At 41.1% G+C, this 121,896-nt stretch overlaps 7 protein-coding genes across 25 annotated transcripts in view; 3 read left to right on the top strand and 4 right to left on the bottom strand.

Annotated features, from left to right (window-relative positions):
• The first annotated feature begins 5,815 nt into the window (after positions 1 to 5,815).
• LOC138212767 (dual specificity protein phosphatase CDC14AB-like) lies at positions 5,816 to 28,493 on the top strand. The gene is made up of 14 exons (XM_069173307.1): positions 5,816 to 6,314; positions 7,828 to 7,918; positions 14,237 to 14,312; positions 14,509 to 14,601; positions 14,711 to 14,790; positions 16,205 to 16,271; positions 16,387 to 16,449; positions 18,746 to 18,833; positions 18,962 to 19,192; positions 19,275 to 19,413; positions 21,469 to 21,694; positions 23,513 to 23,604; positions 24,461 to 24,601; positions 24,703 to 28,493. The coding sequence occupies exons 1-14, from the start codon at positions 6,269 to 6,271 to the stop codon at positions 24,749 to 24,751; spliced, it is 1,482 nt and encodes a 493-aa protein (XP_069029408.1). The 5' UTR covers positions 5,816 to 6,268; the 3' UTR covers positions 24,752 to 28,493.
• A 1,845-nt stretch (positions 28,494 to 30,338) lies between these two features.
• On the bottom strand, positions 30,339 to 40,885 carry LOC138212779 (dynein axonemal intermediate chain 4-like). 2 transcript variants are annotated; one of them, XM_069173340.1, is made up of 17 exons: positions 40,816 to 40,885; positions 40,558 to 40,726; positions 39,711 to 39,874; positions 39,282 to 39,388; positions 38,873 to 39,029; positions 38,508 to 38,647; positions 36,296 to 36,460; positions 35,930 to 36,115; positions 35,591 to 35,745; positions 34,660 to 34,746; positions 34,358 to 34,509; positions 34,113 to 34,270; positions 33,360 to 33,484; positions 33,123 to 33,221; positions 31,697 to 31,923; positions 31,453 to 31,606; positions 30,339 to 31,324 (listed from the first exon to the last, which is right to left on the bottom strand). In XM_069173340.1, exons 1-17 carry the CDS (start codon positions 40,872 to 40,874, stop codon positions 31,280 to 31,282), a joined length of 2,349 nt encoding a protein of 782 aa, XP_069029441.1. In that variant the 5' UTR covers positions 40,875 to 40,885; the 3' UTR covers positions 30,339 to 31,279. The 2 variants fall into 2 exon arrangements, 1 of the variants encoding a protein (XP_069029441.1); XR_011179493.1 differs by lacking the exons at positions 30,339 to 31,324; positions 31,453 to 31,606 and having other exon boundaries at positions 31,838 to 31,923; positions 32,213 to 33,221.
• Positions 40,886 to 47,563: 6,678 nt separating this feature from the next.
• On the bottom strand, positions 47,564 to 65,350 carry acot11a (acyl-CoA thioesterase 11a). Of its 5 annotated transcripts, none has more exons than XM_069173297.1 (17): positions 65,303 to 65,350; positions 61,222 to 61,408; positions 61,038 to 61,107; positions 60,545 to 60,605; positions 59,215 to 59,319; positions 58,944 to 59,079; positions 58,162 to 58,253; positions 57,283 to 57,344; positions 56,072 to 56,191; positions 55,795 to 55,933; positions 53,503 to 53,558; positions 53,180 to 53,246; positions 51,280 to 51,363; positions 51,042 to 51,175; positions 49,101 to 49,268; positions 48,888 to 49,014; positions 47,564 to 48,801 (listed from the first exon to the last, which is right to left on the bottom strand). In XM_069173297.1, the coding sequence occupies exons 2-17, from the start codon at positions 61,400 to 61,402 to the stop codon at positions 48,580 to 48,582; spliced, it is 1,824 nt and encodes a 607-aa protein (XP_069029398.1). In that variant the 5' UTR covers positions 61,403 to 61,408; positions 65,303 to 65,350; the 3' UTR covers positions 47,564 to 48,579. The 5 variants fall into 5 exon arrangements, with proteins under 5 accessions (XP_069029398.1, XP_069029397.1, XP_069029399.1 ...); XM_069173296.1 differs by lacking the exon at positions 65,303 to 65,350 and adding an exon at positions 65,046 to 65,287; XM_069173298.1 differs by lacking the exon at positions 65,303 to 65,350 and adding an exon at positions 63,664 to 63,848.
• Positions 65,351 to 66,412: 1,062 nt separating this feature from the next.
• Positions 66,413 to 72,126, bottom strand: mrpl37 (mitochondrial ribosomal protein L37). 2 transcript variants are annotated; one of them, XM_069173280.1, is made up of 9 exons: positions 72,054 to 72,126; positions 71,628 to 71,939; positions 70,939 to 71,122; positions 70,094 to 70,209; positions 69,221 to 69,409; positions 68,979 to 69,133; positions 68,291 to 68,422; positions 67,294 to 67,368; positions 66,413 to 66,725 (listed from the first exon to the last, which is right to left on the bottom strand). In XM_069173280.1, the coding sequence occupies exons 2-9, from the start codon at positions 71,782 to 71,784 to the stop codon at positions 66,648 to 66,650; spliced, it is 1,086 nt and encodes a 361-aa protein (XP_069029381.1). In that variant the 5' UTR covers positions 71,785 to 71,939; positions 72,054 to 72,126; the 3' UTR covers positions 66,413 to 66,647. The 2 variants fall into 2 exon arrangements, with proteins under 2 accessions (XP_069029381.1, XP_069029380.1); XM_069173279.1 differs by having other exon boundaries at positions 71,628 to 72,108.
• A 9,296-nt stretch (positions 72,127 to 81,422) lies between these two features.
• On the top strand, positions 81,423 to 104,365 carry LOC138212723 (casein kinase I-like). 5 transcript variants are annotated; one of them, XM_069173230.1, is made up of 12 exons: positions 81,423 to 81,664; positions 87,293 to 88,421; positions 89,112 to 89,181; positions 89,542 to 89,690; positions 89,813 to 90,047; positions 91,223 to 91,308; positions 91,470 to 91,554; positions 92,163 to 92,308; positions 93,177 to 93,257; positions 97,094 to 97,195; positions 102,171 to 102,277; positions 103,201 to 104,365. In XM_069173230.1, exons 2-12 carry the CDS (start codon positions 88,134 to 88,136, stop codon positions 103,253 to 103,255), a joined length of 1,404 nt encoding a protein of 467 aa, XP_069029331.1. In that variant the 5' UTR covers positions 81,423 to 81,664; positions 87,293 to 88,133; the 3' UTR covers positions 103,256 to 104,365. The 5 variants fall into 5 exon arrangements, with proteins under 5 accessions (XP_069029331.1, XP_069029329.1, XP_069029333.1 ...); XM_069173228.1 differs by having other exon boundaries at positions 92,160 to 92,308; XM_069173229.1 differs by lacking the exon at positions 81,423 to 81,664 and adding an exon at positions 86,381 to 86,912 and having other exon boundaries at positions 92,160 to 92,308.
• Positions 104,366 to 106,551: 2,186 nt separating this feature from the next.
• LOC138212773 (major facilitator superfamily domain-containing protein 12-like) lies at positions 106,552 to 117,182 on the top strand. The gene is made up of 11 exons (XM_069173330.1): positions 106,552 to 107,349; positions 108,333 to 108,452; positions 109,887 to 110,097; positions 110,852 to 110,966; positions 111,800 to 112,009; positions 112,660 to 112,752; positions 112,848 to 112,940; positions 113,783 to 113,953; positions 114,132 to 114,226; positions 114,893 to 115,023; positions 115,158 to 117,182. Exons 1-11 carry the CDS (start codon positions 107,202 to 107,204, stop codon positions 115,199 to 115,201), a joined length of 1,431 nt encoding a protein of 476 aa, XP_069029431.1. The 5' UTR covers positions 106,552 to 107,201; the 3' UTR covers positions 115,202 to 117,182.
• Positions 117,183 to 118,150: 968 nt separating this feature from the next.
• Positions 118,151 to 121,896, bottom strand: part of depdc5 (DEP domain containing 5, GATOR1 subcomplex subunit) — a 27,762-nt gene continuing 24,016 nt past the window's right edge. For 8 of the 9 annotated variants that reach the window (XM_069173319.1, XM_069173325.1, XM_069173326.1 and 5 more), the window contains 5 exons: positions 120,092 to 120,261; positions 119,708 to 119,879; positions 119,571 to 119,631; positions 119,250 to 119,332; positions 118,151 to 118,628 (listed from right to left, as the gene is read on the bottom strand). In XM_069173319.1, the coding sequence (XP_069029420.1) occupies positions 118,330 to 118,628; positions 119,250 to 119,332; positions 119,571 to 119,631; positions 119,708 to 119,879; positions 120,092 to 120,261 (785 nt within the window). In that variant the 3' untranslated portion in view covers positions 118,151 to 118,329. The remainder of the gene's footprint in view (positions 118,629 to 119,249; positions 119,333 to 119,570; positions 119,632 to 119,707; positions 119,880 to 120,091; positions 120,262 to 121,896) is intronic. The other variant, XM_069173327.1, reaches the window with a different exon arrangement.

The raw sequence follows: 121,896 nt of genomic DNA, 5'->3' as shown, positions 1-121,896 counted from the left end.
AGATAATCATGAGAGGTTGTAATGCTTTAAATCTTTCACCTTTTTCTGCGATCACAGAGGATCCAAATTACAGAACAGAAACCAGCTGCTACAACGACATTGTCAAGATTTCTTCTCCACATGTGCCTCCTCTTTTTCTACATGGTGAGTGTGTCGCTGTCCTTCCACTCTTGAGGACGTTTTGCTGGATCTCGAGAATGAAAGTGATTTTCTGTAAGAAATTGTAGCAGAAATTGCTTCAGGAACTGAACTATCCAGCCTGCTGTGAGTGAAAGCAGCCTTTGAGAGCTCTGATGCTTCATGAAATGACTGAAGGAGTCTGACTGGGAGTCTGTCCAGCACTGACACGATTCTCTGATTGAGGACTGTATCACAGTGATGAAGCCATCATTTAAACCTGGTGTGCTTCCTTTCATTTTAGCACACAGCTTCAGGTGTGTGCTAAACGTTCTGTTCATGCTGAAACTTGGTGCTACGTCATGTTCTCTAAATGAAATCAATAACAATTTCATCCCGGCAAAAGAGGAGCAGATTGGAAAGTTCATTGACACTTCAGTGTTTTCACTCTCAGATGTGTTACATTCATCAGAAGGAAGACAGAGCAGCGACTCTGACCACATGCAGCTATCTTTCCCTCTTCATGTCCGGTCTTTTCATCTTTACTTGTTTAAGTCACTCTTTTCCTCATCATCCTTTCTATGTAATAACGAACTTGTCTATTCATTAACATGTAATTGTTGATTAAATTGACGTCCATCGAAATAACGAATCTGTTCATCTTTGAACGAGTCAGGTTAAAAATTGACTTAAGGGGTGGAAACCATGTATAACAGATATTGTAATTAGGTATTTTTCAGGTTATGATTGATTTTTCTTAAAAACACAAGATTAGCACAGAAAAAAAAAATCATGTTAAAAATAAAGCCACACTCTTTTTGGCTTGTAACTTATCAGAAAAATATCAACGTCCATTCAGAGCCCCTGTCAAGATTCAAATGGTGTTGTTTCTCGCATGCTTTCATTCAACAACAGTCGGCAAAGAAAGGTAAAAGTATCCAATATTTCACAAAACAGCAGAGTAGAGAAAAGTAAAAAAAAAATTAAACTACACCCATTTAGCATTGCAACAACATCGTTGGACTCATGATGCCGTATTTAAAAAGAATAAAAAGAATGATTGCTTGTCCTCTTCAGAAACCTACATTTCCATTCAATTTTATTCATGTATTTATAGCACTTAACATAGTAACTTTGAGTGTACAACATTAGAGAGGTACCCAATAAGTCAACAATTCCCATGTGAGCAATAACTGGAAGGAAAAACTTCTTTTTAACAGGAAGAAAACCTCCAATAAAACCAGGCTCAGAGCTTTGTAGAGGTAGAAAAGAAGAGGACGGAGAGAGAAAACAGTAAACACGAGGCAGGTTGGTGGGGGCAGTAGAAACATTAAGCTCTGGAGCCCAGAGATAAAGCAGGTCAAGCCCTAATACCCTCATTATTACTGTGTTTGAGCAGTAATACATGTGGTTTCTTGGGACAGTTGTCCTCTTTGCCTGATCGGTAAACCAACCAACTGCGTCCCTCTACACCAGATTAGGATTATAATTTTGTGAGATATAGAGATCATTTATAAGATATTAATCATCGTGTTTCAGTTAAACAAGTAGAACACTTTCATTCAGACTCACTGGGAAAGAACAGCAGATAGAGCAGACGTCATAATGTGAATGAACACATGGGGGCAGTCTCTCATTGAAGGACCAACCTCCAAATCATCATAACACTCCCTCCAATCCTGGAACAGAAGTGTGACTATTAATAGTGTTACAATTCACCTCTGAAGTTTAACATGTATAAATGAAAATGTTGTACTTTTGTGATACGAATGACTTTTGATGCATTTATTATTACAACATCCATTTATTGTTTTTGTTTTTTTTCTTTTTTGATGATAAACCATTACAAGGATGGTTTATCTTGTGATTCAGTCCACGTTCCTGGTGCAGGTGTCCTCGACTGTGACCCTGCTCATTCCCTCCCTTCTGTTAATCTGATGTCTAATTGGCTAACTGGGGCAGGTGAAGCTAAAACCAGGAATAGGACTACATCCCGTACACAAAGATGTGTGTGTGTTAGAGGTCAGACAGAGTGTGAGGTCAGGACAACATTACCAAGATAAAGGAAAGATTTAGACAATGTCGGCATCTACTCACAACACAGATGAACATTTTACTTGCGTGTTGCTCTACTTAAAGAGAAATACAAATATTTAAACTCTGTCAAATAAAATGGACTTTGAACCACTTGCATTTATCAAAGAAGTTTTACTTTTGGTAGATTGTAAGTGACAGAAGGAGCACTGAAGCTCTATATCTTGACTTGAAACCATCAGAATCTCACCAGTTTCTTAAAAAAAAAAGTAGTACTGATGGGAATTAATTTCTCAAGAGCCAGAGTAAAATGAGTGAAGTGGAGAAACATGGTACTGAAATGGGTTTTGGTTTTATGGAAGCCATCTGTCTCTTGGGACTTGAACTGACAAACACTTGAATGTTCAATTCAATTCAATTTCAATTTTATTTGTACAGCACCAAATCACAAGATAAGTCATCTATGGGCACTAGTAAGGTCCAGATGTTACAACATTGTAGAGAGATGCCAACAATTCACTAAATCTCAGATCAGCGACAGTGTGGAGGACTACCGCATATTAATCACGGTAAAACGGGAAATAGACACACTTTGGCCTGTCTAGGCGTGACAGTTACACATTTTCCTGTTGTGGAAGATTATGAAACTTACTACATGCTGAGAGCCATGTGATTTACAGGAAAATTAAACTTATTGCTAAAACACGTGGTTGGGTTTCGAAAACAAGAAACACCTCAACAAAAACTTTGTCACCTCCTTGATTCAAACCTCATCTCTGGGCACCGCCTGGCAGTCTGTGACGATGACAAGGTTTCATTTTCGTCCACTGCAGGAAAATGTGTACGTTTCACACCTAGACAGGCCAAAGCGTGTCTATTTCTCACGTTGCTGTGAAGCTGGGTTGGACAGAAACAGACTCAGAGGTGGGCAGCCATCTGCCTTGGGGTGAGCGGAGAGCGAGAAGAACCGCACAGAAAAACAACAGTCAATACACGTTGGACCGGTTAACGAGGCAAAGAACCACAAATAAGAAACTCGCCAGAGACCCCTGCAGAAAGACGGAAAGAGGACAGAGAGGAAAAAGCACAAACAATTGGATAAAGAAGACACAACGTTAATGATATGATACTGTATGTCTCCATGCGAATGAGTTGAAAGAGAGCAGAGGAAATGTGTTCAGTGCATCATGGGAGGTCCTCCAGCACATTTGGTCTACAGCAGCATAACTAACAAGAGTTTTAGGGTCACCTGAATCTTATCTTCAAACTATTCCTGTACAAATGGCAACATCATTTATTTGCGATATTTTAGAAAAAAAAAGGGAGGTTAGTTATAGTTCTTTAGGTTCAGTTTCCGCAATGTTAAAAGTCTGTGGTATGTAGCTTCTTAATAAAAAAAAAATAATGATCAGATCTAACAGGGTTGATAATAAGTGTTGATTAAAAAGTAAAATATCCTTAAGAAGTTTATTTGTGATGAGGTCTAAAAGACATTTTAATAGTTTAGATGAAACAGTTGTTGAATTTAGAGAGATCTATGGAAGAGAAGTGGTTTAAACATGAATCAGGTCTTACAGACATTTGTAAAACTACTGTTGGCGAGGAGGGATGTGATTCATTTTTACGAAACACTTACAATGATACATGTTAAAAATCTCATGAAATCATCAGTGACAGTTAAAGGAATACACGGCTTAACAGAACTCTGACTCTTAAAGATGTCAAGTTTGTTATCGTGTCCTCTCAGTTCTGGCATTGTAGAGGTTTTTATTACGCTAAGATCTGGAACATCTTGTCTGAAAACAATGCTCAGAAACTATAGTCCATGCATTTGTTATTACTACCCAGGAGTATAGTAAGTCTTTAAAAAGTCTGCAGTTGATCCAAAATGCTGCAGCAAAAGCACTGACGTGATTTAACGAGAGAAATCACATCTCTCTTCATTTGCTCAACAATAGAATTCAAACATCTTCTCCTAACTTACAAAGCTTATGATAACCAAGCTGCAGCTTATCTTGAACATCTTCATGTAATAGAAGAGAGTCTTTGCTCTCAGAAAGCTTCCTTACTTGCAATTCCTAGATTTTTCAGAAGTAGAAGAGGGGGAAGAGTCTTCAGCTTTCAGCTCCCCGTTCGGGTTTGGGAGGCTTTTCTGTACCAAGACATCAACTGACTGACCAACAGACAGACTGACATTGGTATCCTCAGAACCAGCTACAGAACAACTATTATATCTGGGAATTATTTTGTTCTCAAACTCACAAACACACATTATGTTCCCAACAGAAGGAAACACTCTAGTCTAGAGGATCATTTACAGTGTTTCGTTAGCGTCCCTGATTTAAGTTTAGGCACAAAAAGTAGTTAGGGTGAGAGAAAGATAACGGTTTGGGTTAAAACGATGGCTTAAACCAAGATATATAACCTTTGTCATCATGGAAACAGTAAACCTAGTTTTAAAAAACAGTCTTGAATTATGGTTGCACGGGAACTGAACACTGGTCTCCTGCAATCATTTAATCATCCACCCTCTTCCTCCTATAAACTCACATCATAAACATCATCTGAACTACGTTACTTCTCTGAGACAGCAGATTGTTGTTATTTATTGGAGGTCCCTTAACTTTAAAATGTAACTATGAGCTGTAATAAGATGATGGCACCAAACATATGAAGCCGTGACACTGTTTGACAGCAGTGTGCATGAAATGACTGCATATGCTGACACGTTCCGTTCGAAATCGATATATTTGAACCTGTTCGTGTTCCTACGAGAATTTTTTTTGGAGGATTAGTGATTGTACGAATTTTTCTTTTATAATAAGCCAAACACTTCCTGTATAACCACCATCTGAAACACTTGTGTGTAAGTGCAGATTTAGTTGACCTGCATGTGAAACTCACAGCTCAGCCAGGCCAGTGGGGAGCTCAGACATTTGCCACCCAGGCCCTTGGCTCCACACCCTCGGGTGACGGAAGCAATCTACAGTACAATCCTCCGACCGGATGACTCACCCAATCTGCTGTGTGAGCCATTGGAAGTGACTGTAATTCACATCGCAGGACATTTCCTGAGAGCAGATACTGTGTATTGATAGACTGGAAATGAAAACAAATCACATTAAATGTCTTCCAACTTAATGGTAAATCACAGATACGGAACGCTGTTTTTGTTCAGCAGCATGAAAATGTAGCTGTTATATAAATGCACATTACTGAGAAAAAGGGATTACAGGAACATAAACAACAAGCACTGTTTCAGCCACCTCACCAGATTTGGCAGCATGCTCTAAAGTCTCCCTAATTTATGTGGCTAAAAAACCTTTGTTGTGACCTCATTTAAGGTTTAAGGTTAGAGTTTGTGTGTGGGGTGGGGAGGGGGTTGGGGGGGGGATAAGGATAAGGGTTGGGGCACTTAGTTGTGATGGTTAAAGTAAGGGTGAAGGAATGCATTATGTCAATGAGTGTCTTCACAGAGATAGAAAGATAAACGTGTGTGTGTGTGTGTGTGTGTGTGTGTGTGTGTGTGTGTGTGTGTGTGTGTGTGTGTGTGTGTGTGTGTGTGTGTGTGTGTGGCCACTGACTGAGCATGTGCAGAGCAGCAGGGAGATTAGCGCTCCTGCCGACGCGGGACGGAGTGTCTCCGATTCCGGTTGATGGAATATTCCGGTCATTGGGGGACTGAATTTTTTGCGGGGGGGACTTTTTGTCAGTTCAAAGTGAGTCAGTAGGCATCAGAGAGAGAGAGAGAGAGAGAGAGAGAGAGAGATGAGGGACTTGGATTTTATTTGACTTTGGAGACACGTGCTGGTCGCCTCATCAGCTGTGAACATGGAGCTTCAAACATTTTAGCACTGAAGAGTTATTCTGAGTTCACTTAAAGTTGGACGTTTTTATCTACAAGAACACTAAACTGGGAAAATGGACATGATATGATGATATTTAAAAGTGAACATGTGATTTTCTGGACACATCTCAAGAGGCTTCATCTTCACAACAAATAACCCAAAAAAACCATTTCAGTTTGAATCACAGGACCAGTGGATTCTTTTTCATTTCATATTCTGATGTCACCTTAAACGGATATTATTAAAGAAGACACCTGTAAGTGAGTCAAATGGCAGACCAGTATGAACAATCCGGCGCGTCAGAACTCATTAAAGGTACGTTTTACGTGTCTGTGGTATTTTAATCAATAATAAACATATCATTTTATGTAAACGTTAAACATCAATCCTGGGAGGTAACCACAGACTCACCATTAGCGTCTAATGGACGCTGAGGGACGTTGTAAGAGTACAACAATAACACCTTAAGATAAAAAAAAATATCATCTTTGGCACACCAGATTCCCTCTGAAATATTCCTGAAATACCTTGTAGACCACTAGTTTGTTTATTCTCTGATTGTTTCTAACAGGTAGAAACAATGGGATGTTACTTATTGTCGTGTCAGTTATATGTACACAGGCATGATGCATTTAATTTTAGATTCAGTGATGATATCGTCATCTCCAATATCCCTTTGGAATACAGTAAATACACTTCGAAACCAGATGGAAAAATGCTCTTATTTCAGAACTTGTAAGTAATCATATTTTAAAAGGTTTTTTTTTCAGTGACAGTATAATTCACTGATAGTTATTTGTACATTCCTAATTACATTGCAATAAACATCTGTTCACACTGAACTTGACATATTTTTGAATGGATTCAACTAATAAAGAACTTTATAACAAATATAGGCTCAGAGCTGGGCTCAAGGTGTAATGCGCTGGCCCTCAGCTACCTCACTTATTGAGCAAAAAGATGATGTACAACTCAGTAGGAACACATGCTGTATCAAGGTAAATGTGAAGGTACTTTAGGTAACCCTTTATAAAGTATTTATCAGTGGTTAACAAACACTGATATAATATAGCCTACGAATAACAAGTTTATGTTTGCCAGGTTCTGACTTCTTAAAAAAAAACTTCATTTCTGCAGTTTTAAATGTTTAAAAGTCATTAAAGGAGCAGTCTTTAAGGGTCTTCATGATCTATTAAAGACAGTAAATGGTAATACTAATACACAGTCATGAGTAGTTTATTTATAAAGCCATGGCCTTGTTTAGAGTGACTGTATTTTTATAAAGGCTCTGTAAGGGATGACGCTCTGGAGTAGCTCATCAGTCGTGCCAGGATTAAGTTGTATTTTAACACAGTTAAGTAACAGACATGCACAAGTGTCTGGTGGAAGGCCGATGACCTTTGGGATGATGTTGCCATAGCAACTTAGTTAAGCAGAGAAGAGTTTCTGCATTGAAGTGTCAGAGAAAGGTTTGCTATGAGAGATGTATGAGGAGTTTCTAGTGGTCTAAATGTCACATGTTTGATTCACATTTCATGAAAAGCAAGTTTTGAAATGTCCAAAATGAACCGTGAGAGCGTTTCACGAACCGTCTGTTTCTCTGTATGGTCCACGAACTCACCAGCATGGTTCGCTTGAGAGGCATGTCCCCGAAATGAAGCCAGAGCCGCCTGTGATCCCACAACACCTGTCAGTAATGCCATGTTTTCTGTCTGCTTGTCTTCCTCTGTGTGTGTGTGTGTGTGTGTGTGTGTGTGTGTGTGTGTGTGTGTGTGTGTGTGTGTGTGTGTGTGTGTGTGCGTGTGTGTGTGCGCGCTGTACATCACAGACCGGCTGTACTTTGCCAGTCTACGTGTCAAACCGAAGAACACGGCCAGCACACACTACTTCAGCACCGATGAAGAATTCCTGTATGAGAGGTGAGACTTCAACAGGTGGTTTCAAATGAGCACTCCGACTCATCACTTTGTGTGTTCGTCCATTTGTTGCTGCTGTTTCACACAAATTCAAAACAGCTGTCACATGGGTGTGAGCAGTGTTGTTGATGGAGGCCTTCTGTGTCACGGATGTTCAGTAGATTAGACAGACTGGAATTAATGGCTAGATTACCACTAGTTAAATGCAAGTTTCCAAAAGGTTAAAGTTTTTTTATTTGCAGATGACAGCATTTTGTTCAGGGCAGAATTTAAATAGAGTTCTAAAGGAGAAATTGAATATGAATGTTTTTCTTAATCTAGCAAAACAAAGTTTATACTTTTTGGAAAACAATAAATAATGATGTAAAAATAAGTTTGTTTTCATATTTAAAAAAAAATTCATAAAAGTTACTTCCAAATAGGAAACTACAGACATTAAACTGTAATGACCTGTGTGATTAAAAATTTGTAAAAAAAAAAAAACACAGACCAATATTAATTTCAATGAATATTTAGGTTTAAAGAATGAAAGAAAAGGACAAATTAAAAAAAAAAATCCAAACAATACATTTCAATAAAAGTGATGAACCTATGGAGCTCTCCTCATGTACAGTTCACATGTTACCTAGAAAAGATATTTTCTAAGTAATGTAACAAACAAATATGTTACCATCGATTACACTGTACTACCTTTCATCAATACTATAATTATTTGGAGGATTTTCTTTTGTTATTTCAAAGTTGTAAAGCCTTATTTTGAACAAATGACAAACCACCAGCTGGTTTGTTAACTGATACTTTAAAGCTCCAAATCTGACATGTTGTCTGTTGCCATTTTATTTTTTTGTAGCTTTGAGTGACCGCATTAAGACGTGCGGTGGATCTGACTATATATACATGTATATGTATATATGATATATATTAATGCCATGGCTGTTTTCTTGCTATTACATTCTTGCTGCAAATGGAGATAAGCAAGCTGTAACATAAACCAGGGTTATTTAAACTCTGGCTCACGGACCGAAATTTACCCGTTTAAGATTTTCTAGAAGAAGAAGACACCTGTCTGTTTCACTGTTTTCCTGCTGCACCTGCTGTAAACACTGATTTGATAGTATCATAAACAAATGGTCTGAAATTTATACATTGAAGAAATGTGTGTAAATTAGTGTATTTCATTAATGCATAGATTAACATTAAGAGTTATTCGTAACCAATAATTGACAACACCCGCTGCGTCTCCAGTGATGTCCGTGTCCGTCTGTCTTGCTGCTGAGGTTGAAAAACCCTGACATAAACTATATCACATTCACAATCAGAAAACCAAACTGCACAAAGTCTGAGTCGGTGTTGCACTAAAATCTGTGACCCATCACTGTCCTGATATTCTCATCCTCACTCCTCATGCATAAAACTCACCAACTAAACAGTATAAAAGTACTTGGTGCAAACAATATTACAATACAATTCAGTGCACATAAACTTATTCCAAGATTTTCTCACAAATATCAAATACATCAGCAGTTTTCCATCTATAAGTGGCTTCTAAACGTTGACTTCACTCTCGGTTTGAGGAGGTTTAAGTTTCCTCACTGACTGACGGTATCAGTTTGTCTGAACTCTTCTTTAAACATACAGTTACTGTATAATGATTCCACTGAGAGATCGCACACTAACTTTTTTTTTATGAGGTTATTATCATTTGAGTTACAGTCAGATTTAGGAACTATAGTTCAGTGCCTCCTCTGTGACAGCATGTGGCACTAAGGATATGGAGGTTGATGTAGAGTCCACTGTTTGAATGTATGCAGGATTGATTCAGGGTTTCACAGTCCGTCTTGTATTTGTTTCTCCCCTTTTTGTCGTCTCTTCTCTTCACGACTCGTTTGTCTTGTCAATCTGTATGCATAACCCAACGAATCCTCAGTTATGGGGAGCTGATGATTTATCATACTGAGGGATCGGAGGGGCATCTCTTGTGTTTATAAGCTGGAAAAAAGGGCCTTAAATCTGATCCAAGCCTGAACAGATAGCCTGCAGAGGCAGTGCCTGCAGGTTAAAGGCCAAACTGGTGGTTTCATTCTGTATCAGTCAGAGGGGAGTCAGTCCGGGGCAATTATTAAATGACATGAAAAAATAAATAATAACTCATGCTGTCAGTTTAATGTCGTACCTACTGCCACTTATATTATTACTCACAGCTTCAGTTTTCTTCACTGAACTCTGTTCACGTTAACTTTCACTCAGCCATTGAGGATCATCATCATCATCATCATCACATAACGGCCTCCCTCATGAAGCTTTTTTTAAATGAGGAAAAAGAAAGATTCAAATTCAACCTAAATACAAAATAATGTTGATGAGTTCGATAAACAATCCACTGGACATTTAGTCAACTGAGCTCCTGATCTTAGAGGAACAGTGAGCAGGATTCAGTCACGTCCGAGGTTTCAGATTGAAACCAGCAGAAACACCTTTCTGCTCACCTTCACCTTGGAAGAGTGTCAGAGAATCTGTGGTGGCCGCGACATTTGTGAAAAAAATGCAAAAGTCCCCCTCTAGAGCCGGTGTTTGTTTTTTCTGAGGTAACAAACAACGATTCTAATGGTCTGTTAAACACAAAGCGAGTTATTTCCACAGAGTGATTACATACAAGGTCAATGCAAAGACACAAATGTCCACAAATTCAGCAACGTGTTGAAAATATTGAACTTTAACACCTGCGAGTAACACAAAGCGAATTTTGGTCTGAACACAACTTTAGTTTCAGATGATTACTCACTGATGAAAGCATAATTATGAATATTGTACTCCATTTCTGCCAATAACTTAGTCTTAATACACCGCACCTTTAAGTTGTGAGATTTTACAGGACAAGTAAACACAGTAAAAGTTGATATTCCTGAATTCCCTGAAAAAATAACTCAAAAGAAACTTCTCTGTTTGTAATGAATAACAAATTGAGATTCAAACTTATCAGCGTGCTCTCATTTATGATGAACAATAGATTGTTTTTATTTCAAATGCAGATCATTTAAGTTTAGAAAGACGTTCGTCACGGTTACCTGATCACAATCCAACTGAGCAATGTGAGCTTCACAAGAGCTTCATCACTGTTTGCCTTTAATAACACATTTATGCAAAGTATGTACAAACAAAATCCATCCCAGCCTTTTTTACAATCCTCCCTGCCTTCCTTCCTTCCTTCCTTCCTTCCTGCTTTCCTTCCTTCCTTCTTTCCTTCCTTCCTTCCTTCCTTCCTTCCTTCCTTCCTTCCTTCCTTCCTTCCTTCCTTCCTTCCTTCCTTCCTTCCTTCCTTCATGATTTGGTCAGCATTAGTAATCTTTGTGTTTGTAAGAGAAACCAAGGCCAAGATGACATCAGTGGCTGTGCCCTCGTGATGCAGAGGGATTTAGGACAAACACTGGATGATGCCATTCAGACTGGACTCTTAATCATCCCAGCCTCCCGTTTCTACCTCCAGTGTGGGCAGCAGGTGGTGTTTGACATGGTGCTTTAATCCTTAGCATCCCAAAAAATGCAGATAGTTCACTAAAAAGTTATGTATTTAAATAGTATTTAAAACAGCAGTGGGCTCCAGTTGTGTGAGTCAGATCAAATACAGAGATGAGACATAATAGAGGGCGAACCATAAAGGGAGGATAAATAATCACATGGTTTGTATCAGATAAAAGCACCGTAAACTGCATGCGCTCATAAAGACTGTGGACTTACGTGTTCTTTAGTGGTGCAGGGTCTCCTGACGCTGGTGCTGTTAGTGACTGAGGTGGACACGGTGACTAAAGAGGTCAAAGGAGGCGAGTCAGAACCAGGATTCCCCGTAAGATTTAAAAGAAATGAAAATACCTTGTAAGTTGACACTATTTGTATAATATCTTTTGTACGATTTAAAGAACAAAGCACATAATAACAATTAATAAGAATACTACTACTACTACTAATAATAATAATAATAATAAACTGGAGCCTATCCTAGCTGACTTTGGCCAAAAGCAAGTTTCTGTCCCATAAGTAAAAAAGAAACACAATTCTAAATGAATAAATTAATTGAACAATTAAAGGTTTTGTGTAAAACGGTCTCTCAAGAAATAATTTGAAATTAGACATTAAGTAACAGCCTGAGTTCCTAACCATCCGTCAGACCTCTGCCAGTGATCTCTTGTTCTTGTTTTGGGTCAGAAGTCGAATGAATAACACTGTAGTAACAGCAGCTTGTAAAGGAAAGATAAAGGTGGATATGAACTTGTGTCTCTGGGTGTCTCTGCATGTTGAAACAGGTGATGAATGGAGGTCTAATGATCCAAATGAGGTAAAACTGAAACGTGGTATATTTTATTCAGAACCTCAAATAATAAAGGGAGCACTTTAAATAAAGAAAACAGATTCAACCCTCATAAAACAGAAGTCAGAATCATGTTGTTCCCATGCTTTAAGCTGCAAGCTTGCACTGAAAATGTGCAAGGTCAGCATCCGCTGACATGGATGGCCTCTACACTGTAAATTACACAAGTCTGATTTTCCCACGAGATGACGCTGAAAGGTTTTGGCTCCATTATTTACCATTCGGGCCTTCTGGCATCAGAATACATCTGGAGTGAAGATCCAGACGGTCGGGTTTGTAAAACAGCAAAAAGGAAATCCAGACGCCTAATGTGTTTAAGAGGTCACTGAACGCTCATCTCATCATACGTCAAAGTCAGACGCTGTCGCAGATTATCATGATACACCAGGAGGTGTTCCACTGGCCTGTGACACACTGAACTGACCTCGTGAGGTTTTTATTTGCTTTAAAACTACAGAATACATTTGTAAAGTTAAATAACCCAAATAGAGGTTAATATCCTGCAGACACTTCAGGTAGACGGGACACAGAGACCCCCAGAGGACACTCTGCCTTATTACACATCTGTCCAGTGTACTAATCTGTACAGGAAGTATCAGCTGTACATCCATTCAAAGTAAAAGCTTTCTATTTTGTCCCATACAGACACATATGGATTACTGAATGGGGCCTGCTGGTCATAAACCTAAGGGCCCAAGGAGTCAGAGGCCCCAGGAATTAAAACAACTATGTTGGGATGGAAAATAAAAAATAACTAAGACACAAAACGACAACCAAGAAATGAAAAATGGCCAAGAAAGGTTTAGAAAACAACCACACACACAGAACAACTGTAAACAGATGTGAGGTGACAACAAAGACACAATACAACCACGAATGGATGCAAAACAGCCTCAGGGAGGAAAAACAAGCACAAACACAAACCAAAACTAGAACAAAAACACACCAAAAAACTGCAGAGTCACAAAACCACCACAACAATATATAAAACAAAGATTTGTATGATCTTATTATGGTGTCTTCCTAGAAATATTTTTTCTGCACATTTTTGTCACAGTTTCACATTTTTGTCACCTTGTGTTGTCAGATTTCTGTATTTTTAGTTTTACTGCACCACAGTCGGCCTGCAGCGCTTGCTCGGATGTCAACAGGTGTCCCTCTGCTGCGCTTCAGTTTGGGGATCAAACCAGTTTGAGTTGAAGAAATCTGAAGCATTCCAGAGGGCCATTTAAAAAGACTTTAATATCTAATCAAAGTATAAAAAAAAACAACATGCCAACAAGTTTCAGCCATTCATCACGGCAAATACAGAATGGATGTTTTGTCTTCCTGTTGGCAATGATCAATTTTGACCAGTTAGCAGTCACCTCATCAGTGTACGCAGGTAAAGTCACATGATAAACCGCGTCCAGCAGAGGAAACCACAAATACAAGTCTTACATTATGAAATAATCAAACTCTTGAGTGCTTCAGATTTCTTCAACTTAGAAGGTTTTAGTTTCTATTGTCTGATCTGATCTGGATCCTGTGGTTGCTGGGCAGCGTTGTTAAAGGGGATTTTAATCTCTGTGAGGTTTCCTGGTAAAATGTTCTTTGCTGTTGATCGCTCATGGCAGCGCTATGGTCAGTGACGCAATAGTTACTGAATCCTTTTACATCATTTTTTTTTTTTGTTTGTTTTTTTGTTACAGGTCCAAACATAATTCAGGGTGTAACGCGATAACATTTGTGCATCTGCTGGCACATTAATAACTTAAATGGAAGGAAACAACATCCCCTCACAATACAATATACAAACACATATACATATAAATGTATATGTTGGTTTAAAACCTGTTCTGTGTATCACATTTACTGTCTGTTATAAAAAAAATATGAAGTTTTGTATTTTCCAAAAATATAAATTCAAAAACACATATAAGATCATATGACATGTTCATCTGTTTACTGTGTTGCAGTTTCTATGCCGACTTTGGGCCTCTTAACCTGGCCATGCTGTACAGATACTGCTGCAAACTCAACAAGAAGCTCAAGGTAATCCAGCCGCACGTCACATGCAGGATGGCTCTCATGTCTTATCCTGTGTAGAGATTCCAGGTTCCACCTCAGGCTGACAGGAAGCTCTGCACTTTAACTTTATAGTCTACTTTGTTCTAGCAGTGAACACTTAAATTATTCACACTCATGTCATTGATTATTAACGATGGGTATCGACTCGCTTTGTTTCCAGTCCTTCACAATGTCGAGAAAAAAACTGGTCCACTACACAAGTTATGACCAGAAGAAGAGAGCCAATGCTGCTGTTCTCATCGGTGCCTTCGCTGTAAATATATATTTTTTTATTGATCCATCACTTCATATCAATTCATATCAACCCATCTGTCCGTCTGTCCATTATTAGTAACACAGTTTCACCTGTGCTCACACTGTAGGTGATTTATTTGAAAAGGAGTCCTGAAGAAGTCTACCGGACTCTGATCTCAGGAAACAACACCGGCTACCTGCCGTTCAGGTACACTGACACACATCTTGTGGAAATATCCTGTTTTCCTTTCATGTCATGTTTGGAAAACCATGAACGTGATGGCAAGAATACTGTACAAGATTCAATCAAAAAGTCCCAAGACTGCTCCTGTTGCACATGAAGGGAGCGCAGCACTGCAGCTACATGCACGAAGCAGGGCGAAGCTATAACCCTCGCGAGTCAGTATCCAAGTTACATCTCTTGATCCAAACCAGCATCGGAGTTACACACCTTTTTGTGACCACTGGCAACGATCTCACCGTGCACTTGAAACCTGAGCAGAGAGAACACATCCAATTTTGTGTCACGTTCTTTGGGGAACAGAAAGAAGTCGCATGGAGCCAAATCCACCGAGGAGACGGGGTGGGCGGAGATGATTTGATATGATCTCTGTGTTGTTGAGGGCGAGAAAACTTGTGTTTTCATGTTGTCATGTTGGAGAACTCGTGTCATCGCGCCACAGTTCAGCTGGTTTGCACTGAACATTTTCCCTCAGACACCTCAGAGGATCACAGTAAAACTCTGTGTTGACAGTTTAATCTTGAGAAAAGAATTCACAATGCACAACCTCCAAAAAGTCAAAGAAAACTCACAGGTTTTGCGCTCCTGGCCTGATGCATGACGTTCTTCCCCTCTTGAAATGTCAATGCTACTCAAAACACCTCACCTGGCTCGCTTTTTCGTTTCTGTAGATTTTCTGAAGCATTTCAAAGGTCTCTGATTTCCTGAGTTTGACCCAAAATTGGATATACACGTACAACTGCTCACAAAAACATGTAACTCAGGTGCTGTTTCTGATCAAGCACCATAACTTGGAACAACTCACGAAGGTCAGAGCGTATCCCTGCTTGCCTCTTGTATATTTTCATTTCAATAAAGGCTCCATATGGTTTGGAAAAATAGAGATTTCAACGTTCTCCGCCATCACTACTTCCTCACTGTGAACTTGGTGGTTTTTATTCGAGACAAGCAGGTTGGACATGATGTTGCCATCATTATATAATATATTAAAAAACAAAAGTACAATCAGAAATATTATAACATTTGATTGTTGGAGAGGCTTCACATGTAGTCAAACGTCCCACCACACCGAATGCATCTGATGCCACAAATGAATTCTTTACTTTAAACTAAATGAACATATCCCCGTTGTTGTGTGTGTGTGTGTGTGTGTGTGTGTGTGTGTGTGTGTGTGTGTGTGTGTGTGTGTGTGTGTGTGTGTGTGTGTGTGTGTGTGTGTGTGCCTGTGTGAGTGTTGTGTGTGCGTGTTGTGTGTGTGTGTGCCTGTGAGTGTTGTGTGTGTGTGTGTGTTGTGTGTGTGTGTGTGTGTGTGTGTGTGTGTGTGTGTGTGTGTGTGTGTGTGTGTGTGTGTGTGTGTGTGTGTGTTGTATGCGCTCCACAGAGATGCAGCAGCAGGTGAATGCTCCTTCAACCTCACGGTCCTGGACTGCCTACAAGGAGTCCGCAAGGTAAACAACAAGAACAGCTGAGACCAACAACAACAGATCACTTTGGTAAATTACATATGAACGTGCAGCTGCAGATAAAAACTCTCCTCCACTGTCCTCTCTCTTCTCTCTGCAGGCTTTACAGCACAGCTTCCTGGACTTTGAAAATTTCAACGCTGAGGAATATGAACATTATGAGGTAGCACCTTATACAACTAAAGTAAACTGAATACATGTTAAATTATGTTAAATAATTCTAAATAGGATCATCTTTCAATAGTTACTATTACTTCAAACTTGAAGTGAAGGTTGTTTGAGCTGATAAAAACCCACAAGTTCAAAAGGGAACATTGAAAACCAGTCTCAGGCTTGTTACATGTAATAAAATTCCAAAATAAATCATTTAAATCAGTTACAGTTATTGAGAATAAAAATGTAACTTAAGTTACTATAGTTACTAATGAAATTGTTGGTGACTTTTCTGTAAAAAGCATATATATATACAATATAATGTTCATTTTGTTGCTGCACAGGAATGTAGTCTGTCTCCGTCTAGACAGACTACATTCATTTTGCAGTATGTGCTTAAATTTTAAGCATTATTTTTTTTTCTCCTGTTAGAATTTGCACTGCCTCTCTGCCAATCAAATCAATGTGTATTTCTCTAAGCAACTGCCATGTTGTAGAATAAGATAAAGAGGTATTTAAAAAGTCATTCAGGAACCAGTGTGAAAAACTGTGACCAGTTGTCAGACCTGTTGATCGTTCTGTCATCACTCAGCGTGGAGTTTAAACTTAAAGGAACATCTTTACTTTGCTGCAGTCAGTTGTGATCGACATACTTGTGATTTGTTTTTGGTCTTTGTGCCTTAAAATGAAACATTCAAATCTTGATTCAGTTTATATTGAAGAACTTTTAATAAAAGTTTGACAGTAATCAATGTTGTGAGGTTTAATTTGCCTACTATATATTTAATTTTTTTGACTATTCAGCTTTATTTCTCTGTGTAAAACATTATCTGGAAAAGTAATCAAATGTAATAAGTAACATTACTTTGATGATGGAATGAAAATAGTTAAATCACATATTACAGTTAAAAAAGATGAAATAGTAATCTGTAACCTTCCCAACACTGTTGAAACACAGGCCCCAATGCAGGTAAATACATGAACTATGTCATCAAAGAACCTGTAAACTGTTTTGGACTGGATTACATGGTTCTACATGTAAAGACGTTGCCTGAACAAGTGGGAAACCAGACTGTGAAGTTTCATAAAAAGGGGAGAAGTTTGGTAACTACTGAATAAAAGTTGAAACAGTGGTGACAGTGGATCAGAGTTAGAGTCAGACTATCAATAACACAACATGCAGTTAGGTTCTGAAAAATGAAGACAATGCACAATTCACACAACCTTTCACTTAAAAACACACTGAAGGCTAAATGCTTCTGAAACAGCACAAAGATTATATGTGGACGTTGGTTTTCATGATGCTCAGACAGTTTGAAGGATTTCCATGAAGTCAACTTCTACACACAGAGTCCAAGAGGAAACGTATCGGTCACTAAATGTCACACAACTGAAAGATGAAAATTTGTCAAAGACCATAAAAAGAAGCTTGATTAACACTGGCAACACATTTACTAGTCAGAGGAAACCAAAATAAATGACTCCGGATCAGACCGGGTTTAGCATGTTTGGTGTGCAACTGGACTCAACCACCACAGTGAGTGCAGAAGACCAACCGTGAAACATGCTGACACGCTGCTGAATTTGTGCTGTAGGGGAGATGACTTTTATAGATGGCACTATGAATGCAAGTTTGAAAATGTTATCACCAAGTGTCACATTGAAAACGTACAAGTTTCTGGCCAACTATGTCCCCTGACTTGAATCAGGGAGTCTGAGGAGGCGAGAGCAACCATTCATCTCCAGCAAGTAGCAGCTGAGAAGAATCAGCTCTCCACAGATATGTGACAGACTGTCTGTCATCAAAATGAACGGCAAACAGACAAAACATGGAAAAACAAAAGAATGCAATCCCATCAATGAGGCATGTTCTTGTTTTTATTGTGGTGTACAGGCTATCTTAACAATATTATTGTATAGCAATTTTCTAAACTCCAGTGACACAGTGCTTCACATAAAATAAGCCATTAAAACAAAATAACAAGTGAATTCTAATAAGCCTTTACCAAACACAATGATCGTATAAAACAAACATAAAAATAAATTAAAACAGGGTATAAAAGAAATAAGAGTTTCTCACTAAAATCAGCAAAAGCTCACAAAAAGATGTCACTGACTCTGCAGACCTTATTTCCTCGGCAGCTCGATCCATAACTCGGGGCCTCTTGACTGAAAATGCTTTGTCACCCTTAGTTTAAAAACGTGTCTCCGGAACAGACAAAAGTTTAAGTGGATCTTAATTGGTTCCACGTGGTTGGATTATCTCTGTAACACTACAGCTGCCTCTTTTCTCTCTGTGTTTATAGCGAGTTGAAAACGGAGATATGAACTGGATCATTCCAGGGAAAATTATGGCGTTCAGCAGCCCTCACCCTCGCAGCAAGATAGAGAACGGTGAGTCACATTTCACACCAACACAACACAGGGCAGGTTTCCTGAGCTCCCAAGAAGTAAATCATTCGTCTATAGAAAGTGATGAAAATGTCCCACTACTGTAACTCTCTCCCTGACTGTGTCTGCAGGTTATCCTCTCCATTCACCCGAGGCGTACTTCGCATATTTCGACCACAACAATGTAACAGCCGTGGTTCGTCTGAACAGGAAGCTGTATGACAGCCGGCGCTTTGAGGATGCGGGATTCGAGCACCATGATCTCTTCTTCCTCGATGGGACCACCCCCTCTGACCTCATCACCAGGCGGTTCCTGCATGTGTGTGAAAGTACTAAAGGGGCTGTGGCGGTGCACTGTAAAGGTGAGACTGCATTCATTTTCTGTTTCACAGTGAAAAGTGCACGTCCTGAAGGTCTTTCTTTAAAAACCCTGTCCAACCCTAGCTGGACTGGGCCGTACCGGCACTCTGATCGGCTGCTACCTGATGAAGCACTTCCGGTTCACTGCAGCTGAGGCCATCGCTTGGATGAGAATCTGCCGACCCGGATCCGTCATCGGCCCCCAGCAGAACTTCTTAGAAGAGTGAGTTTCAGGCTCAGAAACAACAGAGTTCACTGTTTTCCCCCTTTGAGATGCATCAGAAGGTTTTTTATAGAGAGTTGTGGACTGGTGGTTTCCAGCAGTGTGTAGGGTTTTAGTGACATCTAGTGGTGAGATTACAGATTGCCATAAATTAAATATCTCACCCTCCTCTTCCACACGTGGAAGAGAATATAATGTGGTTTACAGAAAACAAGAAAACCCTCTACAGACACTTTCATACCGGTTTCTTAGAACCTGCGTCCCATAAGTAGATATGATTGGCTCATCCTGAGGTCATGAAAACACAGTGATTCTTAGTTTCAGGTGATTGTACACTAATGTAAATACAATCATTGATAAAGTTCAACAAGGAAAAGGACACGGAGGCAGTTTGAAGCTGACTGAGAACTTTACTCACAAGGGATTGTTGAATTGTTGAAACAAAAGACAGGCAGGTAAACAGAACTCTAGGAAAACTAACGTCAAGGCTCAGAGAGAAAAAAACAAAAACTATAATCTGGTAACTAGTAGTGGCAGACTGGTGATGTGTTCCAGATGTTGTCCCTGTGTTCCAGATGTTGTTCTTGTGTTCCATATGTTGTTCTTGTGTTCCAGATGTTGTACTTGTGTCCCAGATGTTGTACTTGTGTTCCAGATGTTGTTCTTGTGTTCCAGATGTTGTACTTGTGTTCCAGATGTTGTACTTGTGTTCTAACTCTCTCTACTCTGAGTGCATCAGTGTGTTCACTCTGTCAGTCCAGAAACATGCAGTGCACTACAAGTACCAGGATGAAGCACTCAGAACCTCCAAAAGAAGAGGTGTGGAACTCTGGACACCTTCCACCCTAAACGGTCGCCATCTTGGCTCCGTAGAAGAAGGGGCGGGGCCACCAATGTAAAGAATTTTCAAATTAAAAGTGTCTGAGCAAGCTGCAGCTGTTTCCTGAACACGAAGTGTTTCTTTTTCACTGCTGCTGCTGAACGAAAGCCATCAGAGTGTTTATTGTTGTTTATTGTTTATTGTGTGTTAAACAGATTGCACGAAAAACATGTTAATTTTCTGGGTAAAATAATTGAAGCTGCAGATATTTTGGTGGGTGATGTCTTCACATGCTGAAGTAATTTCCTGTCAGTACAAAAGGATAGTGTGCTTTTGAGACATCTCCTGCACTACACCAGAGTCCTAACATGTGAACCCTGTTTGTTAGTGTACTGAGGGAAGTGTGTCATCTGGAACACAACATGAGAGCAGATGGCTGTTTGCAGAGTGGCTGAAGGTGGAGCTGGTTGATGAGGTGGAGGTGGCAGGCAGGACACTGAGAGAGAGACTGGGGACCTCTGGTGGGCTGAGAGAGTGTTACAGGGTATAAACTGAATACATTACAGATAGAAAGAGCCATTATGAATATTATATTTAATGTCTGCCAATAGATACCCCAACATGTGTCACACTGAACCTTTAATCCAGGTACATTTCGCCCGATATGGCAACGTTGTTTGAGCTGTTGGTCATCATCATCATCAATACTCGCTACAGAACCAAATGTGGATTAATCAGCTGCTGAAAATATTTCCTAACAAAAGTGATATTTCTTATTTCTTCTTTGAGTAACATTACTCAACGTTAATGACATTTTTGGGTTACTTTTGAAGATTCAGAGATGGGCTAAGAACTACAGGCAGGGAGTCATAAGACTTATCATGTTTTTTGTAACCTTTTTTGGGGGGATTTGTTGACAACGAAAATGTAGAATAACACCAGCAATTGTCTTTTTAATTGTCCACTTTTATATGTTACTGAAATATCTTAACACATCCACAGTGGATTGCTAAAATTTTTAGTACAAACAGTTTTGGTCGTCTCTTTAACGTCGCATGGGTCCGATACTTTGCTGAAAATTGTTATCTGATTCCTATCAAAGCATCTCTACTTGCTTTTTTCTTTTTACTGTTGTATGCTAACATGAAAAATGTATATACATTTTTACGTGACTATTGTCTGTGTGTGTGTGTGTGTGTGTGTGTGTGTGTGTGTGTGTGTGTGTATATATGTAGGAAACAGCACAGTTTGTGGGTGCAGGGCGATGTGCATCGGTCCAAACAGAAGCTGGTCCATGCGAGACTGAGTCGCCGACAGCAGCTGCATCAACAGCGTCAGCAGCAGCTCCACAGCTGTGACTCCCTGGAGGGAGGTAAACAGGAAGCCATGTCCCGCCTCCTCTCCAGCATGGATGACCTGTCAATCAATACCACCCTCTGCAAATCATACAGCATGGACGAGGTGAGGGGAGGGACTTTCTGCCATCATTATTACAGCTCTTATAAAACGATAATTGCACAATATAAAACTGCAAACAGACCATTCATTTACAGTGGGTACGGAAAGTATTCAGACCCCTTTAAATTTTTCACTCTGTTTCATTGCAGCCATTTGCTAAAATCAAAAAAGTTCATTTTATTTCTCATTAATGTACACTCAGCACCCCATCTTGACAGAAAAAACAGAAATGTAGAAATTTGTGCAAATTTATTAAAAAAGAAAAACTGAAATATCACATGGTCATAAGTATTCAGACCCTTTGCTCAGTATTGAGTAGAAGCACCCTTTTGAGCTCATACAGCCATGAGTCTTCTTGGGAATGATGCAACAAGCTTTTCACACCTGGATTTGGGGATCCTCTGCCATTCTTCCTTGCAGATCCTCTCCAGTTCCGTCAGGTTGGATGGTGAACGTTGGTGGACAGCCATTTTCAGGTCTCTCCAGAGATGCTCAATTGGGTTTAGGTCAGGGCTCTGGCTGGGCCAGTCAAGAATGGTCACAGAGTTGTTCCGAAGCCACTCCTTTGTTATTTTAGCTGTGTGCTTAGGGTCATTGTCTTGTTGGAAGGTGAACCTTCGGCCCAGTCTGAGGTCCAGAGCACTCTGGAAGAGGTTTTCTTCCAGGATATCTCTGTACTTGGCCGCATTCATCTTTCCTTCAATTGCAACCAGTCGTCCTGTCCCTGCAGCTGAAAAACACCCCCATAGCATGATGCTGCCACCACCATGTTTCACTGTTGGGATTGTATTGGGCAGGTGATGAGCAGTGCCTGGTTTTCTCCACACATACCGCTTAGAATTAATGCCAAAAAGTTCAATCTTGGTCTCATCAGACCAGAGAATCTTATTTCTCATAGTCTGGGAGTCCTTCATGTGTTTTTTGGCAAACTCTATGCGGGCTTTCATATGTCTTGCACTGAGGAGAGGCTTCCGTCGGGCCACTCTGCCATAAAGCCCCGACTGGTGGAGGGCTGCAGTGATAGTTGACTTTGTGGAACTTTCTCCCATCTCCCTACTGCATCTCTGGAGCTCAGCCACAGTGAACTTTGGGTTCTTCTTTACCTCTCTCACCAAGGCTCTTCTCCCACGATTGCTCAGTTTGGCTGGACGGCCAGGTCTAGGAAGAGTTCTGGTCGTCCCAAACTTCTTCCATTTAAGGATTATGGAGGCCACTGTGCTCTTAGGAACCTTGAGTGCTGCAGAAATTATTTTGTAACCTTGGCCAGATCTGTGCCTTGCCACAATTCTGTCTCTGAGCTCCTTGGACAGTTCCTTCGACCTCATGATTCCCATTTGCTCTGGCATGCACTGTGAGCTGTAAGGTCTTATATAGACAGGTGTGTGCCTTTCCTAATCAAGTCCAATCAGTTTAATTAAACACAGCTGGACTCCAATGAAGGAGTAGAACCATCTCAAGGAGGATCAGAAGAAATGGACAGCATGTGAGTTAAATATGAGTGTCACAGCAAAGGGTCTGAATACTTATGACCATGTGATATTTCAGTTTTTCTTTTTTAATAAATTTGCACAAATTTCTACATTTCTGTTTTTTTCTGTCAAGATGGGGTGCTGAGTGTACATTAATGCGAAATAAAATGAACTTTTTTGATTTTAGCAAATGGCTGCAATGAAACAAAGAGTGACAAATTTAAAGGGGTCTGAATACTTTCCGTACCCACTGTATATTTGCAATGCAACCCCAAGACTTCACACTTTCTTACAGATCAATATGAATAATTGTTCTTTTTTAATACTGATAATACTCTCTCTTTCTGTGTAGAATAACTGCAACGAAACCAGTCTAACTCAGGGAGACAAACTGAGAGCACTGAAGGGACAACGGCCACCTCGCTCAGTCTCATCCTCTTTGAGGTGACACTTTCTTATTACTTGTTTTTTTGGTAATTGTTAAGCTTGAATCCAGAATAGGATCAGAACTGCCATATAGAGAGATAATGACAGACTGTAGAAACTCTTGTGGGCAGCAAAAAAAGAAAATGTAAATAGTCTTACACAACCATGGCCTGTCTACATATAGGTGTTTTTCCTTAGTTTGTCTGCTGAGCCTCATATGAGGGGTTTGTCTCAACTGCACTCCTTCTTATTAGTTTTCTGGAAGTCCATCTGAAAATAATCCCTCATTAATTAGAAAAGAAGATTTAAAAAAGACCTGTTTTTGGCGTGTCTGTCTGATTGACAGGCCTGTGGTGCAGTCAGGTTACAGCTATCGGTGGGCGGGACGTAGTATCGTCAGGTTTCCAATCAGATCAGTCAGATCCACCGCTGGCTCCTCCCCCAGCTCGTCCAAATATGGTCACTTCCTGCTCCAAACCACTCCGATTTAGCAAAATGGCGACGGACAAATTCCGAACTCAAGGCTTCATAACGTTCATAAACCAACGGGTGACGTCACCGCTGGTTGACGCTTGTTTTTTTCCCATTTCCACCGCACCCTGTTGGATTTGTTAACAAAACATGTTAATATTGTTGTTTAATTCCATTAAAAATTGAACAAAAAGTAAAAATGATTATTCCTGTTGGTTCATCTAGTTGGGTGACCTAATGTCATGTCTGTGTATGTCTGCAGAGCTTTGAAGGATTATTCGTTTATCTTTTCAAATGCTTTGTTATAGAAAAAAATATACAGTTCCTTTTTGTCTTAGGAAAAAATACTGTATCAAAACTACATATGTTATAATTTGTTGACTCCTCTCTGTTTCTCATTCAGGTTCAACATGTCCAAGTCCTCGCAATGCTCCATCCTGCCCCCACCGAAGTCCCCCAAAATCCCTCTCTCCCTTCCCTCCTCCTCCACCTCGTCTAAAAAGCTTGTACAAAACTCGACATCGTCCATTACACAGATGAAGAGGTGGGTGCCCATCATTTTTTTCAATTTCAAATAAGAGACATCATTTTTTAAATTATTTGTCTCTATCTTACTGTTTGTCGACTGTCGGCCTCTCTCCTCAGTCCCTTCAGCCTGGGTCTGTTCAGCACCCGGCCGGCATTAATTCACTGACATGTTTCTGGGGATGAATTCGACTCCACTGACGCTGAATCGGCCTTAAACATTTTGTCAGCCCCGACAAATGTTTGAATATTTTATCTAATGCAGTTAATGAAGTGAACATTTAAAGGGCTCCATCACTGGTCTCCTTCATCAGTGTGTGATGAAAGGTCCGGCACTATTGCTGTGTTCCAAATGGCATACTTACACTCATTTTAAGTACATTAGTGTGTGTTTACACTGACGAGTATGTAAACATGCAGCACACTAAACGCTGGACACGTTCAGCACTCACCGGTCGTCATCTTGGCCACGCAGCAGAAAAGCAGAAGGTACTAAATTGCGTGTTCCTTCTAAAAGTTTGTACATTTTTTTGCACCCGTTTTGCGGGTGATTTACTGAGTAATTGCATCATTGAAATCAGGTGCAAATCGCTGTATTTAAATGAGGGTTTACGTGTTAAAGTGATTCAAGCAATGGAAAACAGAGCAACCACAAAAGGAAAAGGAAATCTGATGCCATTGACATTAAGAAATATAAATATAACAAGAAGAAAACGCTATATTGGATATTATTAGCAAGAAAGTCAATACTGTGGGGAAAATAAAAAGGCTTAATAATAAAACGTCGGCAAATAAAAGAGGAGGACGGTGGATGAGATCTTCTAACAAACACCGATCAGCAGGTCCAGATCTTTCTTTGATGAACAGGTGACTTTTCATCCAGTGCCTCGCGAGTGCTCGTGAACCTTATGAAGCTACCTGTGAATTCTGCGGGACACTTTCAGGACCTGTGACAGCTCACCTGAATAACGGGACTGGTGGGATATCCAAGCTGCGATACGCTGGAATGATCCAGAGGCAGGACAATGCTGTGTCGGAAGAAGTTATTTAACTGTTGGTATTTTGTGACTCCTCCTTATTGTTGGCTGTCAATCATCATTCAGTTCATTCAATCACTCAGAAATATCATCACTTGACAAACGATATGTCTGATTAATTTATGCCTCTGACATCTCAAAAAAAATTTCCATGGGTGTAAAACCACGTTCTCTACGTATTCTTTAGTTTCCTGTGTCTCCTTCTCAAAACAATAAGAGCAGCCGTCTCTCAAGATTTGCGCATCTGATTAATACGTTCCTTTCAGTCGTACCAAAATACACAACAATCACTTCTCCTGTTTCTACTTTCAGGTTTAGTAAATGTCGTTGCGGGTGCTAAATTGTTCTATTTGTATGTTCCCTCCCAGTATTTTACACCTTCAAGTTGAAACGCCCGATATTACATATGCATGCAGGCAAACACGCAAAATGGACAACGTTTGTTAAATTGCACATTTGAAAGACGCAGTCCTCACTGCACGTCGTTAGTAAATCTGCTTGAATATTTTTTTGCAGGTGATGTGGAGTTTGCACGTGATTTCATACATGCAAGACTTTAGTAAATCAGACCCTAAGAGTACTAAATGTTTGTGCACTAAAGGAAGTACACCATTTGAAACACAGCCTTCGACTCCTCCGTCTCCAGTACGTAAAGAGCAGACAGTGCTCTGTTATCGTAGAAAACTTGTAGCAGCTGTAACACGGGACTTCTATACGGTCAGACAGAGTACGGACATTTCATTTTTCATTATTGGCATCAGCCGTCAAGTGTACAAGTGTACACCATGGCCACTGTAACACAAGACGTTTCTCTAATACTGTCCTGTTATGCTCATACAAACAATGTTTTGCAATTCTTGTGGTTGAATCTTGTTATAACAGCGCTTATATTAGATATATTTGATGGTGCACAGATGGTTCTCCCAGTAAACATGTTGGGTGGAGGTGTAAAGACTGGATGACTCAGACGAGGGCTGAATCTTCATAACCAGATGACTGACATCTCTAAAAGAGCAGAGCTGGTTGGGCTCTTCAAGTCAGCGGTGGTGACGAAGGACTAGTCCTGAACTGGAAGATAGGGCTGGGCTCCTGAGGCTCACTGATGCATTTGGGCAATAAAGGCTGTCCGGTCCGAATCAACAGAAGGGCTGCTGATGACACAAGTCACAGATCCTTTTAATGATGGTTATCAGAGGAATATCCGGTGTATGGAGCTGCATAGCCAGAGAGTAGCAGGCATGCTTACCTCTGCCCACCATCAAAAGTGACATCAATGGGTACGCCGGCATCAGAAGTGGACCGTGGAAAAATTGGCCCGAGGACTTAAACAGCGTGCTGTTTCTGTAAGGAAAGTGACGATACCAGGACGGACTGTAGGAAGAACATAAACCAAACATTACTGCAGACAGCAAACATCCCCTCATGACAATGGAAGTGCCCTGATGGCCGTGGCCTGTTTCAGCAGGATACTGTAGCCTGACACCTGCTCTGAGACGACAAACATGATGAAGGATTCAAAGTATTATTCCCCAGATCTCCTTCTGATCGACCAGCTGAGGTTACTGGAACAGTTCTGATCTGCAGCAACTCCAACTAGAACTGGGATGTCTGGCAGGTCGTTTTCATGTCGTCACCTTCATTTTCTTAACACTTTTCAGGGCTAGTTTCCGCACAAAAAAAAACAACTAGACACTGATCAACCACAGCAAACCACGTGCTGTGTGTTAGTGCATTTGCAGAACAGTGATTTTCAGCACAGATTTTTGCATGTCGGTTTGCGAGGGTTTATAATGTGATGCACTGTACTACTATACAAATATCTATCTTCAGGAGGGTTTCAGTCAAAGGAGGATCAACACCCACATTAACTTTGGAAGATCACATCTCTTGAGATACTTTGGATAATGATGCAGCAACCTCCTGAAATGAATGAGTACACACTGTGTGCCAGAGACACCATTTTGGTGTCGTTTAAGTTTTGTTTTGGTTCAGATGACAATGGGACCAAACTTCCACTTCAGGTGATGATTTGTGTCAGTGATCATTGACTGAAAGTCAGGGTTCAATATAAATTACTGGATGTAGTGACGTGTACTATTACAGTAAATTCGAGGCTTTTCTTCACAGCTTCAGATATATCACCATCGTACAATATACCGACTTAATATGGTAAAAAGTTTAAAATCTTTGGTTTTCCTTTTCTATTCTTCTTTTAATATTTAAACAAGGTAATAATGTCATTAGAGGGGTGAAAATAAAAGCCACATGACTCTATAACTAATGCACTTTATCATTAAAGTCTAATATATGAAATATTTTAGACGAAACAATTAACTCAAGTCATTCGAAAATGTTTTGAATGAATGACAGAGGATAACACATTAATATTTTTTTTACATGCAGATCAGTAAAAGTTAAAGTTTTGAGGCTAAACAAGGCACTTTATATCACAGGTTCTCAAATGAGAATAATTGTAAAAATGTTTTTTTTTGTTTGTTGTGGTTTGCCAACAATTTTGGCAACCAAACAGATGTTTGACTAAAGTCATTTATGACGGTAACTTATTACGTTTGTGTTAAACTGATTTTCTCTTTTTCTGGGCAAATGTATGGAAAACCTGCATTATGTATTTTGTTGTAACATCAGTTTTAATCTTGCTATAAAATTTATAATCAGTATTCAAACTGTTAAGTTACTATTGTATCATCCTGTATATCATTATGTTTGATCATTGCAGGTGCTGTTTTCAGAATGTACTGTCTGATCACTAGTTTATTCAAAAGGAGGAAAACCAATCATTAGTCATACAGAGTTTGATAAGATCGTGATGCTGAGTGTTTTTTAAATACAGAATAAAGGTTGAGAAATGATGAACCTGTCGCCTCAATGTTGTCTGCCTGAAACATGTTACAACGCCATAACTTAGAAAATTGGAGTGATTATATGCCTCCTTCAGCGTTTGCTTCTGGCAAAGATAACGCTCCATATGGACGATGTTGTTCTAATTCTTTTTGGGGTTGTTGCGATAAATCTATAAAGATTTTCTGCTTTGCTTAAAACGTTTATCAACTTTCAATCAATCTAACCTCCTAAACCTAAACCTTTTTTAGAAAATTATTTTAAACAGACGTTAAAAAAATAATCTATGAATTCACATTGTCATATTGTTTTTAGGGATTTAATGAAATTTTTTGCAGTCATTTTTAAGATTTCAATTAAAAAAAACAGGTCAGTCGCATGGAAAAAGGACACCCTGAATTTAATCACACCTTCATATCAATGAAATTAGAATTAGGGTTCCAGATTAGGTGTCAATAATTCAAACCTTAATTCTCCCGTTGTCTTAGGGTCAAAATGACCCGCAGCTGTGTTCAACCAAGTTCAATTTTATTTTATTTTATTTTAATATATATTTTTTTTTTTTATAGGAGGCTGTGAGGGTTTCTTTAAAGAAACCCTCACAGCCGCATAAAATATATATATATATATATATATAAAAGTCTGTTTTCATTTTGTTGTTCCTCTTTTGTTTGCATTCTTGGCTTTATGTCGACATATTTGGTTGTACATCATTTTAGTTATGTGCAAATTGTGGGAGGAATCTATGTACTGTACACTGTGATTTTGTATATATATATATATATATATATATATAAATAAAATAGAACTTGGTTGAACACAGCTACACACACACAATATTAAACATAATATTGAATGGTGGTGATCTTCAGGCAGCCCTGCATTAAAAACACACATTATTCTGTAGTGGAAATCACTGCATGGGCTCAGGAACACTTGTGAAAAACATTATTTGTGAACACAGTTCATCGCTGCGTCCACAGATGCAGGTTAAAACTCTCCAAAGAAGAAACGAGATAGAAACATGATCCAGAAACACCGCCACATTCTCTGGACCGAGATCATTGAAGATGGACTGAGCTGAAGTAGGAAGCTTGTACATCTGGAAGGAAGCATTAATGCTGAATGATATATTCAGGTTTTGGAGCAACATTTTGACCCTAGGACAACGGGAGGGTTAAATAATTAGTCCACTGCAAGGAAAATCATATTGGCATAGATGACAAGCAACTGTCATTCTGTCCAGGACTGTCCAGCGAATTCAGCTCAAGAGCAGACTGACTGATGCAAAAACACGTCTCGGTTATTAACGACTATGAATTTTGCATCATGACAAAGACTGCATGAATATATGTCTGAAAGGTGAAGTTGAACTGGAAGTAGACCTTTTAATTCTGATAAGGACACAAGTAAATCTGGTCCTTCCATAACACCCGACCCTCCAAGGAATGACTCAAAGAGAAGAAATGGGGTTTATGGGATGGCCTGGTCAAGGCTTTAAATGATTCCCGCTGAAATGCTCTTTTGCATCGAAGTATGGTGAAAAATATCAGCGAGCCGATATCAGAGACTGGTAGAAAACCTTTGCAATATGCCTGCACAAGTTATTTCTGTTAAAGGGGTCAATACTAACCTCTGAGGCCAACCGCATACTTAAAGAAGAACATTACATCTACTTATATTTTAGTTCAGTAAAGAATTGAAAGGCTGATTTTCCTTGTGGTGTCATTTAAGTATCAACATTAACTGTAGGCAGGGTTTTAAAGAAGATCTCTTGTTGGCTTGTTCAATTCTGTCAAAAAAGACAATAATTTATGAGACCAGCCTATTTATTACATGACTGTATGTGGTGCCTTTTTTTTTTTTTTTGAGAATGATAATAATTCATCTTTGACAGAAAGTTTTATTGGTTCAAAACACTGAGACAAAAAAACAAAGAACAGTGACACACTGAACGATGGAGGCCCAGGTTTGTTGAGTATATATATTGCCAGATAAACTTCAGCGGTGTGTCACGTTTTCAGGGGGTTTGGACTCAAATGCTCAACAACAATAAGTAAAGTTTGACACCTTTTCTGGTTCCCACCATTTTACAGAATTTGATAAAAGGTTTGTTCAGAAGCTCACAAAAGTCCAGACCTTGATCCAAAAAACCACAAAGGGAAAACAAAGTCCAAAAAATTTAAGTTAAAGAAAAGTAAAAGTATTAGAAATAGTCACCAGAATAATAGATGTGCAATAATAATAATAATAATAATAATAATAACAGTGGGAAGTGTGGGTGAGAAATGTCTTAAAGGCAACAAACCCAGCGGCAGGAAGAGAAACTACCAGGAAACAGGACCAGAAGATGAAGAGATTTTGTATTTCTGCACCTGAATTATATTCCTGACTGTACACAGAACAGAAAAATATCATTTTAGAATTTTTGTTTTAATAAGCATAAGAAGAAGATGAGAAAACATAACAGTCAAGGGGCTAAATACAATGTGAAAAACATTATCAACACACTATCTCTTGATTTTTAAACATCTTATTAAATGCTAATTATTTTATTCTTCATAATGAAAAGAGTATTTAATATCTTTCATTTATATATGTATGGATTTTGTCTACATTATTTGTTGCTTGGGACACTTTTAGGACTCTTGGGTTTCTAAACTACTGTTACAAAAGAGCAGAAACTGACCTCTAAGGTTCAAGAACGCCCTGAAAGTTTGGACAGGTTGTTCATTTTTCTTGCTTATACATATATGACAGAAGCCCAGTTGGACGAGATGAACGGCATAGATGTCTGTTTTTTATCTGGAAACTGAAGAGTGAAGGATGTCCTCCAGAACATCCACCTGAAAGAAGAGAGACATCCTGAGACTTTAACTTTGTACTGCACACATCAACACAGCGGTTAAAATGTGTTCCTCTACTGTAGTATTTGCACGACGTGTCTATGAAGCCAACTGTTCCTGTGTTTTACCTGGCTGCCTTCTCCCACGCTGAGGTTCCTGAGCTGGAACACGGTGACCTGTCCGTCAGCGTTTCCAACCACAACGCAGTCGGTCTGTGGGGCAAACAGCAGTGAGGTCATCGTCACACCAGCGGCAGCAGGCTGCACGATCACAGGGTCCAGACTGCAGGAGAGACGTGCATTGATGAACATAGAGACACAAACTGAGACAGAGAGCAGAGTAGTCAGATTGTCCCCCCTCAGTCCGACGTACATGCTTGAGTTCAGGTCCCAGATCTCCAGCTGTTCCTCGTTAACAGCTCCGAATACCGTGGCCCACTTCGGGGACCACTTGATGTCGCACACGGCCGTCTGGGTTGAGGCGAAGCTCAGCACGGGGTTCAGCTGGTCCTGCTTCCACAGCTGGATGGTCCAATCAGAAGAGCAGCTCAGGAACACGTCAGGATCGAGTGGACACCATGTGATGCAGTTCACAGGACACTGAGAGGGAGCGAGAGGTCGACACTACTGAGGAACTCTCTTTAATCAGCCCCGATTAACAGGACACAGACTGGAATAACAAGTGGTCAAAAAAATTACATTTCAGCATCAAAAAACATAAATGTAATTTTAGTAATCTTGTTTTGTTTTCCTTTTCCAATATCAAAGTTTCACTATTGAGTGTTCACTGTAAAATGTTTATGACGAGACTTAAGGCCGAATAGTTGAATGATTTTCTTATCTTAAAAAACATTTTCAAAGCCCTCAAATCTGAATCCTTCACACTGACCTGCTCTGTTATCTTTTTTTATTGGGGCATTTCTTCCTTTTGCAGCATATTGCCGCTCTCAACTGGTTCTATATGTGAGACATTGGCGGTTCACTTTTTTCATGTCTGAAAGATGACCAGGGTTTTCAGGTAAGTGCCAGTTTCATTAACCAACAGGTAAGATTCTTTAACATGAAGTCTCACATGGAGCTACAACAGGTGAGGTAGGGCTACGTGTGTCCTACGTCACGACCTTTGATATGAGCGGCAATCAAAAAGTTCCAAGAATGCAGCACAATAATGCATGTTGAGAAGAGGGAAGCAATTACTTTTATGCATAACTATTGAACGTTTTTTTCGCTCGATCAACATCACCTGAGTTTCCTGTGTTTCTGACCACTGGTATTTGAGTGCACATACATTTTTGAAAGGCCTCAAAAAGCCCACGACAATGGCAGCGTGTTTTAAATGGCATTGAGATTTCAAGAGGGACAGAATGTCCAAGACGTGAGAGGCCTCGTCAGGTCAGGACTGTTGCGCACCAATAATTTGTTTCTCACTGTTGACTGTCAACACAAAGTTGGACTGTGACGTCTTGAGGAGTTTGAGGGAAGCAAACGACCAGAAGTTTGGCGCTTGGGTGCTTCAAAAAATAGAGAACAAAGAAGTCTTTGATCGCCCTTCATATAAGTTTTCACTTTCAAGTTATATAGTGTGCCTCTAAACCATACAAACACACACACACACACACACACACACACACACACACACACACACACACACACACACACACACAGGATACTCTGCTCATATCCTTGAACTCACAACCACTCTGGACTGTACAACTACAGAGTACATGAAACCTCAACGGATCTTTTCAGAGGGATATTTGGCTCTTGTGTCTTGTGTGGTGTCTTTTTTGCCCTCAAACCAGGTGTTTTCTGTACGTCTCCAGAAACTGCTGACTGTTGGAACAGGAGCACTTGTGGATGAGACCCTCCCACGTCCCAGTCAAGTAGATACTGGAGTCCTGCCAGATAAAATGTAACACAGGAGAGGAGAGGGATGGATGATGACAACGACAGGAAAGGATTTGATTTCAGTTTTTATAGCAGAACAGCTACTTTTGGCTGAATGGAAAAGATATCGTGAATTTCTCTGAACTTACTTTTGGATGGAAGTCAAAACACAAACCAGGAGAAAGTGCTGACAGAACACTTTCTGTCATCTTCTCTGTCGTGTTGACTCCTGCCTTCCTCTTTGTATTATCAATTCTCTTGATCTTCATCAGGTCTATACCAAAAACATAAAAAAATAGATTCTATCATTCTGAATGGTTTTATTAGTTTAACAACACACCTAAATAGTTCACGTAAGCTGGTCGTTCCACCGCTTTGGTCCAGACTAAAATATTGCAATAAATGTTTGAAATATTTTGAATTTGAAGTGATTATCTGACTTGTCATGTAGCATCGTCAGCAGTTTGATATTTCGTTTCAGAATAAAATGCCTTGACAGCTATTGGATGGATTCATTACGGTCTTCCTTCCTCAGAGGGAGGCAAGTTAAAGCTGGTGATCCTGTAATGTTTCATGTCGTATAATCATCAGGTCAAATATTTCAGTTATGACCAAGTAACTGCAAAACTAGCCTCAGCTGTACATTGACATAAATAGCAAACCACAGCATGCAAACACTAAAATCTAGTGAGGTGCATATGGTGTCCATATCTAATGAATATCAGCATATCGCAAGCATGTTGTGACTTGTATGTTGGAAATGCACCCCCACAGAGGTTTTGTGAAAAGGTTACAGTGACACTTTGTTTACATCGGCGTCTATGTGTACTCTGAGAGATATTATCTCTTTTGCATGTCAAGCAGCAGACAATCCTAAAGCCTGCTGCTGCTGAGAACAGTACCGATGCCGTCAAGGCTGTTGTTGAAGACGAACCACTTGCTGACCCGGCCGTCCGCCCCCACAGAGAAGAGAGCTTCCACCTTCTCTTCGGTTAAGCTCAGCTCCTGCTGAATCCACCTGAGCTGCCACACTGGTCCCAGGTGCCTGTTGGGACATTCACTGCACAAAAGCACACCGAAATAAACATCATGAGTGACACTCAGTTCAAGTTCAGCATGAAGAAACAAACACACACACTCTCCTTACTAGCTGCTGATGATCTGCGACTTGTCTTGACTCTGCACGTTATAGATAGCTATGCTGCCATCGTGCATCCCCACAGCCAGCTGACTGGGGATGCTGGCTGAGAAATCCAGAGAAGTCACAGCACTGTCGCAGTGGATGATACGGTCAGGCCACTGCAGAGGGAGGAAATATACACATACATAACAGCTGGCACTCACGCATGAACTAAATCCTGCATGCACCTGAAGAGATGTCAAACACTGGAAGACTATCTCTAAAAGGAAATATACATAAAAAAATTTTACAAAAACAAAAAGTCACACCATGGTGTTTTTGAGGGACCAGCAGCACACCAGACCTGGTCTCTGGTTCCCGGGGTCAGACTCACCATAACCCACCGCCAGCAGGTCCTAGCACAGAGTCCAGCACATTTAGATGTTTAGGTGAAGTGACATGATGACAAACGACTGAAGTAGCAGGATCATAAAAGATAAATATAAATGTTTAAATGTATAAATGTTGGCCGACAGAATAATACAAGTTTCAGACCAACTCGTGTTACTCTGTTACCTGGCATTGATTATCGTGATTAACTTATGTTAGCATGTTAGCATGCATGTTAGCAACAGGCACAATATTAATCTGGCCTTTTCCACATTTCTCCACAAACATTGATCAATAAACATTACAGGAAGTGAAAAACACTGTCAGCTTGGCTTTAGTTCTAAACGTGAGGATTACACAGAGCCCTCCAAAATCAAATTAATTCAAATGCATGTAACCCAAGTGCTGATTGCAGGATCCCCAAAGAACCAGTTAGGTAACCTGAGCTAAATTAATCCATCCCACTTTTTCCTGTTTCTTCTATTTCAAAAATTTGTTTTGATACTTCAACATATGCTTAAATCAGTTTGTAAATCTGGAAAAAGTAACCTCATGGTGCTAAAAACTAATTAACCTATTTCACAGCCTCTGCAGCCCCAGACTACAGCAAAATCATACAATTTAAAGATGAATTTATTAAACTAGCTCATCAGTTCAAATGAGTTGTGGATACCATGTTTTCCTCATGCCCTTCAGACTGAAACACAGTGACTTTTAAATATTTTTAAATTAAATTTAAATTACATTTTATTAACTTTAGTTGCACAGTTTAGTTGGAAGCATCCCAACTTCAACTCCTTTTTTCTAAAATCCTCTCTCTGTAATTAAAGTGTTTGTAGGGCAGCCTATTTGTTCCCTGCCATCTGTTACCAGATGCTTCTTGTTCCAGGCCATGCTGCTGACTCTTTGTCCTCTGGTGAGCTCACAGCTGAAAACCCAGAGACAATCCAGGGCTGGAGAATCCAAACTCTCTGAATCCCCCTCTACCTTTCCGGTGGTCTTGAGCTTCACCGGACCGTCTGGGTCTGACAAAATCATCACATTGGTGCTCAGTCATTACATTTCATCCATTAGTACATAAAACCTTTATATTGGACCTCACCAGGCACTGGGACACAATGCGTGTCTCAGGCATGACGTGCAAATGACCTGTTTTTTTTTTTAACCTGCATGTATCAGAGCTTCTGAAGTGAAAACAACAACACCTACCTGGTAGCAGGGGCAGCTGTCTATAAGCAGCCAACTGAGGTTGGAAGCTGTTTTGCAGGATGTTTCTCTCCATGACTTGTAAGCACTGTTGGAATTTTTCTGACAGCATGAACAGCTGCAAGTCTGGCTCAGTGTTTAAACTGTTCCCGAGCGCTTCCACTTCTTTCAGCGAGCTGGAAGCACTGACTGAGGAGAAATATGTTTGGGAAAATACACGTCTGTTATTGAAAAACTACCCTGACTGAACGGTAAAAGCGTTCAAACTAACAATTGACATAACTCCAGTTAGGAGTTAAAGCTTTTTTAATGGCTGTGTGAATAATAGAAGTTAGCAGCCTTTTTGGAGCAGTTATCCCTCATTGTTACCTGTACTGGCGGTGCTGCCCACCGACATGCTCCTCTCGGTACCTCTGCTGGACTCGACTGAAACTTCTGCGCCGTGAGGCTTCTTCGGTTCAGACCTGCCCTCTGTTGTTTCCTGCTCAGGGCTGCAGAAAGTTTCATACATGTCCCAGGTGGTAATAGTCATGGCTGTGGACATTAAAACATTTTAAAAGATTGTCTACTTTGAAAATCCTAATTGTGCACAAAGGGATAAGGTGAAATATTAATTCAATGTTAAAACTGATATTAAACCAAAAGTTAAAAAGCTTTAAGTGAATAAATGGTTACCACAATTAGTCAACAAGTTGTTGAAATAGCTAAAGTAATGAAAAATAGGTTAAAAAAGTAACATTTTGAATCAGTAACTTAAATTGTTATTATAGTAAATGCTGAAAAAAGTAGTGGCTACTGGATAAAATAGACTAAAAGTCATTAAAGACAATTACAACCCCACTTCCAAAACGCTGTATAAAATGTAAATACAAACAGAATGTGATGATTTGCAAATCATGTAAACACATATCCAAAACATATCCAAAAACATGCACCTCAGGTCAGGTTACCTGGCGCCGCGCTAGTGGCAGCCTGTTGCAGCAGCTCCCCCCTGAGAGCCCCCCTGCTGTAGCAAAGAAATTTCCCCTCGGGGATTAATAAAGTGAAATAAAAAAAATAAAAAAAAAATTAAATTAAAAAAAATATTTCATTGAAAATAGAACAAAGACAACATATCAAATGTTAAAACTGAGAAATTGTATTGTTTTTGTAAATATATGCTCATTTGATGCCAGAAACACATTTAAAAAAAGTTGGGACACAAAAGGCAACAAAAGATGTGTGATGCAAAATTTAAAAAAAAACAAAAAAAAACTGGTAGAACATCTCACAACTAATGAGGTTAATTGGTTCACCACTCTGTGGGATTTCATCGTGTACAGTACTTAAAATCATTAAAAGTTTCAGAGAATCAGGAAAAAACTTTTTACGCAAAGGACAAGGCTGATAATCAATATTGAATGGTGGTGATCTTCAGGCAGCCCTGCATTAAAAACACACATTATTCTGTAGTGGAAATCACTGCATGGGCTCAGGAACACTTGTGAAAACCATCATTTGTGAACACAGTTCATCGCTGCGTCCACAAATGCAGGTTAAAACTCTCCAAAGAAGAAACGAGATAGAAACATGATCCAGAAACACCGCCGCATTCTCTGGACTGAGATCATTGAAGATGGACTGAGCTGAAGTGGGTAGCTTGTACATCTGGAAGGAAGCATTAATGCTGAATGATATATTCAGGTTTTGGAGCAACATATGCTGCCATCCAGACAATGTCTCTTTCAGGGAAGGTCTTGTTTATTTCAGCAAAATAATGTCAAACCCTATTTTGCACGTATTCCAACAGCATGGCTCCATAGTAGAAGAGTCCGGCTGATAAACTGGCCTCCTGCAGTCCAGACCTGTCAATCATTGAAAACACTGGTGCAAAAATGAAACGGAAAAATATAACAAAGGAAACCTGAGACAAAGGGAACTGTCGAGAAGCTGAACTATATCAGGCAAGAGTGGGACAATATTTCACTTTTAAAACTCCAACAACTGGTCTCCTCAGTTCTCAAGTATTCACAGAGAGCTTGTTAAAAGAGGTTATCCAACACAGTGGTAAACATGCTCCTGTCCCAACTGTTTTGAGAAGTGTTGCTGGCATCAAAGTCAAAATGAGCATATATTTTCCAAAAAACGATAAGATTAAAAGTTAAAAAAAAGTTTCAACATTTTACATGATTTGAAAATAATCACAATCTGTTTTTATTTACATTTTACACAGCGTCCTGACTTTTTGGGAAATAGGGTTGTAGTTCGCCAAAAGTAATGAATAAATGGTTAAAAATATTTAGCTAAAACATTAACAAGTGGTAAACTGGATCTATATATATATATATAAAGATATCTTTAATTTTCTATCATTAGAAAAGAGTTGACTAATATTCAGTTAAATGAGTTAAAATCATGTCCCAGGGGGCCAAAAACACATCTGCAGATAAAAGCTAACAAGGTTTAAATCAAGCTGCCAAAAAAAAAAATGCGCTTCTAATATTAAACTGTAAAGAAAAAACACTGATCAGCTTGCCTGGTATTCACTTTAACAAACTCGTAAAAGTCACTGAAAACAGTAAAACAAACAGTGGAGTCTAACCTGCGTCCACCATGACCGTGGTGTCACTCTGGACATGTTTGTTTTTAGTCGCTCCATTCAGTGTCTGCATTGATCGATCCACATACTTGTCGTTGCTAATTTTGTTCCTACAGAGCTCAGCGTACTGATTGTTCCTCTCTCTGTGAAAACAAGGTGGTGACAACAGCTTGTTCTGACCAAAAAAATACACATTAGCTTTCTCATCAATAAATAAATGCCAGAGTCACTTTCTGCCAAACGATGTGTGCCCCAGTAAGTTCCATAGAGGGAAAGTTTTGTCTTGTAGTAACAGCACACTTAAACTTGCCCTTGTACATATTTCAGCGTGAGTAAATTAGTTACAAATATCAGGAAGTATCACTCACTTGATAGCTTCTGCATCATCAGCATCCACAGACACAACGGTGCTGGGTATGTCCAGCAGTGAGATGATGTCTGTCTCAGTGGTGAAGACATCCAGGAGCTCTTTCAGCACATCTTCTGTCACCTGTTCTTCCACAGCCTCCCTTTTCCCCTTCACCTCTGGCAGGAAAAGACATGAAAGACTAAATGTATTTTAACCAAATACACAGAATAAATATTGAAGCTCTCTGACATGATAAAAGGTGGTAGAACTAATGTACATTCCAAGGCATGTATTTAAATGATTTATGCTCAGGACCAAAATTAATGATGGAACGCAAATAATGAATAAAGTGATCAAAGGGCATAGACAGCGCAGAAACAGCCTACATGCAGTGTATATAAATATATATTAAAACATTTGTGATTAACCTGGGAAGGTGATGGTCAAGTCCCGTTTGGAAAATGCATCCTCAATCTCCTCATTCACAGACTCTATGGTGGACTGGCTGGATATTCTGCTGCTACCGAACACCGACCTGGAAAACAGAGTAAAAATATGTGGTCGCTTCAGAAATTCTTTTCATGACATCACTTTTTGGACACTTTGTGTTGTAGATTTTAAACAGGTAAGGCTGTCATTTTTGTCCATCAATCTGCACACAATCACCCAAAATGACAAACTGATAACATGTTTAGACTGACTGGGATAAAGAACTAACCTCAAGTTAACTTTCTAAAGATGGAGTGGTGACAGACTGGATCTACTGAATGGGCTGATTGCAGAGTGGCTGCAGGTGGGGAAGGTCCAGTAACTGTGTGACCATCAGCTCAGCTGGTAAAGACAACGTGCTGTGTTACCTGAAGAAAGGCATGGTGAAACTGCCCGTGGCCGTCGTCTGTTCTGATGCTGATCCAGCAGAGATTTCGTCCAGAAGGAACCTGCTGGCTTTGGCCGGCGCCGCTCCTGGATCCGCCTGGTAGAGCGGCTCAGGAGTGACGTCATTGCCTTCTTCATCAAACACCTGCAAACAAGAAAACAATTGGCCACTAACCAAAAATAGCCCATTAAGTTCTGCTGCTAATTGCAAATTTGAGGTTCTTGTACTTGACAATGTATCCTCAATCTGTTCCCTCCCTGACTCTGTGGCAGACTGGCTGGATGTTCTGCTGCTACCTGATATGGACCTGGAAAAAAATGTCAGTTAAAACGCGTGATAACACATACAGTCGTGTGAGAAACTATTTTGATGACTTTATGATTTGTACAGTTTGTGTTGTAGATTTTAAAAACATCAAACTGCCATTTTTGCCCATCAAATCTGCACACAGTCACCCGCAAGTCTAATTCTACTCCACTGTATTTTAGAGGCAGAGTACTTTTTACACAACAATTTATTTGATCGCTCATAAAATGCATTGCTTTGTTACAGATAATCACAACATCTGAAATGCTTGATGGATTCATCTATAAGACTCACAGAAAATCAGCTGCCAGTATTTTGATTACCCTCCAAAAACAGGTTAAACACACATTTCATTGGATTGAAATGTGTGTACAAGAGCCACCCGTAGGAGCATCTCTGAGCTTGGAAAAATTATATATATAAGTAAAGATGGATGGACGGAAAGACAGACAGACAGACAGACAGATAGATAGATAGATGGATAGATAGATGGATGGAAATGTCTGCTACTCCTAAATTACCCGAACAGCAGGTCTCGGAGTTTGAATGCTGCTCTTCTCCAGAACTTTGCTGCCGCCGCACAGACTGAAGCTCCTCCTGCTGGACGAACCGAGCACGCTGTTCGTGGGTCTGGAGCCTTGGTTGACGCCATGAGGGCCCGACAGGGAAATGTTTATCGCTCGAGAAGAACTACAAAGCAAAAAAATGTGAAATGAGCACATACAGTTATAGCACGGCTACCCTGTTTATCACGACCATGCGACCGAGGAAACACTTACGGCCTCAGCACCAGAGTCCTTCTCGTCTTTTTTTCTTCTTTTGCCACCGGGGTAGACATTGTTGCGGCGCTGTTTGTTGCCCTGGCTTCCTAACTACGTTGCCAGGGCAACGTGACGCCGCGCGCCCCTGCTGGACAGGCAGACGGCAATCAGTCCAGATACAACGTGGACAACAAGGGTTAAACTGTGTAACAGATATTTAACTTATAAAGCCTTCATTTCCCGTTGATTATTAACATTGTCACTGACTTTGCACGAAACTTCAGAAGTTATTTAGATGCTGCAGACCACAGAATAAAGACAAAACATATTCTTGTTCCAACTTTCTGGCTCCTTTGGACTAATGACATAATTTAATAAATTCCTCCCTAATTAAATGTAAACATATAGAGATGGAGATTTAAAGTCGGCTATATTTATCAAATAAACCCACGGATTCCAGTGGAGTTGCCTTTACAGTCTGTGGCTGTTACAGATACTGCAGCTCTGCTGACCCGTGCAATTTAGATTTTAGCAGCTCTACCTTATCTAAAAAATTATCTTGAGCTAAGGTTATCTCAGTGGCTGTAACGGGCGTACAGGGCGTGAGTGTATTATTATTTTATTATTATTAAAGAAGATGTAAGGGAAAAGTTTCCTTTTTAATAATGATGTTTGTGTTATTGAATCACACAGTCCACACGCTGCACTGCTACCCAGACTTCATACCTGCTTCGTTTTTGACCTTAGATAAAAGTCCTCCTGGATCTGTCATGGATAAAAGGGAAGAGTCGAGAGCAAAGAAAGCATGCACACCTTATCAGTGGAACCACTGTGGTCTCTGCTCTTTAGATAAGGTTCATAGTGTTGAAGCCTGAAGACATCAGAGAAACTTGGCAGACGAGACCATGACAGGAGAAGGAGAGTACAGTGAAAACAGGTTGGTGACAACCTTCATTCTGTAAAGACATTGCAGCCCTGTGTTGCTATAGTAAATGCACTCTTATGATTGCATAGACAGATGATTGTGCTGTATTTTTGTTGTGCTCCTCCAGGATGAAGCCGCAGTGTAACTGTCAGGGTTTGGACGCAGGTCAAAAGACGAGTCAACATCTTTCCTCGGGCTGTCTAACCAAACAACACCTGAGAAGGATAGCGCTGGCTGTTAGTCTTGTCATCATATTGATTGTCATCACTGTCACTGCTGTGTGGCTCACCCAGAAGTCAGGTACATTCTTAGACATTTACATGTATGTTTCCATTATGTATCTTTATTTATATTGAATAAGATTTCCATCAACTGTTGAAATGACCAAATACATTTACTCAAGTAAAGACACTTAAGTAACATTTTGAGGTACTTCTGCTTAACTTAACTAAATGCATTTACCACTACTTTGTACATAACCCCATACTAGTTTTATAACATAATTTTTTAGGGCATTTTATGCCTTTAATAACAGTGACATTGCAGACAGACAGGAAAGGTGGGGAAAGAGTAGAGAAAAGAGCTGCAGGAATGGTCCAGCCCGCAGTGAATCCATGGAGACTCACTGCTGACGGCCTTTGCATCCAAGTGGTATGCACCCTAACCACTTCCCTTTTCAGTCACCCATACTATTTATGTCCAGCTCAAAGAAAATCCCCAAATTCTTGTTCAATTCTTGTACCCGTTCAAAAACAAATGGGTATGCTCATCTTTTCATTCATCATATTAAGAATCAGAATCAGAATCAGCTTTATTGGCCAGCTATGTTTACACGTGAGGAATTTGAGTCCAGTTATAATGTTATCTCTCAATGTGCAAACACATAAACAGACATATAAAAGTTATATTACATACTTACAGCTAAAAAATACATATACACCTAAACAATGGTTGCACCTATAGTGCAAAGTCAGAGACTGTCAAACAAGCTCAATGTATTTTTCTCAAAATTGAGTTTTCTCAGTGAGTAACTGGGAATCCCTGAATGCAGCGAGTCAGTACTGTATGTCCAGCAGAACGTCACTGCTAAAAATACAGCTGATGAATTAAAGGAAACACTTGTCCACAAACTCTATGAGCAGAGATCTGGACTCTTGTAGACATGTCAGAGGTGTGTTTTCACATCTTTGAACAGCTGCCTGTATAGCTGCTGTGTTAACACAACATCGGATAAAAAAAAACTTCAGGATGTCATTACTTCAAGCTTTGTTTGATTCCAGGGCTCAAAGTTCATGTGATAACACATACTTTTCATGTAAATGGGAGCAGGCATCAGTCATCACTAGGCAACCGCTCTTGTGAACTTCCTATTGACTATATCGGGAGAGTAAATGAACCCTTTGGAATAACCTGGTTTTCTGTATTAATCGATTTAAGCCACAAGTACAAACAAGCAATGTGCTCAAAGCCAAACCATTCTCATCTTTAGTGTCTTTATTGAACACAATACTACACATTTGCTTCAGGTTTCACTATGATTGTTAATTGTAGTCTTTTATGGATAAGAACAATGCATTGATTTGTGTGCTGTTAGTTGAAATATATTGTCATTGTTCATAATTATTTCTCAGATAAAGATCTGAACACAATTTAAGATATAAAATATATATATATTGTGTATTTGACACTACAAATGCAAAACAGAAAACCTGAATTAGGAAGTCTGGCAGGAGTTTAAAAGACGCAGGTGTTTGCCAGTAAGATTTTGACTTAGGGCTCTCTAAGATGAGCCAGATAATTAGATGATAATTTAGGGCTCATATTCGTTGATGTTGTGCTTTAGCAGCACAAATAACTCAATATTTGTTAATAATTACTAACTAAAATCCATGAATCGATGAAATACATAAACGTCCCTCTTTTTTTAATCGTCCTCCTCCACAATAACTTCCATATACTCCCTGATTTGTTCTTTTAAAACAAGGAACAATAATGAAGAGAAGTCCAGTTCTTAAACAAATTTACCAAAAGTTTTTATTCTATTACCAATTTCAGATTAGAACAGCTGTTGAATGTAAAATATATTTGAGTATGAGCCTGTTTTTGAGACTTTGATCGTGGCACCAAAACTGAACATTTCTGGACTGGAAACATTGCCTGGTGTGATGAATCTCCATTTCTGCTGAGGCTGCCGATGGTAAGATCACAGTTTGGCATCAACAGCACGAATCCATGGACATCATTTCAACAATCAAGGCTGCTGCTGGCAATGTGGGATCAATACCATTCATGGTTTGAACACCATAACCTGTATTAGTGTTGTTGGTGACCGTGCATCCCTTTATGGACACAGTTTGCTGTCTAACGGCTGCTTCTTAAGAGTGCACCATGTCAGAACCAAAAGTCATCTAAACCTGATTTCATGTATGTAAGGTCATTGTGATCATGTCGAACAAATATCAAACTTTAAAGTCACAGTGACCGTTATGACACATTAACCCCTTCCTGTCTCATTTAAAACATGTGTTATCTGTGGATGTCCAGATGTGAATGGTGGGATGTTGGTCATTCGTCTGGCTTCACACAGCCGCCAACCGGGAGTCCCTCTGGTGGCAGGTTCTGGAAGCAGCTCGGAGACACTCGCTGCAGGTATATCAGTTTCTCTTTCTTTTTATTTTTGATAAATTGAATTGAGTGAGTGAGAGATCAAAGTTACACCAAGACTTTTCAGATTAAAAACCCTACAGTTTCACACAGGGTCCAGACATATACGAGTTTGTTTTGAGGAGGGGCAGGGTTCCCCAATCAAAGGGGAAACACTGGATTTTCCTGTTAAATCTCAGCACTTTCTTTGAAACTTTTCAAACCAGTTTGGCCACACGAGTTGTGTGCAAGGCAGTAGGTATTTAGGGAACAGCTGTGTAATTATCACTTAATCCCTCCCTTCAATTGAAAACATAAAGAAATGCATCCATAAAAAAGGATGCATGTGTTGCTAAATTTAAGATGCCAAACAAAATGTGTGTGAAGAGTGTCAGTTTGTTATTGTTCACTTAAAAGAAGCTCATTCAGCTGGTTTGGGTTGGAGAACTCTGTCATAGATAACAGATAATAATGGATTGAAGATGGAGGTCGCAGCCATGACCTTCTGTCTGAGTGGCAAACCTCTAAATGACAACATGTGCTTCATGGTGCTTCACCAGGTGTTCTCACTTGGCCGGACAGGTGCATCATATCTGTCACTCTCAAAACGGTTGGATTATGTGACTGGACATGTCTTGTTTTAAAAAGAAAGCAAAATGATGTCTTAGCATGATGGTCACTTGTTAGCCAGGCCTTTTTGGTGTACAGCTACTGAAGAGGTTTTGCATGTACCGTCTCCCTTTATTAATAAGCCCTAATGTTCACAGGATGTCCTTCAGCTGTTTGGCGAGGATCCTCATGCTCCCTAGGGAGTTTACCTGTGGGTCCACACTCTTCAGCTTCTGGAAGATTCTCTCAATCTGCTGCACTCGGCCTACAACTCCGAGAAGCTCCACCGGCCCGTCTGGATCAGCATGCAAGGTTTACAGAACAGCGACATCAGAAAGGTATTTACCCTCCTTGCCTGACTGTTTTGCTTCCACCAACACAGGTTTCTTTTTCAAAATAACTGCCACTGGAAAGTTTCTCATTATCCACTAGTCCATATGTCTATAATAAACCTTGTCTCAAACGTGAGCTGCAAAGGGCCTGCCCACAATGTTTCCTTTGCACACAATTAAAGGAGAACCGAACCAAAAGGTAGCAGGAAAAAACTATCTTTATTATTACAAATGTATAAATTTAAAACAGCCTTGCACACAGGAACTGGACGCAGTCTGAGTCCTACACTGCTGTCTGACTACCACCCAGACGGAACAGAAACAAGTGTATGTCTCAGCAAAACTAGACCACTTCAAAGCTAAAGGACTTTCCCTTATGACAATGTAACAAGGGATTGCCCTGCAGCACAACATAAACAACCATAAAACCCTGTTGGGGCACCGCAACCAACACTGCACTGCAACTCACACCCAATCACACCCCCACATGGCATAGCAGAAAATATCACACATCAAGCTGAAATCTCTACGATGCAAAGAGACGTGTTATCAGGATGCATGTGTGGCGGCAACTGAATGGGTGAGAACCGTACGAGACATGACAAAAACATACAAATAAGCAATGAATAACAACTTAACATCCCCAGGGTTTAAGACCCTACTCGGGGGTCTGATCTTGGCGCTGGTCTGGCCTCAAACAGAGTCAGCTGTGGGGATGACCGCCATGTTTCCCCACTAGTTCTCCAGCTCTACCTACTGTCTGCCTAAAAAATGTGCAAATGGCACCCACCCTCCGGTAACTACAGTGAGTGTTACATTCAGCTTGCCCAGCTGAGTTTCTGACCCATCACATGCACCGAGCTGCGATCCTCAGAGACCGACACGCCAGCTCACTTTAGACCCTTTCAATTCTCCATTCTCTTGCTCACACACTCCCAAGGTTGCAATCATTCGCTAATTGGCACAGCGTCTCTTATTACATATCCATATGGAGCACCACAAGGTTGTATCCTGGGTCCACTACTGTTCAGCCCATATTTCACCACTCTAAGAACAGTACTGAGTTCCACTTCTATGCAGATGACACTCAGCTCTATTAAGCTGTCAGTCCTGATGTCTTCATCCCTTTTCTCCTTTGAGAACTGCATCACAGCTCTATTAAGACTCCATTAGACTCAAATGTTCATCAAGTTGAATAAGAATAAAACAAGTCCTACTTTGTTTTTATTTTTTACATCCTGACACATTTAAATATGTTTCATTTGTAAAAGCACTAAGCTGAATTTCATGAATGAAATGTTTTTAAAATTCTAAATGCTGCCATTAGTTGTCACTCAATTCCACAGTGTGAAAATCAATGGACAACCTATTACATCAATGTTTTTACATGCATTGAGTTGCATATGAAATATTCAGGAAAACTGAGTTGTAGATTGGTTGAAGAGGCACTTTTTCAGGTGTTTTAATTAAATGCATTTTGTAATATTGCTTCTATTCCTCGACATGGTCTTCCTCGTCTCTTTCAGGACTTTGTATCCACAGTAGAAAGGCTGTTTCCTTATGTCACCATCGTCCTGGCTGAACAGATGTGGCCTCCATTGGTTGAGGCTGGGGTGACCGGCTTGTCTCAGAGGGTGGCTCTGCATGTGAACACGGCATCACTGGCCAAAGAAGAGAATGAGCTTCACTCTCTGATGGGAATGATGAACAGATGGGACTTTTTAGTGGAGGTGGACACAAATGGCAGTGATGGAGCTTTTACAATGTTGAAAGGACTTCTGACCCAGCGCGCAGGGAGAGCGAACACAAACCTGTACGTGATATCTGACCATACCTGAGGGATCCATAAATACACATTTCATCAAAGAGTGCATTTGTTGACTCTATTTAATGTGAACAGGGATACTGTAGAGCTGTAACACGGAAACATTATTGTTAAGTTTTACAGTGGAGTGCCATATATTGCTGGGTTTTTGTTATCAGCTGTTATTGGTTCATCACTCGTCCAACAAAGTATACTTTACTGAATCTGTGGTGAAAAAAATTGTGCATAATGCAATTAAGTATACTTGAGTTGTTTGCAATACTATATTTCTCATGACTGTTTAAATGTACCATGACACTAATAAAAAAGTATTTATCAAAAAGTTTAAAAAAAAAAAAGACAATCACATGAATTAAATTAAAAACTAATATAAATTAAATGATTATTTGTGACATACATTAAGAAAACATCACTTATGTTTTGATAGGTGTGCAATTTGATTCCATAAAAAATTTTTATTTCAAAAAAATGCCTTTTCAAAGCTGCATTCACTTCATGGCATTTTTACTAATAATCTTTTTATTTCACATCATATTCAATATTTCTTTCTTAATATAACATCACTTTTATTCCACAACAACACATGTTATAATGCCACTTTTCAGAACAGTGCTATCATTGCCATATGTTCCTTCTCGCATCTCAGAGGCCCTTTTCCAAGTGCTACCAGAATTAATCAGTTAGTGCCCGTTTCCCCCCAAAAATTCTAAATTTGTTCTGAATCAACTATTAGCTACTGTGAATAAAAATAGTACACTTCCACAAAACTAACATGATCTCCAAACGTAACTTAAAATAAGTCATTAGGAAAAAAAAGTCATAAAAGCAGATGTATAAAAAATTTTAAAAAAAATTCAATTTATATATTTGTTCATCAGTTCTTTCTCATGATAATATTTTAGAGGTTAATTGCCATCAAAGTGACTCCAAGGTAAAATGCCTTAACACTGCGGTAAAATTGCATAGAATTCTGATTGGCGGAACACAGCACAGGTACAGTTTTACTAAAGTCCTATAGAAACATTTAATACACTATTTTAATCAAGATAAACATGTTTCCTTGTGCTACTTGCAGTCAGCTCTTATTTGTCAAAATCAACCCAACATTTCCCATAAGCCCAAAACGTGGTTAAAATTGACTGCAATATTATTATTATTGGATATACAAACATAAAAAAACTAATTAACTGACTGGTGAAACAAATCACACTCATTTATGTCCAAATATAACAATTAATATTGAATGAGTATTTATTTTGAAATTGGGTCAATGTCGACCTCAAATATTGTAGTGAGCAATACCTTATTAAAAAAAAAAGTATAAAAACGTCACCTTTTAGTTACTTTAAACACGTGACAGGTTTTTGTACCGTGTTGTAAGATCAGCAGATGGATGTCACTCTACGCTCTGTGATGTAAACTGGGTTAAGGTTAGTACCACAGAGAGTCTACAGCTTAGTGTTGTGGAGGGCCGCTGACAGCCCGGTGGGACTACTGGTTCTCATGGCCTGGTTCTGGCCTGCTGCCTCCTCACAGGTGGACTGGAGCCGGTTCCTGGTCAGGTACTGGCTGCAGGAGCAGAAGGTGTGGTAGAAGGAGGAGGAGAGGCCGGCGATATCCGTGGAGATGTAGGGCAGCACCTCTGGAGACGCCTGGTTATAGTAACTGATCTGAACAGAACAACAACAGAATAATGGTTAGGTGTGTTGAGATCACTTGTTAAAATAAACCTGCTGACAGTTGCAGTCTGTCTCACTAGTGACTTGTTGTCTTTGGTCTCCAGGATGGTGAATCCAGCACACAGAACCTCTCCTCGATTGAATCCTTCAGTTGGGGGGTTAGTGGGCAGAGACACTGAGCGCAGAGCGATGACATAGGGATCTCTGAAGAATAAAGGACAAAAAACAACAGTAAATCCTCCAGGAGAGATGTGGACGACCTTTGACCTTCAGCCAGTCGTTCTACTGACCCGCTGCCACACGGCTTCCTTGTGGAAGCCAACAAGATGAAATCCTGGAGAATCCCTCCTCCCAGATTGGCTGAAGTGGGGGATCCAACCGCACCGTGACGCACCGATGGAGTCACCACGCGATAGAGGAAGTCGTCGTCATCAACCCGGTGAATCAGCGCGCATTCCCTGATTTAGAAAGGACACAGACGGATCAGTGTGTAGTAAAAAAAAGTAGTTTATTTTAAAAAGTCAAGGCATATTGATAATATTGCTCAAGAAATAGTTCCACATTTTGGGTAATACCACAGACTAGATATAAAAGTGTTTGTAGCTTCCAGGTCTGAAAAATGGTTCTGATGCAGAAGTGTCTTCAGCTGCAATACCACCGAGTGCCACTAGAGGTCGGCTCCAAAAAGCCTCCGGCTCCATAGACTCCCATTCAACTTCTCTCATCAAATCCAAAGTGAATAAAATGTGTCCATCAGTTATCTCGGTGTTGTTAGCTAAAGTCACTCCTTCTTATTAGTTTCTGGAGGTCCATCTGAAAATAATCCCTCATTCATTAGAAACTAATACTCAAAAAGACCTGTTTTGGGGGGCGTGTCTGTTTGATTGACAGGCCTGTGGTGCAGTCAGGTTACAGCTATCGGTGGGCGGGACGTAGTATTGTCAGGTTTCCAATCAGATCAGTCAGATCCACCGCTGGCTCCTCCCCCAGCTCATCCAAATATGGTCACTTCCTGCTCCAAACCACTCCGAACTAGCAAGATGGCGCCAACCAAAATCCGAACTCGAGGCTTCATAACATTCACAAACAAACAGGTGAAGTCACTGTTGGTTGCCGCTTGATTAACACATTTATTTACCGAGTCAGAAGTTCCTACTTGACTTGAACTGAGACGTATGACAGACTCCACAATTATTACCAGTCAGTTACAGCTGATCCATTCTTTATAGTTTATAGTAATAACATACTATATACTTATTTAGTCTGTATGAAAACTGTGAAAACCACACATTGTTCTTCTTTCCTAGCCGGACGCAGACATCTGACCTGTTTTTTATCCCTCAGCCCAGACACTGACTCTGCATAAATTACTTCTCAACCTCCTATATCACCCGATATTTGAACACTTTGTGCTGACTCATCTCAGTGGACTGTCCCAGAGAGTGTGACCTGTGTCTGTAGTTGGCCTCCCTCTTGCAAACCAGAGTTCACACTCAATTAAACAAAAACAACTCTTTGGCATCAGTAAAACGCGAACTTTATGATGGATGAAATTCCTCCCTTCTGCACCGAATAACCAACTTAAGCCAAACAAGGTTTTGTTACGTTAATATGTGATAAATGAAATAAAATCACAGCTAAGCAATGAGCTGAAATATTGATTGAAAGTGGTGCTACAAAAAAGCTACGCAAAAATGAACTGTGCTAATTTTGAGTATAGGAGTACGTTTCTTCAAGGACATCCCTATATTTCATACTTTCCTTAGTTCTGACCGGTCTTCCTGTCTCTGCTGCTGAGTCATGATGCTGCCACCACCATGCTTCATTGTAGGGATGGTATCTAGTCATGAACTGATCCTGCTGTCTGCAGTTGTAATATCTTTTAATTCACTCACTGTAATCAAGTGTCCCCCTGAACACCACCTCCTGGCAGCTCTTCACAGCTTCGCTCAGACACCTCTGAAGGTCTCCTAAATCTTGGCTGATAAAATGTCTCTACTCTCGGTCCTAAAAGTTGGACCGCTAATGCAGCATTTAGGAATAAAGGCCCTGAACTTCCATCTGTTTCCCAGGGAAGAGACAGTTCGTCAAGCGTCAATAGATTTTTTTATTAAGTGCATACGTACGTGTGTGTGTGTGTGTGTGTGTGTGTGTGTGTGTGTGTGTGTGTGTGTGTGTGTGCGTGCGTGCGTGCGTGCGTGCGTGCGTGCGTGCGTGCGTGCGTGCATTACTTATAATGTGTATCCCAGCTCGGTCTGTTCCTCAGCTCAGCGAGAAGACAAAAGGCTCTTTGGGCAGGAACGTTCACCTCTGATTCCACCCTGATACTCAACATGGACTTCTGCTCCAGGGTGTAAAGTCGAACCTGAGAACAAATATTCACGTGAAACATTCAGCTCCTTAAAAAATATAAATCTTTTGAGCAGTAAGTAAAACCAATTAAAAAAATAAAACTCCCTTATGAGATACCTTGTCTTCCTCCGAGCTGAGGCGCCAGTTGCTTCTAGCAGCCAGCATCTTCAGAGCTGACACATTGTTGTAGCTCAGATACACCTGGAAACACAAACACACAACACATTATGATCACAAGCCACAATGCTGCCATACGTGTCCCCTGTTGGCCTTTACCACTAAGAAAGTTAAACAGACCGAGGATATCATTTACATTATCTAACAAATGCAATTATACTAAGTGGTTACACCACTCACTCAGTGTACGTCATTTTGGGTACTACAGTAAAAAGAAAAACCCAGGGGAATAAAAAGGAGCCAAAAAACCCATTGTATAAGTAAATGCAGTAATTTATTTACAAAAAGGATCATTTAAAGACAAGCAGTAGGAGCCCCAGGAGCCGATTTACAAAACTTAAAAGGACAACCAATCGGCTACTGCTGCAAACTAAAGCACCAAGAAGAACACACACACACACACACACACACACACACACAGACTACTGGCCGTAACACTTAGACTGTGTTTTCCCGGCAGAAGCACAAAACTACCACCTAGCAGCTAATTTAAACCACATATTTACATTCATAGGCTTCTGTATGGAGTCTATTGATGAGAAATATGTATTCTAACTGAGGGGTGATGAGCTTTTCTATCTACTATGACCCAGTTTTCCACCAGCACTTAACTGCAGCGTGGATTTTTGAATCTGTGGAGCTGGAGACGCGAAAAGAGTCTCAAAAGTCCACATCATTTAACAATCTGTAAATACAAATACTTTTAGAAATGTGTATACACGGGAAGGTTTCCAACAGTTCAATTCAATTCAATTCTCTACCGATTGGGTCTCTAGCTTTAAGATTAGACTCAAAACGTTCCTTTTTGATAAAGGCTATAGTTAGGGCTGGCTCAGGTAGACCTGAACCAACCCTTAGTTATGCTGTTATAGGCCGAGGCTGCTGGGGGACCTCGTTACATGCTGAGCTTTTCTTTCCTCCTACTCTTTAACTGACTCATACCTCACCATCCTTTTCTCTCTCATAGCTTTTTCTTATTGTCTGTTGTCTCCATTCAGTTCCTTCGCTCGCGTAGTTTCTCTTCTTTCTTTTCCAGATGTCCCGTCATTGAGCTGCATGTCTCTGCTCTGCGCTTGTCATCTCCACCAACAGTTCTTCTCTTCTATCTCTATGCTGTCCTTTTCTCTCTCTGCTCTCCTCTCACCCCAACCGGTCGAGGCAGATGGCCGCCCACTTCTGATCCTGGTTCTGTCGGAGGTTTCTTCCTGTTAAGAGGGAGTTTTTCTTCCCTCTGTTGGAGGTTTTTCTCCCTTAAAGAGGAGTTTTTTCCCTTCTAGCTTATGTGGGAATTGTTGGATTGTTGGGTTTCTCTGTATAATATTGTAAAGTCTTGCTGTAAGGACTTTAATGTGTTAAGTGCCATGAAATAACCTATGTTGTGATTTGGCGCTATATAAATAAAGTTGAATTGAATTGAATTGAATTTTATTTATATAGCGCCAAATCACAACACGGATGATCCGACCAGTGATGTACGTAAAATTAAATGTTTTAATTCAGGTTGCAATGTGTGGATTTGTACAAGAGTTTTACATGTGTTAAAGTTGTTTGGTATCTGTGTTTGGATCTGAACACACATTTGTGATATGGAGAAAAATTTAACTCTCTCAATATCACAGGGGCCGTCGAGTTTTTTTTTAATATTAAACGCTGGTGACATTGTTGACCAATTGGTGTAGTGAAGTAAACAAATCTCATAGTTCAGCCATTGATTATGAGGCAGTGTAAACCAATGGACCTCATTTAACAAATTTATTTTCTTTTAGTGACCGTTTGGACCACAACAAGCAGTAAATAAAGTGTTTGTAAACCTTCCAGAAGTCTTTATGAGTCTCCTCACCTGGTTTGTGGGGTCCCAGGGAACAGACAGAGGGACCTCACACTGCTTACGGGAAATGATGTACTTCCTGAGAAACAAAAGCAAACATTTTTATAGTGAGCAAAACAACTACATTAAAACTGCGAGGCTGCAGATTTAACTAATAGCGGTGATGTCGATTAAATGTTTACATGTTCCATGGACAACCTTAGCATGAGGTTCTGTCGAAAACTTTCAGCCACTCCTACTTATTTCACGTCCAAGCAAACTACTTTCTGTTTGCTTTGCATCTAGAAGCTCAGAGAGTTTGTGCTGTTTACAGGATGACAGATTCATTGTCTTACCTGTCCAGTCGGATCTTGTTTCTGGCTATTGCCTCCTCAAACCTCCTCTCACCTTCCTGTAAACAGACAGAAGATGGAGGAGGAGGGAGTGCAGTCACTCAATTCAGCAGAATGTTATTTCAATTTCCATTTCAATATTGGTCATTTTTAGACATTTTTATGTTATTATCAGAAGGGGGACACTCCAGTAAAATAGCTCATGAAGCTCATGAAGAGGTACACATAACAAAGGGTACAAATTAAAGCAATAGAGGCGGAGTTATCCTGAATTTTATTTCCTAGTATGGGACCAAATCACTGTATCCTACACTTCTTGTCTGTGGAGCACTTGGTTAGACCGTTAAGACTTTGTCAGACTCTTCCTGCTTCGTAAGCTCCCACATCTTTAAAACCTTCGGTTCATAACAGGCCAAAGCTGAAATAACCACGATGACACCAGGTGATGTTTCTCCAGAAAGATAGACGACATGAAACCGTTTTCACAGGCAGAGTTGAACTCTTCTTGAGTCATGAACTGATCTTGAATGCACCTTTAATTGGTGGTTTGGATTGGCTGAGTTTGTTTATGCTGATAATGCTATCAATTTATTATATAGTAACCCATAAGTGGAGCACCGTTCACCCTAACTGATTCCTGCTGAAACACATTGGAGCTGAACCTCAGTGTGATAAGAGCTGCTTTAATAAACACAAAGGCCGCTCCTTCAAAGCGTTTATCACCGGGGAAATTTTTCCTTCAACACTTACAACCTTCAAGTTTACAGCTCTGATCTTTGCTCAGTCAAACCTTTACACCTCCATATTACTTAAAGTAAATAAACATAAGGACAAGCAGGGTGTAGTGCTATTTGTTGATGTGCTCACACGAGTGCCAAAACTATTAAGTTGCAGCTCACTTCTAATGTTGTGAAACCACTGTGGAGGTACGTTCACATAAAATATAACCTAGATATTTGAATCACCTTAACTTGATGAAGTCAGCGTGAAGTGTTCTCGTTTGATGTCAGTCACAACACATTCCTGCCATTTTTTCACAATAAAAGCCTTGATACGAAGTGTTTGTGTAGTGAAACGCTGGACGGTTAGAAACCTGATGGAAGACTTGTGACAGTGTGAAGATAAGAAACAACTTTTCTGCTTGTTATTGTCATGTTGTCAGGACACATTGTCGTGTATTATGCCACTAATAATGAGTCTTCCAGACAAACAAGAGTTAGTTATGGAGTTCCACGAGGCTCAGTGTTAGGCCCAATACTTTTTACTTTGTACATGCTTCCATTAGGAGATGTCATCAGGAAGCACTGCATCAACTTCCATTGTTATGCAGATGACACTCAGCTATATCTTTCTATAAAACCAGATGAAACTAATCAGTTAGTAAAACTTGAAACCTGTCTAAAAGACATAAAGGCCTGGATGACCAAAAACTTCCTGCTTCTAAATTCAGACAAAACAGAAGTTCCTGTACTTGGTCCTAAACACCTCAGAAACTCTTTCTCTAATCACTTAGTTACTCTAGATGACGTTGTCTTGGCCTCCAGCAAAACTGTGAGGAACCTTGGAGTCATATTTGATGAGGACTTGTCCTTTAGCCACCATATAAAGCAAATCTCCAGAACTGCCTTCTTTCATCTACGTAATATCAATAAAATCAGAAAAATCCTTCCTCAGCGTGACACAGAAAAAGGTTTTCCTTCCCCCTGTTGGAGGTTTTTCTCCCTTAAAGAGGAGTTTTTTCCCTCCTGGCTTATGTGGGAATTGTTGAATTGTTGGGTTTCTCTGTATAATATTGTAAAGTCTTGCTGTGAGGACTTTAATGTGTTAAGTGCCATGAAATAACCTATGTTGTGATTTGGCGCTATATGAATAAAGTTGAATTGAATTAATAAGTTATACTAAAGGTACTGTAATTACCAGTTTTCCTACTTGTAAACAGTGTTGAAGTCCTAATTATCATAATTATCATTAAAGCTCCAAAACAGCTGCAATCTATCCCACTATTGTTCCTTCTGTGAGGTTTGAGAATTTGTGTTTATTGTTAAAAGTTTCCAGAAGGCTGCAGTGATGAGTAAGACGCAGAAGAAGACTGGCGGCCGCCATCTTGAATTGACATGAACATGGGCATCATTGTTATTACTTTTCCTCCCACGTGGCATTAATGCAGCATTACAGCCTCACTGCATTTCAACTGATGTTGATCATATTTCATGTTACCGCACAAACTATCCTTCTGGTTGAGACTAGTCGAGAACATCATGTGCACAATAAATGTTCTTGAATGGTCTGACTCACCAGGGGTTCGGGGCGTATGCATGGTAACGTGCAGGGCTTCCCGCCATCATCGAGCACCTCGAAGGTCATGAAGGCCGAGTTTATGTGGCGGTTAGGCCCCTCCTCCTGGTAGGCCTCTGCACACACCCCCACCTCCATGCTGCAGGAAATACAGCAGACCTTACAACATCAGTGCAGTACGATCGCAATACTGTTGGCATTAACCCATGATTTCCAGCACGGCTCATCTTTATCTCATCTTCTGTGTCTTTATGAGTTTCCCTGGAGACACTCCCACCTGTTTTTGAAGGCGTTGTTGACTATCGCCCTCAGCAGCAGTCTGTCTCCAACCTGAGAGGGTCCTCTGAAAGTGAACATGTCGATGGTCCGAAGAGTTGGATGGGCCTGACACAGACGACTGCACAGAGGAAGGAGGAGTATTCAGAAATATAGAAGAAAACAAAACAACAACAACAACAAAACAGAGAACGCTTTGTGTCTCCGTCATTTACCTGCAAGACACCTTCAATCAACTACTTTACTTCGTCACTTTTTATGTGGAAGTTCACTCTGTTGATGGCAAATGTTGTCAATTGAAGCGATGCTGTCCTCAGTGTGAACTATACTGATGGGGAAAGCCGAGTTTTCCTGCTGGCAGTGCCTACATGTACCAGGATGCATTGCACGAGAGCTTCTTACACGTAACCCCTCGCCTACTTTGTTGTCCAAAAGAGAGCATCATGGGACAAAAATCCTGAAGAAGGTCTCCAGTCTGCTGTTTGTTCTCGGCAGCTCAGTGTCCTCAGTCATATCCTCATGCAGGGCTTCTTTGATCGTATACTCTGACTGAATAGCATGCAACACACGGTGAAATGTCTCCTTGTCCATCCTCTGCTCATATTTTGGGACGTCCTTTTCTCTGTTGGAAATGTAGCATTTTGCAGTACAATTGAGGTTGTGAGCTGCATCGAGAACACGTTTGCTAGAAACCCCGACAGCTCAGTTAGCCGCGAGTTCAATGGAACAACAGATCGTTGCAGCTGTTTCCCAGAGACACAGAGAATTATTGAGGAAGGTGTTGCTTCAAATAGTTACATGTGCCATAAACACTGACTAGACTTTTCTTTTTTAACCCTTTGCTGATTTTGCCCTCTTTGCTGACCTAATGAACTCACAAAAAAAGGTGCATATGAGACATACGACTGAAAACATTGAGTAGAATTGGAAGAAACCCAAAAAACAACATGGCTTTTGATTTGGATGCAGGAAGTCACAGCATTCATTCAATCAATGATGTGACTTTATCACTTTGAAACCAGTGAACATTTTTTTCACCATTATGGCCTGAAACAACTGTAATTTCATTAAAATGCACACATCACTGTTCTGGCCGAACAGTAACAACATACGTAACAAAGTGTGCTATACCAGCTAGTAAACAAATCCAGATGTGTTCTCGTACATGTACACTTTGAGTGTATTTTTATGTGCGTGTTTGTGGAATTTCACCTGGCGGCAATTGTAGCTACATTCACCATCCAGGCCATGATCTGCCCTCCGAACGTGTTCACCTGGGATTTAGACACACAGAAGTGATTTGACAGTCAACCTCAACTTTATGATATCACAACACTGATGAGATACAGAACACAGGAGCAGTAAAAAGTCTTAAAAATCATCCAATACCAGAGACCACCTTTATAAAACCTGAGAGTAAAATCTATTCCAAAAGTTTACAAAAATGCTTTACGCCAAAATAAAATTCTCGTCGTTTATGGACGAGCCTCAGACTCTCCGACCCACTGGACACCAACAACTGAGCAGAAATGGACATTAAATCCCTGAATGAGTGAATATGACACCTCTCCAGTGCACCGTTTCAGAGGACTAAACTGTAACTGAAGAAAATAAATCACAACGTAAAAGGCTTTGATTTCTGTTGGCCTGTATCTATTAAAACAGAGAGGTGCACAAACACAACAGAACAACTTTGTCCTGGGTATTTATGATAAAGTGGTAATATAAAGTAAATCATAATTTATTCCACATTATGAATTACATTTAATTTCATATTCAAGTAAAATTAGATGCATTTGAAAATTTTGCCTCAAAATGTCCATACATCGGGGGGACGCAGGGATTTAGGTCGTATATAACATGGGCAAAAAGAGAAATATGTTCATACACTCTTTTTTGTGTCAAATGCAACAGATAGAAATGAGACAAACACATTATGAATGTTACTGATGTTAATAGAACAAGAATCCCAATGTAATTCCAAAACTTGAAGTATAATAGAAAGAAAAAACAGAATCAACTATGTTGCAGCATCTAACCAGAGAATCACTGCTGATTTTCTAAAAAGACAAAGACACATAAATAAATAACCTGATGGTTTGCATGTGGAGGTAGAACCAGTTCAACACTCTCCACTTTGGTCTTCACGGCTGCCACTGCGTTGGAAACTGCTGAGCTGTCGGCTGACGTACACGCACACACGCACGCACACACAAACACACACGCGCACACGCGCACGCACACACAGACAGACAGACAGACAGACAGAGACAGACAGACAGACAGACAGACAGACACACACACACACACACACACACACACACACACACACACACACACACACACACACACACACACACACAAACAGAAATTGGAGCAATAAAACAGATTTTCAAATTCTATGAAACAGGAAGTGGGGACATTGTGTTTAGCTAAATCTCTCTCAGCAGCCACTAGTTAGAGTAAAGTCACTGCACTTTTGTTTTCTGGTTCTTATGAGAACTCATGAGGCTGCCGGGCTGCTGGGCTCTCTCTCCTCTCTCCCCTCTCGCCCCATGGACTCTGAACTTTTGCACTGTGGACCCATATTTGCACTATGTTGTCTCTATATGGGACTGGATCAAAATAAACCACAGTGTGTAACTCATTCATGTGTTTTTAATAGTTTCCCCCTGTTTCCGCAGGTGACATCAAGCGATGAGATTCAGGCCCTGATTCTTTTGCTGTTTCATATTTCATCACTAACTCACTTCAACATGAAACATTCTGAATCCAGCCAACTGCAGTCAAAAACACTCGTCAGGGAAATATCAGGGAGAAATGTGAATATCGTCTGCTGTATGCTGGTACGAGGTAGCGTGCATCCAACCTACCCTGCTGGACAGACCTGCTGGAGAGCAGGTCTTTGATGATGTCATCATGCACCATGCGGACCCGCCTCCTCTCGGCCGCCACACTGTACTCCACCTGCTCCCTCTGAGTGTGAGGAACGATGGGCTTCAAAGTCACCTGAGAGGTCATGAGTCCAAAATTACAGCCAACTTTAGTGTATATTTAACAAGACGCAAATGTCCACGTCACACAGGGTCTTAATCATAACCTTAAAATAATTTGCCATCCCGGACCACACAAAACACCTCTTACCTTTTTCCCTGTGTTTGTGCGCTGGGTAACAAAGGTGGCGTAGGCGTGACAAACCCTCCAGTGACGATCAGAGAACAGGTCCTCGCAGCCCACCTGTATGCCCACCTGACATGGAACATGTAAAGGATTATCTACAGTCAATATACAGTATGAGTAGTGTCTATTCATATGTTGAATAGTCTTTTGACTTTGACTCCGAGCTTCTTTTCTTTCCTCCTACTCTTTAACTGACTCATACCTCACCATCTTTTTCTCTCCCATAGTTTTTGCTTATTGTCTGTTGTCTCCATTCAGTTCCCTCGCTCGCAGAGTTTCTGTTCTTTCTTTTCCAGATGTCCCGTCATGGAGCTGCATGTCTCTGCTCTGCGCTTGTCGTCTCCACCAACAGTTCTTCTCTTCTATCTCTATGCTGTCCTTTTCTCTCTCTGCTCTCCTCTCACCCCAACCGGTCGAGGCAGATGGCCGCCCACCTCTGATCCTGGTTCTGTTGGAGGTTTCTTCCTGTTAAGAGGGAGTTTTTCCTTCCCTCTGTTGGAGTTTTTTTCCCTCCTAGCTTATGTGGGAATTGTTGAATTGTTGGGTTTCTCTGTATAATGTTGTAACGTCTTGCTGTAAGGACTTTAATGTGTTAAGTGCCATGAAATAACCTATGTTGTGATTTGGCGCTATATAAATAAAATTGAATTGAATTGAATTATTCTATAATGTGTTCAGATAGTAAAAGGTGCCACTTGATGAAAGTATGTTTAACAGCTCGATCTCTCAGTCTCAGACAGGCTGTGCTAAATTATTTTCTGTTTTTATTAGATGCTTGTACATTTTAAAACATTTTTTAGAAGTGTTGGTGAACAGTTATTTGATACGCTAATTTGTACTTTTGAACAGTGTTTGAGTTGTGCTGATTGCAAGATGTTAACACAACTATCATATCCTTATTTTATTTAAATATATTATCATATAAACTGTTTTAGTCTTACATAGGGTATAAATGAGCTATGATCAAGTGAATGTTCCTGATGTGTTCCACCTTTTTCCTGAAATTTAGTGAATGTGGTTTATTTTTTATCTAAAAGTCTTATTTGGCACATTGGGGTCATTTTATTTGAAGATAATAGATGTCAAATAACTTGGTTGGATTTCTCAACAATAGTTGATTTAAATTTACAGATAAGGTTGAAATCTGTGTCGTCACTCCGACAGTGGTGATTTACAAGCTCTACTTACAAGCTCTAATTTGACAGCTTTCCAGCAAACTTCTTGATTTTAAAATAATGACGGTTCGTAAGGGGAAACCCGTCTATAGGAAACACACAATGTGAACTTCACTGACCTCCATACTGGTGTTAAAGGCTCGGTTAACCTTTGCCCTGATGTTCACCACCTGACCAACGCTGAACAGAGAGACAAGGAGAAATAATCAGTACATGACCAACCCTTCTGCTCATACCACAGACTGTAAAGAAACTTCCAGGTCTGAAAAGTGAAGCCAGTGCGGAAGGTCTTTAAAGTGCAACACCCCCGAGGGCCGCTAGGGGCTGGCTCCAAAAAGCCTCCGGCACCAAAGATTTCCATTTCACGTCTTCCGTATAGGTCGGCAGACGTAGCGTCCTCGTGTCCTCAGTCAGAATGAGTCAGATCCGGCGCTAGCTCCACCCACTTCTTCCAAATATGGTCACTTCTGGCTCCAAAAAAAAAACAGGACGGCAAAGGACGAGCTGCCAGACTCAAGGCTTCAAAGTGGCACTTCACAAAACCAAAAGGGTGAAGTCATAGTAGGTTGCCACATGGGTCTCTCACACACTCACACACACACTTCCTCTTACCTGATGGTGTGTTCAAAGTGGATGTCATCCATGGAAGCGGTGACGCAGGGACTCCCAGCATGCCGCTCAGCTGCCCAGATGAACCAGACACAAGTCATTTCCAGTAATTTCCTGTCCGGCTAGTCTTCAATTACAACACACACACACACACACACACACACACACACACACACACACACCTCACCAGAGAGGCAGGCAGTACAGTCGATCCACTTGAGCAGCTGTCCCACACTCAGCTCGTGTCGATGGTTGCTGTGACAGGGCATCACTATCTGACTCATCTTCACCTCTGTCGGGTTGAAGCTCTCTTCTTCCTGTTCCTCCTCCTCTTCTTCCTCCAGATCACCTGACACTCTGGAACTCATTCAGAGCTGCAAAGGGAAGGAAGAGATTTTTTTTAAATAAAAAAACAAAAGCACTAAAGTTATCGATATGCACCTTTTAGATCACCGGTGGTCGTGCTGCATTTTTCCATGTTTAGCCTGTACACACTGAGGTTGTTCCAACAGCTGCTGTAGCGAGTTCCTTAAACAGATCTCTTGAACAAACTCTTTGGAGGGTATGTTTCTGTATTTACCAAAGATATATTCAAATTATCCTCCGCGAGTCGCCACCTTAATGTGGTGGAGGGGTTTGAGTGGCTCAGTGATCCTGGGAGCTATGTTGTCCGGGGCATCAGCCCCTGGTAGGGTCTCCCAAGGCAAACTGGTCTCAGCTGAGAGCCCAGACAAAGAGCAGCTCACACAGACCCCGATGAACAGCAGCCCACGGACTGAAGCCACCTCACCCGGATCAGGGAAACCGGGGAACTCTCCCGGAGCCAGACCCAGGAGGGGAGCTCGCCGGCGAGCATCTGGTGGCCAGGCCTTTGCCCATGGGGCCTGGTCGGGCTCAGCCCGAAGAAGCATCATGGAGCAGCCACCCTGGGGACCCACCACCCGCAGGGACAAGCATCGGGGTCGGGTGCATTGCATATTGGGCGGCAGGCTGGGCGGGGGGCCCGGGCAAACCGATCGCCGGCAGCACAGACTAGCTCCAGGGACATGGAACGTCACCTCGCTAGCGGGGAAAGAGCCAGAGCTGGTGCAGGAGTTGGAGCGGTACCAGCTAGATATAGTTGGGCTCACCTCCACGCACAGAACTGGCTGTGGAACCAAGCTCCTGGAGAGGGGCTGGACTTTATCCTTTTCTGTAGTTGCCCAAGGTGAGAGGCGCCGGGCAGGAGTGGGGATACTCACGAGCCCCCGGCTGAGCGCCGATGTGTTGGAGTTCTCACCGGAGAACGAGAGGGTCGCCTCCATGCGCCTCCAGGTGAAGCACCTCAGATTCAAGAGGAGCAGTGTGGATTCCGTCCTCGTCGTGGAACAGTGGACCAGCTCTTTACCCTCGCAGGACTACTGGAGGGGGCCTGGGAGTTTGCCAATCCATTCTACATGTGCTTTGTGGACTTGGAGAAGGCTTTCGACCGGGTCCCCCGGGGTTTTTTGTGGGGGATGCTGCGGGAGTACAGGGTGCCGGACCCGTTGCAATGGGCCATCCGGGCTCTGTACAACCGCAGTAGGAGCTGTGTTCGTATTCTCTGCACTAAGTCAGACTCGTTTCCAGTCAGTGTTGGCCTCCGCTAGGGTTGTCCTTTGTCACCAATCCTGTTTGTGACCTTCATGGACAGGATATCTAGGTGCAGCCGGGGGGAGGAGCACGTCGGGTTCAGGGGTCTCCGGATCGCATCTCTGCTGTTTGCAGATGATGTGGTCCTGTTGGCTTCTTTGGACCGCGACCTCCAGCACTCACTGGGGCGGTTTGCAGGCGAGTGTGAAGCGGCGGGGATGAGGGTTAGCACCTCCAAATCTGAGGCCATGGTTCTCTGCCAGAAACCAGTGGACTACTCCCTCCAGGTGGGGACGGAGTGCCTGCCTCAAGCGAAGGAGTTTAAGTATCTGCAGCAGTACAACAGGTGTTGGTGAAAAAGTTTACCGGGCGATCTACGTTCTGACCCTCACCTATGGTCACGAACTCTGGGTCGTGACCGAAAGAACGAGGTCGCGGCTACAAGCAGCCGAAATGAGTTTCCTCCGTAGGCTGCCAGGCTCAGCCTTAGGGATAGGGTAAGGAGCTCGGACATCAGGAGGGAACTTGGAGTTGAGGCGCTACTCCTTCGCGTCGAAAGGAATCAGCTAGTTCGGACATCTGATCAGGATGCCTCCTGGGCGCCTCCCTCTGGAAGTTTTCCAGGCACGCCAAACTGGCAGGAGACCCCGGGGAAGACCCAGGACACGCTGGAGGGATTATATCTCCCGGTTGGCCTGGGAACGCCTCGGGAACGCCTCGGGATCCCCCAGCATGAGCTGGAAAATGTTGCGGGGGAGAGGGAAGTCTGGGTCAGCTTGCTTGGCCTGCTGCCACCGCGACCTAACCCCGGATAAGCGGAATATGATGGATGGATGGATGGATGGATATTCAAATTAGCCTGGAGTAGATTTTAAGCATAAAACAGGCTGATTTCCAAACGTCATCATGTTAGAATTTCACTGTTGCACATACTATGATTCATGTTGTATTCATTACCACTGAACAACCAACGTGTTTACAAGTTCACTAAAGTTTTCAGCAACGCTGTCTGATTCACCTTTCAGATCCCAGCAGGTAACAGATTGAGATCCACACTGACACCCGTCACAGACGTTAGCCTGTACGGGAACATGTGGAAAATATGAAAGGAAACGAAGCGAACCTGTGAGGCAGGTCTGGCTTTCTTAAAGCTGAGCTATTCTGCCTTCAAACCGTGCAAGTGCAATTCAATTTAATGCAAAACAGCAACTTTCTATGAAATGGCTTTAAGTGGATGCACTGACAGACACTTAAAGGACAGAGGGAGTGAGGAAATAATCAATATATATCACTAAAATTAAGATCTAGATTATTCTGTAGCAGGACACTTTGTTCAAGCACACCTGTTCAACAGGGGAATAGATCTGCTGCTGCTGTCATCATATTATTTATCTGTCAGGAAACAGAGAGCTTAACAGTTGCACATGCAGGATATTTTACAAACTAACACCAAACACACAGTATTTACATGGAGCCAAATCCATACCGTCAAACACTCTGAAACATCTCTCCCATAGTTTTTGCTTATTGTCTGTTGTCTCTCCATTCAGTTCCCTGTCTTGTATCTCTATTCTGTCCTTTTCTCTCTCTGCTCTCCTCTCACCCCAACCGGTTGAGGCAGATGCTCTGCCCACCTCTGATCCTGGTTCTGTTAACAGATGCTCCGCCCACCTCTGAGCCTGGTTCTGTTAACAGATGCTCCGCCCACCTCTGATCCTGGTTCTGTTAACAGATGCTCCGCCCACCTCTGAGCCTGGTTCTGTTAACAGATGCTCCGCCCACCTCTGAGCCTGGTTCTGTTAACAGATGCTCCTCCCACCTCTGATCCTGGTTCTGTTAACAGATGCTCCGCCCACCTCTGATCCTGGTTCTGTTGGAGGTTTCTTCCTGTTAAAGGATGTTTTTCTTCCCTCTGTTGGAGGTTTTTCTCCCTTAAAGAGGAGTTTTTCCCTCCTAGATTATGTGGGAATTGTTGAATTGTTGGTTTCTCTGTATAATGTTGTAAAGTTCTGCTGTAAAGACTTTAATGTGCTACGTGCCATTAAATAATCTGTGTTGTGATTTGGCGCTATAGAAATATAATTGAAATTGAAATTGAATTGAATTGAATCTCAAGCTCCAGATTAACTTTATGTGACATTTACCTTGAAAGTCCTTGTAAATGTAAATCCAGCCCACTGACTCATCAGGTCACTTAGTCAAGTCAGTCTGTGATGATTGCACTCTTATGATGGCGACACAGTTTAAGAGCAACAGCTTCCTGCACAGTGACTCATTTTCACTTGAAGGTTTTTTATTTCTTCGAGAACTAAGATGTTGCTATTGTTTTCTTACAAACAACATCAGCAGCGAGGTGTGTAACAGTACGGAAGCGAACGCGAACATGCTGACGGTACATACCTGTAGTCTCCAAGTTTACCTGTCAGCTACACCCTCTCAGCAAAGCGTGTCCAATAATGAAGCAAGGAAATGAAAGGAGAGCTTTGGAAGTCCAACTTTTAACAGCTCCTCCGTTAACAACCCGTGAAGTGCACGTCTGCCGAATCCATCTCACACTTTCTACATGTCGAGGAGAGCCGGTAAAAGTACTTTCTAATCCGCTAACACCAGCTACATGCGTTAAATGTCAGCTGTAAATAAGTACAAGATGCACAAACCTGCCAGCGGCCACTCGTAACGTCAAGTACAACTACAACACAGATAGCATGTAAAGAAATTAGCCACTGCTATTCCGGTAGTACCTTTCAAAATAAAAGCCACTCTGAACGACACGGGTTTCTGTCTTGCTATGGTAACTATTCATGTGCCTGCGCACTGCTTTCCGGCCATGTGTGATTTGCGTGTGTAATTAAAGCTGGTAGTATTTTTGAAACATTTACAACAACAACAACATATGAAAACTATTTGAGTTCATAAATATCAAGCATACTATAATAGCAAAAAAATTTCCCCTCGGGGATTAATAAAGTAAATACCTACCTACCTACCTACCTACCTACCTAATTGTGTTCTCGACATTTTAGAACACAATAATACAGAAAAGAAAATAATGAATTAATATACCAAGATAACTTCAACACAGTAGCTTTACTTAAGAAAGTTACTACAACAATGTTTTCATGATTCTAGCTTTATTTATTAGGGCAAAAACCCAAACTTCCGGTACTAGCACTAATATGTTCTGAGAACTTGACCAAAGTCTTCATGGCACAAACCCTAAACCCTAAACGTCAGATACCTCAAAGGTCATAACTGTAATAATGTCTTAAGTTAGCTGTCTCTCTCGTCCTGTGTGTGGTGTAAACCTCCTCCGGCTGCTCTCCACCTGTCGCTGAGGTCGGTTCACGAGATGAAAAACAATCAAGGCTGTTAATTATGGTTGTATAAATGTCAGTGAACCCCGGAACAGATCACCTGAGGCCGGGCAAACATTTCGAAACGTGATCATAAAGACAATTATTGACTTCATGAGACAAAAGGTCTCTCAAGGACTCACTGGGAATTTGATTTATAGCAGATGTCTGTGGTGTTGGAGCAGGAAAAGACCTTCTGGATTTTTGCCCAGAATATCAGCACATCTCTACACTGTAAATGGAAGGTAGGAAGTAAGGAAGGAAGGACGGAAGGAAGGAAGGAAGGAAGAAACAAAGAATGAAACAAACAAAGACAAAACAAACAAACAATGAAACAAACAAAAAATAGAAACTAACGAATAATGAAACAAACAAAAAAAGAATAAACAAAGAAAGAAGCCTTAGCCTGTTGGCTTTAATTTCAGATTGACAGTTTTTATTGAATGTTCTCTGACACAGATGGTGACAGTATTTATTTTTTTTAGATGGGAAAAAGTGGGTGAAAAGCAAAGTCTGTAGTTTAAGTCAGTTCAAATTGTCCATAAAACATAACAGGTTGTCAACGTCTGACTGTTTGAGAGGAAATGAGAAGTTTCTGATCAGATACGAGTTTAGATCGCAGACACACACATCCTTGAAACGAGCAGTCCTAAGCAGCTCCATGCAGGTACAGAGACAGGAACTTGCTGAATGTTTCGGGTTTGTATCCTGCCAGACCGGCTGGTACCTGCAGGGAGACACAGCAACCAATAAGAATCAGGACATTCACACACAAACAACACTGCCCTGCAGAAAACAGAGTTATAACCGGTCTCATATTCTGACATCTGTTTACTTTATAGAAAAGTACGTCACAGAAATGTGTCATTTCTGTAAATAAAATCTCTGTGCTTACAGTTAGTGGACTTTTATGAATTCAGTGTCAACTATGCTGTTCATTAACTACTCAAGTTAAACAATGCAACTTAAAACTTTGATTCAAATTCCTTTTTAATGCAATTCAGATTCAAATATAATTCTAAAATTCCATTTTGAGTGACATATATTTCATCAGTCATCAAACATGTAGAAAACTGAAATTTGTTTCCCTTTTCCTTCAAGTAAACTGCTAGTTTAAAGGCCATATTGTGAGGGAACAATCTCCTACATACATATGATTATTGAAATAATGGTAACTCCTAAATCCTCATGTACTGCAAGATTATCTATTTGCCAGCCAAAAAGTAGCCAGAGATCCATCTATATGAGAGAACACGGCTGTAGAGGAGCAGCCAGCTTCAGAGAGGTCATCGTACCTTCACTTGCTTCTTTTTGATGAGTGGTCGAACTTTTGCAAAATCGTACAGCTCAACATCTTCATCCAGCCACATCTGCAAAGTGGGCGAAGACATACATTTTTTTTTTTTTAAATCAGATATAAACGGTGATGAAAAAAAGACAAAAGCTGTTGGATCTCCTGATTTATTTGCTTAATAAAAAGGTATTTTGTCCTAAATTAAACCATTAACAAGAATTTAGGAGCAAAAATTTGGTTCCTGTATCTACAAAACATTCTGGAGTCACATTCACTGAACAGCACAAAGCTAAATGGAGCTGCTACTTAAAGTCAAGTGTAATTTAAAGTCTTCAAGATTTACAGCAAAATTAAACAGTTCCAAGTTTCAGTTCAGATGTGCCGATATCTTTAACTCTGCCCTGTAAATATTTAGTGCAGTCATGTGAGACTCCACGTAGTAAACACTTATGTTAGAGCTAATCCTAGTTTTAATTTAACAGCTCCATGTTCATAAAGGTAATTTAATCATGCAGATATGTTTTTTTTTAAATAGCATGATAATGAAGTTTTGAAAACTGTATTTTAAAGGCATCAGCTACAACCAAAAGTTGATTTCTCAGCCTTTACTTGATTATTCTGTAAAATGCTGTAAATATGTAGAATTACATCATCAAAAATAATTACATACTTTTTCAGCAGGAAAGAATATCACAAGCTGATGATATTTGATAGAATATAACCGACAAGCCAATGCTTTGTTTTGTTTAGTGAGTCGCTCTCACGGGAAACTCTGAGCGACATGTAGGAGGAGTCTGAGCGACATGTAGGAGGAGTCTGAGCGGTGAAGACACTCGCTGGATGTTCTCAGTGCAGCCAGACTCCAGCGCTGTGAACACTAGGAAGTACATGACGTCCTCTCTCCTCGTCCTCGATCAGCATCATGTCTCTCACAGCTGCATGTCCTCTCTCCTCCGACAGTTATCAGTATCAGTGTTTCAGATCCTCTCACAGCTCACCTGGTTCTTGATGCCATCGTCTCCTGAAAGGTCCGTCGTGTTCAGCTGGAAAACCAGGAACTGGAAAATTCGACCGTTGGTCCCCACTGACTGGACCGTCACAGGACGCTGTAACACACGCTGGGGCTGAGTCTGAGAAATATACACACACACACACACACACACACACACACACACACACACACACACACACACACACACAGAGAGTAAGAAAGAAGAAGAATTAGGATTTACAGCAAACAATTTTTACCCCAAACAGTGTGTGTATTTATATATTCTTACCTGATACAGTGTGTGTGTATTTATATATTCTTACCCCATACAGTGTGTGTATTTATATATTCTTACCCCATACAGTGTATGTGTATTTATATATTTTTACCCCATACAGTGTGTGTATTTATATATTCTTACCCCATACAGTGTGTATTTATATATTCTTACCGCATAGTGTGTGTATTTATATATTCTTACCCCATACAGTGTGTGTGTGTATTTATATATTCTTACACCATACAGTGTATTTATATATTCATACCCCATACATTGTGTGTGTGTGTGTGTGTATATATATATATATATATTCTTACCCCATACAGTGTGTATTTATATATTCTTACCCCATACAGTGTGTGTGTAGTTATATATTCTTACCCCATACAGTGTGTGTGTATTTATATATTCTTACCCCATACAGTGTGTGTGCGCGGGCCAGAGCGTTTCCAAAGGCGAACATGACCATCTTGGCTCTGAACTGCTCTGGGCGGAGCTTATAGCGAGCATCAGCTGACTCCAGGAGGTAGAGGGTGTGAGCGTGAGGATAAGGGTAGTCCGCCCTAAAGCCTGATGGAAGGTGAGAGATGTTATTCAGTCAGACCTTCAAAAAAATCAGGGGACCTTGGACACAGTTGGACCACCACGTCTCCTCACCTGAGCAGTTCACCTCCTCTTTGTATACGTGGACCTTCTGAAGGTCAATGGAGGGCGAGACGGGATAGAAGGTCTCCAGCATGTGATCTGCTGTGTCAGACACTTCCTGTTTCCCGGAGACCTCTGGGAGAGGATCCATGCTGGTGTGCAGTAAACCGTTCTGACCCCTAATCTGAAACAGGTCCTCACCTGGAACACAAACAGGAAATGGAAATCCATTCAGAACCAACCAGCAGTGAGGTCCCCCGTTGGTTTGTGAACGTTATGAAGCCTCCAGTTCAGATTCTGTCCGTCACCATCTTTGCTAGTTCGGAGCGGTTTGGAGCAGGAAGTGACCATATTTGGACGAGCTGGGGGAGGAGCCAGCTGGTGGATCTGACCGATCTGATTGGAAACTTGACGATACTATGTGCCGCCCACTGATAGCTGTAACCTGACTGCACCACAGACCTGTCAATCAAACAGACATGCCCCCCAAAAACAGGTCTTCTTGAATCTTCTTTTCTAATGAATGAGGGATTATTTTCAGATGGACCTCCAGAAAACTAATAAGAAGGAGTGACTTTAGCTAACAACACCGAGATAACTGATGGACACATTTTATTCACTTTGGATTTGATGAGAGAAGTTGAATAGGAGTCTATGGAGCCGGAGGCTTTTTGGAGCACTCGGTGGTATTGCAGCTTAATGCCTAATTTTTTCAGACTTGGAAGCTACGTACACTTTTATATACAGTCTGTGATTAGAACATGAGTAGAATTAACCAGCGAATTTAGTTTGTTTATTTGATCAGATCTATTAGTAACAGGCAAAACTTTGCTGGCTACAAGTTTGTGAGTTTGTGACTGATTTAAGTGCACAAGAGTAGAATACCTCTTTTCCACGTGGCTGCCAATGAGTAGTTCTCTGTGAGGACCCTCTGGCCGACGGCGGGGTGGCTGGACTGCAGCGTTGCACACAGGTGAAGCAGGTTGAGGAGCAGAGTGTTGCTGCGGGACGAACACGCACACATGCACACCCACACACCCACACCCACACACACACACACACACACACACACACAATGAGAGGCAACAAAGGAAGATTTTGTCCTATACTTCATACTCCTTTTAATACCACAGCACTGTTATAAATCAATGAGAGTTCAGTGCATTTTTGCATCAATGTAATGAAGTGCTTTGATTTCGCAAGGAATTCCCTGAAATTTCACAACCCCATAATGACACACTGTACTGTGTGCAAAGGCCTTTAGACACAAAATGCCCTTTTAAACAGCTCAAGCTCTAATTGGTAGACTTGCACGCAACCTTTCAAGGTGCTTGACGGGTCGGTTGTTCAGCGTCTTGAATGAATCTCCTGCTCCGTGGACTCACAGGTCACCGAGGCCTGCTCGCTATCAGCGAATCTACTCTAAGAAATTCTCCCCAAATATGGTTTCTGTCATGGTGGGAACCAATCAGATGCCTCCCTGGTGGTTCTGAGTCACGTATAAGAACATTGACATCTAAAGTTTCTAAATGTTTTGCACAGCGTTTAATATCAACAGAGGATCGTCACCGACTCCTTGAGGCTGCTTCAACTCTGCCACTCCTTCAGTTTTAATGAACACAGCTGTCAGAGAGTGATGAGCATAAAATCTCTCCACATAAAGTGGAGTTTAATTGGAACTGATTAGACTATATTACACACATGTATGACGAGTGTGGCTGTCGCCCCACCTGTATTTCTCTTTGCCCGGCCGTTCCTCTGTCGTGTCCCAGAAGCGGGCGTGTTTGATGGCGTTCTGCACTCGCTCACACTGATCTGGAATCTGACGTTCAGGACTCTGAGCCAGCGAGAGGAGCCGAGGGGGCAGACCTGAGATCAGCTTGGTTTTGGTCAACCACGCAGCCTGACGCACACCTGAGAGACAGAGCAGAGGGACGGACGGACAGACAGACAGACAGACAGAGAGACACACACACACACACAGTCAGAGAGAGATGAATATTTGAAGTGATGTTAGGATTTGTAAAATGATTAAAACAGATCACAAATCAACCCAAAAAACTGAAAGTTATCATGTTGTGATTCTGTGATTGGATATATATATATAGAGAGAGAGAGAGAGAGATTTTAACAGGTTTTCACAGGTTATTTCATGGAATTTCAGAGCATGTGTTAACAGAACCAGGCTCAGAGGTGGGCGGAGCATCTGCCTCAACCAGTTGGTGGTGAGGGGAGAGCAGAGAGAGAAAAGGACAGCAGAGATCCAAAACATGAACTAATTTCAAGTCGTAGAATTTTGTAGAAATTTTGGTGCACACAGGAAACTACACCGTATGAGTTGGTTTATTCCGATTGATATCAATAATCCACTAAATACTGGCTCCCTTTTACATGACGTGTTTTCAGTGCGTCCGTGTACCTTCCAGCACGCTGGTCCTCTGGTTGAACACGTAGCACGGTTTGTCCCGGTGCAGCGGCATCTCATGAGCGGCGGGAGACTTGTAAAACCTCGGGTCCTTGTAGTCCCTCTGCCACGCAGGGTAGACGGGCCGAGCCAGCCCCGGCACATAGTGCATCCTGTCTCCGTAGGACACCCTCTCCAAGCCGGGGATGTCCACCCTCTCCCTGGGTCTGCGAGGAGGGGCGATCTGGGCCGTCGCACAGTGGCTGGCAGCGAAGTGTCTCCGGGCTCCTCCAGGCGCACACCACCGGGTCAAATCCGCCAGGAACACTGTTCGAGACGACAACGGAGCCGCCGTTCGTAAACACCGAGCCGTCTCTGGAAACATGCCGAATCCTGTTTCGGTGCGTAATGAGTATTCAAGTGTGAAGCTGTTGCTCTGACCTGTCAGTCACAGAGGGCCGCCATGCTTCCTCAGCTGCTTCTTCTTTTTGGTTTATTGGCGGATCGGAAACCAGGATTAAAGGTGCATACCGCCACCTGCTGTCTCGGAGTATGTCGATTTATGGCATTAGTTTATCAGAATACTGTGGCGGAGTTAAATAAAATAGAATAGAATAAAAAGCACATTCTATCTCCAACAAAGCTCCATCTGAAGTCCCGTCGTTGATTTTTATCTATATTCCTTAATTTCTCCCTTTCTGAATTTTGAATATTTGCTGCAGTGCATGAGAACAATTGACTGTATGTAAAACTTTATCACCCAGGACAATTCTCAATTTGCATACTTACATGTTAGTGGACTTTTTTTGTGTGGTGAATGGCTTTAAACAGGGCAGTCAAACACCACTGTGGTGCAACATAAGGGAAATGACCGTGATATCTGAATGTATCTGTACATGTTCTCACCCATAATGAGGCTGAGCCGACAAAATGATTTGAAACAGTGAGTGATCACTGAAATATACATCTAAGGATGTTCATGTTCCTTTTTTGAAGAAGTAATATGAAAGTCTGCTGCAGAAGTCAGAATGACTGTACATGGACTTAAGTTGAAAATATGTCTCCTGTATTCAGAGTTAACAAAGACAGCTGCTCACCAGCTTCAGGACAGCAATGGCGGCTAGGATGGAACCCAAACTGTAGACCTCCAGAGGAAAGTAAAGGTTTGAAGGGTAAATTGCTTGTTAAGCATTGCAACCTTTTTTTTGTTCCCCGGAAAGAAATGTGCAACAATGAACTTGAACGCACCACACCACTGGCTGCTTCCACCAACATTGTTCTGCTGGTGTTGATTGAGTAACACAATGTCTTGGTGCTCACCTCGAACCAGCATCCTGTCCGTCCGCCTCTTACCTCAGTGTCGTCTTTTTACCGGAAAGTACAAACGTCATTTCACCACGTTAAGCTTTAAAATAAATAAACATGTCTGGATTTAAATATGTAAATTCCCTTGATGCAAAAGTATCATGGGAGAAAAATATATATGCATAAAAATATCATATTATTCCTCTTCAATAATTTCTTCACACAGTTTTGTTACTTTTCTCAGTATTAATTCGTTTGAGGATCTTAAAATAATCTATAAATTCACCCCAAAATCCGGTGAAGTTGAGGACCAAGTTACACTTTGATCGATCGACTGCAGAGCAGTGTGACGTCAGCTCACTAGCGTCAGCTAACGTTAGCCAACACATATGGACACGTCAGCCAAACCAACCCGACAACGTGTTTACACAAACAAAAATAAAAGAAGACCTGATTAAAAAAAAAACTGAAGAAGGAGAGTTAAAAGCAATTGATTTGGAAATTATGAATAGAGTACTACAAATGAAATGGTTTCAGTCTTTCAGAAGAAATGGAAAAGAATTATGGTTTTCACTTAGATGATGGAGATTGCTGCATGATTGGTTTAAATCCAAATCCATAAATAGAAATTTCTTCTCCTTTGAATGTGTACAACTAGGATTAACTTTGAAGGACAAACAAATTGAATTTCTTGTGAACAACATAATAATCATAACCAAATATTATGTACATAAATGTGGATTTGCTAAATCCTCTCCAGTGTCGAATAAACTCTAAAATGAACTCTCACTCCAAAGCAAATGAAGAAAAGTTAAGCAAACCCTGAATATGATTTAATTTAATCCCTTAAACATCTGACATATTGTTAAGTGGATAATGGTTACCATGGGGACCATCTCTGTAATTTAGCAATAAGAACACAGCACTTACAAGCAACAAGCCGGTATTTGCTGTGATAGTAGACATGAGCATTTGAAGAAGCGTTTGAAGAAGAAGCATATTTTGTAAAGTGCTGCTGACTGTATTATAAGATGAAATCTCACTTCTCACGACAGTCTTGGCAGCACGATTGAAAACAGGTATTTCTAAAATTATTAGCACACAACAACCTTATCTTTAAACCACTTATCTTCAAACACAATCTATGCACCTGTCAAACTTCCCGATTTGTCCACTGGCTTTGCTTTCTAAATAAATAAATAAAAATAAATAAATGTGTTTTTGTGCCCTCTCTTTCAATCACGCAATGGACATACTGAAGGCCTCATCTACCAACAGGATAGTGTTACATAGTGAAAAATAAACACTTATGTGTGGACATGTACAACTTGTATCTGAACGGTGTTTCACAAAAGCTGCAGCTTAGCCAGATTTAAAAAAGGTTGGTGGTCGCTCCCTTTCCACTACGTAGCCACGGTGGCGAGTGGGTGATAAATACTTTTCAATTAGTGGCCCAGTGTGTGTATATATATATATGTATACAGACTAGTTAGCGTTTTAAGTAAAGGTTTAATTACAGCCACTTTAAAAGCCTGCAGTACATAGCCGGTTACAATAGATAGGTTGATCTGATCTAATATGGAAGTATTAATTAAAGGGAAGACTTCCTTAAAAAGTTTAGTTGGGATGAGATCTAACAGACAGCTAGAGGATCCAGATGAAGAAATAATTCTAGTTAACTCAGAGAGCTCAACAGGAGAGAAATGTTCCAAGTTTACATCTGGTCCTACAGTTGCTTCCAGGGCTGCTGTGTTTAACATCACATCAGTGATGGTGTCAGGAAGGGTCGGCCCAATTCTCTCCCTGATAGTAAGAATTTTATTAGTAAAGAAGTTAATGAAGTCATTACTGCTGAGAGCTGAAGGAATAGAGGGCTCAACAGAACTGGGACTCTTTGTCAGCCTGCTACAGTGATGAAAAGAAACCTGGGGTTGTTCTTGTTGTCCTCTATTAATGATGAATAATATAAAGTTCTGGCCTTACAAAGAGCTTTCTTATATAATATTAGACTCTCCTTCCAGGCAGGTGAAACTCTTCTAAATTAGTGGAACTCCATTTCCTTTCCATCTTTCTAGTCGCTGCCTAGCAGAGCGTAGTTCTGAGTTGTACCACGGAGACAACTTCCTCTGGTTCATGACTCTCTTCTTCAGAGGGGCGACATCATCTAGAGTTGTAGCAGAGATACTGCAGTGTTTTCTACCAGATGATCCACTAGTGTGGGACTAAGATCAACGTAGATGTCTTCCACTGCTTTAACACACGGCATCGAAGAGGATAAGCATGTAACTGCTTCCTTAAACTTGGCCACGGCATCATCTGACAGACATCTACTGTAGTGGGATTTATTCCCACATGCTGTGTAGTCCATTATTGTAACTTCAGATGTTAATAAGAAGTGGTCCGACAAAACAGGGTTTTGAGGAAATACTATTACATTTTCAGTTTCAATGCCATATGACAGAACCAGATCGAGGGTGTGGTTACCACGTTTTGGATCTCTGCTGTCCTTTTCTCTCTCTGCTCTCCCCTCACCACCAATTGGTTGAGGCAGATGCTCCGCCCACCTCTGAGCCTGGTTCTGTTAACACATGCTCTGAAATTCCATGAAATAACCTGTGTTAAAATATGTATATATTATATTCCATAATTATATATATTATATAATATATATGGCTGAAGGCCAAAAACAGAGGAGGTCTAGTTTCTGTGTCTGAGTACAGTTTTTGCTTGTTTGTTTGTTTGTTTTATTAGATTCAGAATGACTTTAGCACTGCTTTTACTTGCTAACAGTGTCTGATGGAACTTCATGAAAGTGCTGGTTTAAGAGGCAGGGTGTAGTCAACCAAAACCTAAGATAAAATAAAAGTGTAATTTGGAAAATGCATCAATGGCAGGCTTTTAAAGACAAATTGATTATGAATTAACATTTCACAATAACAGTTTATTGTTTTAGTAATTCCTTCTATTGGAATCAAGATTTGAGGGGCTGCTTGTATCGGGCGGTTGGGTCATGCACACTGAAAATGATATCAGAAAATGATATTTGTAAATTAATATATTGGTTTATAAAGGTCCTGTTCATGCATTCTGATCTCTCCCAAACACTACCAATCAGACGTCTTCTTCTATAATAATTAATTTATGAGCAGATAGTGAAGTCAAGTTTTTTTCTTGATCTGTTCTATGTATTTTACTGTCATGTGCTTTTTTAAATCACGAGGACAAGCAACCACAAGAATTAAAGTAAAAAAAAAAATACTTTATTTAATTAGCTGTCCATAATTGTATGCATTACTAATGTACAATGACTAAAAGTCTCACCTTCAGCTTGAGTCTAATACATCAAAACCAGCACCAGAACCAACGTGTCTGATTGGTGTCTCGTCCTTTCTGTGCACCTGTCCCCTGCCCGTTACCGGCAGCATCTGGACATCACGAAGCGCCGGCTCTATTTCACCCTCACGTGCACGGAGAGAGACTGAAACACAAGCTGCTGAGCTGAATCCCAGACAGGCTGCACATCTCTGCCAATGAGGCCTGTGATAACCGGCGCAGGAAAGGTTTCTGTTGATAACAACGACCATAATACCGCCACTGGTGTTGACATGCACAGATGAGGTGTGACTAACATCCGCAGCTACACTGAAAAGTAGAAAACAGCACTAGAATGGACACGTCAGTAGAGCAACCGGAAACCTTTTGTTATATATCACACCAAACAAACAAACTAGCTTTAACGTGCATCCTGGATGATGTCATCACAAGTGGACAGCTCACAGTACAGGTTTTCAAAGATGCACTGAGGATGCATTGAGATCCGATCTACTCAGACCCTATTAAGAAATGGACCAGTGACTGAACGAGGCAATAATAACAATGCATTTTAATCAGAGACACTTAGTTGGTCAATATATAAAATACTGGACCCTCTATCAGTAGCAACACTCACACATTTACCAAAATAAAATACAAAGACATGCAAAAAGAGTTCCAGCTCACCAGTGAAACATGGAGATGGGCTGCTCTGGAGCTGGCTCGCTTCTCTCTACTACTGATGGAGCAGATGATGACAGCAGCAGGATGAATTCAGAAGAGCACAAACATGTTGTCTGGATATGTTAAAAGCATTTCCTCCGATCTTGTTGGAAACCAAAAACCAAAGCTTTTATCGGTGACAGAAACCAGGTAGTCTCAGATTGGCTGGAGCATTGCAGCGGCTGAGAAGGAGCCTGAAGACGGAGAGTGTGTTTGGGACAAACATGAACTGAACGCAGCTGTTTTAAAGGACTGGAAAAGAAGATACTAAACATTTTGTTCTGTCGGTGGGTTGTAGTTTGATGTTGATGCTTCGTTTGTTTGTTTGCCATTTTGGAGGGCCAACAGGTAGTAATTACTGCATGCTCCGACAGGGCAAAGACCACTGAGTGCTCCCATCCAAGTACACAGCAGGTTCGGGTTATGCAATCACAGTATGAACACTCGTGGATGCAGGAAGCACTTTGGTTGAGTTTAGTGATGCAAACTCCTTTAAAAAGTGCACACTATGTCACCATATACCTTGAACCCTGGGTTTTGGGGTTGCCTCTGAAGTAGCTTTTCATTTTGCCTTGTTAGTAATCTATTATTAGTTCTCAGCCATATTCAGTGACAAAGTCTGGTTTCAGATCAAACTGACAGCAAAACGCTTTAAACTGAAGGAACAGAAAGGGAAGACTTCGCGTGTCTGGCTCAGGCTCCACCAACAAAAACTGTATTAAAATGATCGTATTTAATCGTCTCAACAATTGTAGGAATAATTAATCCAATTAATTATGTGTCGTAAAATTCCATTCTAAGTTAAAAAAATAAAAAGCTTTCATTCCTGACACTATTTATAAAATGACCAAATTTGGTCTTTTTCATTTTTTCACCTAGTGAAACTATAAAACACATACACACTCTCATAAAACACATACACACTCTCATAAAACACGTACACACTCTCATAAAACACGTACACTCTCATAAAACACATACACACTCTCATAAAACACGTACACACTCTCATAAAACACGTACACACTCTCATAAAACACGTACACACTCTCATAAAACACATACACACTCTCATAAAACACGTACACACTCTCATAAAACACGTACACTCTCATAAAACACGTACACACTCTCATAAAACACGTACACACTCATAAAACATGTACACACTCTCATAAAACATGTACACACTCATAAAACATGTACACACTCTCATAAAACACGTACACACTCTCATAAAACACGTACACACTCTCATAAAACATGTACACACTCATAAAACACGTACACACTCTCATAAAACACGTACACACTCTCATAAAACACGTACACACTCTCATAAAACACGTACACTCTCATAAAACACATACACACTCTCATAAAACACGTACACTCTCATAAAACACGTACACACTCTCATAAAACATGTACACACTCTCATAAAACACGTACACACTCTCATAAAACACGTACACACTCTCATAAAACACGTACACACTCTCATAAAACACGTACACTCTCATAAAACACATACACACTCTCATAAAACACGTACACACTCTCATAAAACATGTACACACTCTCATAAAACATGTACACACTCTCATAAAACACGTGCACACTCTCATAAAACATGTACACACTCTCATAAAACATGTACACACTCTCATAAAACACGTACACACTCTCATAAAACACGTACACACTCTCATAAAACACGTACACTCTCATAAAACACATACACACTCTCATAAAACACGTACACACTCTCATAAAACACGTACACACTCTCATAAAACACGTACACTCTCATAAAACACGTACACACTCTCATAAAACACGTACACTCTCATAAAACACGTACACACTCTCATAAAACACATACACACTCTCATAAAACACGTACACACTCTCATAAAACATGTACACACTCTCATAAAACACGTACACACTCTCATAAAACACGTACACACTCTCATAAAACACGTACACACTCTCATAAAACACGTACACACTCTCATAAAACACATACACACTCTCATAAAACACGTACACACTCTCATAAAACACGTACACACTCTCATAAAACACATACACACTCTCATAAAACACGTACACACTCTCATAAAACACATACACACTCTCATAAAACACGTACACTCTCATAAAACACATACACACTCTCATAAAACACGTACACACTCTCATAAAACACATACACACTCATAAAACACATACACACTCTCATAAAACACATACACACTCTCATAAAACACATACACACACTCATAAAACACGTACACACTCATAAAACACATACACACTCTCATAAAACACGTACACACTCTCATAAAACACGTACACACTCTCATAAAACACGTACACACTCTCATAAAACACGTACACACTCTCATAAAACACGTACACACTCTCATAAAACACGTACACACTCTCATAAAACACGTACACACTCATAAAACACGTACACACTCATAAAACACGTACACACTCAAAACACATACACACTCTCATAAAACACATACACACTCTCATAAAACACATACACACTCTCATAAAACACATACACACTCTCATAAAACACGTACACACTCTCATAAAACACGTACACTCTCATAAAACACGTACACACTCATAAAACACGTACACTCATAAAACACATACACACTCTCATAAAACACGTACACACTCTCATAAAACACATACACACTCTCATAAAACACGTACACACTCTCATAAAACACATACACACTCTCATAAAACACATACACACTCTCATAAAACACGTACACACTCTCATAAAACACATACACACTCTCATAAAACACGTACACACTCTCATAAAACATGTACACACTCTCATAAAACACGTACACTCATAAAACACGTACACACTCTCATAAAACACGTACACACTCTCATAAAACACATACACACTCTCATAAAACACATACACACTCTCATAAAACACATACACACTCTCATAAAACACGTACACACTCTCATAAAACACGTACACACTCTCATAAAACACGTACACACTCTCATAAAACACATACACACACTCATAAAACACGTACACACACTCATAAAACACGTACACACTCATAAAACACGTACACACTCTCATAAAACACGTACACACTCTCATAAAACACATACACACTCTCATAAAACACGTACACACTCTCATAAAACACGTACACACTCTCATAAAACACGTACACACTCATAAAACACGTACACACTCTCATAAAACACATACACACTCTCATAAAACACGTACACACTCTCATAAAACACGTACACACTCATAAAACACGTACACACTCTCATAAAACACGTACACACTCATAAAACACGTACACACTCTCATAAAACACATACACACTCTCATAAAACACATACACACTCTCATAAAACACGTACACACTCATAAAACACGTACACACTCTCATAAAACACGTACACTCATAAAACACGTACACACTCTCATAAAACACGTACACTCTCATAAAACACGTACACACTCTCATAAAACACGTACACACTCATAAAACACGTACACACTCATAAAACACGTACACACTCTCATAAAACACGTACACACTCTCATAAAACACATACACACTCTCATAAAACACGTACACACTCTCATAAAACACGTACACACTCTCATAAAACACGTACACACTCATAAAACACGTACACACTCTCATAAAACACATACACACTCTCATAAAACACGTACACACTCTCATAAAACACGTACACACTCATAAAACACGTACACACTCTCATAAAACACGTACACACTCATAAAACACGTACACACTCTCATAAAACACATACACACTCTCATAAAACACATACACACTCTCATAAAACACGTACACACTCATAAAACACGTACACACTCTCATAAAACACGTACACTCTCATAAAACACGTACACACTCTCATAAAACACGTACACTCTCATAAAACACGTACACACTCTCATAAAACACGTACACACTCATAAAACACGTACACACTCATAAAACACGTACACACTCATAAAACACATACACACTCTCATAAAACACATACACACTCTCATAAAACACATACACACTCTCATAAAACACGTACACACTCTCATAAAACACGTACACTCTCATAAAACACGTACACACTCTCATAAAACACGTACACACTCATAAAACACGTACACACTCATAAAACACGTACACACTCATAAAACACATACACACTCTCATAAAACACATACACACTCTCATAAAACACGTACACACTCTCATAAAACACATACACACTCATAAAACACATACACACTCTCATAAAACACGTACACACTCATAATCTCAGCAAGAAGCCATACAAGTCTAAATCAACTTTTCTCCACCGATAGAGGTGCGCGTGGCTCCTCTCACGCACACCACGCAGATTGTCGGTGGATATTCTTCAAAGCGGTCTGCACGCGCTCCTTCCGTCCACTGCGCCGCACTCAGCGCCATCTGCGCCATCTGCGCCATCTGCGCAAACTGCGTGAGCGTCGCTGGCAGGTTCTGTTCAGCTGGTTAGCCAAACATCCCCAGAAAAAAGAGATGAGCCGGAAAACGAGACGAAGAAAAACCAGAACAATTTATTCCGAGATATAGAAATAGCGACACAAAGAAAAGCCGATTTAGGTGCGTAAGCTCTATTTCCAGCTTTACACACGCGTGTTTGTACAATTTGCGGATGGTGTTTATGAATGACTGCAGAAATTCAGCGTTAGCCAACAGTGGCTAGTTAGCTGGCTGGCTATCGTTAGCTAATGTTAGCGTCTATCTAGCTACGACCACAGCAGCTCGTAAACGTTAGCTGACTATTGATGTCGTCCTCTGGCCGAAGTAAACACCGCCGTCTGTTCACGTCGTCGTTGTACTGCCCGACATTACTTTTCTTTACTCGCTAATACATTTCCACATATAGCCTTCTGGAAACTTGTTTCAATGAAGCTAACGCTGTGAAGCTTCACTTGAGGCCAAACACAAACTCCTGCGGCCTAAGCCGAACTTCCTGCTCGGTGGAGTCTCACGTACAACAACACGAGTGTTTGTCTCAGACGGGCGACCGGCCGTCGTCGTTGAACGACTCTCGGATCTCCGTCGTCTTGTTTAACAGTCGGCAGCCTCCTGAATGTTGAAATCTGCTGCAGTCGTATCGGCTAACGTTAGCACCATTAGCAGACTCCAGCTCTTCTGCTCCTGAGAAGCTTTTTCACCCCAAATTTTAAACACCGACAGCTTTGAACAAAGCGTTGATTTGCAGCCTCTTTAAAGTGTTTACCAGCACTCGGACTTGTTTTTGTAGAATGGAGTTAAAGAGCTGGTGCAGCCCGGTCGACTCGTTGTGGTGGTGAGACGAGGCCATGTAGAAACACGAAGAGCTGCTGGATTTCCTCTAAAAACTCTGTTTCACATGCTGAGAAAAGCTTCAAATGAGCCGAGTGATTACTAGATAAAGGCTCTGCTCCCCAGCTGTGCGTCTGCATGCACCCATCAGCTTGTCAGTGATACTCTAATATGCCTTAAAAACAAGATGCAGTTGAAATGCTGTTTACAACACATAAAACAATGGAGGACGTGGTGACAGGTAATGCAGAGAAAGCAGTAATTTGGTCATTTGTTATAGAAAATATAATACCAGAGCAAACTAAACAAGAGGTCGTACATAGATATTTATTAAAAAGGTATTCTTAGATTATTATTTTTTTAGCTGACAGTGTTAATGACACCTGTCACAGGGGGAAAACTTTTGTTTTTAAATGATCTCAGGAAGTTTATTATTAGTAAGCACTGCTTCATGCTCAGCTGGCAGAGGGAGAGGACGCCATGTGTTCACTAGTTGCTGCTTCACGCAGGAGTATCTAAAGTACAGCCCAGCCAGGAGAGAGCTTGGGAAATGTAAAACAATGATATCAAGTATTGTCACCAGGCTTTTTTTCATGTTCCTAACTTTCAATGAACACAAAGTGAGCTCTCCCCATCATTAGCGATGTAATAAACTGTGTTTGTAGCTCATAGATTACATTTGCATGAAATGCTATAAATCAAAAGGCTTATATGTCATAGGTGGTGCATTATGTGTCAGCAGATTTTAATTAAATCAATTGCATCTAAATTGGTATGTGCAAGAAACGGTTCTTGTGCGTCAAATTTCTCTTGTGGTAAACTATTGAGTCTGTTGTCCCTGTTGCCCAGTGAATGGGGTCAGGTTTGGAGCCTGCAGCACACTGTGTGGCGGATAGTGTTGCTTGTGAGGTTTCACGCAGGTTAGAGAGCGTAGTAATAAGCCACTAAATAAATTGACACTGCTTAGCTTGAAGAGGGGAGAATGATGCAAAACATTGCAGACAACAAAGTCAGTTTTGAATAGCAGGATCCATGTATTTGTTTATCATCTTCAATACTGTTTTTTTTTTTTATATGTAAAAAGTATATTTTCCAGTATAGTTTACTGTTAAGCATATGTTAACTCACTATCAGTTGTGGTCAGGAAGAAAAGAGCTATTTTAAAACATGTTCCCTAGTTAATTACATGGTTTGTAGTTGAGAAATTTAAACTTGGTCAATAATTAATACCCCGAGTTTGTTGAAAGATAGAAATATCATGCACAGGCATAATGAAATGAAAAATTGTTCAGTGATTGCAGCAAGGAGAAGTTTTACCAGAAAAAGCTAGTTGAAATATGTGTTTTAAAGTAAAAGGCTTATAGACTGTAAATATACAAGATCTGCAAACTCTTCTCTTAGCGGAGGCCACAGTGTGTGGGAGGGAATGTGCCTGTAGCTTTGCACAGGCCGAACCCTTTCTCATATATGGCCTATAGAGCAGCATTGATTTTTTTTTTTTTTTTTTTTTTTTTTGCAGTTAGTTGCTCAATCTGACAGAGGCCTCTGTGGGAGAGTAAAACAAAATAGTGCTTCAGGGGTGTAATTAAAGGCATAGATCTAACTTCAGTCAGAGCAGAACGTATTTTATCAATGGAATCGGATTGTAGGAAGTCTTACGAGCTTGTTTGTTGAGCAACCTATTTCACTCATTTGATCCAACTCAGCTGAGCACCGTTTCCACAGAAACACATTCAGGTTCTCAGGCAAAGAGCCCAATGCAGCTGCACTGTTGAAGCTCCTGTCACCTACTGCAGTCTTTACAGATCGGTATCAGTGTCAACCCCCTTTTTTTTTTCTTTTTTTTTTTTGCATTCAGCCACTGTTATTTGCTAAAAATATCCTGTGCCTCTAGTTGCAGGGGTTTGATGGGATCTGAATGTCAGTATCTGACTAGACTGTAATTGACCTAGATAGTTGTTTGTACTAACACAGTGGTACATCTGGATCTGGCCTCTGCTTGAATCAGGGTTTTTCAGATTCAACACTTCAGACCAATGCATGAACTCCAGGAAGAGAGAGATGGCTTTTACAAAATACTAATGGTACCTTCGTCGTGTATCCTGGTTCATGTTTTGGTTTCTAAAACACAAGGCTGATGCTCTCTCATGTACATATGAAGATTCCTCCTCTCCTACACCCAGCTAGCCATAAGAAAAAATAATTTAAGCTTTTACGAGGGCAGGGTTGGATATATTGATATATTTTCAAATAAAATATAGAATGAGGCGATATTGTTTATGTTGGTATAGTTTAATATTGCGTTACATAACTCATTTCTTCCCTGTGGAGCTGGTGGGTTGTAATTCTTGGGCTTCTGTTCAGACGAGGACGAGCTTGGCTGGCTCTGCTCGCACGGGTTACCGAGGCGCTGGCTAACTTTAGCAGCTAACGATCGGGTTTTTGTGGTGCAGAGCCGTGCTTCCAGTTCACTGAGCCCGAGCTCCATCACGGGCAAATAAACAACTTTTTGCAAAGATTCCAGAAGAATAACTGAACATAAGACAAACCATAAAAGATACTTACTAATAGCATTATGCAAGAAGTACTCCAGGGGGTGAGGAGTCAACTGAGAAACAGAGATTGGAGTTGGGGGGTCTTCGGACTGATGATTAGACTCGATGATCCTGAGGGGGCAGCCCTAATACGAACATGTATGTTTTAACTTTAAGTGCCCCAATGACTACAGTAGGAACGTCCCAATTAAAATACATGGAGCCAGATCCTGAGCCGAGTCCTTTAATACAGGGGATCTCCAGTTATGGATCTAATACGTGTCTGTATATTTACCTAAATATTGACACATCTGATACACTGAAATAACAACTGTAGCTCATGAATCTGAAACACCTTGTTTATTTACAAGCTATTTGATCCTGGTTTAAAACTATTCAGCTGATCAGCATAAATGATTGATATATGCTAAAAGTTTAAGTGGAGGAATACGAGTCCTGAAGCTAACGCGTTGTGATCAGTTAAAGAGAAGAGAAGAGTTGTCGGGGCTACAGAAGCACATATGTCTGGATTGTCCTCAAGCATTTCCAAGAAGCCTCTGCAGAAATTCAGCAAACCCTGATGTTCATAGTTCATATGTGACCCTGCCTCAGAGGCGATGTTGTTCCTGTTAATGACCTCAGAGGAGACGCGTTGACGTCCTCACCCACGATCGGAGACATTTCCTCTTCCTCTGCAGTCTGATCCTTCTTTTTCTGTGTCCTCCATGTCAGTATCATAAGTAAGAAGCCTGTATTTATGTACACATGTATGAGGGGGCAGTAACCTTCTACTTGTTTAACGTTACTTAAAATGAGTTGTTGTTGTGCTAGTCTTTTGTGTGTTATAAAACCCAAGTGAAACACAACTAATAAATCATCGAAGATTATTCTAGATTTTCACAAACAGAGCTTGATTCATCTTTCTAGTGCATACTTGCATCCCAATAAGCATTTACAGGGAGAGCAGGGAGAGAAAAGGGGCGTCTTGAGTTAAGGCTGCGTCGCTCTGGATAAAATGACCATCATGGTTTTTTGGTGTAGAACTGAGATCATGACTCTCTCACAATTTAGTTTAATATAAATGTTTATTGCACTTTATTACCCAATACAGAAGACAACTGATAATAACATGACGGGGCCTGATGTATAAGAATTGCATGAACCTCGCAGGATGCACCTCATATTTTTGGCTGTTATGTCTTGACGGTATGAATTCCATACATTTTATACTGACCGCAGCTGAAATATTAGGGAATGTATTGCTCAGCAGAAACAATCAGTTTTGTGGGAAAAAAAAGAAGAATTTTAACACCGCCAATTCATTTGTTCACATTTTTAAACTGTTTATTATAACTATCCGTTTTAGTATCTAAAACTATCGGAGTATATTTAAAACACATGAAACATATTATAGATATAATAAATCATCAATTGTTTAAAAAAAAAAAAAAAGACAGACTTCAGATAATTTTTTTCATCATTAATGAACCTGAAAAAGATACATTGCATTGTTTTGAAACAGTTGGCCAACTACTTTGCCAAATCATCACAATATCTTGACAGTTTTACCTGCAGCGGTACGTCGTCCTGCGAGGTGCTTGCTATTCTCAGTGAGCAGGCACTACTCGGCATGATACCTGCACATCCGCTTCCAGGTGGTCATTTATTGAAGAAGAGAGTAGGAGCGCTTGTTTTTATGAAACTGATATTGTGAATGAAAATGTGGAAGAATTGTTGTCATTTAAAAATGAGATCACATCGAGGCATAAGTTGAAATTTATTGTGCATCTCTTATGTTGAGTAGAATGAAAATGGTGTGAGAAGAGGAGAGGTGAAGATAGACTGGATGCAAACAGAAAGAGTGAAGTGAGAAGAGGACTTGGAGGAGTGAAGGAAGGAATTGGAGTATCTGTAATGAGTGTTACTAGAAGAAGGAATCTGAACCACCCGAGAACATGTCCTGTCCCCTGGAGGAGAAGCTCTGGCCTGGTTTTCTCTTACTCTCAGTCGGTTACTGTTCATTTTCAAATCTTATCTGCCAAAATTTATTATCTCATGTAGCCATTTCTACAAGATCAGCACCTCTGGAAAAACTAATAAATCTGATACTAATTCATATGATTTATTACATACTTAAGCATAATGTGACTCTTCGCTCAGGAGGTTGAGTACAACACCAGAATACTTTGGTTGCTGATCAGTGATTTGTTACCATCCTTTCTAAATAGACCAGAGTTGATGGGCTGTCAAAGCAATTTCTCATTACTGCTACAAAAAAATCCTGTTGTCTAAATGTACTGTATCATACATTTGATGTGAAAATATGGTGGACCGTTTCTAAAATGTTTTGAATCTAATTCTTATTTTCTTCTGTCTGTTTTCTCAGGTGGTATGACACACAGCAGCACTTGCCAGCGGCCGAAGCTTTGCCTAGTGTTTTATAGGACCAAGCAGCTGGGTGACATGTTAGCAGCCCCTGTGGGACCTGGGACGAGAACACAAGTCCAGTAATTATAGGAAGTCTTGGTCTAAAGCTGTCTTGCTTACACCTATGGCAGTAAATCAAACAACAGAAGTATTACGTAATAACTAAGAGTTCGATGTAAAAAAAAAAAAAAAAAAAAAAGAGAGAGACCCTCTGAACTCCTTTTGTTTCATTTATCTACTGTCATGGTAAATTGTTATGCCTGAGCCCGAAGCTAGCGTTGCTTCCCAGTTTCATATAGCATGTTAGCATATGGCCAGCCACTTATGGTGACAGATCAGGCCATTATCCTTCATCACCATCTCTGGCCCCTACAAGGGGGTATAAAGTCATCGCTAGTATTGCCCCCAAACCTTATCATCTTTTCATTTCTTTTTATTTCAGTCATCCACCCACCCACCCACTAAAAAATCAACAGCTTCTGTTCCTTCTTTTGCTCTCATCAGCTCTCATCTGTTTTGTTTTGGATCCAGATTCATGCTGACAGCGAGTTAGCTCCGCCCAACTAAGATCTTGTTCTTCATGAGATCCCCTTTTTTTTTTTTTTTAGTTCGTCTCACATCCATCGTAGTTCCTCCTAAATTGCTACAGCTCAGTCCCAGTCCTCTTTAAAGTCAAAGAGTGCGGTCCAGTGTCGACCACCGCAACGTCTGACCGTCACGCCGCTAGGCAGTTGTTTTGGTGGTTGTTTTGGTTGCATGGAATCAGCTTAACCGTGGAGAGGCCAGGCTACCACAAACTGATGGACTTTGACAAGCGGGGAGTAGGAGGAGGAGGAGGGGGCGGTGGTGGAGGCGGAGGCGGAGGCGGAGGCGGAGGTGGAGGAAAGGGGGAGACAGAGGAGGGGAAGAGGATGTCTGGGAAGACAGGCAGCCGGTCGGGGCACAGCGGCCGGGGGGCCGGCTCCAACTCCGGGGTTCTGATGGTCGGCCCGAACTTTCGGGTTGGAAAGAAGATCGGCTGTGGGAACTTTGGAGAGCTGCGACTTGGAAAGAACCTGTACACCAATGAATACGTGGCTATCAAACTGGTAAACATGAACTCAATTAGTCAAATTTATTGCATTGTAGGGCAGCACACATTATTTTATTAATATGATATCCCTATTGTTAATAATGTCTTTTTTGATAACATTAGTCACTTAAAAATGACAGAAAATAGTTTGTAATTGCACTTAAACATTTTTATGTACTTGCCTCATAAAGTATTTAGAGTTTTTCACTTTTGCACATTTTATTTTGTTGTAGATTTAATTTAAATGGTTAATTCTTATTCTTTATATGTCTGCTTATGTCTGTTTTTATTTTTGCACATTGAGAGAACCTTGTATGTGTTAACATATGTGGCCGGTAAAGCTGATTCTAGTTCTAAAATTGGCATTTCCCCCATAAATCTCCACTCTAACTCATAATCAAATTAAATCTGTCATTTATAAAAAAGAATACTCAGACTCTTTGAACTTTGAGTTTTCTTGGTCGACTCTCTAAAAGCCTGCTATATTTGGAGTTGGACAATTTATCCCATTCTTTGCAGCAGATCTTGGGCGCTCTGAGCTTTGGAGATGGTTTTATATTCTCGTCTGATCTGTACTTTTCTACAATTTTATCAAATTTGAAATGCAAATCAATGCTGTCCTGTTTTCTGCCCAGATTATTTTTGTTTTGAATCTGACTGCTATGACTGAGAATCATTGTGATTGTAACATAATCCTCCTGCGTAGGAGCCAATCAAGTCCCGGGCACCACAGCTCCACCTAGAATATCGCTTCTACAAACAGCTGGGAGGTTCAGGTGAGAACCATCAGCTCTTTGATTATTTTTTTTTTCATTTTAGGTGCTGTATGTTTTTTTTAATGTTGGAATCAGTCAAGTTTAATTACACCAACATTTGTAAAGAAGTTGTCGGAAGGCCTATTTTCATATTCAGTGCAGGGACTGCTAACTCAATGTTTGACTGAGGGAGGGCAGAGACAATCTAATTTAATTAAAAAAATCAAATCGACCCGACATAGTATGGATGTTCTAAATTAACTGGTAATATGAATAAAATGTAAAATGGCATTAATTTGGTGTAGGGGGCATAAATACTTTTTTGATTGGTGACTGATGTTTGATCATTGTTCATGTCTTGCTGTTTCATTGGTTTTCCAGAGGGTGTACCTCAGGTGTTTTACTTTGGACCATGTGGTAAATACAATGCTATGGTTCTGGAGCTACTGGGACCCAGCTTAGAAGACCTGTTTGACCTCTGTGACAGGACCTTCTCGCTAAAGACCGTACTCATGATAGCCATACAACTGGTAAAACAAATATTTTTACACTTGTATATATTACATAATAATGGTCAAAAAAATCTTGTACTTTATTGTTGGACTTCCTCGGTTGGCTGATTGTATGTAAATTCCTCCGTCTTCTCCCTCAGATAACTCGGATGGAGTTTGTCCACACCAGAAGCCTCATCTATAGAGACGTGAAGCCAGAGAACTTCCTGGTGGGCCGACCCGGCTCCAAGCGGCAACACACCATCCACATCATAGACTTTGGCCTGGCTAAAGAATACATCGACCCGGAGACCAAGAAACACATCCCATACAGAGAACACAAGAGTCTAACTGGAACTGCGAGATACATGAGCATCAATACACACCTGGGGAAAGGTGAGCTGCTTCACCCTGCAACATAAACTCACAAGTATCATCCTAATCCATGGCAGGCGCCCTCATATAAAATGCACTTTTATAAACTGACAATTCATGCATAGAGTAGTCTGATGAGGGATCAAGCCCCAAAGACCCACCTGTTTTGGTTTTGGTTTTTCATTACGGGTGAAGTCCCAAAAGGGGCTAAAACATAGAGTCAGGCGACAAAACACAGTCAAAGATCATCCGCTCTGTCTGCTGGTTTTAGTCATCTTTCTTACTTTATCGTTAGTATCTCAAAGAGGGTCTCATGCACTTCTCTATCCAGCTAACTCTCCTGGTTGCCATTGGTGACAGTGTCCAACAACAACTGCCCCTCCATACATTTATGGCAGCAGAATGATTCAGTTTCTGTTGGCCATGGACTATTGCTCACAGGTTCAGTTTTTATCACTGTGATTATAGTCTGGGAACCCTGTTTGCATGAACGATAGCACAGTAACTCCAAAGGGAAGACCAATCAGCAGCCAGTGTGGGTGCCTTAAAGCAATGATGTTGAAATACAGCTCTTTATTCAGGTTGACATTTTTGCTAATTAAAAAGCACAAACAATTGACGTTTTCCAACCAAACAGTTCAGAGGACCGCTGCTGTTTTAAACGACTTCGTTCGTAGCTGTAGTTTACCAGGCTAACTGTTCACGCGTGTTTTAAACATGGCGGTCGCCGGTGCTCCTGTTCGACCAATCACTGCACACTGACGTCAGCGAGGTTCCTATTGTAATGGGGAAAGTACCTCCCCAGACATAGGAGTATATCTACACTTATTTAAGTCCATTTATTACATCTATGAAGTGGGTGAGCCACATTCAGGCAGCCTGAATAGACATTGATGAAGGACTGAAATTAATGCTGCTGCTGCTCTGCTAACGGAAAATGTTCTGTACCGTCACTGCTAAATCCGAAAAGCTGTAAAAACATAACTGAAGTTGAGAGGGATTGAGCGTCGTACCTGCAGCCTCACATGCATACACTCATTTCCCTCTGTCTCATAGCACCGGTATCATAAGAACCAGAACCAGACTGGTCGTTGAATCATGTAGTGTTTGTGTTCTTGGCTTTGAAGGTGTTGAATTTAACATCCATGATGCCGTCGTGGCGTTTCAGCCTTTGTTCTTGTTCTCTGTTATTTCAGAGCAAAGCAGGCGGGATGACCTGGAAGCTCTTGGCCACATGTTCATGTACTTTCTGCGAGGCAGCCTGCCTTGGCAGGGACTCAAGGTGAGCAGACAGCCGACCCGCCAGCCAGACATCAGTTGTCATCTTTGTTTGGCTTTGTTTTGTTTTTTCTTTCTTTCGTGTTTCACTTTGTCTTCAGTCACTTTGCATTTATCCGTTGCATGTTATGAATAAATTCCTCCCTCTGTCTCTCTCTTTTTTAGGCTGACACTCTGAAAGAACGTTATCAGAAGATCGGAGACACAAAGAGAGACACACCGATAGAGGTCCTCTGTGAGAACTTCCCAGGTTTGTATACACACACACCTCCACTACATTCACCAATATCTTCTTAAGATTTTTCTCTAATTTGTTCTTAATAAAGGTCAACGTCAGATTCACGGAGTGGTCTTAAACCCCAGATTTGGTTGCACACAAGCTTTTATCTTGATGAATCCCACAGCCCAATTTTTCCTAATTAGAAAAACATGGAGTCACAGGAAGTAAGGGAGAAAAAAGAGGAGTTGAGAGAAAGAAAACAATGACGAAAAAACTGTGGAGTACCGGAATCCAAGAGGAAGACCAACTCCAGTTGTTCAGAACCGGAGGTCTCTGTCATATTTATTAGTGTAGCGTAAGAACCTGTAAGATCCCGTTCACCTGCACACAGATCCAGAATCAGAAAACATCGGTGAATTCCAGAATCTACTTAAAAACTGTGTAAGTGGGTTTTCTAAAGAAATGTATTCAGAGCGGTTGGTGAATGAGGCCCGTTGTTCCTATGCGGCTGCTGCATGAAGAGTAGATGTTGATCTCAGTTTTGTGTGTCTCCATCTATGAATGTGGGTGCATGTGTGTGTCCTCCTGCCTTTGTGTGTGTGTGCGTGTGAATTGCATCCCTGTGTGTGTAACAGAAGAGATGGCCACCTACCTGCGGTACGTGCGTCGCCTGGACTTCTTCGAGAAGCCAGACTATGACTACCTGAGGAAACTCTTCACGGACCTCTTTGACAAGAACGGATACATCTTTGATTACCAGTACGACTGGACCGGGAAGCCACTGGTTAGTGTGTGTTTGGTGCTTCTCTCTCTCTCTCTCTCTCTCTCTCTCTCTCTCTCTCTCTCTCTCTCTCTCTCTCTCTCTCTCTCTCTCTCTCACACACACACACACACACACACACACACACACACACACACACACACACACACACACACACACACACACACACACACACACACACACACACACACACACACACACACACAGTCAATGGTGTGAGATTTGTTTGACAGTGATAACATGGTCATATGACTGAAGTGTCGTGTTAACAGGAACTGAAAGTCTTCCTATCCATTGAGATTTATTTCCCCACAAAGTCAAAAAGTCCTGATCCCTTCATCCTAAAACAATTTCTAAGTAATGTGTCATCTGAGTCATGAGTGAGGAAAGTAGAAATGATGAGACTATTCCTTGTCGGTGTTGGAATAATTGAAAACGACAGCAGAATGGTTGTAGATCAGGTTCGTCATGTTCATCTTGCCTTGTCTGTTCATTAATTGGAAGCGTTTGACACTTGAAGGTCTGTAGAGGCTGAAGGAAATGGTACGATGCAGAAAATAACTATTTTTGTTGCATATAAATACACATAGATAATATTTAAAAGAACATTAATAATAAGAGCGTAAATGATAGCGTCGAAGGCCTCACCAAAAGTCCAGTAGACGCATTGCACTTACCTACAGAACTGGAGTTAATTCTAGTAACCACTATTTTTTATCATGAATATTATTGGACCGTATGAATGTTTCCAGTAGAGTTCGTACAGGGGAAGAACCGGGATATAAAGTTCACATACGGGAATGGCTAATAACCAACTGTGTGTTTCCCTCCTGTCTTTCTCTCCCATTGTGACCTCACGTCCTGTGTTTAGCCCACTCCTATTGGTCCAGTGGCCAGTGAGACTCCACTTCAGACAAGCAACCGAGAGAAAGCCCCGCAGACCAAAAACCAGGTACACACACACACACACACACACACACACACACACACACACACACACACACACACACACACACACTCTCTCTCACTCACTCACTCACTCACTCACTCACTCACTCACACTCTCACACTCACTCACTCACTCACTCACTCACTCACTCACTCACTCATCACACACACACACACACACACACACACACACACACACACACACACACACACACACTCACTCACTCACTCACTCACTCACTCACTCACTCCTCACTCCTCTCTGGCTACATGAAGCTGCCCTGCGTCTCCCTCAACATGCTGCTCCCTCAGCTTTCATCACTTTCTTGTTTTCTCCACTGGCAAAGTTGTCCGACCTCGCTGCCGGGTTAACATGCTCGGTTCCTAAATATAGCAGCAAACGTCCAAGCAGTAAAATAAGGGTTAACACCTGAACACCTCATTGTTATATTTCATGTTTTTGTAGCACCTTAATACCAGGATCCTGATAGTCTTGTGTTACAGTATTAACGCTGCATTTAATCACCGTTGACCAAATCGAATCACAATGTTTTTTTGACACTGATCAACCGAGCAGCTCGAACACACTGAGTGTGGGTCGTTCACAGAGGACGGCAGCTGTAGTCTGATCGACAGCAGAGCAAGGCTGCTGTCTGTTATGTAATCTGTGGTGGTCGTGTTACTGCCAGCCCGCAGTGAAAGTGTGCGGTTCTGTGAGATTAGATGCTACAGTACAAACAGCAGAAAATACTGAGACAGCTGCAGCCGACAAAACGTTCTGTTGTAGAGCTCCATCAAAAAAGTAAATTAAAAAGATGCGGTGCAAACTCGTCCAGGTACGGGTCGCATATCATATGTCTCCCATAATCAAATAGTTCTCAGTGAATATTGAATAACATTCTTGTATGAACAGGTGGAGTGGTCAAGATAAAACACTCACAGCTGGCAAACTGAGCATATTCAACTACAAACGTGAAGAAAACACACCGAGGCACATGTTGAAACTGTCACAGTAATGACGCTGATAAGCCAGTGGAGAACCAGGTAAAAAAATTTACCTTTTCAGGTGACAGCAGCACATCCTCAACATTATATATTCCAGTATTATTCCCCACACATTAGTACACACTACTAGACGATAAAACAAACTAGACGATAAGTAAAACAACCAACGCTTGTGCCTGAAATTAATTTAATGCTCCACATTTGTCAGATTGAGACTTCTTGAGCTGACTTAATGTAATAAAATCCCAGCATTGCCCTTCAATGTGGTTCTGTTGATCAGTGTCAGATCAGTGGTTCTGCCTTCGTACCTCGTCGGGGGTCTTTCTGTGTCGGGGTTCGCATCTTCTACCGGGGCCTCTGCGGGTTTTCTGCGGGCCCTGCGGCTTCCTCCCACAGTCCAAAGACATGTCAGGTGAATTGGGGATCCTAAATTGCCCGTAGGTGTGAATGTGAGTGTGAATGGTTGCCTGTTTCTGTCTGTCCTTCTGTGTTGGACCTGTGATGGACTGACGGCCTGTCCAGTGTGGACCCGGCCTTCACCCAGATCCAGATCCCCCGCCAACCTGTTCAGGGCAAAGCGGGTATAAATAACAGATGGATGGAGGCTGAGCATGTGTCAGAAAGATACTTCAATGTACGTGCTTGAATTGGTTTGTTGTACAAATCCAGCTGTGTAGTTGTTTGAAAATAGTGTGAAATATAGTTTTCATGCTATTTTATCAACAATTTTTCATTTACATATTGATGCAAACTACACACTGCACTCACAGAAAGGGTTGGGTGCTATAAGCTAACAGTATATTTATATTTTGCCTCATAATTTTAACAAGTGAATAATGACCAAATTCTGGGATAATTATTTTTTATCGCCTGAAGTTAAAGGATAATTCAGGTTTAATTTAATACGCCAGTGATGAGGTCAACCAGGAATTTGCCCCGGATGCAGATCCCTAATACAGTTAGCAAAGTAGCCGCTAATTACTGTTAGAATTCAGTCAGACTTATAAACAGACGTTTAAAACGATGTACGTAAAAATCTGGGAGTTTTTTGGAAAGCTGCAGTGAATCTACATTTTTTTTGCTTCGATATATTCTGTTACATGTAGCTTGTTTCCCAGAATCTCAACAACAGAGGCAAATAGTTCAAAGTTAGCATGACCGTAGAGCCACAATAGACAAATTAAAGGATAAATCCAGCAGGCTGAAACAATCTGCACTCATTTTACCTCAGCAGACTCAAGGCGCTTCACAGTTTGCCTCCCTGTCACCTCTTCACACACTAAAAGTGAAAAGTGTTCGCCGGCCGTCAGCAACAACTCGGGGTTCAGTGTCCTGCCTGAGGACACACTGGCATGTGGACAGGAGGACACTGAGTACTGAACTGCCAACCTTTAGATTAGTGGACAAAATAAACCACGATTATCCTTTAAAATGAACTGCTAACAGATACTAATACACTACTTTCAATTAGCAGCTAAACTGTTTATTACAAAGCTGTTGTACAACTTCTGCATTTTGTTTTGGGTGACATATTTTCAGCACGACAACACCCTGCCCCAACTTCACTTTTGTGTCGATTTAAGCATACTTTATGTAATGTGACCCATTCAGTTCATTGTATGGTACGGCTCGGTGATGCTGCCAAAAAAAATCAACAGGTATTTCAAAAAACATGTTTCAATTACACCTGAACATCTTTTCTCAATTCCAGTTTGTGAAACCAAAGAAAATCACTGCTATCAGGGCTGTATTCATTTTATATATTTAGACATTGAAATACTAGAAGCAGCTGTGCAAGAATGAAATAGCAGCACTTTCAGGATGTCACTAACACCTTTAAAATAAAAAAATACCAGTGGGCAGAAGTATTTTCAGAATAATATTACATCAAATGAACAGGTTGCATTTTGTTTTGTCTCCAGTCTGTTTCCTTTCACAACAATGTTTGAACACATCCGTCTGACCATAGAGAGACTAACTTTTCAGAGAATCACCTTTGAATAGTGGGGATTATCCTATATTCAAGGAGGAGACAATAACAGATCAAATAATCATTTTTTGAATAGAGAGAATCAGAGTAAATAGTCTGCTTTAATGGGTTGTTTGCAGCTCTAATGATGTGAGGCCAGTGAGTCTTCTCATTTCTAGAGGCTCCTTTAAAATGTTTTACTGCTACAGAAGAAAGAAAACCTATGAATACTAAATGGTCAGGACTGTCGTACATCTTTAAGCTAATACGATTTGTGGCTGTCTGTTTGATGTCACACTTTGCAAAATCATACCAATCCCTTATCCCTGAAGTAAAAGGAGGACTTTCCTTCAGTCCGGTTCATTGTTTATAGCAGAAGGACACATCTTGATTTTTATATGGATTTACAACAAACATTCAAATGAATCAGATTTATTCTCTACCTCTGTGTCACAGTATATCAGTCATCATACTTTTACAATCACACATGAAATCTATCCATGTTTACTGAGTCACCAGTTCCCACTTTGTACTGGGAGCCAGAAAGTGTGTGATGAGTGTGGTTGAAGAAGAGCAGCTCCTTTGCACAGGACCTCCACACACGCCCACTGGACTGAGTGCTCACCCTCCTGTTGCTCCTCCACCATATACTGACTCTGAACTCACTATTTCTTTTTTTATTTCCTTTGTCACTCTTTCTTTTTCTCTCTTCACCCATCTGCTCATCCTCCTACTTCTTTTGCTATTTCTCTCACGCTGTTCCACCTCCTCTCTGCGACCGTCCTTTTTCCATCTCCCCTTCTCCACCACCTTCTTCCTCAACCTCCTTCTTGTTTCTCCTGCGAACGGCTTCCCGTCTCCTCTAGTCTCCAGAGGGGAAAGGCAGTGAGTCCCAGCCCACTCCAGTGACCAATCGAGAGCTGCTGGGCTCCCATCTCACTGCTGATAGGCTGGGCGGGTCTGTCCAGGTACTGAGAGGAAGGGTTAGCTCTGCTGGCTTCCTGTCTGTCTGCCTACCTGTCTATCTGTCTGCCTGCATGGCCTTCTCTGTCTCTGCAGCAGGGCTGACCTCAAGTCACAACCTCAATTATTCCCTCATATGGGCATATGAAAAAATAAATTGTACAAATTTGTTGTCCACATTAGTTTGAGACATCATGTTTTTTTTTTGTTTTTTTCATACTGTAGTTCAGTAGTTCAATATCTGCAAGGGGACAGAGGGTGGTTGCCTGGCTTCTTTACTGACAGAGCAGAGTTCAGAGGTCATTAGCAGAGAACTTAAGTAGGTTATTATTCTAACCATAAGAATTGTTGTGATTTTAACACCCATTTTACCCATAACTGTGAATGATAAATGTGTGTGTGTGTGTGGGGAGGGGGGCGTCTGGTGTAGAAGAGTGACACTAGAGACAGGTCTCCAGACGTAGTTGAATATATGTCATTATTTTCTTTTAAAGGTCCAGTCAACGAATCAGAATAAAGACTGTTGATGTTTGAACACAACAGCCAATGAAATGCGCCGCTCCCTTCAGTGCTCCTTCAGAAATTTGGCCGCCAATATTCATAGACGCACCGACACGAACTGGTAGACGTTCCAGCTTTATACTGCATGGGAGGTGATGTGTCTTTCTCATTTCCAAAGCAAAACAAGCATAAAATATCCACAAAGGAACAACATGCAAGCTCACAAACACAAGATCCAAAATACAAACCAGTAAAAACTAGTCAGAGTTAGTTGTTTACTTTGTTCGACAAAACTACAGGGATTAGAGATGATCACGTTACCTAGTATAGAATTTAGAATTTTGCATTGATCCAAACAATCCCACTGTGCTAGCAAACTTGGATCTCAGTGGCTATAAAACCCTTACCATGATAGAAACCGACCAATAGCACAGCCGCTAATGTACCTGGTGTCGCTACACTTCCTGCTGCAAAGAGGACGAGACGGTTTCTCAGAGTGACGACCACGTCGTGGCAAACTAGTATGTAAGCAGAATAATTGTGGGCAAGTAATGTAAGGTTACCTGACACGCACACACGTGACTCAAGTACAACACTGATCTTTTGGTTCTGTGAAACATTGCAAAAGTCGTTTTACTCACCTGTCCAGCAGAAACAGAGAAACCGTCTTCATTCCTTCAAAAATCAGACGTCTCCGCTGTTGGAAAGTCTCGCCGATGTTAAAGCAGCTCATTGGATCGAAGCATTTAACTCTGATTTTGTTCCTCTCCCTTCCTCCTTGGCTGTTTCTTGGCAACGTCTTCTTCTTGACAGTGTGGTTATGTTGTGCTGTTTGGTACGTCAGCCCCCCCCCCCCCCCCCCCTGTCCTGTGTGCGAACACCAGCACCCCTGGTGGCTGTAATAGTTCAGTGTTACTCTATCTGAGCCATTTGAGTTGTTTCCCATTTACAGAGCCAGGTTTTTGTAAAAACCTTTTTTTTTTCAGCTCACATACAGAATAAAAGAAAATATCGTCCCGTGAGGAGATATTCGCTGGATTTGACAAAAACGGTTTTGGATTAGGATCGTTGACTCCACCTTTAAGTCTTGATTTTCCCTTTTAGAGATTGTGAGACAGTAAGTGGTGTCCACTGTGGCAACATGTAGTGACTTGGCATGTGATTAAACGCAGTGCAGAGGTAAGTGTGGTGTTGGAAAGTTGATATTTAACAGAGTCCATGTTGAGACATACTAATGCATTCTGCTGCACCAGCAGTTAGCGTCGTTAGCTGACATCTGCTGGTCTTCGTAAAAGCATGCTGCTGTTGTCTTGTTGCGATGGCTTACTTTGCCATAAATAGTGTCATGCTTTGCAGAAAGTGACGCCTCATCGTGGTTTGTGTCACGCAGCGGACTGAAATGTACTATAAAAGGTATCATAATACCACTCAGAAGTTTGGACAAACCTACTCGCTAAAATGTACTTTATTTATTTTCTTCATTGTAGAACGAACTGAAGACATCGATACCACGAAATAACACGTCATTATGTACTGAACAAAATAGTGTGTTAGGTTAGGTAGTTACTTTATTAATCCCCGAGGGGAAATTTTTTTCGCTACAGCAGCATACAGAAGCAATAAGATAATAATAGAATAATAGAAAAGCAATAAAATAGCAGTAAAAAATATTAAATATAAAATATAAAATGCACAGTATATACAGTACAGTATATATCTACATATATTATATACAAACAACCAAGAAACACAGTCAACAGTTATTGTTTATTGTTTATCATTTAAATCATTTAAAGATTCGTCATGAGTCCCCTTTGCTTTGATAGCAGACCTTCTCTTCGTCTCACAAAGACATGAAAGCTGGAACCAAGTCACCTCTCATTGGGACTTATCAGACCAAAGTCCAGATTTCCACTGGTCTGATTTTAACCGGTCTGATATCCACTGGTCTGATTTCCACTGGTCTGATTTTAACTGGTCTGATTTCCATTGGTCTGATTTTAACTGGTCTGATATCCACTGGTCTGATATCCACTGGTCTGATTTCCACTGGTCTGATTTCCACTGGTCTGATTTTAACTGGTCTGATTTTAACCGGTCTGATATCCACTGGTCTGATTTCCACTGGTCTGATTTTAACTGGTCTGATTTCCATTGGTCTGATTTTAACTGGTCTGATATCCACTGGTCTGATTTTAACTGGTCTGATATCCACTGGTCTGATTTCCACTGGTCTGATTTCCATTGGTCTGATTTTAACTGGTCTGATATCCACTGGTCTGATATCCACTGGTCTGATTTTAACTGGTCTGATATCCACTGGTCTGATTTCCACTGGTCTGATTTTAACTGGTCTGATATCCACTCCTTGTGTTTTTTTTCTTTCTTCTTCTTTGTGGTTTCCCTCAGCAGTGGATTATGTGTTTGACCATAAAGACCAGATAGTTGCCTCCCAACAGTTGACGTTATGATGTGTCTGCTACATGAATGCACTGATGTCAGCTCTAATCTGCGGTCATGTTCATGTGTGATCTCTGAGGCTTGTGATTTCTGACCTTCATGTCTTTAAGTAATGATGGACTGTTGTTTCTCTTTACTTACTGGAGCAGTCCCTGCCATAGTACGGACTGAAGCAGCTGAATAGAGCACAACACAGCTAATGATCTCAACCTCTTCAAGAAGACAAGAAATTCCTCCAGTTTACTTTTGATAAGGCCTTTCTGTTGGGCGTAACTTCTGCTTACGAAAAATGATGCCATTGCAGAAGTGCCTTAAACTGTAATACCACCAAGGGCCACTAGAAGTTGCCTCTAAAAAGTGACACACCTGTGGTGCAGTCAGGTTACAGCTATCGGTGGGTGGGATGTAGTATTGCCGGATTTCCAATCAGATCAGTCAGATCCCCCACTTGCTCCTCCCCCAGCTCGCCCAAATATGGTCACTTCCTGCTCCAAACCACTCGGGACTAGCAAGATGACGACGGACAAATTCCAAACGCCAGGCTTCGTAACGGCCGTTCACAAACCAACGGGTGATGTCACTGCTGGTTGGAAACCATTTTAGTCGATGACCTCATGAAGCTGGTTTACATTTTGCCAACTATTTGCAAAGCTTTCACCACAGAATTTTCTACGTCTGCATAAATATGATGTAAAACATCATCAGATTTTTACCCAAGTCCCAAAAGTAGATAAAGAGAAGCCAAACAAACAAACAAACAAACGGGATAAAAAAATATTATATTTGATCAATTATTTACTGAGTGACTGTGTGTGGCAGCGAGTTACCTTTCCATTTGAAGGTAAAATTTAGATTTAGTTGCAGTTGTAGAGGGTCACACCAGATACTGAAAAGGGTTTTTACTTACCACCACTCACAGGTGTGTAACAATGAATCATCACACCGCCGTAAGTACATGCGTGTATTTTATGATGTCTTCAGTTTTGTTCCACAGTGTAAAAAGCAGTAAAAAAATAAAGAAAAACTTCTGAGTAAGTAGGTCCAAACTTCTCTTGTCCTATTAGGTGTGGAGCCACATTAAATCTCTTTTATTTTATCAGTCAATCAAATATAATTTGCTCAGTGTTTTAGTGAAGAACGTCTTCTGTAATAGTGACCACGTTTATTCGTAGTGTAGATGACGGGTGGTCCTGAAAACCAGGATTATATGTCAGATTATGACATCACACATCCCCACTAGTATCAGACAATCATTCTGTTGCCTGCGATGAGACTCGATATATACCAGAGGATGCAACCGCTTTGAGTAGAAATGTCATGTTTTTATTGGAGCAGTAAATTTCCATCATGCCACACATTATTGAAAGTGACATTAATGATCGAGATCTGAAAGATTGTGTTTTTAATTGTGTTTTTAAAAATTTGGCCCATTTTTGAATGAGCTTCTGTTGGAGTGCTGAGGGTCTATTTGTGGTCCTACGTCTTGAGCCTGTTCCTCTTCAGTACTGCGCTTGAGAGGTTTTGAAGAGTCAAATTTAAAGTTTAAAAAAACAACAAAATTAAAAAAACAAATGTAAGCTGCAGCTTTAAAACATTTAAAGGCCTCAAAGTTCAAATCAGCCGAACACCCAAAAACGTGTCAGCTATGAAGCAGAGGTGCTGCTAAATGCATGGCAACGAGATGAATGTTGGCACAACGTGTATCTGGTGTAAAACTGCCCGGCTCTGAAGGACTCTGAGGATAACATCCACATTAAGCTGGCCACATTTGAAAAGAGTCTTTTCCTGAGTGCTTACTGACAGCAGGACAAATCTGTATTTCTTTTGTTCTGCAGTGAAGGAAAAGCACTTTTCAAAAATGTCACTGGTGCGTAAACAAGTTTTTACACGTAAACAGCATTTTCCGATTGATCTGCTTAGTGTGGATGTAATGCAAGTCTTTTTTGTAGTTCATCGCTCCGGACGTGGCAGTCGGCAGCTCTGTGCTCATCAAGCTTCTCTTCCATGTTTGTCCTCCAGGTCATGAGTTCGACCAACGGAGAGCTGAACACAGACGACCCCACTGCCGGACACTCCAACGCACCAATCACAGCCAACGCAGAGGTTGAAGTGGCTGATGATACCAAGTGAGAACACACACGCACACACACACGTTAAAGTATTATTAATGTGTAGACTATATCAACATTATAGAAACATGACGCTCTGCCACTTTTTTTCTCCAAGTGAGGAAATTAAGTATCACAGTTGTGGTTCAAATTCATGTCCATTTTTTAAGTGTTTGAAAATTGAAAGGTGTTTGTCCTGCAAGAGAGCAAATCAAAACAAATGGACCGGTCAAATTAGTCATACTAACATTTAAGATTCACGACATCAGCTTGAAGTCTTCTTATGATTGGACACCATTTGCGCTGTAAAAGTTAGTGAAGTACACGTGAATACAAACTCAACACTTCCTGTATTATTTCAAATAAAAGCCTTTTAGTGTTTAATTAGACAGCAACCCTTCATTTTTAATAAAGAGGGTTTGTATTGTAAAACATTTACAGGAACGTGGTGTGACTGAAATCGGACAATCACACTTCAGACGAGTATTTCAGAACAACCCTTGAAATTAAATGATGATTTTCTTTGATATTTCGGGGTTTGTGTGCCGTGAATTCATCCCCGATGGTCAGACGGTCTTGGTCTCAGTTCAATTGTGATTTTGTAGGTCTGACCGTGCTCAAGCTCCATTCAGGATTATTTCTAATCGCTGCAACCTAAAGGCCTTAGATGTTAGGTTACGTTTTAAACTCTTGGAGCAACCATTGACCACCATATACCGTCCGTCTACCACCACTGTTGTTGGAAGGTCTCCAGCGTCATCACACTTAAACACCATACTGGTCGCTGATTGGTCCGCATTTAACAGTTCAGTGCATTTATCATTCAGTCGTACATACAGAAAGTCACATATTTTGTGATATGTTTCTTCCTTCTTTGGCACCAATAACTTGAAATGAAAGAGTATTAGAGCAGACCGTTAATGGCGGCTTGTGCGTTACAGGTGCTGCTGTTTCTTCAAGAGGAGGAAGAGGAAAGCTCTCCAGAGACACAAATGAAAAACGAGATGAGTGTGAAACTCCCGCTCTCTCGTTCGCCAGCTGTTCATCCTTTTCTCTCTCTCTCTCTCTCTCTCTCTCTCTCTCTCTCTCTCTCTCTCTCTCTCTCTAAGCCCTTTTCATATAACCCTTCCTCTCGCCCTCCTCTTCACCTCCGCTGACGGAGGTCCTATAGTCTACCTTGGGTCAGCTGGACCGCCTGATCTGCTGGTTCCGACGGCTCCGGGCTGAGCGGACGGGCAGCGGCACGTGTTTGCTCTTCCTCCTCTGAGTTTGAAACGTGGGCCGGCCGTCCCAGTGCCGGACGCTTCCTGTGTTCACGGTCACAGACTGAACCACCGTGGGAAACACGTGGCCACCGACACGCTGGTCAGACCATGAAACGCCGGCTAATTGACAGACTGTATTCAGCAGCTTCACCGGCAGACTGGCTTGTTCTCAATTTTTTTGTTTTTTTCTTCTTTACTGACTGGTTCAGAGAAGAGAGAAATGTATTTCTGAGAAAATACAAAAAGAGAGGACTACAAAAGTAAAGGGGTGCAACGAGACTTTCGGACCATACGTGCACACAAAACACACACGTGCAAACACGCTGCACACTTTTCTTGAGCTCATCTTAAAGAGAATTTATGGACAAAGAGATGCAGCTCTCGCACATAGTCTATAAAGTTTTTATTCCCTAGGGTCAGAGGAAGTACACGGTGAGCGTCCCGGTGTATTTCCTGCAGTGGGTCGGGCTCAGTGTTTTTTCTCATTCGCCCTCAGAGGAAAACCTCACAACCACCAGAATCAAAAGCTTAAAAAAGATGTTTAAGTGAAATCTATGCTTTTTGCCCATTTTAATTTGTAACTTAAAAAAAAAAAAAAAAACCTGTTCTAATATGAACCTGTTTTTTTTTTTTTTTTTTTTTTTTTCCATCTTTTTGAGTTGTTCAAAAAGTTTGTTTTGTAGCTTCTAGTGTGTTCCTCAAAATGTGTTTTTTCTGAAATAACTTTTTAATTTTCTGTTTTTGTTTTTTTCCCTCTTTTTTTTCTCTGGGTTGGAGGATTGAAAGTCAGATAACTCCATTAAAAAACAACCAAATAAAAACTGATCTTTATTTAAGGGGATGGTGACGCGTTTTAAGGAGGCAATTTTTACATATTGTTGTTTCAGAAATGATCCGGAACTCCATTTTTTGCACAATTTACTGCAGTTTTAGAATTTAAGTCTATACTCATAATGACAAAGGGAAAGAGACATTTTTGCTCTCTCATTTACAAAACCACAACTCTTTGATGTGGCCCTCCAAATTGTGGTGGTGTTTGCTCAGATAAGCACTGACGTGTGTAGAACTTGATTGTCCTGAGTCTGCAACCTGAGACCAGGAGACGCTTCACCTTTCAGCACCACTGTGACCTCAACCAAACAGCCAAGACAACACTGGAGTGGGTAAGCTTCCCAAATCCAAGTGTGCATAACCTGGAAAAACAGCACAAACCTTACCCAAGAAACATCCAAGCTGTAAATGCTGCCAGAGGCTTTTAATGATTTTAGCTACTGAATTAATGGTCTGAATACTTTTTTTTAAATGGGAGATTTCAGTTTTAGATTTTTAAGAAATTTGTAAAAGTTTCCTAAAAACATGTTTTCACTGTTATTATGGGTCACTGAGGATAGTTTGATGTTGGAAGAATGCCAGTTTTAGCATTTACAATCAAATTTACAACACCAAGATCTCTTAATAGTGTCTGAAGTAACAGTATATGGAAGTGTTATGATTAAAATTGTTCTGCAGACACAAATTAATAATATAAAACGGGTCGGGACACGAGTCTGAAGAATCTGACTGCAGTTCTGATGGTCATTTAGAACAGTGAGTCCCAAACTAGTATTTAAGCCTAATTTAACCACTCAAAGACTATTGTCAGGTTAAATTAGTGAAATTGATCTTATGAAGAGAAAGAATCGATTTGTTGGTATCTTCACTGGGAAGGGATACTTGGTACATTTGGTTTGGTCTGAAAAGTTTGGGAACGTAAAGTCCCTCATAGCCAGACCTACAGTTATGGTCAGGAGTTTACATACACTCATCATGGACATGAATGTTAAGGTTAATATTGGGATTTCGATAATTTCTCTGAACTGTTCTTCAGTGCAACATTATTATACAACGTTACATCTTTAATAGAAAAAATAAGCATTTGTTGCACAAGTTATCTACTTTGGGTTTTCAGATATCAACACAGGGTTGAATATATACATACAGGGTCATAAATATGCACTGACAGGATGCTGTAGGGAAACAACGAGGAAACCCTCACCACAGATGAACAGATATTGACAGGCAGCAGTTCAAAGTCAAGGGTGAAAAATAAAAATGAAAACATTGTTACTACGATTATAGATAAATGTCTGGATGGCGATAGATAGACAGATAGATAGATAGACATAGATAGATAGACATAGATAGATAGACAGATAGACAGATAGATAGATGGATAGATGGATAGATGGATAGATAGATAGATAGATAGATAGATAGATGGATAGATGGATAGATAGATAGACAGACAGACAGATAGATAGATAGATAGATAGATAGATAGATAGATAGATGGATAGATGGATAGATAGATAGACAGACAGACAGATAGATAGATAGACAGACACAGACAGACAGACAGACAGACAGATAGATAGATAGATAGATAGACAGATAGACAGACAGACAGACAGACAGATAGATAGATAGATAGATAGATAGATAGATAGACAGATAGACAGACAGACAGACAGACAGATAGATAGATAGATAGATAGATAGATAGACAGACAGACAGACAGACAGACAGACAGACAGACAGACATAGATAGATAGATAGATAGATAGATAGATAGATAGATAGATAGATAGACAGACAGACAGACAGACAGACAGACAGACAGACAGACAGACAGACATAGATAGATAGATAGATAGATAGATAGATAGATAGATAGATAGATAGATAGATAGATAGATAGTCAGTCAGTCAGTCAGTCAGTCAGTCATTATGCTAACTATTTAACAGCACCTACTTTTCAAATCTCCCCATCACTGATTTATAGATCTGAAAAGTCCTGATCTGTGACATCACATGCTTTTTTTACGCAACGGAGGAAGTGAGGTTGGCATTTCGCTCACATTCCGCTTCGTTGTTTGTTGCATACACGATCTTTGGCTGTTTAGGCGGCGTCACGTGAGGACGTTGAACCCGCGAGGCGACCTCTATTGGCTGAAAGGATCGAGGCGACTCTTCTATTGGTTATTTCCTCTCATCGGTGATCGTTGCGTCATCGTTGCGGATATGCGGCGTTGTTTACATCTGTTCGTCATTTTATCACCAGATACGCTTTACGTTTTTCGCCGGCTCGCTAAAAGCTAATTATTCAGCTGCTCCCTGCTTCTGTAGCGCAGGAATTGCGAAATGTTTAAAGGGGGTCCTCTAATTTGGAGGTCAATAATGGGTATTAGGTTTATTTTGAGCAAGGTTCGTACCGTTTAATGATTTTATAAGCTTTAAATGTGATGTGAGGGCAGAGATGCGGTGGTGAACCGGGTCGTTCCCTGGTGTGGATCTGTTTCGGTTTTTATTTCTCGGCTGCTCCTCCCGGCTTTCAAAACCTCTGCAGTGTCAGCTGATTTGAAGAGGACATTGAAAGGGACCATCTTTTTGTTCTACCTCCGGCTGCAGCAACATATAACTTATTGATTGAACAAAAAAGTTACGTTTATGTAAAGAAGTAACGTGGAAAAAAAGGGAACCGAAAACGGGTCTGTGCCACTCAGCTTTGACCAAACTTCTCTCAGTCCTAAAAAGTTCGTCAAACTTAAGGACATTAATTCAAGCTGTATTACCCGCTCAACCAATTTGACCATTGCGCGTGCTGAGATTTTTGTTCTGTGGTCCTCCACGCGCCAGCATGTCGGATCCAGTGAGGTCCCTGCCAGCCCTCCGGAGGCTCAGCTATGCGGTGGGACATTTCCTCAATGACCTGTGCGCCTCCATGTGGTTCACATACCTGCTGGTTTTCTACCACTCAGTGCTGGGCTTCCAGAACACTAATGCAGGTCGGTCTGTCCTCCTGTCTGTCTGTGATGGTCTGTCTGTCTGTCTGTCTGTCTGTGTTGGTCTGTCTGTGATGCTGTCTGTCTGTCTGTGATGCTGTCTGTCTGTCTGTGAATCTGTCCGTCTGTCTGTGATGCTGTCTGTCTGTCTGTGTTGGTCTGTCTGTCTGTGATGCTGTCTGTCTGTCTGTTTGTTTTAGTAATTAGCCCCTCATCGTGTCTTCATCACAGTAACTGGTATTTTTCCTTTATTTTGTCCAACTCCTCATCGTGAGGTATTATAATCTGTTCTTCAGCGTTGTTGTAATAAGTTGTAATAAGTTTCTGGCATCCTGTCGGTGCTCGGTATGATTTAGATGAAGGCTTTCAGAGACTTTCGGTTTTCTCCTGGGTCAGTTATCGTTTCTATGAGTGACTGCTGTGATTTAGATCATTATCCTGCTGAAGGATCCACTTTAGTTACTTTAAGTTGGAACCCAGGCCTTCAGAGATTATGATTCCAATCATCTCCCTCCTCCATCGTTGGTTCCCTTCATGCAATGTGGTTTGAATAAACTGAAAACTTTCTACCATCAGATTTGTGCAGGATAAATTTGAACTAATCTGAAAACATCTTGTAGAGCTGCTGATCTGTATTCTCACAGCTGTGCGGTCCGACTGCAGCTTTCTGTTTTCACTCTTTAGTCCTGAGCTTTTGGACTTTTTGTTAAAACACTCAACTGTTGAGCACTTTCTCTCTGAACTCACTTCTCTTTGCCTTTTTTTTGTTGTTGTTGCTTTTCAAACTAATAATTTTAGTGGATGTATGAAGTCAGCTGAACTCTTCTGTAACTCCAGTCAGTTTACAACAGTTTATGTTTTCTAATTAGACTATTGATGCCTATATTGCTGTTCTGTAAACTATAGATTGTCATCTGAGTGTAGATATTCTCGGTTCTCCCTCAGATAGTTCCTCTGCATGTCTGACCTGTGAACATCTCCTCCAGGTGTGTTGCTGCTGGTCGGGCAGATAGCCGACGCCATCTGTACGCCTCTCATCGGCTATGAGTCGGACCAAACGCCCGGCTGTGGAAGCTACGGCAAGAGGAAAACATGGCATTTAGTTGGTAAGTGAGATACTTGGACAGACAGACAGACAGACATCATCACACTGCAGCCCCATGTTACCGCCCCACAAGATTCAGGGATGATTACGAGACGGTGAACTTTAAATTCAGAGAGTTTATAACCCACTTACACCTGAAATAAACCTTCAGGTTGAAGGTAAGGAGGCACCATCTCTATATTTATTATGAGTCTGTGTTCTCTTTGAAAGGAGCCACAATGACCTCAAAGACTGTTGATCCATATTCACACAGGTTTGAACAGAATTAGCAGTATAATGCTGAAATCTGGCAACCCAACAATCAGTCAGGAAGAAGCCACAACAACTCTGCCAATATTCAGATGTGTGTTGCAAAATAATCATTATAACATTTACTTATTTCATCTTATAAAGAGTATTCATAGTAGTTCATTCATAGAACATTTGCAGCGGTCTTGTGGCGTAAACAACCGTTACCTTGTGAAGATTTTACAAAAAAAAATTTTAAATCAATGAAGTAATTTCCATGTGATGCTGTTAAATCGGACAGACTGATAGTTCAAATATGAAATCCTCAGTAGATGTCAGGAAGCAGAAAGTCATAACTATGGTGACTTCTTTTTTAACATGTTTTTATCTTCATGTGACCAGAACCTCGCTGCAGCCGTCTGCGTCTTTTTAACATTACATTGAGAGCAGATTTAAATCCTCTATTGAAAAGCTGAAGAGTAACTGTTCTATTATTGATATAAATATTTGCAGAAAACTAGTGATACTTTTGATCAGCCTTGAATTCTCTTTTATTGAAGCAGGACGAACTGAAACTTGTCTGACAGGACTGATCTGTATGAATTTGACAGTTGTAAACATATATGTAGCTGCAGAGTAAAACTGGTGTCTGTCTGTCTGTCTGTCTGTCTGTCTGTCTGTCTGTCTGGTCAGTAAAGAAGGATTTGACGCAGAAAAGTATTTCACCCTTTCTGCTGTGGCTGTGATTGTTGAAACTCATCAGGCCGTCATTTCATGCGTGTACAGACCTTCAGGGTTCAACCTGCCAGCCCACTCAGCCCAGAGGTCAGAGTTTTACTGGCCTCTCGTACAATATCACTGACTGGGCAGAAGAAAAAAAAAACTTTTCCACGATGTTGATGATTTCCTGTACAAAATATGTACAACAGTAAAGTTCCCTTTGATGATGTGGTTGTTGAAGAAACGATAGAAGCAGAAGTGGTGTTAAATATCAGAGTATAGATCTAAAAGGAAACTCTTGGGTGATGAACTGAAAGACTGCTGAGTTGACAATAAGTTGAGACATTTCTCAACTTGTTTGAGACAGAGAGAATCTGTTTTTTTAAAAATTTTAAATCGTTATATGTGCAAATAAATCAACAAAAAAATAACAAAAAGTAAACCATAAGTCATACATTGTGTGTGTGTCTGTGTGTGTGTGATCCAGGTACGCTGAGCGTGGTGCTGTCCTTTTCCTTCGTCTTCAACCGGTGTCTGGGCTGTGACCCCAGCACCCCCCAGTGGGCCAGTTTGATCTACTTCATCCCGTTCATCATCGTCTTCCAGTTTGGCTGGGCCGCCACGCAGATCTCACACCTGTCTCTCATTCCAGAGCTCGTCACCTGTGAGCACGCTAAAGTGGAGCTCACCGCGTACAGGTACGTTTGGTACGCACACACACAGGTACACACGGAGGTACACACAGCTACACACAGGTACACACAGCTACACACAGGTACACACGGAGGTACACAGAGGTACACACGGAGGTACACACAGGTACACACGGAGGTACACACAGCTACACACAGGTACACACAGCTACACACAGGTACACACAGCTACACACAGGTACACACGGAGGTACACAGAGGTACACACGGAGGTACACACAGGTACACACGGAGGTACACAGAGGTACACACGGAGGTACACACAGCTACACACAGCTACACACAGGTACACACGGAGGTACACAGAGGTACACACAGAGGTACACACAGAGGTACACACAGAGGTACACACGGAGGTACACACAGAGGTACACACAGAGGTACACGGAGGTACACACAGGTACACACAGAGGTACACAGAGGTACACACGGAGGTACACACAGCTACACACAGCTACACACAGGTACACACGGAGGTACACAGAGGTACACACAGAGGTACACACAGAGGTACACACGGAGGTACACAGAGGTACACACAGAGGTACACACAGAGGTACACACGGAGGTACACAGAGGTACACACAGAGGTACACACAGAGGTACACACAGAGGTACACACAGAGGTACACACAGGTACACACGGAGGTACACACGGAGGTACACAGAGGTACACACAGAGGTACACACAGAGGTACACGGAGGTACTGTGAACATGCTCTCTTTCCTGTGTGAGCAGGTACGCGTTCACAGTGATCGCCAACATCACCGTGTACGCGCTGGCGTACCTGCTGTTCCACGTCCAGGACGGAGAGAGCGACGTGCTGGGACCGGTGGACATCCCTGTCTTCAGGGTGAGGACGACTTCTCATACACGGATACGTCACACTTTAGAATAGAAGGAGCCACTAACATATGTCCCTCCAACCAGTGAAATTAGACATTTATTTTGCATCCATGAGGAACTTGGAAGAGGAAGAAAACACCTGAATGGCTGTTGAACTGGGAAAGTTAGAGGTTTTTGAGAGATGCAAGAAGTTTGATGTCACTAGACAGCAGCTTTTGTGTTGAAAGGAAGAAAACTACTAAAAGAATTTGAAGAAATTTTCTCTCCAAATAATAATAATAATAATAATGAAAAAAACTCAGGTCTTTTTACAATCAACATGACACTTGTGAATTCACATGATGATCAGCCACTACGTCAAAATCTCTCTTTTATGCGCAGCGGTGGTCAATCTGGTCATTTTATTCTCGCCATCCAGGACCTGACACATGTAAACAAACCGACATGTGCGGAGGAATATGCAGGATGTATACCCATGATGCAGTTCGCAAAATGGCCTCACTGTGTGTGTGACTCCATGTGAGTCACACACACACGAGGTGCAAAGTTAGCATGACTCATAAAACCACATTAATAGGAAATGCACCAATAACAGGCCACTACTGGATTTTGTTTTTCCAGATCTTCTTTATACATTTAAAAAAAACTTTTTTTTATCAATGTGGCGTCTCAACTGTAAAAAAAACAACAACAACAAAAAAAAAACAGTGATTGGTGAGATCACATTTCAGGTCTTGGAAGCTTTTAAGTGACACGGTTTATGGGAAGTGAGAGAAAGCAGCTGGTCTTCCTCCGGCGTGATGTCATCATCTGCTCTGCTGTCCTTGTGCTCCATCACAGAATCTGGCTCTAACCGTGCTGGGCATCGGTGCTCTTTTCTCCGTCCTCTTCCACCTGGGAACCACTGAGAGGAGGCCCGGAGCAGGAGGGGGGGCTGGAGGGGAGGAGGAGGAGGGGGAGGGGGAGCGGAGGCCCCTGCTGCCTCGCTCCAACACCCCCTCATCTCTCCTGCAATGGAAATGTTGGCTGCAGCAGCCGTCGTTCTACCAGGTAGGAGAACTCCAGCGAGTCTGACCCAGTGTCACTCTGCTAGAATCAGAACCAGCTGTTCACCTGAAGCTCCTCCAACAGGGACAGAAATAGCACTTCCTGTTTCAGCAGCTCCGACGGTTGCCACATTTTGTGTTTCGTGAAGCCAAAACTTCCCTTTTCTGTGTCTTTTTATAGGCAAATACTACGAATACCTGTATGATCAAAGAAATGGACCTTTGATTGACTTTTAATCTGAAAGTAATTCTCTGGAAACTGTAACATGACATATTTTATATTGTTATGATTCTGACACAAACTGTTTTTCTCATCCAGATTATGTGACTTCTACATTAAGAGCAGATTTAAATCCTCTATTGAAAAGCTGAAGAGTAACTGTTCTATTATTAATATCAATATTTGCAGAAAACTATTAAACTTTTGATCAGCCTTTTTTTTTTTTTTTTAAACAGGACTGATCTCTATGAATTTGACAGTTGTAAACATATATGTAGCTGCAGAGTAAAACTAATGGAAGGGGGTGTCTGTCTGCCTGTCTGTCTGTCTGTCTGTCTGTCTGTCTGTCTGCTGGTCGGTAAAGAAGGACTTGACGTAGAACAGAATGGTGTCTGAAGGTTGTCCCTGTCTGACGTGTCCCTGTGTGTCTTCAGGTGGCCTTACTCTACATGTCCACCCGGCTGATAGTCAACCTGTCTCAGACCTACATCTCCATGTACCTCATCAACACGCTGGGGCTGCCCAAGGTAACACCACATCGTCCCATTTCACTCATCCAGTCCATATGTTTCATGAAAAACCTTCTTTCTCATGGTTTGTTTCTCTTTTCACCTTTTAACAGAAGTTCATTGCGACGATCCCGTTAGTGATGTACCTGAGCGGCTTCGTGTCCTCCTTCATCGTGAAGCCTGTCACCAAACTCATCGGAAAATGTGTAAGTAGGAAGGAACTTCCACTGTTGTTGAGCGACATATTGATCTTAAATCGTTCTCGTGAAACGAGACCAGATATCTGAGATTATGGAGATCGTACATCGCAATATTTGTTGGCTTTTCCTGCTTACAGTAACTTTACACATTTATACCTTTATATCCACATTACCGAAGGTTATTTATTACAAATCATCTCATTGTGTAAATATGTAGTGAAAGTACCAACAGTAAACCCTACTATATTGCTGCTATATTGATATCAAGATATTTGTTGAAAGTATTTTATTTTGTTTGAAATGAGTCTTTTTTAATACAAGAAACACAAGAAAACAACAGTTTTCAAACGAAACAGAAGATCAGTCTGATTTTCAGGTTCCTTTCACTTTAACTTACATCCCTGTAAACGTTCCTTCAGATCCAGCCACGGCCGAGTTGATTCATCGTCTCTTTATTGTCACAGCTCAGTGTTGTGTTGGTTCTGGGATGCTTCATAGGCACCTGTGGTTGCAGAAGATTTCTGTGTTTGCTCTGATGGAATTTGTTTATTTCACAGCTTGAATTAGAGTCTCAACGTGTGTCTCCTTTTTAGACTCTTTTTAGTTTTTTTTCATACAAGCACGTTTACTTTGGTATTGTTAAATATTGTTATGACCAGTTTCAGTGAAGTGAGTGAAAGAAATAAAAACAGGAAACGGTGGAAGAGAGAAATGCTCTCTAGTGATTTGTGTGTTGCATTTAAACTGGTTCTGTGTAGTTTCAGTTCCTCATGTTTTCAGTAACACGCTGCCGTGTTCTTTCCAGCTGGCTCTCATTCTGTATCTGTCTTCTCTTCTGATTGGTCCAGCTCACCTATTTCGTGGGCCTGCTGCTGATCATGGTCTTCTCCTATTGGGTGCTGCTGGACATCAGGATGGGTCAGCAGGTGTACGGGGCCGCCATCCTGCTGGGGGCGGGGTCGGCCACCATCCTGGTCATCTCGCTCAGCATGACCGCCGAGCTCATCGCCAATCAGACGGTGAGATGTGTGTGTGTGTGTGTGTGTGTGTGTGTGTGTGTGTGTGAGGGAGGGGGGGGGTGTTGGAGGAGGGGAGAGAGAGAGAGAGAGAGAGAGAGAGAGAGAGAGAGAGAGAGAGAGAGAGAGAGAAAGAAAGAAAGTGAAGTCTCAACTAGTATCTTCATCTCTCTGTCTGCAGCAAAGTGGAGCGTTCGTGTACGGAGCCATGAGCTTCACCGATAAGTTTGCTAATGGAGTCGCTGTGATGATCATCCAGGCCCTGCATCCCTGCCAGTTAGTACACACACACACACACACACACACACACACACACACACACACACACACACACACACACACGAGTTCAGTTATTTAATTATTGCTATGACAGTTAAAAGGGTTTTCCACTAGTATCACATATGAAGATCAGTTGCTGTGACTCTGGAGGACCTTTATCCAGTTTGAGTAAACAACCCTGATGATGTCATGGTGATGTATCTTGACTTTGGCTTGAAACCGACACACACCGTTTGTGTTATTGAGTGGAAGTGTGAGGACTTACCACATGTAGGATCCAGAAAATGGAGACATGTCATTCTCTGCTGCTTCACTCTTCAACTGTTCATTCCTCTGAAAACAAGGCTGCTGTGGATTTATAATTTATTTTATTGTGAACAAATCCCATAATAAGACACAAATAACACACCTTAGTCTCTGCAATTTCCAACTTCAGTACTTTGTCATCTCCAAGTCCGGTAATTCCTACTGAAGATGTAAATCTTTAAAAAGTGAGGCTTGACTATCACCTCTCTTCTATTTTAAATGTCAGTCACACTTTAATATTGTGGAATAGCCCTTTAAGTTCAGCGCTGCAGGTTCAACAACATTAGAACAGTAAAACAAACACGACTCCATTGTATGTAGTGTTTCCATGACAACGGTCCTCTCTGTGCCTGTCAGTACTGTGATGTGCTGCCCGGGCTGCGTCTGGTTCTACCACTACGTTATGGTCATAGTGACGGGGGGCGTGGCCGTGCTCGCCGCCTCGGCCCTCTGCACCATCCTCATCTGGCCAATCAAGATCCGACCACGTGAGTCCTGCAGACACGCTCCTAAACAGTGTGTGTGTGTGTGTGTGTGTGTGTGTGTGTGTGTGTGTGTGTGTGTGTGTGTGTTCACCTGCATCACTCAAACACTTCTCTCCTGTGAATGTGTGTGTTTGTAGGCGGTCAGCCAATCATCTCTGACGATGCAGCCAGAGTCAACTAACAGCTACCCCCACTTCCACAACACACACACACACACACACACACACACACACACACACACACACACACACACACACACACACACACACACACACACACACACACACACACACCCTCCCCCCCCTCCAACCGACTCTGCTGCGGTGCACCAGAGACGAACGGACTCGACTCTCCACTGGACAGGAGGAGTTTCACTTTAGGTTTTTTTGTTTTTTTAGATTTCTTTTTCAGATTTCCTGATTGGCTGCTCAGCTGGCGTGAACAGAAAGTGACAAGGGATTTTTTTTTTTTTAATTTAATGATTAACATTATTTGACATTTGCAGATATTTATAACCTGAACCGTGTTTTCCATCATTTTCCTAACGAATATTTGGTGATATAGAAAAAAATCAGCTTAAAACGTAAAAACCTCCCGTTGTTCCTTGGTCTGTTTTACTTACTGCAGGTTTAAACTCAACGTTTCAATCAACAGCAAATTCATCAACAACTTTATATGTAATATAATTTTCAAAAATGTATTTTAAATTTTTTTTAAAATTTGTATGTTATTAAATAGTGTAATTACAGTCAGTCACTGGAGGGACAGAAGATTCAACTAAACAAAAATCTCAGGTGTCTCTGCAATTAGTAATGTATTTAAAAGTAAATCATTAAAAATAGTTATTCAATATTTCCAAGCAAACAAGCTTTAAACTAAATGTGGAGATTTGTCCATGTAGAATAATGTACAGTCAGGACAACACAAATACACTACCGATGGACACAGCTTCACTCAGCTGCATTACACCAGACCGGGGGCCTCTAACTGGAACATCTCACCTCCCAACCGGACGCTTTCTGACCGAGCCAGCTCGGCCCAAACTGTTCAAATCACACTGAAACTAACACTCCATCAAAGTCCTGCTGACACAGCGAACAAATCACTCCAAAGATGCGTCACTGGAATTTAATGCAATCACTGAATTCCACGTTTAATCTCTTAACACTGCTTGTTACTGAACAACAACTTGCTTATTATTTTGACTACAAAGTGTTACTTCATAAATCGTTCCCTGCTGAACACGTTGAACAAACCTGAGCAGCAAACCGGAGCGTGTCGGCAGCTGCACCAATCAGACTGGATGAAACCAGTCAGCTGACCAGCCGATGAAGGAGGCAACAACTTGGTTGATAAAAGTGGGAACCTGCTGTTACACACAACTTTGGAAAATGATGAGAAAACAGTTCAACTTTTTTATTTTATTGCACATCTGCTTTATCAAACTGTTCAGAGCAGGAGATGAAAAAAAGAAAAAAAAAACTGTTCTCCTGCTGCTGCACAACATCTGATGAGGGACAAAGAAAGGAGGTGAAGGGAATCCAGCTCACCGGTGGGGAGCATTTAAAACCCAGTGAGTCCACAGACTGTCAGAGACTTTCTGTGGAGGAGGAGGAGAAGGAGGACGAGGACGAAGGCCACTTTAACAAGGACTTAGTTTGGAGGAGTTGAGCCTGTCAGAAGACAACACGATGCCCCTCCTGATGTTCTGGACGAGAGCTCGTATCTCAGTGACGTCTCATCCGAGGAGCGTTAGTCTCATTTAAAACCTCTACAGGGGACTTTGACGTTGTGGATTTTATTTGGATTAACAATATATATATATTTTTTTCTCTCTGTGATGGAACAACTGCGTGCTTTCATCTCAAACTTTTTCGATTTTAATCATTTTTCTTTGTACATTGTTTTTTCCAATCAAATGAAATATAACATATTTTTATAATCAAAAGAAACTTGAAAAGCAGAACTGAGTTTGATCTGAAAAATCTTCAAAGGGATTATTGCTACAATATGTGTATTGATATGATTTGTTAAGCTTGAAGCTCTCTGCTGTGACCTCTGTGAGAATCATTCATCTCAGTTCTGATAACTTGATGTTTACTCTCCGGGTCACTTCTCTGATTCTGGGTGTGACAGACTTTAATAAAGGGACGCTCCATAAACGGGTTCAACGTGTGTCTGTTTCACATGAGAGATGAGAGATTGATTTCCTGTTGATCCACCTGGTCCTGAATGTTTCAGCAACAAGGAAGTAGCTCTGTTATTTTGTCTTGTAACTTCCTGTCCCACAGCTTCTGTCTGTGATTACCTCGTGCAACATTTTATCAGATGTCTGACCAGTTTTCAGTTTTTGCCGGAGAGACGAGAGAACGATCGACTTCCTACAAACCCAAATCAGCTCAGACTGATTCTTCAGTGCAGTAATGTGTTTGGTTAATGACACAAACTACACTCAGTCCACATGAACTTATTGCTGTGTAACAGGTCAGTTTGCCCTAATTATATTATCAGTGAAATATAATTGACATAAACTGGGTGGAAAGATGTTTAAAATCATGTTATGAAACATCTTCCAGACAGGAAAGTAAAACTTATCTGTTTTAGTGATTTTGGTGAATGGAAATTATATTAAAGGATCATTCCAGTTTATTTCCACCTCTTGTTAATGGTTCTATGATTAATGCTAACTGTCCACCTCTATAGTAGAGACTCAGAGTAACACAACGACAACAACAATAACAACAGTGTGTAAACAGCATCATCCTGAGGTCATCTTATGTCCTGATATCTGATTCGCTGCAACCTCTCCAGTACAAACATGATAAACGGGAAGCTGTGCGCTGCTTCACACACACTTACAAGCCGGTGTGTGCAGATGAATATTCAGGGTGAGTAGGTGAGCCAGTCAGTTGTCCTCGCCTCATATCACCAATACACTTGATAAATACAAACCAGGACAGTTGGCTGTCTGAACCAATCAGGACGAGAGTTTTTACATTAAAGTTGAGAGACAAAACCAGAAACTGAACAAAAGGGGCAGGTTTCAAAATGTCAGAAAGTAACGGGAAAAAACGGGAAACGTGGTGAATAAATGAAGGTAACATTAAAAAAAAAAAAATCAAACAGCAAATTATAAGTTTTGATTTATTTGTGGAAGTTAAGTAAGAAATAAAGCTTTACACGTCTGAATAATGACCTGAACTGTTATCAGTGTGGAAGTTCAGGTTCAGTGTTTGAGAAGAGCTTAAATATTGTTCAGTGTAAAGACTGAAATAAAAGTTAAAAGAGTTTTTCAGAGCCTCCGTCCCATCAGGGGGCGCTGGCGTTCATCTTCTCCTGGCAGCCGTCCCAGAAGTTCAGCAGTCGGTTGTCCTTGTTGGCGCAGAAGTCGGTGAAGTCTCGGAGGAGGCGGTCGGCCAGCCGCTCGTCGCCCAGCACGCCGGTCCTCCAGGCTTTGGTCAGCATGGTGTTGTAGGCCCAGTAGTAGCCCACCCTCTCCTCCCCCCCGAACAGGCCCTGGCTGATGGAGGTGGTGGAGTTCCTGCGCCGACGCTGCTGCCCGCTCGAGTACTTCCTCTTGGAGTATGGCAGCTGCAGGAAAACGGTACCTGACGGAAACAGAAGGCAGTAAAACTCTCCAGCCAGAAGAAGAAACAGAAGCGCATCAACATTACGTGTAGGCACCCCCCCAGGAACGGTGACATCCACCCGATTACCGGCCTCCCCTCGCTCCAACCCTCCCGGTCCTGTTCGCTCTGCTGCTACGAGAAGTTGATGTGTGTCAGTTCATATTTTAATCTCGTCATTAGTTACACTTTTATTTCACTTGTGCTAACGTAACAAGCAAAGCTGTCATCAACTCAAGTAACGTTGTCTTCACCTGTCTCTCGTTATGCTCCGCTCTGTGTGTGTGTAAAGGGGGCGGAGCCACGCCCTTCAAGAAACACAGAGAGACGAGGAAAGAAATGTGCGCGACCTTCGACTACAGGAAAACACCGAGATAAAATGAAATGAGCGCACACAAATTGGGAAAATAACATAAATGCCATATTTTGACTGCAGCAGCGTAACGAGATGCCTTATTTCACATAAAATGGGTGTACTGCAGTAAACCGGCGGTCTGCGTACGAGGCGTTTGGCTGATAAAACCTGGATTCAACTCTCTCCCTGTCACAAGTCACCGCTCAGCCGGAGGGAAACACTGCTTTCTGTGCTGCGATGTGACGAACCGGTGACGTGGATGTACTGCGGCTTGTTCTCAGACGGGAAATTAAAAGTCGAAGCAGAAAACTTGTCGTGCACGAAGCCGAATCTGGAGACAAAAAAACAAAAAAATTCTGTGATTCTCATTCCTTCAACATTCATACATATTCAATATTGTTTAATATCAAACTGTAAAATTATGAATGTTTTGTTGTCTTTAATCGGTCTAAAGTGTTTTTTCTGCAGTAAAAACGAACCTTCAAACCTGGTAACCACAACTGTTGAGTGACAATGATTTCTTAACAAAATATAATGAAATCTTTTTTCTTTTTTTTTAAAACACCAACCTGTACAATATGGCCTCCTGGAGCAGCTGCATCCTGTCCCAGTACGTCTCTGGTTCGAAGCCTGTTAGGAGACAGAAGTCATGACTGAACTACAAACGCAGACACGGAGGCAGCATCGGGTCAGAGGACGTCGGTACCTTCGAACAGGTTGTCGCTGCCGTTCTTCAGCAGGCGGTGGATGTTCAGGGGGATGAAGAGCTGCGCTCTCAGCGGGTCTCCGTACAGGTAAGACGTCAGAGCGAAAGGAACCTCCAGCACAGGAACCAACAGGAAGCCGCAGGACGCTGCTTTCCGGTGCCACCCTTGAACCTGACGGACAACAACTCCTTAAAGTTCAGTGTAAAAGTCGATTTCCCCCGATCCCTAACTTCCTTTTACTTTTTAAAGTTGCTTAAAATGAGCATATATTCGCCAAAAAACACTAAAGTTTCAACATTATGCGATCTAAATTGTAATCTAATTTGTTGTTGACTGATGACAATGAACTAGAACTAGAACTAGAGATGCAGTAGGTCGGTCACCATCTCAAAGAGCACTGCAGCGGTGACGGCCATCCAGTGGAGCTTGATCTCAAAGGCAGCGTTGAGGGAGAAGTTGCCATGGTAATAACAGCTGCACCACTCAGTCCGGTCGCTGCGGTTGTTCACGTCCACGTCCAGCGTGACCGTCTTCTGCTCCGGGACTGTAGCAGCTGAGGGACACACAGACAGAGGGAGGAAAACAGATAGGAAGACAGGAGGGAGGAGGACAGACAGGAAGACCGGAGGAGGAAGACAGACAGGAGGACGGGAGGAGGAGGACAGACAGGAGGGAGGAAAACAGACAGGAAGACAGGAGGAGGAGGACAGACAGGAAGATGGGAGGAGGAGGACAGACAGGAGGACAGAAGGAGGAGGAGTTGGATAGTACGACGGGCGGAGGCGATGAGAGCTGGATGGAGGCTCAGAGATGTTCAGATATTTATTGAGCTTCTGAAGATCTTCTGATCTGATCTACACAACTTGATCAAGATTAAGTAAGTAACAGGAAACTGTGAAAAAGTGATGGAGGGTTAATAACGCCATAAAAAGAAATTAAAGATTCTTTTAACGTTCATAATTTTGAACTTTAGCGGCCTTACAATATTTTATAGGTTTTACTACAACTTGAATACTGTATATACTTTCTACATGACTTATTTTTCTAGCTCTAACTTTTACATATTTGCTTTTAAGTTGTGGTTTATAGTTGTTATTGATGCTAAATTAACTGTCTTTCATAAGAAAAAAACCGGGGAATTTTGCTGATAAACTGAATTTGTTCAGGTACTCACAAAGTGAATTTATTACTGTATTATATTATTATTATATTGTACTAGGGAAACAAAAGAAGTCAGCACCAGATCTATCAAAAATACCTTTTTTTTAACATTCAATATCAAAACTTTTATATCTAAACTAAATGATGTAGTTTAACACTTTTCAGCATGGAGGCGGCTGTGCAACAGATATACATGTATGACTTCTATATGTAGCTGCTGAGCTGCTCCAAAGAATATGATGTATATATACATATACATATACATATATATATATATATGAGGGGTTTTCAATCCTGTATTAGTACTGCTGCATACTGAAGTCATAAAGGGAAACTATCTGCATATGAGACCTTCTAAAAAGTAAAAGCAGGTCGGCAGGGAGAACCCCTTCTGATATCTGATCGACCTGCATATCTGCCATCATACTGATGGTGACGTTCCCCTACATTTTCTTAAAGACAATTTCTGCTCTTCATTAGATATTTACAGAGGAGGCGAAGAGTAAATGCAGTGAAAGAGAGGAGGGAAATAATATTGTCCGAATTCGATCCATCTCCTGTTGCCCAAAAATCTGATGCCTCTTAAATCCACCAATCAAATAAATTCGTTGCCCATTTTGCAGTTCTTGCTTTTATATCTATTATAAAGACCTTTTGGATTTGTTTTTTTGTTAGTGATATAAATATAAAATGATTACACACACGCTGACTACCAGCTCAGTCAGTGTGTTACTAATGCTGTCTTCAGTTATCTGATGGCATGAATACTTTTAGCTGTAAAGATCAGAGTCTTTCCCCTCACGGTCTTAAATCAAACATAAAGAAGTATGAATGTCTGAATTATTGCAGTTCAGACTGAGCTTTCCTGGTTGAACAAATAACATGAAAAAGTGTCTGATGATGGATTTCAGCATCACAGTGAGTCCAACTGGAGAAGCATCAATGCTGCGAAGCTGTTGCTTTTAGGATGCAAGCGTTATGAGGTCAAAGGTGACAAACGAAGCTTTAAACGGACCGCGTGAAAGAA

Source organism: Embiotoca jacksoni, unplaced genomic scaffold, assembly GCF_022577435.1.
Source record: "Embiotoca jacksoni isolate LCO1_2020_lvr unplaced genomic scaffold, fEmbJac1.0.p SCAF_59, whole genome shotgun sequence".
In the NCBI taxonomy this organism is placed as follows: Eukaryota; Metazoa; Chordata; class Actinopteri; family Embiotocidae; genus Embiotoca; species Embiotoca jacksoni.
Note: the sequence above shows the minus strand (reverse complement) of the source record. Positions and strands in the feature narration are given on the sequence as shown.

Excerpts from the sequence above, each read along its gene's own strand:
- LOC138212767 (XM_069173307.1), top strand. The coding sequence starts at position 6,269 with ATGGCAGACCAGTATGAACAATCCGGCGCGTCAGAACTCATTAAAG. Across the intron at positions 14,313-14,508 it reads AACTCAACAAGAAGCTCAAG|TCCTTCACAATGTCGAGAAA; the intron begins GTAATCCAGCCG and ends CTTTGTTTCCAG. Across the intron at positions 14,791-16,204 it reads ACCGGCTACCTGCCGTTCAG|AGATGCAGCAGCAGGTGAAT; the intron begins GTACACTGACAC and ends TGCGCTCCACAG.
- LOC138212779 (XM_069173340.1), bottom strand. The coding sequence starts at position 40,874 with ATGTCTACCCCGGTGGCAAAAGAAGAAAAAAAGACGAGAAGGACTCTG. Across the intron at positions 38,648-38,872 it reads GATGATGCAGAAGCTATCAA|AGAGAGGAACAATCAGTACG; the intron begins GTGAGTGATACT and ends TTGTTTTCACAG. Across the intron at positions 31,325-31,452 it reads GCGTGGGAGAAGGCAGCCAG|GTGGATGTTCTGGAGGACAT; the intron begins GTAAAACACAGG and ends CTCTTCTTTCAG.
- acot11a (XM_069173297.1), bottom strand. The coding sequence starts at position 61,402 with ATGAGTTCCAGAGTGTCAGGTGATCTGGAGGAAGAAGAGGAGGAGGAA. Across the intron at positions 53,247-53,502 it reads AACAAGATCCGACTGGACAG|GAAGTACATCATTTCCCGTA; the intron begins GTAAGACAATGA and ends TTTGTTTCTCAG. Across the intron at positions 48,802-48,887 it reads CCAAAGACAACAAGTCACTA|ATCAGTTACTATAACCAGGC; the intron begins GTGAGACAGACT and ends TGTTCTGTTCAG.
- mrpl37 (XM_069173279.1), bottom strand. The coding sequence starts at position 71,997 with ATGTTTCCAGAGACGGCTCGGTGTTTACGAACGGCGGCTCCGTTGTCG. Across the intron at positions 68,423-68,978 it reads GCGCACACACACTGTATGGG|ACTCAGCCCCAGCGTGTGTT; the intron begins GTAAGAATATAT and ends TATATTTCTCAG. Across the intron at positions 67,369-68,290 it reads ACGATGGCATCAAGAACCAG|ATGTGGCTGGATGAAGATGT; the intron begins GTGAGCTGTGAG and ends CCCACTTTGCAG.
- LOC138212723 (XM_069173228.1), top strand. The coding sequence starts at position 88,134 with ATGGACTTTGACAAGCGGGGAGTAGGAGGAGGAGGAGGGGGCGGTGGT. Across the intron at positions 89,182-89,541 it reads CAAACAGCTGGGAGGTTCAG|AGGGTGTACCTCAGGTGTTT; the intron begins GTGAGAACCATC and ends TTGGTTTTCCAG. Across the intron at positions 97,196-102,170 it reads GGCTGGGCGGGTCTGTCCAG|GTCATGAGTTCGACCAACGG; the intron begins GTACTGAGAGGA and ends TTTGTCCTCCAG.
- LOC138212773 (XM_069173330.1), top strand. The coding sequence starts at position 107,202 with ATGTCGGATCCAGTGAGGTCCCTGCCAGCCCTCCGGAGGCTCAGCTAT. Across the intron at positions 110,967-111,799 it reads TGGACATCCCTGTCTTCAGG|AATCTGGCTCTAACCGTGCT; the intron begins GTGAGGACGACT and ends GCTCCATCACAG. Across the intron at positions 112,010-112,659 it reads AGCAGCCGTCGTTCTACCAG|GTGGCCTTACTCTACATGTC; the intron begins GTAGGAGAACTC and ends GTGTGTCTTCAG.